The sequence below is a fragment of the Rhinichthys klamathensis genome, unplaced genomic scaffold (assembly GCF_029890125.1).
Source record: "Rhinichthys klamathensis goyatoka isolate OS25496 unplaced genomic scaffold, OSU_Roscu_1.1 h1tg000206l_1, whole genome shotgun sequence".
Lineage (NCBI taxonomy): Eukaryota > Metazoa > Chordata > Actinopteri > Cypriniformes > Leuciscidae > Rhinichthys > Rhinichthys klamathensis.
The window spans coordinates 3,377,183-3,479,914 of NW_026606731.1; the positions used below are offsets into that span (position 1 = coordinate 3,377,183).

The 102,732-nt window shown below is 38.4% G+C and overlaps 7 protein-coding genes across 9 annotated transcripts; 3 read left to right on the top strand and 4 right to left on the bottom strand.

The window, feature by feature from the left end:
- The first annotated feature begins 465 nt into the window (after positions 1–465).
- Positions 466–10,595, top strand: npat (nuclear protein, ataxia-telangiectasia locus). Its single transcript, XM_056263486.1, has 17 exons — positions 466–665; positions 963–1,081; positions 1,200–1,260; positions 1,348–1,426; positions 1,526–1,566; positions 2,224–2,436; positions 2,519–2,594; positions 2,715–2,838; positions 2,939–3,030; positions 3,118–3,199; positions 3,294–3,390; positions 3,480–3,590; positions 5,233–6,567; positions 6,718–6,827; positions 7,096–7,183; positions 7,524–8,809; positions 9,982–10,595. The coding sequence occupies exons 1-17, from the start codon at positions 629–631 to the stop codon at positions 10,060–10,062; spliced, it is 4,032 nt and encodes a 1,343-aa protein (XP_056119461.1). The 5' UTR covers positions 466–628; the 3' UTR covers positions 10,063–10,595.
- Positions 10,596–14,795: 4,200 nt separating this feature from the next.
- Positions 14,796–17,373, bottom strand: mmp20a (matrix metallopeptidase 20a (enamelysin)). Its single transcript, XM_056263504.1, is given in 6 exon segments — positions 14,796–15,097; positions 15,902–16,033; positions 16,120–16,198; positions 16,201–16,270; positions 16,508–16,713; positions 17,260–17,373. Coding segments are annotated over 6 exon segments (903 nt in total).
- Positions 17,374–17,867: 494 nt separating this feature from the next.
- Positions 17,868–22,131, bottom strand: mmp20b (matrix metallopeptidase 20b (enamelysin)). Its single transcript, XM_056263517.1, has 10 exons — positions 21,930–22,131; positions 20,844–21,082; positions 20,415–20,563; positions 20,202–20,327; positions 19,926–20,084; positions 19,628–19,799; positions 18,700–18,833; positions 18,464–18,620; positions 18,281–18,384; positions 17,868–18,194 (listed from the first exon to the last, which is right to left on the bottom strand). The coding sequence occupies exons 1-10, from the start codon at positions 22,047–22,049 to the stop codon at positions 18,094–18,096; spliced, it is 1,461 nt and encodes a 486-aa protein (XP_056119492.1). The 5' UTR covers positions 22,050–22,131; the 3' UTR covers positions 17,868–18,093.
- Positions 22,132–26,066: 3,935 nt separating this feature from the next.
- Positions 26,067–31,786, bottom strand: tp53i13 (tumor protein p53 inducible protein 13). 2 transcript variants are annotated; one of them, XM_056263487.1, is made up of 9 exons: positions 31,193–31,786; positions 30,950–31,021; positions 30,343–30,378; positions 30,089–30,147; positions 28,968–29,046; positions 28,732–28,860; positions 27,391–27,597; positions 26,607–27,270; positions 26,067–26,504 (listed from the first exon to the last, which is right to left on the bottom strand). In XM_056263487.1, the coding sequence occupies exons 1-9, from the start codon at positions 31,283–31,285 to the stop codon at positions 26,392–26,394; spliced, it is 1,452 nt and encodes a 483-aa protein (XP_056119462.1). In that variant the 5' UTR covers positions 31,286–31,786; the 3' UTR covers positions 26,067–26,391. The 2 variants fall into 2 exon arrangements, with proteins under 2 accessions (XP_056119462.1, XP_056119463.1); XM_056263488.1 differs by lacking the exon at positions 30,343–30,378.
- A 6,656-nt stretch (positions 31,787–38,442) lies between these two features.
- taok1a (TAO kinase 1a) lies at positions 38,443–55,388 on the bottom strand. The gene is made up of 20 exons (XM_056263489.1): positions 54,937–55,388; positions 47,264–47,502; positions 47,073–47,144; positions 46,112–46,213; positions 45,928–45,973; positions 45,665–45,761; positions 45,118–45,231; positions 44,742–44,833; positions 44,572–44,665; positions 44,401–44,482; positions 43,682–43,849; positions 43,293–43,508; positions 42,440–42,571; positions 42,061–42,297; positions 41,788–41,916; positions 41,499–41,702; positions 41,131–41,370; positions 40,186–40,398; positions 39,917–40,099; positions 38,443–39,366 (listed from the first exon to the last, which is right to left on the bottom strand). Exons 2-20 carry the CDS (start codon positions 47,393–47,395, stop codon positions 38,848–38,850), a joined length of 3,072 nt encoding a protein of 1,023 aa, XP_056119464.1. The 5' UTR covers positions 47,396–47,502; positions 54,937–55,388; the 3' UTR covers positions 38,443–38,847.
- Positions 55,389–57,900: 2,512 nt separating this feature from the next.
- Positions 57,901–68,282, top strand: tsr1 (TSR1 ribosome maturation factor). Its single transcript, XM_056263490.1, has 15 exons — positions 57,901–58,057; positions 58,623–58,726; positions 58,815–59,043; positions 60,238–60,372; positions 60,480–60,928; positions 61,788–61,926; positions 62,391–62,566; positions 64,077–64,303; positions 64,983–65,142; positions 65,271–65,381; positions 65,541–65,673; positions 66,549–66,665; positions 66,749–66,889; positions 67,025–67,099; positions 67,983–68,282. Exons 1-15 carry the CDS (start codon positions 57,940–57,942, stop codon positions 68,159–68,161), a joined length of 2,493 nt encoding a protein of 830 aa, XP_056119465.1. The 5' UTR covers positions 57,901–57,939; the 3' UTR covers positions 68,162–68,282.
- A 12,817-nt stretch (positions 68,283–81,099) lies between these two features.
- hic1 (hypermethylated in cancer 1) lies at positions 81,100–91,918 on the top strand. 2 transcript variants are annotated; one of them, XM_056263492.1, is made up of 2 exons: positions 81,100–81,312; positions 88,399–91,918. In XM_056263492.1, exon 2 carries the CDS (start codon positions 88,416–88,418, stop codon positions 90,606–90,608), a length of 2,193 nt encoding a protein of 730 aa, XP_056119467.1. In that variant the 5' UTR covers positions 81,100–81,312; positions 88,399–88,415; the 3' UTR covers positions 90,609–91,918. The 2 variants fall into 2 exon arrangements, with proteins under 2 accessions (XP_056119467.1, XP_056119466.1); XM_056263491.1 differs by lacking the exon at positions 81,100–81,312 and adding an exon at positions 82,972–83,406.
- Positions 91,919–102,732: the final 10,814 nt, after the last annotated feature.

Consider the following 102,732-nt stretch of genomic DNA (forward strand, 5'->3'; position numbering starts at 1 on the left):
AATTAAGCAGCACAACTGTTTCCAACATTGATAATAAATCAGCATAATTAGAATGATTTCTGAAGGATCATGTGACGAGACTGGAGTAATGATCCTGAAAATTCAGCTTTGCATCACAGAAATAAATTATATTAAAATAAAAAACCATTATATTATATATACACTATTATACATACACAGTATAAATATACAAATCATATATATATATATATATATATATATATATATATATATATATATATATATATATATATATATATATATATATATAATACTATACTCACACGCAGCAGTTACAGCAGCAGAATGCAGAAAATAGAAAAAGAATATTTTTTAATATATATTTACTTATATATACTTAAAATATTAGAGAGTTCTGCTAAATGTCAGCTCAATAAGTGAAAAAGCTGAAAAACTACTTTTCCCTTTATTTCCTTTCGAATTTTACACAAACAATATCCGGGTTACCGGAGGCGAATTTCCGCGCCTTTTCGCAGTGGAGATGGATGAGAGAGCAAAACAACCTCCAATATTTCAACTAGATTATCACATTATGGACTAATTTAATCTTTAATAATAATCATACTTCAAATGCAGACTGTTTGCTGACATAAGGTAACATCGAAGAATGTTGCTCCCGTCTGACGTCGCCAGACTTGTGCTGGGTAAGTTCACACTGTTTTGTTGTGTCCCTCTCAAGGAGAAGCTAGCGAGCTAATACCCTGTTTCTAATTATAGTGTATATAATTATGTGGTTTGTCTCCAATACTGCGGTGTTGTTGTAAATATTCAGACCATTATGAAATAGAGACACAACACTGTGCCGTTCTTTGTGATGTGTCAAATTGCTGAGATGACCGATAACTTAACCGTAATGGCTAATTCAGAGTCTACCATTCGCAAATGAAGATATTTATTTATCTGCGAAATGATGTAAGTTATCATTTCTCTTTCAACTTTAGGCTACCTGCAGCAAGAAGGGCTCACTGCCACAAGTCGAGCCTTCATCTACGAGAGTCCAAACCTGAAGGAATATGCCGAGCACAGCTCAGAGGATGGGATCATCCCTGCCTGTGTGTTTGTATGTGTCAAGTTCATGATTAATAACAGGGTCCTAAAATCACTGCATTAGAGTCTGTTAAGAAGACATGTTTATTAGATAACAATGAATTATATTTTTGTTTATTACTCTTTTTCAGTCTCTATTTGGAAAAAACCTGATCACGATTTTAAATGAATATGTTGCTGTCAAAGCAAAAGGTGAGTTCCCACAAAGAAAATGAAACGTTTTGGGATACACAGTGAATCTGTTTCCATTATAACATGCTTGTGTCATTTCTTCTGTAGAATCAATTCTAGAAAATCAAATCCCTGTACTGATGACATCATTATGGAAAAAGCTTGACTTCACACTCAACCAAATCAAGTGAATGAATATTTGTTTACGCTGTTACATTGGGTGTTTTCATTTAAGCACGGGTCAGAATAAAGCGTCTTTATTAAAATCTTTCTGTGTTGTCCACAGGTCTCTGCAAAATTCTCCTGCCGTGCAACTGAATCAGCGATGTGAGTTTTGCTCTTTGTTTAAGAGTAATTGTATTCGTGATGACTTGGAGTTATTGAAATTAGCCAAATACAATGCATATATAATACAAGTGTAATGCATAGATATGGCATGATATATCATGTCCAGTGAATTAACACAAAATATAAGAAGTTGTTTTAAAAAAGAATTATAAATATAAATGTTTAAAAAAAAAGTCTCATGTTCTCTAAGGCTGCATTTATTTGATCAAAGATAAAGTATGAACTTAAAATATACAGTTAAATGAAATATACAATTTAGTATAAAATTTTTCTATATGATTTGTTTAAAAAAATGTGATGGCAAAGCTGAATTGTTTTTGAATGATAATTTTTTTTAGTCTAAAGTTCAAAAGAATTTAAGCATTTATTTAAATAAATGTCATTACTGTCACTTGATCATTTTAATGTATCCTTGCTGAATAAAAGTATTAGTTTCTTTTACAAACCCCATTTATTTAAAGGTAGTGACATCAGTGTTGTTTTAGTATCATTGATAATATAGTATTATAGTTAAGGTTTTAGTAATTTTGTTATTTAGGTTAATGATTACTTGAAATATAAGAAACTTTTTTTTATATGGTTTTAGTTTGAGTTAACAATAATAACCCTTGTGTAATTTTTTTTTCTGTCATTAAGTGCGCACTCGGAATAGCATTCAAAACATGAGACGTCAACAGAGACCCGTGTTGGTATCACAGTCTCCCATCTCTGGGCACCCTCCAGTGACTCCAGTCGGCCAATATGTCCCCGGCTCTGTGTCCACCCCTCAAGGCTTGCTGGGACATTCTACCCCAATGTCTTACACTTCTCAGCATACCAGACCCTCTACTCTCTGCCTTAGTCAGCCAGGTGAGTCCTGAAAAACATGTTTAAATCACACTGAGATTTGTAAGTACCCTCTTTCCATTTTGCTATCTTACATGTTTTATAGGGGAGTCACCGTTGCAGATACTGGTCCCTGATAATAGACTGAATCCTGGACCTTTGTCTCCGGCCCGCAGAAAATGGTAAGGTTAAAATGATGACAACACCAGCAGCATGTTACAGTTTAGCTCTTTCTACCTTTTCCAGATCAGTCTGTAACAACAATAATTTACTTTAAAGTGTAATTCTGCTTTCTGCTGCAGTGACTCTCCGAGGCGGCGAGGAGGTGGTCAGTTGGGTGCCAGCGGGCCCAGCAGGGCCACAGTAGTGTCCAGCACTCTCATCATGGAAGCTCAGAGTGAAGAGACTGTGACGGAGAACTTATCTGTGAGTTAGGCCGATTCATTCCTCTGTTTGTTTTAAATGCTTTCAATAATTTTCTATACACTCCTGCATAACTGAAGATTACATTTTTTTTTTTTAACAGCAAATAGTTATAGAAAATGCCAGAGATAAAATTCTCAATGATAGATCCTTACAAGAAAAACTTGCTGAAAACATCAACAAGATCTTGGCAAGGTAAATTCTGAATAACTGGGCAAAAAACTAGTTAAAATAATAAAGAAAAACTTTGAGGTCTTACATGTTGTAATGTCACTTTTACAGTGATAATAGCCCTCAGACATCAAAAACTGCCTGCAGTGCTATGGAACAAGAGCAGTCGATCGATGAAATCCTGGGCCTCCAGGTGTGTGAATGCACATCTTTTACTCTTCCTTTGTTGTTTGTGAGAATGTAATATTGGCAGCCATATCAAGACTTAACCTGCAAAATTGTTTTAGGGGGAAATTCATATGACGGATGTTGCCATCCAAGACATACTGGCACAGACGGAGTCAGACCCGGCATTTCAGGCGCTCTTTGATCTCTTTGACTATGGTGAGCAATTGATCACGCAGAACAACTAATCGTTATACAAGCTGAACTGATTTTTTCTTTCTAATGATAACCTTTCATCTCTTTTATAGGGAAAAGTAATATGGCTGAAGGCAGTGAACAGGCTGATGGGAGTTTCAGTACCAGTACAAGTGCACCGGAGAGTGATGAGACTGGGCTTGTAGACAGCGCCTCTGAAACGGGTAAGATGGGTCAGCTTTACATCATAAAGCAGCATTGACCATTTAAAAAATACAGTAATATTGTGAAATATTATTACAATTTAAAATAACTGTTTTCTATTTTAAAGGTGCTATATGTAACTTTTCTTCCAAAATGAATCCTTTTTTTTATTGCCTGTGTGTGAAGGGGTTGTAATCACACATTACAATGATTCACTTGTCGGGTTTTGCTATTACCTCTGAAGGCCAGTATTCCTATTTCTATGTGAAGTCTCCGGGTCGGATTTTCTGCAAAATCCATCGGATGTGACATGCATGCGCGCTCCCGAGCCTCTCTCCTTTTTATATACAGTCTATGCGACGGCACTGCAGCTGACGACATGGAGTCTGATAACACCCAAAAACGACCTGCCTCCAGCACATCACACACTCCAACACAAACTCCACATAAATATAAAAAACAAAACAAAAATGTATCTGCTGAAGCTCGTCAGGCCAAACGTGAATCGGCTCGACTTAGGACGAAAACCCGGATCAACATCGGCAGAGCGTTTGAATTATGGAGAGACCTCCGCTATTAAGTTTTCAGATATGCTGAAATAAATAATGGTAAACTGTAATGAAATAGCCAGGTAAACTACAACATACATGAGATATGAAATTAATACAAAAGATTGTTCCAGGATAACAAAAAGTAGGTGCTTTAGGATGTAACTTTTATTTTATGTACTAGATCTACTGTCTAACGTCACTCATCCCACTACTATCATATTGTTTATAATACACATTTCCAGACACGTTCAGTAATGTTACTTCCTACGATCTTACTGTTACACTGAAATTGTTCAGTCTAGTCACTAACCGTTTTCGTTATCATATTATACATTCATCTATGTTGACATTGCTGCCTGATTGTGAAAGACACGAATAGTTAGGGAAATGCCTTATGCTAACACCACATGTCAGCTAAAGGCAGTCAATGTAACGTTATCATGGTACGAGCATGGAGCATTAGTTCAACGTCAAGCTGATAAAAGTAGCCTATTATTGTAACGTTGCAGTGGGAGTTTAGATGAGTTTCCAGCATGTGTGATGCTTTCTCCGGTGTGTTGAAAGTCTTAGTGTGGCCGTGTACCATGAGTGCTCGCTCTTGTGTTCGAGCACGCGCAAGAGCACGAGCGCTCTTGTAAAAGTTGGTTGCAATCTGAAACATCACCGATGGAGGCCGCTAAAAAATACATATAGCACCTTTAATATATTTTGAAATGCAATTTATTCCTGTGATGCAAAGCTGAATTTTCAGCATCAGTCCTCAGTCTCACATGATCCTTCAGAAATCATTCTGAATCATTGATATGCTAATTTGGTGCTCAAAAAATGTCTAAATATTATAAATGAGGAAAATTGTTGCGCTGCTTAATATTTTTGTGGAAACCATGATACATAATTGAAAAATTATTTGAATACTAGAAAGTTTAAAAGAACAGCATTTATTTGAAATAAATTTTGTAACATTACAAATGTCTTTACTGTCACTGTTGATCAATTTAATGTATACTTGCTGAATAAAAGTTAATATTTAAAAAATAAATAAATTACTGGCTCCAAGATTTTGAACGGTAGTGTAATAACTGTTAAATGTATTGTTATTTTTTAATACAAGGTACTGGACAGGAGGATTCCACAACAGGAGGAGAAAGTAGTGCACAAAACTTAAGCATCCAAAATATGTCTGAGTCAAAAAGCAAAAAGAAATCTTCCGGCCTTCGTAATGTGGCAAAGTCTTCTTCTACAGCTTCGCAGCCACGTATTATAACCAAACAAACAGCAGAAGGATCCACAAATTCTAAGACAGGGGTAGTCAGGGCTAGAGTTTTATCTGGCAATAAACAATCCAGAGGTGCGCCTTCAACTTCTCCAAAGTTGAACGATAAAGCGGATTCACGTCCACCTGACCAAATCGTATCAAGTTCCTCCTTCGCTGAAGAAGGAGTTGGCATGGAGATAGATGAACCAGAAAGTGAAACCTCTGAGAGAGTAAATGTTCAGAATCAACAGCTAGTTCATCTGGAGAGCTCTCACACAACTGAAACAATCAATGAAAATGCAAGCAGTCACGTTCTTGTGTCAAATAAGACGCCACAAACCACACTCGCTACTGAAATCTCAGATAATACATCTGTAAATGAGTCTGGGAGAGTAACAGGAATGACCATCGGACAGAATGTGGATATGGGAACCTCTTTATCCATTCAAAGTGAGGCTGTGACCTCACTTAATCCACCCCAAACTGACATGGACACATCCGCCAAAACAGCTTCTCTGTCCTCCTCAAATAAAACGCCTTTAACTCCTTCCTGCACACAAACTCAGCCCAGCACTATCAGGAACAATCTCCCTACAGCAGCTTCTTCATCTTCTGCCACTACGCCGATTACCTCCACGTGCGTTTCTGATGCCCAGGCCAAGGAGCCTGACCCCAGTAAGATCGTGTCTCTGAAAATCATCATCAGTGATGAGCAGGACGAGCTCACTACTGATGCAGCACTGAACCAGGCTGTTTCCAGCATCACCAGTGACCACATTCCCACCATCTTCCTGTCCTCCCCTGCCAAGACTTTGCCTGCAACCTCTACGGTCATAACACAAGATGAAACGGCTCAGGCTGTGAGCTGCTTACAGGGGGCGGAGGGTGTTGGATCATTTGGAACACCTACGAGGAGCATGCAGAATAATGGACAGGCTCCTCTGGCACGTCCCACAGGTCAGGAAACCGGTTTCATTCAGCTGTTACAAGCCAACACAGCCTTTGGGTCTTCAGGTAGCTATTTTGTCGTAACAGATCCGGCTGCTGCCGAGCAGCGGGCAAATGTCATGCTGCTTTCAAGTAATGTGCCTCAAGGGACTATGTCTTCATTGCAACATGTGGTAACTACGCCACCTCGCCAGAGGACTGTGGTGTCCATGGGACCAAATGTCTCTCAGACCTTTTCGCCTGGTGAGTGAAGAGTTAGTTTGATTATATAAGACACTTTATACCTTTATTTGGTTTGTATGTTTCGTGTTTACGTTGAAGCACTCATTTACAGACTTTTAGTCTTCCTCAGGATTAAGGCTGCATCTTTAAAATTCCAACTGTATTTTTTAGGCTCCACAATCATTATATCCTCACCAGTTCCGCCCATGTTACAAAATGTAATGCTTCCATTGTCTGTAATGGGGCAGAATACTGGAAAACTCACAGTTCTTCCCAATCAGGTTAGTAACTTTGACGCTTACAAGCATTGTCAGGCTACGTCCACATTAATCCGGATACATTTGAAAACGGTGTTTTCGTTTAAAAAGAGCGTATTCCAAAAGCTACGTTTTCATTGACTTAAAACGCCGTCTCAGTGTGGACGGAAGGCCAAACCAGAGAGAAAAATATACGTTTTCAAACGAAAACGTATTAGTGTGGACATGGCCTCAGTTTTCCAACACAATCATAGTTTTGTTCTATTAATAACCACTACCTTTTTATATACAGATGGCTTTGCCATGTTCACCCACTGTAAGGCAACCTGCAAAAATTATTTCTCAACCTAAATTGGCACCCAAGGAAAACACTGACATGGGTAGGACATCTTTCATTTACAAATGTATTTTATTTTTATTTAATTATATTAATAATATTTTTATTACATAAAATATGATGCAGCACAACTTTTTTTTTAGAAAGGTAATCCTGTAACATTCAATTAAGTATGTCAATGAATGTTTTTACTGAGATTTAGTAATTTCTTTTTATTAGATTCCTAGATTTTAGTAGAATTGTTATTTTATTTGAAATTAACATTAGCTTACATTCTTTAATAACTGTTTTGTTTTAATCTCAAGGTTACAGTTTCTGTAATGCATTTTTGTGCTTATGCATCACTGTAATTCAGTGACATGATTTGATTTACTGATTTTCAGGCAAAACTGTCACATCTGGGTCCGGCCAAGTTTCAAAAGTACTTCCCCAGACGTCTGAGCAACAAAAGTGTGTGAGTGGAACAAGTCCCAGCCATCGACGAATACTTTGCTTTGACGTTACACCTGAAAACTCTGCAGTCGGGCAAAATTCCTTACAGACAAACACACCCGCGTCCTCTGCTGTTACATCCTCCCCGACTCAGCAGATTCAGAAAGAAATCACACCCACTAAACCGAAACAGCCTTTAGTTTCTGACAATTGTAAAAGAAGAATAGAAACGATAAGATTGCCAGATGTACATCCCAATGCAGTTATAAAGAACTCTGAAAAAATCACCATATTTCATCAACAAAAAGAACTCCCAAAAAGTAAAGTAACAGAAAAGGGATTAAATCTAATCATTGTAAATACCAAGTCTTCCAACAAAGCTGCAACTGAGCCAGAGTCTCACATTAGATCAGAATCACCGAAAAAATCACAAGGATCACAGGAGGATGGCGGAGTGGTTTTACAGAGTTCAAAATCATCTGCTCCGGGGCCAAAGCAGAAACCAGTAGGCAACACAAAGGACAGCACACAAGAAGAATCTCGTGAAAGAACGCTTTTAAAACCAGCAGAGAGTTTCTCAGAGAAAGCTTCCTTACAGGACTCTCCAGGCATCACTGCAAATAAAGAAAATGAGCTCGAGAGCTGCCATCATCAGACATCTGCACGCCCCGCTGAGGATCTTATATCTTCTACAGCAAAATCGCCGGCACCCGTATCGAGCACTTCCAATAAAACTTTATGCAAGACGAGCCCCCTAACTAAACAAGCCGCTGAGATGCTGCAGGACATACAGGGCCAGGCTCCTGCGGACACTCCGCCGAAGAGGCCGGCAGCGAGAGGTCCAGATCTCCCTCTCCCAAGAACACCTGGACCAGGACGTGCACAGGAGGAGCAGATGGATGGTTTGAGAACCCCGTCACGGCAAAGACTTAGGAGGGAGGGTGAAAGCACGCCGAGGCATCTCCCCCCTCCCGCCACACCTGATATCCCCTCCTGCAGTCCTGCCAGCGAGGCGGGGAGTGAGAACAGCATCAATATGGCCGCCCACACTCTCATGATCCTGTCACGCGCCGCCAGGACAGGAGGTCCTCTGAAAGACAGCTTGCGTCAAGAGGAGGCCAGTGCTGGGAAATCCGCCATCCCTAAAGCAAAGAAACGAAAGCAACTTGAAACAAGCCCTCTGGCAAAGAAAGAGCTACAGCTTTCCAGCTCCTCAAGCAGTAAAAAGAAATCTAAGGTGAGTTGATATTGTATTGGCTGTTTGTGAAAAACCATCAAGATTGACCACGTCTCAACCTACCCAGCTGCCTAGATAGCTTTTTTAAAATATCATAGCCATGCAGCAATAGTGGCAAAATTATGCTTTTGAAATAGCTTATTTATGCCAAATCTGAAGCAACATCACATATCCTACATTTTAAGGCAATTTCAAAATATGATGTGAGAAACTTAGTGGATACGTCCGCTGCCTTGGATCAAAATGTGTTATTTGTTGTTATATAAATGTTTGTTAGATATTTTATTATAAGTACTTTTATTTTACAAAATATTGATAGGGAACATTTCTTATGTTATATTACAAATTAAATAAAATTTTACTAACTTAAATTTAGTTTTTTTAAACAATGGTGCATTATATATGTATGTATGTGTGTGTGTGTATATATATATATGAAATTTCAAAAAGCATCTCAGACCAGTTGTTTCATTTGTATACCTATACAGGGTATCCGCAGGGTCTTGAAAAGTATTAAAAGGTGATAAATCAATTTTGGGAAAATTAAGACCCTTAAAAAGTATTATTAAGTCTTATCACGGCTTTATAAAGTATTACATTTTGAAAGTATTTTTTCTGAATTAGCTGTCCAACAGTTTGAGTCCCCAAAACATCGTAAAAGTGTGTGAATTTAGTCATTTTTATTAAAAAAACGAAGAACTGAGGCACATGTCAGCATGATTGTTGTTGAGGGTGGAGCAAAGTTTTGTTTTGTTTTTTAATAAACTTTACTTTGATTTACTATCCCAGCCTATTTGATTTTTTTTTATCAGAGTGGTCTATAGTCTTTATCACAAACTAAAACTGTTAAGTTAAAAGTATCACTGATGTAAATGGTTACAGCTTGAAGTGGCGGTGAGGTATTAAAAAATATTGAGAAGGTCTTGAAAAAGTCTTGAAAAGGTATTAAAATTAACTTCAGGATTCCTGCATATACCCTGCTATAGCATTGAGTTAGTATGCATTCTGTGTAGACAATAATAGGCAGTAGTAGACAGTGTGTCAGGTCAGCTTACTGTAGCCCAGCCAATCAGAGAAGTCGGACTCATTTCTGTCTAATTCTGTACCTCAGCATGCATTGTCTGTTATGTTGAAATTGTCCGGCTGAATTCGAATTCCTTTTTCTTTTTCAGAAACAGAAGAAGCTGCTGGACTCCTTTCCCGATGACTTAGATGTGGACAAATTCCTGTCATCCCTGCATTATGATGAGTAACGACGCTGAGGACAAGCCATGCTGCTCGCCAGCATATCAGGGACATAACAAGCCATGTGTGCTACTGAGAGTGATCTATTCAGCAGAGTTACCGAATCTAAATAGCTGCTTTCTGTTTTACATCCAGAATGTGAGATATTGTACATATACACCATGATAGCCTAGTAATCATTTGCATACTTTAAAGATGTTTATATGCTGGCCCCGACTAATTCGGCACTCTTCAAAACAAAAAAGGAAATAATTTAAGACTAAACTGTAATTATTGACTATGTATGTGAAAGAGTGTCATTTCATTTGTTTCACTGCACCAGCTGTCATTTAGTTCATTGCCTTTTTTATGTTTTACTTAACTGGACCTTTTCCATCAGCTGCACAATGTGACTACATTTCTGTGAACATAATTTCCTCTGTACATCCTCTAGGTGGTATTCTTTCTTTACAGTACCGAGAGGGAAGTTAAATGTTATTGTTTTCTGTCCTTTAGATGGTTTATTATTTTATGTATTTTAATAAATCACTATTTTATTGAATATGTCATGTCTAATAATTGATTTCTACACTCACCGGCCACTTTATTAGGTACCCCATGCTAGTAACGGGTTGGACCCCCTTTTGCCTTCAGAACTGCCTCAATTCTTCGTGGCATAGATTCAACAAGGTGCTGGAAGCATTCCTCAGGGAGTTTGGTCCATATTGACATGATGGCATCACACAGTTGCCGCAGATTTGTCGGCTGCACATCCATAATGCGAATCTCCCGTTCCACCACATCCCAAAGATGCTCTATTGGGTTGAGATCTGGTGACTGTGGAGGCCATTTTAGTACAGTGAACTCATTGTCATGTTCAAGAAACCAATTTGAAATGATTAGAGCTTTGTGACATGGTGGAAGTAGCCATCAGAGGATGGGTACATGGTGGCCATAAAGGGATGGACATGGTCAGAAACAATGCTCAGGTAGGCCGTGGCATTTAAACGATGCCCAATTGGCACTAAGGGGCCTAAAGTGTGCCAGGAAAACATCCCCCACACCATTACACCACCACCACCAGCCTGCACAGTGGTAACAAGGCATGATGGTTCCATGTTCTCATTCTGTTTACGCCAAATTCTGACTCTAACATCTGAATGTCTCAACAGAAATCGAGACTCATCAGACCAGGCAACATTTTTCCAGTCTTCAACTGTTCAATTTTGGTGAGCTCTTGCAAATTGTAGCCTCTTTTTCCTATTTGTAGTGGAGATGAGTGGTACCCGGTGGAGTCTTCTGCTGTTGTAGCCCATCCGCCTCAAGGTTGTGCGTGTTGTGGCTTCACAAATGCTTTGCTGCATACCTCGGTTGTAACGAGTGGTTATTTCAGTCACTGTTGCCCTTCTATCAGCTCGAACCAGTCTGGCCATTCTCCTCTGACCTCTGGCATCAACAAGGCATTTCCGCCCACAGAACTGCTGCTCACTGGATGTTTTTTCTTTTTCGGACCATTCTCTGTAAACCCTAGAGATGGTTGTGCGTGAAAATCCCAGTAGATTAGCAGTTTCTGAAATACTCAGACCAGCCCTTCTGGCACCAACAATCATGCCACGTTCAAAGTCACTCAAATCACCTTTCTTCCCCATACTGATGCTCAGTTTGACCTGCAGGAGATTGTCTTGACCATGTCTACATGCCTAAATGCACGTAGTTGCTGCCATGTGATTGGCTGCTTAGAAATTAAGTGTTAACGAGCAGTTGGACAGGTGTACCTAATAAAGTGGCCGGTGAGTGTATGTGTTACTCTGTCCAACTATAGCATGTTTAGTTGGAGCAGTCCTCTTCTCGTTGTGCAGCATTTTTTGCCACACTTTTTCCTTCCCACAGACTTCCCACCGAGGTGCCTTGATACAGCACTCTGGGAACAGCCTATTTGTTCAGAAATTTCTTTCTGTGTCTTGCCCTCTTGCTTGAGGGTGTCAATGATGGCCTTCTGGACAGCAGTCAGGTCGGCAGTCTTACCCATGATGATTGCGGTTTTGAGTAATGGTAAATGGTTAATAGCTCGTTTAGAGGCCCTTTTCATGATATGCTAATTTTTTGAGATAGGAATTTGGGGTTTTCATGAGCTGTATGCCAAAATCATCAGTATTAAAACAATAAAAGACCTGAAATATTTCAGTTGGTGTGCAATGAATCTAAAATATATGAAAGTTTAATTTTTATCATTACATTATGGAAAATAATGAACTTTATCACAATATGCTAATTTTTTTACACACACACACACACACACACACACACACACACACACACACACCATTAATAATAAATAATAAATGTTAGCAAAAAGCAAATCAGCCTATTATAATTTCTGAAGGATCATGTGAAGGCTGAAGTAAAGATGCTGAATATTCAGCTTTACCATTACAGGAATTAATTACATTTTAAAATATATTCAAGTAGAAAATGGTTATTATAAATTGTAATATCTAACAGTATTGCTGTTTTTACTGTATTTTTGGTCATGAATACATCATTGGTGAGCATAAATGATCTAAAATGTTACACAACATGTTTTGGTGAGCCAACATAATGCATTTAAATGTGATATGTATTGTGGCTTGTATGTAAAATGTGGTCACTGAGAAAGTCAGGGCAAGCAAGGTCCTGTTAGAGCTACAGGCTACAATAAATCATTTCCCCAGCTCTTTAACATTCTCCATACTCGTATATGGTCTGAGCCCATGTTATTTTGATTACTAAGCCAAACTATTTAGGTCAACAAGCCATATCAGTTTAAATCAGAGACCCCATGTCTCTGTGCTTTTAGTTCAGTTACGTCAGTCTTTTTTGCCTATTTTCTCATGACTTCCAGGCCAGGACTGCATCATCTTGTTCTTTTTTAAGTGTCCAATGTAAAATTGAAATATAAACCAAAATCAAAATTGAAATAGCAACATAATACTATGGGCACACCCATGAACTAAAAGTCAAGTGAAAATGAATATGGTTTTGCTTATTTTCTCACATGATGTTGTTAACTAAACGAGTTTACCGCAATGATGATGCTTTATGTTCAAAGTTATTTAAAAAGCACTATGCATGTGTGCATTTAATTTTAAGTAATATAGTCAATCTGAGATATGCAGATATGTTTTCAAAGATATTGAATATATATAATTCTAGAAAATGTATTAATTCACTGATAATTCTGACCACATGGCATGAAATAACTCTTGATACTGTACAACTAAACTTATTTAACATTTGATATATGAGGCACAATAGTCAGTCAAACATTTCCTTCCTGTACTTGTGATCAGTTGTTTTCTTCTCATTTTTCAATTCTTAGCAGCCAAGCCAAGCATTAGTGTTGATAATGCGCAGCAAACGTCTTTTCTGATGGCTGAAGATAAATTGACAAATTGGCCTGTTGACAAAAACATGCATATAATTCCAAGGGAACATGTTTTACAGAGAAATGATACTATGTAAAACTGTCCATTACCACTGAGTTCAAAAGCTGCATCCACCTTCCCAAAAATGCTAGGCCAATCCGGATGAATTTTCCTTGGAAATCCAGGATCCATCACACTTCTTTTCTCATCATAATAGGGATTAGTTAAATTACACGCACACCCTGCATTATTTCCTAATAATTCAACAGACAGGAGTCAATTATTCCACAATTATACTACATTTACGTCGTAGCGGGTGTGCATTATTTCCTAACAATTCAATGGCCTTATTTATTATTTACATATAGGTGGGTTTTGTCTAAAATGAGAGATATCTCAGATATATATTGAATAAAATATGTTGAATTTAGCTGTTTTCTAAATGCTGAACAGCAGCGTCTATTTGTTTTACTGTTTCTGGAAATCCAAACTCGTAGATGGAGCCATAATAGCTCTTTGACTCCAGTTTGTGAACCACACAATATTTAGGACCTAATAAACAGAAGAATGAAGGAAAAACAGTTGGTAAGATTTTTTTTTAATGATTTTGAAAGAAGTCTCTTGCTCACTGCATTTGGATAAACAAAAATACAGTAAAAACAGCAATTTTGTGAAATATTATTACAATTTTAAATAAATGTTTTCTATTTTAACATATTTTAAAATGTAATTTATTCCTGTGATGACATAATGCTGCATAATCATCACGCAGTCTTCAGTGTCACATGATCCTTCAGAAATCATTAATATGCTGATTTGGTGCTCAATATTTCTTATTTTTATTATTAAAATAGTTGTGCAGCTTAATATTTTTGTTAAAAAAAGAGTTTAAAATAACTACTTAATATTCCTTAAAGAAATCTTACTGAGCCTAAACTTTTGAACGGTATAGTGTTAGTGTACATGGAAAAGAACAATGACTGAATCGATCAATTAACACAACTATATTATAATAACACAATGTTTAAATGAATCAAGTTTCAAATATTCAATACATCAGAATTATCAAATTCAGCAAAGTCTTCAATTTATGAAAATTCTTTGTTGATTTGGCAGAATGCTATTATTTATTTGCATTTATTTATTTTTACCTGTGAAGACCAGTCGTTTTGAAGGAATGTCATAGGCTGCATCTACAGGCGAGGTGATGCTCGGTAGAAAAACACTCTGAGGACCTTCTCTTAGTCTGTTCCATATGTCTTCCAGTTTGTTCTCATCCACATATAACTAGAGACATGTACAAGACTTTATACCTTGAACATTTATTTTTAATTTGTCAGTAGAGATGATTAAATGCTTCACCTGTTTTTAAAGAAAATAATTTCTTTTCCGAATATTGTCACTGCATCAACAGAAAAGTTGGGATCACACTTATAGGGGATCTCAGGTGTCTTCTGTTGTTTTGTTTTCTTTCCTTTCAAAAAAAGAGAAAAAGGGAAACAAATGACCATTTCGTTCAGTGTGCCGTCTCTTGGCAGTTTGTGTGTTGCAGCGTTGATGAACTTGTACTTGGGATACATAAGAGCAGTGGGGTCCCTCGAGTGAGACAGACCCAAAGAGTGACCGAGCTCGTGTGCTGCCACCGTGAACAGACTGTATCCTGGAGTGCCATCCACATCAACACAATTAATGATTATTAAATATTATTTACAGAAATGTATTACAAATACATTTATTTATATAAAAAATATATATTTAAAAAAATAGATTTTTTTTAGTTCAATACAATAATAAAAATATTATCATTGTTATTATTAGTTAAATAATAATCTGTTTTTATTTATTTATTTATTTATTTATAAAAATACATTAATAATAATACGTATTATTATTATTTAATTAAATAAACTCAGTCTATTTTTTATTTATCACAATAATAATAATTTATTATTATTGACATTATTATTATTAAATTAAATTAAAATCAGCCTGTATGTTTGAATTATTTATAACAACAACAACAATAATAATAATAATATAATTTTTTATGTTTTACTTAAATAAAAATCAGTCTGTATTTATTTATTTATTTATTTATAACAGTGCTTTAATAAGAATACTTATTATTATTATTTAATAAAAATCAGTCTGTATTTATTCATTTATTAATTTATAACAACACATTAATAATAACACTTTATTATTGTTATCATTATTATTATTTAAGTAATTAAAAATCAGTGTGTAGTTTTATTTATTTATATCAACAATAATACAAATTTACAACAACAACAACAATAATATTAATAATAATAATTATTATTATTTAAAAATCTGGACCATCATTCTTAAATCATGCTCACCCACCCATGGTTCTGCATTGCTATCGCAACTCTTTACAAATCCCCTTTAGCTAATTCAACAGTTGCATTATGTGAATGATTCAATGTTTACCGTGCTGTACCTGCTCTGCTGTGTCCCGCTGTCCATGTTTCATCCTCGTCAAAGTGAACATCTCCTCCAGTGCCCTCTCCAGGCTCAAAAGCGTGAGCTAGCACCCCTCCAGGCCCATCGAAAGGGAAAAAGTCTCCATGTGCTATAGGTGAACAAAATTTTAGGTTTTTACATGTGTTTCCAAAGTATAAAAGTGAAGAAAATACATTAGATTAGTTTAAAATGTACCTTTGGAGAGAAAAGAGAAGGTAATGTCTGCCTTGCCATGGTTTACTTGGACAAACTTCAGAGGAGCATGCAGCATCACTCCATATTTAGAGCCAAACGCAAGGAGTTCTCCACCTCTTCTCGACAGAGATCAGGGGTATATCTCGCAATCCTGCGGGATTCATATGAGCCACATTTTACAAAAGACATGCTTCAACCTGAGAGACTCCATGGGAGGAATAAAAACAAACAAAATCCTTAGGCTTTACTAGTCACTAGTTGACTATTCTCAGTCAATAACACTAGAACCTATTAAATACTAAGATACTCTTCAAGACACAATCTTTGAAGGAATACTCAATTTGGATGATAACACTCTTAAAGGAAGTAAGAGGTAACTATGCCGGACCTGTAAGTGATGGTGTTGCTCTTCCATTTGGACCGTCCATGATAAACGCTGAAGTTCTCCACATCAGGTACTCCACATCTGGCCTCTTTCATCACATGCACAGTTTTCTGATCCAGAAGAGCACTTTCCTCCAGGTCAAAGAAATGCTGCATTACTCTGAGTTCTGCATGCCTTTTACTGCGACTGCGCATCTTCAGGTGATGTTCCTGTGGGAATTATTACAGTCAGATATTCAGAAAATCAGCTTTAGCCTAGATTTTCAAAATTAGCATTTCAAACAAACACAGATAATTATTATTAACTTTTAATAAATATATTAAATTAGGCTTAAAAATAATTGTTTATTAATTATTTTATTTACTTTACTTTTACTGGCCAGTTGATAACATACTAATACTAATAATAAGTAGGCTATTACATGAATATGTTCAATTAATTAGAATAAAAACATGTTATAATTAGTATGTATTTTTAATTGATAAATAATTATAATCACTGATATTGTTATGAAGTATTCATGTACTTGTCTTTAAAGTACAACTTAAGAAACTTACTGAGATGATGTAAAGCACATTGGTCAACATGTGTTGTTTTAAAAGTGCTATACAAATAAAAGTGACATTGACATTGACTAAAGGAATTTTTTTACATGATGTTGCACCATCTACACCAAATGTATCTTTGAAACATTAGTTATATGACTCAAACACTAATGCAATCTGTCTAATGCCATGACATGATGCCAGACAAACCTCGGCATGTTGGATGTCCTGTGGGCTGGGGCTATGATGAGTCACACAAGAAGTCCTTACAATGTCTGTATTCACCATCCAACACAGCAAGATCCAAGGCCACAACCAGCTCATCTTGACCACGGCACACTCATGCTCTCGCTTTTATGTCTGTGTCATACAACTCAAGCATACCTTAAGGTAGTAAGCGATCACGTGGGACCCGGGCCCTCCTGCACGTGGGACCCGGGCCCTCAAACAAGAATTTACTGTCAGGCTTTTGTCATCCACAAAATAAGATCACGTCTAGCTTTTCATCAGAAGTCTTAGTGGGGTTTATGGAGGAGTGAAGAGGACTATGATTGTGTCATGATTTGTAGTAAATTATTTTATATACTGTTCATTTTGGATATTCTTAAATGTTAATTTAGCATGAAAAGCAAGTACAAGTACTTTTCTTTATTGCAATCATAAATACACGCCGATTAGTGCATATTCAGGCTAAATACTTTGGTTTACCTCAGGCATCCAAGTGCAGAACTGAATGCAAACAAGTGTTTTTCTTAAGAAGTAATGATACAGTCATACATATTTTAATTATCATTTTGTCAGATGAAAAATACATTTTAATTTATACCACATTCGGACTCTTTTGATACATTTGCATATTAAAAATAATCCAAAGACAAACAGTAGATGCATTTATCACATGAAATTCAATGCTATACAATTCAATACAACATTATTAATCTCGTCTTTACAGGTGAAGTGTGTCATTTCTAAACCACTTCAGCGGCACTAAACACAGAATCGCAAAAGTAGATTTAGGAACAATAGGTCTATAATAAATATCCATTAACATCCAAGCCAGGAAGTTGTTTTATCTGCTCCAATAATTTCCTTATGTTTGACGTCATATTTGTACACATCGGAGCCAACAAAGAAATGAAGAGAACCTGAAAAAAGTACAGTGATGGATAAAAGTTATGTGACAGAAAATACAGATAAATTATAGACCAAGTGTAATCAATCTAATACGCACCATCTTTATAAATGGCTGCACTTACGGGTCCATTTATTTCTGGGAAATCATGAGAAATGTTCCGCGGGCTTGAGTCATGCATTGTCTTGTTGTGTTCGTTATACCTGAGAAAAAACATTTATAATGTCATTCACGTTAAAGCTGATATTAGTGATACATTGCTGTGGTATCTCTATGGTTCACCTCCAGTACTGATGTTGGGTGAAGAATAGGGTGTGTACAGTTTTGTGAATGTGGACCGCAGCATCTATCTGCTCTACCCATGACGGGAACCCCAGACTACTGATGTTTTTCGCTCTGCCTTTTACTTGGGATCCTTTCACTGTCCAGAAAATCGTACCTGTGTTGAAGTAGCACTGAGAATTAATGTTGTTTTAAATCTTGAAGACAAGATGCACAACGTAAAACCATGTGTGTACCGTTGAACAGATATGCTGTTGACCGCTGTGGGACCCAATAAGCAGCGTCAATCTGACAATCAATTTTTGGCATGAAATTGCTGATGGGGCCTTCCTTTATATCATTTTGATTGTTGTGCTTGATCCACAAGTACCTAAAATGATACAAAGAGTTATATGTAATTTAATAACCCTATTAAATAAAAAATGTACACGTGATAGCCTATAAGCAAGTAAATATTCTAAAGAATTTATTCAAGAGCATGATAACCTTTATATATATATATTTAAATGTATTATGCCATCCAGGAGTCTTAAGAAGTTAGGTGGAGATATTTGACACACTGTAATATTATGGCACCATGGACGCTTGTTTCTATTAAAATTTTTGTTTAATTGTGAGCAGTTTAAAAGTTGTTTAAATAGTCATATAATTGTGAAATATAAAGTCACAATGGTAAATACTTGCAATTGACAGATATAAAGACAATAGTGAAATAAAGTCTCAGTTGTAAAAAACACTTGTAATTGTAAGAAAAAGTTGCAATAGGAAAGAGATGCAATTACAAGAAAAACGTACAACTGTGAGATATAAAGTTGTAATTATAAGAAATAAATTTGCAACTGTGAGAAATAGAGTCATAATTGTGAGATATAGTCCGAATTGTAAAGAAGACTTGATCTTCACAATCAGTCACAATTATGAGAAATATAGTAAAAATTATGAGATAAAGTTGCAATTGTGAAATATAAAGTCGCAATTATAAGAAACAAATAAACTAAAAATCTCTCTCTCTCTCTCTCTCTCTCTCTCTCTCTCTCTCTCTCTCTCTCTCTCTCTCTCTCTCTCTCTCTCTCTCTCTCTCTCTCTCTCTCTCTCTCTCTCTCTCTCTCTCTTTTTTTAACAAATGGATTTTAAGTGGCAGCCAACACTATGTGATCAACATACTTGTCCCTGAAGAAGAAAATAGCCTCTCCTACAGTAGTCACAGCATCAAAAGTCAGATCGGGATTACATGTGTCCTTGAATGACACAGGGAAATATGAACCGCTGAACCATGGGTTGCTGGGATAGCCCCAGCTAAATCTTGAAGATGGAATGGGCCTTTTGTCCCTTGGGCCTGTTGGAGAGAGAAAAAATCACAGACACGCGATCTCTCATATAAATGTGGAAACTAAACACTGCCTCTGTTCCCACAATATTACAATTTCACAGTCATAGACTTTGAAACATGATTTATTTTTACCATAGAGTGTGTTGATGTTTATGATATCTTCACTGGAGAGCAGATTGTGTGTTTTACTATGTTTATATGTCGGATACATCACCGATTCTGGGTTTTGCGAATGTTTCAAACCAAGTGCATGACCAAACTCGTGTGCAGCTACCACATACAGGTTAAATCCTGAACGAAAAAAAGAGAGAAAACAAGTTAACTGTTTTCTTTTTAATACCAAGCCCTATATTATTTAAATATGTCTATAAAAATAATAAAAATAAAAATAAGTAAAATGTACATTACTTTTGAACCCAGCTGTCCATGTTTCAGCTTCATCAAAATGAACGTCCCCACCGACGCCTTCCCCTGGGCCAAAAGCATGGGCCAGTGTGCCGTCTGGACCATCAAATGGGAAGGAGTCGCCATGTTCTAGATATTGATCGCAAAATAAATGACATGGCAGATGAAAAACGTTGTCTTCAAGAGTAGCCTAAATGTGCATATATGCTAACTTACCGTTTCCAACAAACTCCACCATGATGTCCGCCTGGTGAGAATATGACCGCAGGAAAGTGAGAGGGCTGGCCTTTGCCCATGCATCCAGAGCCGACGCGATCAGAGCGTCCACTGTATTCACTGGTAAGTCACTGGTGTACCTCCCAACACTGTAAGATTGTGCCGCTTACATCATCACCATACATGGTGGGTGATCAAAATGAAGAGCGTTTTATGTAACATATACAAGTTAAATATGGTATTTACCCATTTATTTTATTTATTTATTTATTTATTTACAGGGTCAATGCACATTAATAAACAAGTGTAAACGTGCCAGAATTAGCCCAAAAGGCTATTTTTCATCCGTAGACCCTTGACAGAATGTTAAATAGTCACCCTAAAAAACAGAGACAGAGCATCACACATACACATCAAAAAAAAAAATACCCATAAGTGATGAGGTTTTTCTTCCACCTGCTTCCACGTCTGTGACTGTAATCCTCCACATCTGAGACACCACATCGAGGAGTCCTCATGACAGCGAGGGTTTCTGGGTTCAGGATTCCTGTCCTATTCAGCTCAAAAAAGCTCTGCATATCCTTCAGTTTGGACGAGAAAGAGGGACGACTCCTCCTCCTGCGGCCGGCAGGATCCGCTTGGAAACTGTAGAAGTGCTGCAGGTATTTCTGCAAGAAAAGGTGCAAGAACCACCATAGGAAGGATCAACTATTGTCTTTTCCCCCTCCGTTACTGTGTTTAACCCACTTCATAAGCTTCGTTTTAACTTATATATGCTTTTAGGATTAGGGAAAAATCTGTTGCATTTCATTTGTATATTTTCATTGTTTTACACCAATGTGTTCTTTGACATGTTCAATTGCAAACATTCACATTAGACAAAAACAAATAAACATAAAAAATGATTTGTATTTTAGCTCATGTATGCATGAATAGAATGATTGAATAAAACACACCCGTTACTAATTAAATACTTGATAGTGAGAATGGAAGATGACACAAAATCTCTTATAGAATTGTGGATTGTTCCTCCTGAGTTAATTGAGAACAAACAAATAAACATATACATATATATATATATTAGGGCTGTCAAATGATTAATCGTGATTAATCACATCCAAAATAAAAGTGTTTTTTACATAATATGTGGGTGCACTGTGTATAATTATTTTATATATATAAATACACACACATGCTTGTATATATTTAAGAAATATTTTCATGTATATACTGTATATAGATTTATATATAATTTATATTATATATAAATATAAATATTCTATATATAAATAATATTTTTTCTTAAATATACCTGCATGTGTGTGTATATATATATATACAAAATAATTATACACAGTGCACCCACATATATTATGTAAAAAAAAACTTTTATTTTGGATGTGATTAATCGTGATTAATCATTTGACAGCCCTAATATATATATATATATATATATATGAGCTGGGTTACAGTACTAACCCAGTTGCATTAAAAAGGTACAAATGCAGGACTTACTGTTGCCAGGGACAGGCCATTCTGAGCAGGTACCGATCCATCATCTTCAAGTGGTAAAGGTGCTGGATGATACTGACCAAAAATGCCAAAGGCACAAACTAGACAGAGCAAAACATGCATCTCCCCTCTGCAGACCACAGAAGCTTCTGAAAATGGCCAGTCCAAGGAGACATTGGAAGTCTAAGCTGATGTGAACCATTTTTAACGTATTATTATGACTCAAACAGTGCCAAAACCAGGAAAACCTCAAGCTTAGGGAGTGGTTTGCTCTGGTCAAGAAAAAAGGGATCCTGTGTAAGATGTGTCAAATTATAGGCATCAAAGGAGGCATTTACCTAAAACAAAAAAACAATTCCTAGATTTCACATGGGATTGTCTGAGTGATATCCATAGTTCCTGCAGTATTTCATGGCCAATGAAATGTATCTCCACCATCTGCTGTTTGTTGGCGAGAATAGAATAAATAAATATAAAAACATCTGGAAAATGTTTTTTTCCTCCCCATAAATAACCCTAATATCAACAATGTTTTGTACAGTGGAGTGTTACTTGTAGTATATCTGGTGATCTGGACCATTTATACATGAAGGCAGTTATTTCCTTTCCTTGAGAATCTGGCAGAAGTCTAATTGTGTAAATATTTTTATTTAAACATTCATGTTTTCTTTTCTTTACTTAAAAAAAAAAAAAAAATCTGAAACAGCAGCTTACGCATAAATAGTCATAGTATTCAGTATTCAATTCATAGTAGTCCTGTCTTTGAAGGTTTATAAGTTATAGTTAAAAATCAATTTCCATATGGAGAAAATGAATGGAATCCTGACTATTGGACTCTATCAAACTGCTCATCCCTAAAACAGGTGACACTACTTTCATTGTATTTCACCATGAATTCACTCACTCATTTCATAAAAACACAACTGTCACAAATTTTTGGGTCTGTGTTATCAACTAGTGAAAATGACTGCATTGTTATGATGTTAATATTACTATTATTGTAATATAAATGTTCGTATATACCTTTTTTTGGCAAGTATGCATAACAAGCAGAATAATGTACAGCCAGATATTATGGCAAAATACATTTTTGCCATAAGAAAGAGCTTACCATACATTATTTCTTACAAGCAATTTATGCAAGTATTAGTAATGCTTCCATATGGCCTTTAGCTTTTCCATTTTCCGTTCAATCTCTATTTACTTTGTTTTAGGAGAATGAAGAGATGTGTCTCGAGACATTCTTCAGTGTTGGATTCCAGTAAAGCAGACATTGCATAAATCCCTTTATAAATCCTTTTGAGCTAAAATGGGTAACCTGAATGAGTAGGAGGACAGTATTTAAAGAAACGTGTAATTTTAAGTTACAATCCAAGAAATGTCAGCAAAAGAATGTTTCCAGCAGATTGTAATTGTGGGCTTACTGCCTTTCTGCCATAAAATGCTAAAGTGGCTAATTGTAAAATTGTGTGTGGTGAGAAGAATAAATAAAATAAAATTCCTTCCTTGAACAACTGGGCTCAATTTGTAGCATACAGAGTACAATGTAAGCGGACTCCAGACAACCCAGGGACTGTCTAAAAGGGTAGAAAACATTGTTCTTTCGCATGTTTATCAAACATACAGGCAAAAAAAGGGACAAAGAAAAATACATCCTGAAACATGCAACAGCATTTCCCTTCTTGGACACACTGAGCCTCACATGCCTGGCAAGAGCCCTGCCAGGGTGCCTTAAAGCAAGAAAGAAATAGCCAAACATACAGTATATATACCATCAACAGCTCGTCTTATGTGTCTCTGTGGCATCTTGTTTTCTGCAATGGTTTCACAATACATAGCCGTGAGCCAGTAATCCACAGATTGCGTTGCATTCCTTATTTTGCTTTCAAAGGACTTCCATTGCACAACTCACAACCACTCAAACTTGCAATAGATGATCCTGGTTATCATTGAGGCAATCATTCGGTTAATTCTTTTGAACAGTCAGAAATGACATTGTTTTAGGCCTCATAAGAACTGCTAGAAGATTATTACTAGGATTATTTTCAAATGAATGTGATGAATATCACTCAGGATATCTCTTTCACATAGGACCAATATTAGGCAACAACATTTGTCATCATAGGATAATGTATTGGCAATGTTATTTTGGAGCTTGTTTTGCTGTTTTTAATAGATCAGTCTCTTCCTCATAGTGACTGGATAAGCAAGGTTTTGCAAGACTATATCCACACGATGGCCTGGAGAATGCCTTTATCCTTCGGTGAGAAATCATTGGAAAATGGAATAATGTGATTCACTGTGATCTTTAAATGCACAAAAATGAATAGATACCTGCTGACCAATCATTGTGCTTCCTGCAGAACTTCAGTCTGTCCTTGATGCTTTTCTTGGATAGAAGTGACTTCATTGCTGACCTTCTTGACACCAGGCCATTGTCCAAAGGTCTTCACCTCTCTGTGCATGCAGATTCACTCACAGCCATCTGTAGCCAATATTAATTAGTCCTGCACTGGTGGTGACAACCTCTCTCCTTGAAGTTGATGATCTGGTAATGGTTCTTTCATGTGCAATATTCTTTTCAGCAATTTCCCTGCATGTGAGGCCATTATAATGCAAAGCGATGATGGTCAGCTGGTTCTTAGCAATTATCATGTTAGCTGGTCATTTTGTGCCAGGGCCAAAAAAACTGTGAAATTTGTTTTTGTTTTGGCCAGTGAGGCTTTTTTTTGTGCAATTATTTAAAATGCATCTGATTACTCTACACAATAATCTAGAAACAATGTTAATGAACACCACAACAAATGAAGCAGCAAACTCTGCAAAAACCCTAAATTAGGTCACTGCCAAAACTGCTATGATGTACTCCTTCACTAGTTTGCTTTCTGACCTATACAATTAGTATGCTAAAAACTCCTGAATGAAAAAGCATCTGCTCAACTTTAGTGCAGCGCAGTATTCACTGAGTGCCAGAGGAACCGGAGAGGTCTCTACTGCCACCTCCTTGTGTCAAGTCATATGACACAAAAACCACAGGCATTCTCACCGACAAACGGGGCTATAGAGTAAAAAACGCATCATGTTTTCATCCAAACTTATCACAAGAAGCTTTTAACCCAGTTAAAGGGATAGATCACCCAAAAAATGTCACTTTTTGTCATTGTTTATTCCCCCTCTTGTTGTAAAGCTGTATAAAAAAATTTATTCTGTGGAACATAAAAACTAGGTTATCAACGTTCTTTAAAATGTCTTTCTTTGTGTTCCACAGAAGAAAGAAAGTCTTACAGTTTTGGCACAACATGAGGGTGAGTAAATGATGACAGCATTTTACCTCCCATTAGGAAAAAGTGCAATATTCAAGCAGGAAAAAAATGCTTTAATGTAACAAAAACATTCCATATTATTTTAAAGTTGGCATGAAATGAAACATTTCTGGATGCATGTTAAAGATTGCATTGTGAACAGTTCATCCCTGCATGCGTTTCTTATTTTTTCTTTTTTAGACTTCATAATGTTTAATCAGAATGTCATAACTAGACCTTCGTGGCAAAACGTCATACTTCTCTCTGGAGACGTATGCAGGACTTCTCCGATCCTTTAGTCTGCTTGAACCAAGTCTTGCGTAGCCAGATCTTCAGACTGATGGCAGAAAGTCTGGACTTCATAGCAGCTTTCATTGGCTAAAGACCGCCCAGAGGCCGTCTGACTGACATGTAAAGCAACCAATCACAGTTTGTTTTATTCCGCGTCATGTTTAGGGGCGTGAAAATGTAACTTCAATGTCCCTACACTAACAGTCCATTGGATGCATTTTAAAGAGTTTATGCCACAAACTTTACATACTTAAAATGCTTTTGAAAATCCAGCATTTAGTTGATCCTGATAAGTGCTTATTGTGACAGTTGTTTTCACAAAAAAAGTATTTTCCTTGAGGAGGCTCAAGCGTCATGTCATCTTTTTTTCCAAGTGGACTGTTAAAGAACTCGACATGCATCTCCAGGACATCCTGTAGAATTCAACCAATCAGATGACGACTCTGAAAAATCCTGAAGTGTTTCCAGTTGTGGGCCAAATGCATCAGACGTTCAGCTTGCGTAAAAGGTATTTCTATATTGAATGGTAGTAAAATTACTGTAAACTTTTATCACTTAATTGTGTCACTATTTGAAATACCAGAGAGAAATTGTCTTGTGTAGTTTTGAATGTGTAAACGGACAAGTTCTCTTCAGCTTCAAAATTGAGTTATGAACAGAACAAAATGTATATTTACACTATGAGTGCCACATGATTGGGCAGATATTCCAGATATGACAAGTACAGGATCTGAGAGTGTGTCATAGCTTACTGGGTGGGAATACGGTCATTGTAAGTAATGGGTGTGTCCATACAGATGGAATCAGCAGCCTGCACGGGACAAAAGTCAAATAGCGTGTGTGAGATTACAAGTGTTCACCAATCCTCTCAGCTAGTCAGAGTTCTCCTCATTGCTGGAGTGCAACAGTGCACATTCCTGTCTCCTGCTCTGGCTGCTTCTCCTCTTCCTCCGGCCAACCATCCTAAGCCTTCGGCGGATGATGTCTGGAACACAAACAACACCTCTGTTGAGCCAACATCCATGGGAAAGTGACAGAATAAATGGTTTACGCAACATGAAGAACTCGAGAGAGAGTGTGTACTCACCACCCACGTTCTCATAGTCTTGCTGGTTGTCGTGCCAGTAGAGACTGGTGGAAGATTGGCAGTGGCGATAGAGACGTGTATGGAGCACAGACAGGGTGAGAAGCACTAAGAGGAAGCCCAGAGCGCCTGCTGCCCACACGGCCTCATCAGTTCGTGGGATGGGTATCTTCTCCCCCCTCAGCGGCCCTTCTATATGAGGAGACACTGAGTCTGGGACTCCACACTGTCCAAGCTCCCCGCACTCAGATCCAGATCTCTGCGCCTTTGTGTCAGTCTTGATGCGATGCCTCTTACCTTCCGCTATAGTTTTCTTGTGCGTTTTTCTGTCTATTTGATATTTGTGTCTTTCAGTCACTTTATTCAGTAAAATTTGCTTCTCTGCATCAATTGTCTTTGTCTTCTCAGAGTCCTTTGCTGAACTGAGAGATTGTGTAACAGTTAGCATTGAGAAGGAGGCCATTTCCTTTGTGTTGTTTTGTGGCAGTGTGTCTGTACGATTCAGTTTTGCACTCTCTGTGCTGTTAAGTTTGTCTGGTTTGACGTCATATTTCAGTTCCACATTCTCTGGTGATTGTTTGAGGACATTTCTGATTTTTCTGGTTTTCCTTCTAGTCCTCTGTACCTCAGTGAGACTGAGAGCCTCCATGCAGCAGTGTTTAAGAGACTATCAATTAAAGGAGAAGACGAGCATTGAAGGTTAACATTAGCATTTCTATTTACATAAAACGACTGCATCATACAAATCTTGACCGATATATTGGTCAATGTAAGGCAATTTCTTCACCTTTAATCTCTCCACTTTGGACATCTCTTGACTGGTGTTCACTGGTTTGTGCACAGGTGCTGGTTTAGTCAAATACAGATTGTACTTTGCTCTTTGGCTTGTACTAGCTTGACTAATATTGGAGGAAATGGAAAGCAGCCAATCACAAACCCCAATTGTGATGCGGGACATCTCTAGTGAGCGACCCCACGATACCATAGCTAAAGGCTTAGAGAAAGATAACAGACATGAGATATTTGTCAGAAATGGTGCTTTTTAAATGCATAACAATAATTGGTAACATTTTATAGTAAGGTTCAATTTGTTACCACCAGTTAATGCATTAGCTATTGTGAACTACTGTATCTTGACACACTACAATTCAAAAGTTTGGGGTCAGTAAGATTTTTTAAAAGAAATACATACTTTTGTTCAGCAAGGATTCATTAAATTGATCAAGTGACAGTTCTAGTAAAATTCTATTTAAAATAATCAGTTCTTTTGAACTTTCTATTCATCAAAGATGTTTCCACAAAAATATTAAGCAGCAAATATTAAGCAGAAGTTCTTATTAATAATAATAAAAATGTTTCTTGAGCAGCAAATCAGCATATTAAAATATCAAAATGATTTCTGAAGGATCATGTGACACTGAAGACTGGAGTAATGATGCTGAAAATTCAGCTTTACTTTCACAGGAATAAATTACATTTTAAAATATATTAAAATAGAAAATAGTTATTTTAAATTTGAATAATATTTCACAATGTTACTGTTTTTACTGTAGTTTCGATTAAATAAATGCAGCCTTGGTGAGCATAGGAGACTTCTTTCATAAAAATCTTACTGACCCCAAACTTTTGAACAGTAGTGAATAGTAATACATTTTAAAATGAACCTAAAATGCATAATTGAGCTGTTTTAACTTATTTCTTATTTTAAGATATGTCAGTGCCATTTTTTTGTCTCAAGATCCACACAAACAATGTTTTTTATATGGCACGTTTATAAAAGCTACTTAAATGTCATTACTTAAACTAAGGCTTAATCCTGGCTTAATCTAAGGCCTGTCTGTGAAACCAGCCATAAAGTTGTATAAATTAACATTATTCAATATATTATGAATTATAATGTATTAACAATGATACAATAATATATTTATAAATTAGCCTAGATTAATGAAAGCTCATTATTAGTAAATTACACATAATGCATTAACGTTGATTGAAATTGATTGTAAAAATGTTACCAAATAATTCTGATACTAAATGTAATCTACATTTGTTTGACGTCAGTCACAGACAACCATCCAGTGCTCACACCTGTGTCTACTGTGAGCTACTGTTGTGAATGTTGACTCACTCTGTGTTGGCTGAGCCACGGGTGAGGTGTGAGGATGTAATGAGGCAGACACGAATGAGCCAACAGCGCCAGACTCCTGTGAGCTTCCGCTGAGACACACGGGTGATACAGGAACACCAGCGCTCCATTCTGTCAGAAACAACACGTTCAGAGCTCATTTATAAAAATAGCTTTAGGTTTAGATTTACAGTATGAATACTGTGATTGTTTAGCAATAGTGTGAATACTGTGATTACTTTGAGGTTGTTTAGCCAGCGCTGAGGGGGGCAGTAGAGGTACTCTCCACTCCCGGCCTCAACAGGCCGGTAAGGGCCACTGAAAAAACAAAACAAAAACAAAACAACTTATTTAAAAAACACAACAGTAACACTTTATTTTACAGTGTCCTTGTTACATGTGTAGTTACTGTAGTAATAACTATAAATTATAATTAATAATTCATTACATTTATATAGCGCTTTTCTGGGCACTCAAAGCGCTTTCCATAGAAGGGGGAATCTCCTCAACCACCACTAATGTGCACTTTGTCCACCTGGATGATGCGACGGCAGCCATTTTGCGCCAGAACGCCCACCACACACCAGCTTATTGGTGGAGAGGAGACAAGAGTGATGAAGCCAATGAGTATACGGATGATTAGGAGGCCATGGTGATGGACCGAGGCCAGTGGGCAAATTTGGCCAGGATTCCAGGGTTACACCCTAACAATTTTCGAAGGACATCCTGGGATTTTTAATGACCACAGAGAGTAATTAAAATAATTGCATAATTACATGCAACCAATACTATAATTACACGGTTACACATTATTTTAAGGTGTCAGTATTACAAACACCACAATTTAAACTGATAACGCACAAATACACATTTGAATAAGGTTGGAAATTCTTTACACATCTGAATAGGTTTGGGAATTCTAATCAAATGACATTCGAATCTGTTAACGGCTTACCATAGTGAATAAGGGTAAGACAAAAACACGTTTTGAAAGAAGGGTTGATGATGTATTGACTCATTTAAATTTTGTTAATTTTGAGCAAAAAAAAGTTGATGGACCCCATTGACTTCCATAGTATGGGGAAAAATACTATAAAAGTCAATGGGGCCCAACAACTGTTTGGTCACCCATATTCTTCAAAATATCTTCTTTTGTGTTCAGCAGAAAAAAGAAATTCAAACAGGTTTAGAGCCACTTGAGGGTGAGTAAATGATGAAAGAATTAAAATGTTTGGGTGGACTACCCCTTTAAAAAGGAATCTGAACTAAAACCGGATTAAATTATTTACAACCCTTATATTAGAAGTAAAAACAGATAAGAAATGACAAGTACATGATCTGAGAGTGTGTCATAGCTTACTGGGTGGGAATACGGTCATTGTATGTAATGGGTGTGTCCATACAGATGGAATCAGCAGCCTGCAGGGGACAAAAGTCAAAGTTACAAGATAAGTACTTTTATTAAAAGGCCTACTTTATTAGATACGATACACAGATATAGCATCCTGCTATTTTAAATGTATAATACAGAGTTGAATTGGTCATAACATTGCACAATACCATGCTTCAGAGTGAACAATGTTGTCAACATGTCCCATTTGAGATATCATTTACCTTTATAATATGTTTTGTGTCAATATCAGGGATAATCTGAAATAACAAAAAGGAACATCCGTCAGTCATGTTTTTATTAGGGAAGCACGATATATAGGCCACCATATCGGTATCAGACGATAGGCCTATGTTTTAATGTTGTTGTTATTTGCTCGATAAGAAAACTTGGCCGATATATTAAAGCCGATTAAAAATGGGTTATTTCCTTCAGCTGAGACACTTCAGATGCACACTGTTCGCCATGATGGTTTTGAATGGCTTGAAATATGATTGAAATCACTTCAAAAAGAAAATATACAGTAAAGTGCAATATGCAGCACAAGTCTGTCATAATAGGCTACATAAAATTATAATGAGAACATTATAATTGTGTGCTTTTAATAGTGAGACTTTTGTTTTTGTAACTAATCAGGCCCTCAAAAAGTATATAAAAAATTTGGATTTAGATTTATCGGCCAATATATCGGTTACTGGTTTTCAAATATAAAGAATTATCGGTATCGGCCAAAATGTTCATATTGGTGCTTCCCTAGTTTTTATCAACAGTGTGCATTTGGTACCGTCTGAGTAGTTTAGTTTTGCACGGTATAATAAAAACATATTTTACCGTCTGTGGCTGTGGCCAGAGCTCTCGACACACAAGCTCTTCAGGTCCTGGGAGGTCTGTGACTAGATTTGTCTGAAATAATTGTAATAAGAAAATGAGATCTACCACAGATCGTGCCAAACATAGTTTTAGAAGTCATCTAGCAGGAATGCGGCTGTCACTGCAGGACATTGTAAATTGATTACTATGGTTGGTTAACATTTAATAATTTCTAACGTGGTGTAGAGTGAATTGAGCAAATACCTTGCCATTGTCGCAGTGTGTCAGTCTTGAGGGGCAACACTGTGTCACACAGAGACAAATGAATCCAGACAGGAGAATCACTCGACGGCTCATGACTTCATCTGAGTCCAGTTAAATACATTCAATACGGTAAGGTTTACGGTATCTCTGCCACATAACTACAACACACTGTAGGACTTTGTTAAATGAGATGACTGTGTTTAAAAGCGTCTGATGATCCATGCTGAGCTTGAGGATAAAACACAAGTTCTCTGTTGGAAAGTTATTACTTAAAGAAACACGAAACCAACAAGCTATGGATTCGTTCGACTACTGAGAAAGCCATCGCGATTCGTAATAAAGCAGACCAGAACAGTCAGAGATGTTTTGAAACCAAGTGTTCAGTCTTGGGTTTCCATAAACATCTGAAGTTTCTCTTTTGACAAGTTAAAAGTTGACAATACGGATCGGATTATCGCGAGCTGTAACATCTAACGTTACACCTTCCACGCACACATGTCTTCTGTTTATAATTGTTTCAGTACAGCCTAAGATCACGTAACATTCATACACATAACAACATGAGAAGTGATCATGAGTCTTCAGGGATACACACACATATTTTGTCTACGGTGGCTCACATGGTTAAAAATTCGTGTCCGTCCTTTCGAACTTCTGGGCGTCATACCAACTAGGAAGTCTTATCAGTAAATAATGTTGCAACTTGCAAGATATGTTGTTTATCAATAATAATTAAAAATCAAGAAGAGAAAAACGGAATGCTAAATTTCCCGCAAAGCGAGCACATGTAATTTAAGTGAAAGTATGTGAAACTAAAATTGCGTGGTAAAACCACTGATCTATAATGACTTTCTAATGTCATTATATATAGATCAGTGGGTAAAACCCAATGGAAAGTTGCAAACAGTAAAGTTACATTTTGATTTATTTATTCATTCATTTACCTATTGGTAGTTCCTTTGGAAAAGTGAATACAATTTTATTTATTTTTTTAAATAATGAATATAATATGACTAAATCAGCTTTAAATTCAAAATAGGCCTCTGCATTTCCCTCTGGACACAATCTGTCTCTGATATGTCTAATACATGAATAATTGAACCTTTAAACTGCATCTAAAATGGCATTAAACAGCCATATACACAACCATGTAAAATGTTCCCATGAATTTAAGTATTTTTATTTTAAAATGTTTCAAGTTTTTTTTAGACTTCAAACTCAATTAGTAAATTTTGTCTGTTTTACCGGTGGGATTAAACTGTCTTTAGCTGTGAAACAAAAGTGAAAAGCAAGGATACTATTTTTGAGAACAACATTATACCTAAATAAAGGAGACTGGGAAAATTATTACACTGAAAAAGATTATTTAGGTTCGGGGCTTTTTTTTTTTTTTTACCACATTAAATAAAATGTTCTGGTGGCCAAGAATAAACGATTGTTGCCATTTCATCTAACAAGAAGACAAAAGTGAACTGACATTAGAAATGTAGTGTGTGCAACTTAAGGAAAACATCAAGCTGTCAATATAATAATCAATATTGTAAAGAAAATCTCCATTTGAAATGAGATCTCTGCCCCAGCTGACACATACACTCACCGGCCACTTTATTAGGTACACCTGTCCAACTGCTCGTTAACACTTAATTTCTAAGCAGCCAATCACATGGCGGCAACTCAGTGCATTTAGGCATGTAGACATGGTCAAGACAATCTCCTGCAGTTCAAACCGAGCATCAGTATGGGGAAGAAAGTTGATTTGAGTGACTTTGAACGTGGCATGATTGTTGGTGCCAGAAGGGCTGGTCTGAGTATTTCAGAAACTGCTAATCTACTGGGATTTTCACGCACAACCATCTCTAGGGTTTACAGAGAATGGTCCGAAAAAGAAAAAACATCCAGTGAGCGGCAGTTCTGTGGGCGGAAATGCCTTGTTGATGCCAGAGGTCAGAGGAGAATGGCCAGACTGGTTCGAGCTGATAGAAGGGCAACAGTGACTGAAATAACCACTCGTTACAACCGAGGTATGCAGCAAAGCATTTGTGAAACCACAACACGCACAACCTTGAGGCGGATGGGCTACAACAGCAGAAGACTCCACCGGGTACCACTCATCTCCACTACAAATAGGAAAAAGAGGCTACAATTTGCAAGAGCTCACCAAAATTGAACAGTTGAAGACTGGAAAAATGTTGCCTGGTCTGATGAGTCTCGATTTCTGTTGAGACATTCAGATGTTAGAGTCAGAATTTGGCGTAAACAGAATGAGAACATGGAACCATCATGCCTTGTTACCACTGTGCAGGCTGGTGGTGGTGGTGTAATGGTGTGGGGGATGTTTTCCTGGCACACTTTAGGCCCCTTAGTGCCAATTGGGCATCGTTTAAATGCCACGGCCTACCTGAGCATTGTTTCTGACCATGTCCATCCCTTTATGGCCACCATGTACCCATCCTCTGATGGCTACTTCCACCATGTCACAAAGCTCTAATCATTTCAAATTGGTTTCTTGAACATGACAATGAGTTCACTGTACTAAAATGGCCTCCACAGTCACCAGATCTCAACCCAATAGAGCATCTTTGGGATGTGGTGGAACGGGAGATTCGCATCATGGATGTGCAGCCGACAAATCTGCGGCAACTGTGTGATGCCATCATGTCAATATGGACCAAACTCCCTGAGGAATGCTTCCAGCACCTTGTTGAATCTATGCCATGAAGAATTGAGGCAGTTCTGAAGGCAAAAGGGGGTCCAACCCGTTACTAGCATGGGGTACCTAATAAAGTGGCCGGTGAGTGTATAAAGCTTCAATGCAACCATCAAACTGCTAGTAATCATAATTCCATGAATAAAAAGTCAGACATAATGTACTAAATTTATATTTATTACACTGACCAGTGTTCCTCCATCAACACAACAGTAATTACAGAACAGAAAAAATAGTTCATTTATCCCTAGACTTTTGTCTCCTCTGATTCATGAATACTTTAATACAATTTCAAGCCATTTATTCTGTATTTTTAAACTTTTGTATACTCTTTTTAGACATTCAATAACATGATACACGATCTATACATTTTGATACAGGTTACATATGAGTTATAGTGGTGATGCTGAGCCAGAGGACAATGGGTGCGTGTGAAAACAGCATACTAACATACTACTTTTAAAAAGGATTTCAGTATGGAGTACATTAGTATGCCATTTCGACCACAGCAATCGAATACTGATGTTCTTTACAAGAAATGTAGCCCTTCCCCGTAGACCAGCCCCTCTCTATCGCTCCGTTTCATTTCTTTGTAGTGTTGGCGATAGGAGTGTTCAGGTCCATCAGAACTGAAATAACCATCACTCTTTCATAGCCTGTCAACAGGAGAATGCAGTAGTGACCGGGCTTGGCAGCTGTGGGATGGCACAGTGTTTGACCAGAGGTTTGAACCTCCATTATTTAGAAAATAAGTTTGCATTCCATTCTAGTATTTCTCATATATCAGTATTACTTACATATCCCCTAAATTCAGTCAGTAGGACAAGTTTAAAACTAGGATAGAATAAAAAATAAAATGTGTAATCTATATCGGTGGCAGGTATGATATTAACACCACAATTATAAGTAATGGCAACCAAATTCAAACAGCCCTCATCCAAAAGGTACTAAAAAACAAAACAAAACTGATCATTTGTTGGGAAGAATAAAACTAGAAACATTTGCCTGTATCCTTTTAGAACTCTTTTCTGTGCCTTTTATAGCTCTTATGCGGCACCTTCTGACATTCACATGAATGGAGGGTTCAGAATAAAGGTGGCGAGAATACAGAGGACCCGAAACGTTCCTGTGAATTTCAAATACTAATGGAAACACAAAGTGTGCAGAGGTGACATGTAAACACACACTACTCCCTGAAGTTCAACTCTGAGGCCCCGGAGCCCCGAGGCTCCTAGTACACGGGCCAATAACCCCTTTAAAAGCGCAAGGTACATAGTTTACAATTCTTAATATTTCTCTTTTAAAACCTTTTGTCTATACGCATAGAACCTTAATGGGGTGGGTGGGGATTAATAGAATTAATTTCTATTTTAAATCTTTATTTTAAATCAAATATACAATATGAACACTCTCCCCAGACAACGACTCTGGAGTTTGTTAGGTACACTTTATACTTGCTCTTTCACATTAGAGCCGGATCCATTTGGTAATAAGTGGATTTGGACAGTGGGATATTAAGGAAAGGACACGTCCTGCCGGGAGTTTTGTCTTCACCAATGATTGCACAATGGATTCAGAAGGGTGGGGAGGTAACAATGTACTCCATCAGAAGTGTTAAAACGTGAGTAAAAAATTCACAAGGATGAGTCAGTCAACGTGATTCCTGCAGTCAAAGTGATGTAACGCAAACCAACTAGACAAACTCGCTTGGGGGGGGGGGGGGGGGGGGGGGGGGGGGAGTTAGCTTGAAAAATTCCCCGAAAAAGTGCATTCAGGCATCCGTGCGTTCAAACGCTGGATCCAGGTGGAGCTTGGCGTGGGGTGATGGCATGTAAAGCAGAGGGGGAGAGCGAGGGCAGGCAGGGGCATCGGAAGCACAGCTCAAATCCTCACAATACTAGGCACTGACACCTGTGGTACGGGCGGCACAGAGGACAGAAAGAGAGCAGGGGGAAAGGGTTAAAAGATCCCTGCCTATATGGGATGAAATTCTACTCACCGACTTGGTCATCTCAGTCACTTATAACAGCCAACAAATGAGGGAGGAAATGAAAATATATATTTTTTGGGCTAGGAAATCTTTGGGGCAGCTATTGATTTAATAAAATACAAGTAATTACTGGTACCGACACTACCAGTCAAACGTTTGTTTGGACACATCTGACTGAATGCAAATGTTAACTTTTTTAATACTATTTAAAAAGAATCCCAGGATGCACCTCATGAAGTTGGCTGAGAAAATCTGGACATTAACTTTCCTAAAGACCATGTAAATCGAGAAGATATGATTTATTCTACCAAAAATGGAAGAGTATGTAAGTTTGATTCATTTCTGTGAATCATTTTCAGAGAACTGATTATAAACTCAAAATCGAGCGAGTCATCACAAAAGAATCTTCATGAAAGTCTCTGCATGGCATTTCTCCTATGCCTTTGTAAACATAAATGTAGGTAAAAGATAAAAGATAGGACAAAAAGATTTTGTGTGACTATTTTACTTTACAGCATAAAACATTCTGAATCTACTTGGCAACAGCTGTTTGGTTGAAAAAATGCTACTCTCCTCTGATATACACTACCATTCAATAGTTTGAGGTCAGTGAATTTTCCCCCCAAAGAAATAAAGAGCCAGAGGACACATTTAATTGATAAAAAGTGGCAGTAAATACATTTATAATGTTATATATATATATTTCAAATAAATGCCGTTACTTTTATCAAAGAATCCTGAAAAAAAATTTATCATGGTTTTCACAAAAAGCAGCACAACTGTGTTCAACATTGAAAGTAATAAATGTTTCTTGAGCACCAAATCAGCATATTAGAATGATTTCTGAAGGATCACGTGACACTGAGGATGATTCTGAAAATTCAGCTTTGCCATCACAGAAATAAATTACTTTTTAAAATACATAAAAATAGAAAGCAGTTCTTTTTAATTGAATAACATTTCACAATATTACTGCTTTCACTGTAAATGCAGCTTTGATGAGACTTCTTTTAAAAACATAAAAAAAATCTTTCTGACCCCAACTTTTGAACGGTAGTGTATACTCAATATACTAGTATTTAAAATATGGAAAATAGTAATAATAAATAAACAGTAGATGTATCCAAATGTATGACTGGTAGTGAATGAGTGTGAAACAGTGCTATTTAGTGTGGAGGTCATGAGACCATCAAGAGTGTTTGCCTGCTCCTATTAAGTGTCACAAAACTAAGCCTGCTGTCACGACCTTGCGAGGGAAAAAAAAAATCAAGTCATTCATACTCATTACATTCCTAGAGTGCCAAAAACACAACATAAACCTGTCGAAGGTCAGGATACATTCAAACAGGTTCTACATTGTTTTCCTTATGCATTGACAAATGCAGACAACACTAGTAAAAGCGCCAAATAATTAATATCTACCACTTTAAATTATCTAAACTAAAATTACCACATAGACCTTTTGAAAAGAGTAACAGTAAACATACTGGACATCCGCCATCACACACTACAGTTTACGCCTGCATTAATCATTGCCATAACTGAGAACGCTTGTAAAAATATTCCTCGAAACATGACACACTACATAAAGTGCTTCTGCTTGGCAGCTATTAAAAGGCACCTCAAAAGTTTAACACAAGTATTTAGCGTTACATTAAGCTCATTTTTATAAGTACAACCAAATATATTCATAACAAAACACACTCATGATCCAGACCTTAAATGGACCTTCATTACATTGGTGGAATATGTTTAGACTCTAAATTTGGGAGTGTTTTTTTCAGCTACATGAGAACATTCATCTTGGCATGTCTCTACTTAATATTTAAATTATTAACGCATTCAAGGCACTGAACATATATCTGATATCTTAAAGCTGGCATTGTACGCATAAAACAGCACAGATAATGAATAATCAAGAAAGCACCACATCTTAATGTGTCTGGACACCTGATCCAGATGAAAGCTGGCTGACCTAATAAAATGTAGGGTATATCGAAGGCTAAGAAGACTGAAGAAGCCATAACTAAGTTTCTTAATGCAAGTACAGCCAAACAAACAAACATGCTGGAGATATGAAAAGATTTGTGCTTGCTTGCACGATTTAAAATCCTAAACTCGGCAAAAACACACTGCTTGGGCAACACGGCCCCATTGACCTTTACCTGCCGACTAAACATGACAAAAAGGTCTGTAAGGGATTGTCAAAATAAAACTAACGAAAAAAAGTGTATTTTAATTCACATTATTCTCTGCAAAAATACAGTACTTGATGTAGGCAAACTCCTAAATCTTCTCTGCAAATGAATCGTCAAACTTAAAAAATCTAAGAACGAAAACGCTTTCCCTCAAATCAACAGATTGGCCAACTCTCTTCCTAACACAGGCATTACGTATACTGCGCAAACTCAATCCATCTTGATTTCATTCTTTTTTTAAAACCCAAATTGTTTTTCCTAAGAGCATGACAGCAGGCTGACAGCTTAGATTCTATTCTTACATAATCATTACATGCAAATGTTAAGAATTATGGCCAACATCTCCTTTCAACATCCTTTTGGTTTATGAATCCACACATGAAGTGGAGTAAAGCTAAACCAATAAAATATTTATTTTCGATTTTATATATTTATATTTCTTTATAATATAAGCATGAAATTAATCCCATCAAGTGAGCTTTAAATTAGACTAGTGTTTTTGACTCAAGCTCTGCATGGCTGTCAAACAAGCTTCATGCAAAGTTAGAATAGCTATTGACCTGAGTGATATTTACTATAGTTTACCTGCACATCTGCATGTGGGAAAGTGAAATGAGAGAGAAAGAGAAGGAGAAGAGAGGGAGGAGGGTAGATGAGTGCAGTTAGCTCTGCTCTCTGTGCCAGTCTTTAGTGTGGGCCAGTGCGTTCCCCTACCCTGTGTGTGTTTGTGTGTGCAGGGTTGGCACAAACGCACTGGTGTCTATGTAAAGGACAGGTGTGAACCGTTGGATATCTGAGATGTGATGCTGGTGCTCCTACTCATGCCCGGCTCAGTGCGCCCCGCTGAGGTGGTCCTCCTAAGCGCCTGGGGGCTGTTACGCATCCCCACACTGCTTTTTGGCATGGCCCCTGGAGGGCCCGAGGGAGAGTGGCCCCACGGAGGAAGCCCACCTCCTGGGATGGCTTGGCCCCAGCCCTGCTGGGCCTGTGGTCCTCCCTGACTGGAGTGGTAGTGGTGGCTGGGCCCTGAACCAGTGCTGCTGCCCCACTGTGTCCCCTGAGAGCCATCTGAGTGATGCTGATGGGGGATCCAACTGGCCGGGGCCCCAGGAAAGCTGTGGCTGAGGCCCTCAGGAGAGATGTTAGCCAACACCATGTTGCTAAAGCCTAAGCGCATGCTTTCTGAGTCGAAAGCCTCAATCTCTCGGGCCTGGCGCTCCAGCAGGCTACGGATACGCTCCGTGCGCTCGTTCTGCAAGGTAAACATCTCCTCTTCGATCTGCAGAGGACAGACAGTCAGGTTTAATTATTAATATGGTTTTATATAAAGTTTCATGTACGGTAGCCCAAACAATCTGGACACTTAAGGCTTGATTATATATAAATGTCAAATCATTAGTTTTAAATGATAAAATAATTTTTTCCCTGTTCAACATTAAATGAATTGTCCAAATACATTTTGGGACCACTGTAAAAAATAAATACAAGTTTAACTCTTTTTAACAATGTCTGTCTAAACAGATCATACAGCACTTGTGGAGTGGAAAATTGAAACACAATCAAAATTTGAAGCTGGATTTTTATTTTTTCATTTCTCCACTCCACAAGTACAGCTGGTTTTGTGTTTGTGTTGTATTTTTGTCTTTTCCACGCACCTTGTTGGTTTTGTGAAGTTGCACCAGAATAGCCCCATAAGACTTATTATAGAATATATCCTACTCAGCTGCATGACCCCAATATGACAATACTAAATTGGACATATTTTACAAGAACATATAGGAATTAATTCAAACAAAGCTTTTTGGTTGTCTGTTTAAGTGTCCAGAGACCTTAGTCTCCAGCAGGGCCCTCCGGAGAGACACTCTCTGCTCCAGCTCCTTCCTCTCTCGCTCCTGCTGGGCGTCCGTCTGCATCTTGATCTTACTCTGATACGCATTCAATAGCTCCAACTCTTGCTGCAGCTGCATCCTCAGCACCTGACACTCCGCCTCCTGCGCCTCGTCCAGGCGCAACTGAGAGAGAGCGAGAGCGTCGTGTCATTAGATCAGGCATTGATGGTCAAACAGTTTTAGCTTATTGTTTTCTGTCTTGTACTCACAGCCTGTGTGGAGAGCATGTTGTTGATGGTGTGGTCGTACTGCTCGGCGAGGATGGCTAGTTTCCTGGTTTGCTCCTCCTTCAGTCTCTTCAGCATGGTCTTGTGTTCGGGTTTTGGCGTGCTCTCCAGCAGGTGGTTTCGCAGGGCTTTGTACTGCCGGGTCTGGATCTTACATGTATCCTGAAACTGTTTCTTGATCTGGAGCTCTTTGGACTGTCAGAGAAACAACATGATGGCAAAAACATCAGTAAACAGAATTAGTTAAATAAATCAAGTAATTAGACATGTGCAAAGGGTTTCCTCAGGGGCATTCAAATAGGATGTGTTAACGTGTTCAAAAACAAATGGATTGAACACAAAAGAATGAAATCGAATGCAGCGGTCCTCACTAATTAACTAGTTGGTTGGTGGAAGGTTCGCTAATCAGGTAACACTTTATTTAAGGTGATGTAGTTACACGTTACTACATGCACTTTCTATAATAATAACAGTTAATTATGCATAATTACACGTTACTACATGCACTTTCTATAATAATAACAACAGTTAATTATGCATAATTACACGTTACTACATGCACTTTCTATAATAATAACAGTTAATTAATGCATAATCACAAGTTCCTAGCCCTAAACCAAAGTCTAACCCAAACCGTAACTCTATAGTAAGTACATGTAGTTCATTAATAGTACTCAGTACTTATTTAAGTAAGTACAATGTTACTATGTTACCATAAAATAAAGTGTTATTTAAAAAACATTGTGACCCGTTCATCTAGAAGCAATCGGCTGGATCAAATTTTTCATGACCAAACTAATCTTATTTTTATTTATTTAATCAGTTCGGTTGCCATCCCAGTTCAACCACTATGCTATACACCCACCAGACTTCTTTTCAAGGACTTGCAACTTACAACCTTGACTAAGAAAGCTAGAGTGATTTTACCTTGAGGCTCTTAGGCTGCTGTCGGACCTCCATGACGTGTTTGCGTCTGAGCTCCCTCTCCCTGCGCTTGTTGTACTCCAGCTGGTTGGTGAGCTCGGTTTGGTGCTGCAGGCGGATCTGCTCCGCACGCATCTTCTGGATAGTGCTCAGGTGCCTGAACTCCAGCTCCTGCATGGACTCATGGTGTCGGAGCAGCATGGCGTGCTCCAGATCCTTCTGCGTCTGACGCTTGTTCAACTCCTGAGAACAGACACATGTCAGACTGATTAATGTCACTAATTTCTGGCTCGGTTTAAAGCCCAAAACTGGAGACATAAGGAGTCCTAATTTAGATTTGTGAGTTTATGTAAAGCTCTCTGCCTGCTGACCTCTCTCATGAGATCTTGCTCCACGTTGTGACGTGCAATGAGAATGCGCCGTTTGAACCTGCGGCACTCGAGCTCTAGATATTGCCGCTGTCGGCGGAGTAGGTTGGCCTCCTCCTCTGCCTGGAAGTGCTGGAAGTTCTCCTTCTTCTTGGACAGCCACTCCTGCTTCTCCTTCTTTGGTGTGGACTGGTTCTCATTCAGCTCCTGCAATGAAAAAATGCAATAAATGGGAATGTGTAACGGAATATAACGAGGATGAGAGTGAGGCTGTCCAGAGTGGCTTCCTGACCTCTTTGAGCTGTTCCTTGCGCAGTTTGTACTCGCGTTTCTGAGACTCCAGGAAGCTGTTGAGCTCCTTCTTCTGCTGGCTCTGAATATGCTGCATAAATTTCTTTTCATCGTTGGTAAAAGTCTTGGCCTGATAGGCAGAATAATGCATTATAAACAGATCATTAATTCTGTCAGTTCAATGTTTTTAAACTATAAACATCAATAATTGATGACGTTTCAATACATCTTCAGCTCTTTTATGGTTTGGTTTTGTATGATAATGTTTCATTACATCTTTCTCCATGGTGCCTTGGTGCTTCTTGATGAGTTTGTCCATCTCGGCAGCAAAGCTGTTCCTCTGATTCTCCAGTTCTTTGTCTAACTTGAGTCTGTGCTCGTCCATCTCACCCTTCAGCTTGTTCTCGAGGGCCAGGAGGTGTTTCTGGTGCTGCCTGCGCATACGTTTGTAGCCAGACATCTGCTCGCGCACCTCGGAGTCCTGCTCGTGTTCTTGAATCTGACGCGTCACCTAGGACACACAATGACAAGCGCTTGACCAGCAGAACAGAAAGTAGCTTTGTGTAGTAGAAACAGTGAACTGTTCAACTTGAAGTGATCAGAGAGCAAACAGACTCCCTGAATCTGTTCTTGGGTGGTAATCTGGCTCTCACCAGGGAGGCTGTGCGGATGGTGGCAAAGTGCTCTCGATTCCGGTACTGACGTCGTGGTGTCTGTGCTGGGGGAGACTGGGGCTCCGTGGGCTGTTTCTGAGCCTCGGTTTCTTCCTGGTAGCTTTCTTCCTCCTTCAGACACATTAAGCGTATTATTACCAAATAGGCCATGCATATGTTCAATGTACTTTAGAATTCAAAGACAGTCAAAGAGCGGTTACAAAGGTCTCACTTCTTAAACTTAAAGTTTTGTGTCCTGCATTAATACTTCAAGCATTTTAGTACTCAACATTAACTACTAAAACTTTCATTTAACTTTTAGCGGTTTTGACTTAACTAATAATTTAGTTAAGCCATTGACCAAACTGCAAAATCCGGCCCACAATGCAGTTTATTCTGTCAAAAAAAAATGACTGATTGAAAAATGTAATTGTTTTTTTGTAATGTTTAGCGGTCTGTAACTACAATACGGTGCTAAAAAGAAATGGGGAACATTTTATTTAAATAATGATGTAAAAGGTTGTACAGAAAACACTGAAAAATGCATGTAGGTGATCAGAATTTTTTTCATCCAAAAGTAACAAGTACTGTTTTTTTTTATTTTCACATATGTGAAAAAGGCAGTACCTTGTAAACAACTTTTTTTTACTATAAAAACATGAATGGTGTCAGCCAATCAGATTAGAGCTGGCCAGATCGAGAAAGTGGTAAACAGTCTGTAGGAGTATCCTTTGTGACTGATCAACCTATGTCTTACGTGCTGAAGTAATGGTGACTGAGTGATGCATGCACTTTGCATATAATACAAGCAAGAGAATAAATGTGAATGTAAATACAGTGGACGTGCACGAACCGGTTTGACGTGGATCATGGAGCTGTTGGGTATGATGGTTTGGTCTTTTTCCATCAGGTCCACCTCGCTCTTGTTGTCATCGGTGGCGTCTGTGGCGTCAGGCAGGCTGTTAACCGAGCTGCTCTGTGAACTCGCACTGATGGACATGCTAGGGATGGACTGGTTACTGCCCACACTGTTCACTGTGCCCGTGCGGCCAGCACTGTGCTCCACTTCCTACAACACAATAAATAAATAGAAACATCTCTTCAGTAAAAAAGTGTTGAGGCAATGCATGTCTATAGACCAGGACAAAAAAAACGTCTCCCCTCTGCAGGAAGACTGTAAAACACATTTGACAGAGCACCAATGGTTGAAGGAAGACGAGATATGCTATTACAACAACTGACCTCCTCGTCGTCTGGGACCTCTGCCGCAGGGCCATTGTGGGCCTCCTGGAAGAGGATCTTTTTCATCTTGCGGTACTGCAGGTTGTCCAGCTCTCTCACAGCATCTTTGGTGCGCTGGATCAGGTCCATAAGCACCGACTCTGGCCGCTCGCGCTGGACAAATGCATGCTGCACACAACAAGACAAGGTTATGATGATCAAGATAAGGAGGATCAGATGCTTTAAAAGAAACTGAGTGAGAATTTTTACTTTAATGTGTTAATCTACCTGTTCAATTCAAGCTGATCATATTTCAAACACAATCATTTCTCACGCTGTAAATTCTCCTAATTTTGTTAATTATGTACTCTACCGTTCAAAAGTTTATGGTCAGTAAGATCTTTTTTTTTAAAGAAATGAATAATCTTACAAACAACTTTTTTCAATATTTATAATAATAAGAAATGTTTCCTGAGCAGCAAATCAGCATATTAGAATGATTTCTGAAGTATCATGTGACACTGAAGACTGAAAATTTTATTAAAATAAAAAATAATAGTACTTTACATTGTAATAATATTTCACATTATTGCTAGTTTTTTTTATTGTATTTTTGATCAAATAAATACACCCGTGGTGAGCATTAGAGACTGGATAAAAATATTTTATTCATAAAATATTCAGGAAGAACTCACTGAACTCCATACTTCAGTTTGAACAGAGTACTTTCTTTAACTTACTTTCAGCAGTTCTTCAGAGTTGGGTCTGTCCTGGGGCAACTTCTGTAAGCAGGAGTCCACAAAGTTTCTGAAGTAATCCGTCCTGGGAAAAGAAAGAGCAGGATATTTTTAAATAACACGGGATTTCTCTAGTGTTCATTAACCTTCCTCAACTCGAAGCTATCAACTCACCATTCACTGGACTGTAGGGATGGACTCTCATTCTGCGCGATATGGTATAAGGCACTCATTGCATTCATGTTGAAGAGCGGAGGTTTCCTTTCAGCTAGAGGAGAAAAAGACTATTAGAAACTATTAGAAAAAAAAATTAAGTCTATATGAATCATATTATTTCATCTCACCTAATTCAATACAGGTTATTCCTAGAGACCAGATGTCAACCTTTCCATCATACTGACCCTCATCCATGGCCAGAATCACCTCTGGGGCCATCCTAAAATAGAAGAAAAAGCAGATATTGGAGAAAAACAGAAGATTTCAGTGTAATGTAATGCAACCATAAACTATTAATAATACATTTTAGTAGTTGGCAGGCCTAGGCAGAATCTAACGATACAACTTTTAATGCTTAAAATCTGATTAACCAACATTTAGGCTCATTTAGGCACGACAAGCAGACTTGCCTATGATTGATTCATTTATATAGTTTGATGAGGTCTATGAAATTTATAACTGTTGAAATTCTCAGAGATAAATAGGAAAAAATGTGCGACTCACCAATAAGGAGTCCCTACAAATGAATTAGCAGGAGAAGCGATAGAAGCAGAACCGAAATCTGCCAGCTTCACCTGTCCAGGCTCTGTGAGCAGGATGTTCCCAGCCTTGATATCCCTGTCAAACAGCGGAGTAAAAGGGTGAACTTACAAAACTGAACTGAACCCCTGCGATGGCATCATTACTCCAGTCTTCAGTGTCATGTGATCCTTCAGAAATCATTATAATATGTTGATTTGGTGCTCAAGAAAAATTTCTTATTATTATCAGTGTTGAAAATGTTTTTCCTGATTAATCTTTGTGGAAACCATGATACATCTCCATTCAGAAGTTTGGGGTAAGAAAGATAAAAAAAAATAATATATTTTTTAAAAAGAGCACCGACAATAATTGATAGAAAAATATCTATATGTTATTATTATTCAGGTTTGATACTAAGAAACTAAATATTATATGTATATATATATCTAAAAACCATAACCATATATATATATATATATATATAGCCAGATTTGGTACTAATAAACTCTTCACTAACATGAGAACTCACCTGTGAATCATGTTGTGAGAGTGGAGGTACGCCAACCCCTGCAAAGCACCATGAGTAATCGCTGCTATCTCCATCTCTTGTAAAGGTTTTTTGTGTACTGCGAGTAAAAAAAAAAAAAAGTTTATAGAGTTCTCTCTGGAGATAAACAAATACTTCCATAAATAAATGCTTATTTTTGCTCATAACAGGAGGATGTATATAGAGAGCACATATCTTTGCAGCTAATCATCACATTAAGCAAGCATCAAAACATCCAAGCATACCCTCGAGAAGATCTGAGGCGGACCCCAGACAGTACTCCATAGCCAGCTAGAGAGACAGAGACACATTTCAGCATGTAATCCAACAAATATAATTACATCATATGCAGAACTGCCACCGATATAGATACATATGTTCACATAAGGCTACGTGAGCCAGGTCAGGTCACAGGGTCAGGTTTCTTACCCATGCTGTGTGCTCTCGCAGGTAGCATCCTTTATATTCTATGCTGTTTGGATGCTTTATCCTCTGAAGGAATTTCACCTCCTTTATTATATCTTGCCATTTCTAGAAAAAAAGATGAGACTAGATTAGAAAGTAATCAGTTTTGCCAATTAATCAATTCATATGAAACTACACATAATGTAATTAGACCTGCATATACAGTAGTTATGCAAGGAAAATGCCTCTCTGGTCGGCAGGAGCAATATATATATTTTTTACCCTGATTAGAAGTGCAGGTTAAAAAGACATGACATGATTTGTCATCAAATAAAAAAAGAGTTTATTCCTGTCTTTTTATGAAAAGATAGGATTCAGATAAACAGTGATTGGATCCTTATCTTTTTGTTTTCTGTCTACAAGAACTGTCCTCTTTGAGCCATAAGTTACAGTCCTCCAGTGTTATTTTAGTATTATTTATATATTATAATAGTATTTATTCATGTTTTGAATTAGATTTAATTTGAGTATAAATAGAGTATACATTTTAGTCATTTTGTTATGTTCTTTTGTCATTTTATTAATTCTATTAATCATTATTTTTTTATGTATGTCAGTTTTAGTAATTTTAGTTCTTCAACTTGAACTTTTTTTTATTTTAGTTAATTGCCAAGACAACACTTCTAAGTTTTTTTAAAAAAAAGTTTTTCCATTTATAATTAAAAAACACACTTTTTAGTTAATAACAAAATTGTTATATTTTAGTTAACAATAACAACATTGCTGCACATTCACCTCATTAAACCTTTAACACGTCTACTCGTGAATAGAAAAATACAGTGTGCATCAGAGCTCTGGTTAAATAATGAATCATGGGATATACAGTATGCATAGGCTACAGTCTGGAGGGAGACACAATCATGTGTAATCTCTCTTAACTCAGCATAGCACTTATAATAGTATTATAAATAGTATTTATTTTCACCTCATTAGACTGTTTTCCACTATATGACATTTTCTTGATGGCCACCACCTCTGAGGTCCGCACATCCCGTGCCTGTAAAAATAAATAAACACAAAATTCAGTAGAAGAATGATTGACTGTGTTTCCTCACAACCTAAAATAAGCAAACAGAGTTTAAAAGCCATTTTCTAGGGAGATGCAAAAGTACTCACAAAGTATACAGCACCGAAGCTGCCATGACCGATCTCCCTCAGGTCTGAGAATAGTTTTTCGGGGTCTTCTTTAAAAAAGAGATCTGAGATCTCGGGGTCTTTCAGACTCCCCGCGCGAACAGCGTTGGGCATGCTGGGAGGGGGCGGGGCCGCAGCCGCCAGTCACTATCTGGGTCTGCGACACGACAGCCCCCACTGATGGCTCATCTGCAAGACAGTGGCCTCATATGGACCAAAACCTGACAGAAAGAGAGAGAGACAGACAATCATTAGCATTTCATTGATAAAAATAGGGATTCAAAATATGCAGAGGGATTTATATGAGAATATTTGTGAAAAATCAGTTTGTTAAAATTCTGAATCCCAAATTTTCAATGGGGACTCAGACGTTTGGACTTCACTGTATATGTCAACACTCCTGTGCTAAGAATTATGAATGAACAGAAAGGGGGGATCATAAAAGTTCTGTGCACTAGAAAACTCTAAGAGAAACTATGTGCTTAAACTGCTGTTTAACTGCTCCGGGTTTGCGCATTACAGCAGATGTGGTCACTGAGCTTGACAGTGAGTTCCTCTTGTGAGCCTAAGAGAGAGGGAGAGAGGAAGTGTGCGGGAGACAACCAAGAGCTGCAGTCATAACACCGGTGGCCCTCCCATTCTTACAAACACACCGCTCCCACGACACAGTTTTCAACTAAAAACAGAAAACTTTTTATGCATTTTGGCTGTTCATTTACACGACAACAGCGTTTTGGGGGCCTGAAAACGCAAACTTTTGAAAACATTACCGTTGACGTTTTGTAAAAACGGAGATGCTATGAGCGTTACATGTTCAGTCTACACGCGCGTAGTTTCTTTACAAAGTGACATCGCCAACTACTGGCCTGGCATGCATAATACAGCGTTTATAGTCGTTTGGCGGATCGGTGTGAACGGGTATCGTTTTGACAGCGCTGTTGTCTCTACGTGGAAAAACCCAAAGGAAAAACGTTTCCGTTTTAAGTACATTGTTGTTGGGCAAACATACCCAGAACATCAAACTCCTGAATGACACCACAGCCCTCAGCTTCCTCATCCAGCCTTCTGCTCCATTTTAAACCATTCTGACCACAGAATATGTCAAGCCATCCCTTACACAGCTGACCAAGTCAATCATTTTCATTTTCAGTTCAAAATGTGTTTTAACTATTCAAATCTGATTTAACAGTTTTTTTATGTCATCACTCAAATCCCCACTTCACAAGTCTCCACAAGGCACTTTTTATACATCATAATATAATATGAACATGCTATAACGCAACTGTTATCAACAATAAGAAATGTTTCTTAGGTACCAAATCGGCATTCGGCATTGATTTCTGAGGGATCATGTAACACTGAACACTGGAGTAATGATGCTGAAAATTTAGCTTTGCTATCAAATTAATAAATTAAAATATAGATTAAATTAGAAAACAGTTATTTTAAATTGTAATTATATTTCAAAACATTAGTGTTTTTACTGTATTTGTGACTAAATAAATGCAGCCTTGGTAAACATAAGAGACTTCTTTAAAAAAATAAAATAAAATAAATCGCCATCCATTTAAAAATCTTACTGACCCCAAACATTGAAGGTTTTGGGATTCACACGGAAACAAACTTGATTACTATATTTATAGAGTACTAAAGTTGAAATAAAATTGTCTGATAGAGATGATCATGATGTATATAAAAGAGACAGAGACGGAAATATCCATCTTCCTCTGATGCAGGTGGAGTGGTTTATTGGCGAGAGGCTGATGTTAATAAGCGGAGTGTCAGAGCAGTCAAGCACACTCCGGCCAAAACTCAGGAGAGGGATCGCTTCCAGCACCGGCTCCCATCTGAAGCCCAGCAACAACTAGCACATCAGTTTCCATGGCAACATCATCTCTTAGCCAATGGCCAAGAAGCTGCAAACTACCCTCTCGAACGATGTTTATCTGCTTACGTGCATGACTGACTAACTGACAGAGCGATATAATAAGAGACATCATGACACCTGGTTCACAGCTGTACGCGTCTGAACTGAATCATTCCAGATAGACGCACCTTATAATCTTTCTGTTGAGAATTTCTTCAGCTCCGCTGCGTCACGGTTCCTAACATCCGTCACTATTCAAAATGCGAACCCTGGGAGTTTGCATAACTATTTCACCACCTTGTCCATGAGTGAACAGCTAAAATCTACACATAAAAGGAAATATGCCATCATCATAAAACACAATTATTATTATTACATCAGTTGGTTTTGGACTAGAAGTTGCTGGCTCATACATAAGACTGAGTTGTGATGAATGAAATTGACTTCATACCCTGAGGCTACGGTTCACACTGTCATTCCAAATCCGATTATTTGTATCCGATTGGAATCTGCACTACATTTTGACAGTCCACAGTGTGAATCGCAACTGTTGAGATCCGATTTGAGTGCCCCATGCCGCTCTTTCATTTTCTGGAATATCTGCATTGGTTTATGGCAATGAGCGTTGGTGTTAGGTATACACCAAAAACAACAACAACAACCACAACATGGAGGGGTTTGCAATACAGATGTTGTCTTAGTTTACAACATGTCAATGTGTAGCCGCCGCACTGGACTACTGTGTCTTATCAGGCAAAAGCAGAAACGTAGAAGGCTGGTATGTGTGGCTTTAATTTGTGCTGTCGTTTCTGCCGGTTTCAAAACATATCTCCTTTATACTGTAATTTTCTGCTCATCCAGCACTTTGCAACAAAACAACCTTGCTTCTGCAAAGACTTTCAACATGTTTCCTATAACAACATCTGATGTTTATGTATTACGTGGCATGAGAAAGACACATAAACCATGTGAAATTCGTTCAGAGCGGTCAGACTAGAAACGGATTTCCAGAAATGCGATTTGACTAGGATTTCGAAACATATGTATGTAGCTCGAAACGAATTTGTAAAAATTTTATGTGATTTTTGGCCATTCACAGACTTGCTAAATCTGATCGGATTTCATTCGTATATGCACAAAAAAACTCATTTGGATAGACGGTCTGAACGTAGCCTAATCTGCCAATATTTTAAGGAACAGTTCACCCAAAAATGAAAACTGAATTCTGTCATCATTTTCTCCCCTAATCATGTTGTTCCAAACCTGAATGACTTTACTTCTTCTTTGAAACATAAAAAATATTTTGAAGAATATTAAACTGTTTTTGCCCATAAAATGAACGTCAGCGGGGTCAAATCAAACTTTAGCTGTAACTATTTTAGGATATTGCATAAAAAAAAAACACTGAATAGAAACACCAAGATGGGCATAAATTCTAAAAATTACACATACAAAACTTATGTGCTCAATCAAGGTGGATACTTTTTTTCCGATAAGAAGACATGAGCATAAACTAAGATGGAAACACACACTATTACTGAAAAAAAGGCACATCCTTGGGATTCATAATTCATCTAAACTTTAACACTGACCATGTGGTCATAGTTATGCAAACAGCCTGCATTCCCACTGTGTGCTTTATTAGTAAACACCATCAAACTATAGCCACATAGGAATGACCTCATTCTAAAATAGCGCTTTGTTTGTTGCTGGAGCTCGTTGGGTTCTGGACGCCTCTCCCCCCTCAGAGAGACGCTCAGATGATCGGCTGCACAGACACAATGCTGAGAGCTCAGGGCTGATGTCTCAGTCACAAGACCGGCCCGAGTGCCGTCCTCCCACCGCACCAGCTGCCTCACACTCTCTCTGCCCACACACACACACACACACACACATCAACCCACTCAAATCACACCGTCCCGTTCACCTTTACACAAGCGTGAGCACTATATGCAGAGCTGACAGATACACTAACTATATCTGAAAATGCTCACTGTCACTGGGCCACACATCATGCACTATTTAGGGTGTCAGGCATTTTGACAGGCTGTTTGAGCTTGAATTTATATTTGTTTATATATTATGACACCAAATAACCATACGACACTGATGAATGAGTTAAGTGTAATGATAAGGTCCACATAGCATGAAGGTAAATGTGATCAAGGTCACCTTAAGGAAGTAAATATCTACCGTTTATGATTTCATGATCCTGGGTGGCAGTGGCACATCCTCGGGATTCATTTAAAAAAAATGACATCCTTAATTTGAGATGTTACCTTCTTGAAATAAAGCCATTTAAGCCCAATATTTTTTATATTTAAATATTCTTAAATACATTTTTTATAGTTTAAAATAAGTGTTTTCTATTTTTTTATTTTTTTTTATTAAAGAATTGTTTTTATAGTTTTACAATATCAAAACCGTGGTACAGGTGTCTTATGGAGGCAATCATCCATCAACTGGTAGTTCAAGGATCGGGTGAAAAACCCCCAAAACAAAACAAAAAACAAAACAATAAAGACATTCAACATACATTCTCAAGAAAAATCCGAAGAGGGGACCAAATACGCCAGAAATATTTAGACCTCCGGCGTAAGTCACAAGTTAGTTTTTCTAAAGGAAGGAAAATGGCAATTTGATTCATCCACATTAACAGAAGGGACATGAGGAGTGGACCACAACAGAAGCATACATTTTCTTGCTAAGTAGGTATACAGATGTAAAACACATTCTAGATCATGGTTCAGGGTGTAATTCAGCTTTACAATTCAAGAGATAGCAAAAGGCTCTAGGATGTTCTGTGATGCATCCAATTTGATACCTCAATTCATATTCATTGACATGGAATTTAAGAAATTAAATCAGTGATGCAAAGCAATCATGCTAGCTGCCAGATGCTTAGCATGTGACACAGGCTGTAAGGGCAGGACTTCGAAAGACAGAAAGAGATGACACCCCATCATCAACAGACACACACAGAAGGAATGTGGCAGGACAGGACGACACAACAGGAGGGCAGGAACAGCCTACATGATGTCGTTTTCTTTCACTCACGGTTTCTCTACTTCCTGTTCACTCAGCTCATGTGCTACTGGCACTTCAAATCTCCCATCAACCGTTTCAGTGCTAATCAGCTCTTTAAGTCAACATCAACATTCTTCACTCCTTCACTCATTTCCTTCGGACTTTATCTCATTTTACAATGGACTGACAAGTTTAAACAAAACTCAAAGTCAACGCAAAGCCGAGCCACGCAAATGGAGAAATGCTGAGTTGCTATTCAGGAATGTGTGAAAAGCTAAAAAACAGAACTGCAACTTGGGTCTGCTACCGCAGAGATGTGAAATACAAGAACATATCTATATCGGTCCAAAAACCCAGCTTGTTCATGCATAATATTATCAAAAATGTCATTTCTAACTTACACTTTAGATATTACTATTACTGTCCTACACATCTATATATCCCCGTTCATAGACACCGTCCGGTTAGGACTATAGCTTAAAAGAATCGTCAGGATATCAAACCCTCTCCTTAATCAAGTATCACAACATCCTTTAAATTCAGATGAGGAGGAATGTCTAGGAAACTCCTCTGTCCAAGCAGGGAGTTCCCCTCATTTGCCAGACAAACAGCAGCACAACTCTGAGTCTGACCCAGTCCTTCTCCACAGGGAGAGCTTTAGAGATGCTGTCCCGTGCCGGCGGTGCACCGCTGAGTATTTATAAACACTGAGTATGACCTTGCGAGTGATTAGGCCCTGCATCCTAGCTGCACCTGTGGAGATCATTTCATCTGGAAATAGTACCATGGCCATTATTTTGTAGACCATTCTAGCTGCTAAGTATTTATATTATTGTTCTTTCCAAGCAAAACATCTAAATTAACGTATAATTAGTCTCTTGCACAAAATCAATTTTACTTTTCAATACATTTTTGAAAAAGCCCTTGATGCTTCTTTAGGATACATTTGGCCTGGTTTTTTTTAAAACAATAAACAAAACAAAAATGTCTTTATAATATACTTCCAGAAAACAGGCCAAATAATAGCAAAGCTGTACACATGACGATAGTACAAAGTGTTCACTGCTGTAAATATTAATAATTTAATTGATATAGTATTTCATTATTATAATAAAAACAAACAAATATGATCCTTTGTGACAAATATAAAAATATAAGTTTATAATTTTGTGATGGTCCCAGTGAAAATATTGGGCCAGCAATAATAATATATTTTTTAATAATAATAATAATAAAAATAACAAACAAACATAAATATAATAATAATATGTAAATATTACGACTAACAATTTAATAAGTTATAATAAATAATATAATAAATGTAAAATGTATACATTTATTATACTATAATATGTACAATTCTGAACTACTGTGCCAGCAATAATAACAATAATAATAGTAGTAATAACAATAATACACATACATAAAAAGTATTCTATGCAAATATTAAGACTAACAATTTATTTATATATTTTTACATTCGTAATAATAATAAATAATATAATAAATGTATAATTAATACATGTATTATACTATCTACGCAAGTAAAATTCTGAACTAATGGGCCAGCAATAATTCTACTACTACTAGTAATAAATAAACTGTTGTTGAGCACTTAAATATAATAACCATAATTAATTGCAATACTCAGGAGGACAAAACTCAAATCTGGTCAGTGCAACACCAAAGCTCTCACACTGCGAGAACAGCTATACATTTAGGATATTTCAGACAATTACAATCCTGCATGGAAAGAATCAAAACTGATAGCCCAAACTTGTGCTAGTCACTTGATGACATCAATGATAATCAGAGGTCTGATATCAGATGGATGTGGGAGTGGAGACCCCGAGGGCTCAGTGTAACGGATGCTGTGCGGAGAGAGGACAGAGGCAGCAATGAGGTCAGAGAAAGACAATCACGGTGGAGAAAGCAGCCAGTGTCTCTCAACAACAGAGGCACTATTCAGACTCTCAATCACATACCACCAGTTTGCATGTTTATGAGCAATGCAAAGCCATAAACAAATGCAGCAGAGTTTCACTGCATTACAATCAGAGCTGCCATTTCCACTGTGGCAGGGCAAACTCAGCATACGGGCACCAATATACAAGTAGCAGAAGCAATGATAATGTCTAAGAGCCATTTATGAATCATCAGATCTATAACAATAAAGGCAGCATCCCGCTGACAGACAGTCATTATGGAAACTTCAAAATGTAAACAGTAGGTCCATCCATCATTATCATTCAGTCTCAACTGTACAAATACATCTAATTAAACGGCTGTTTACACACGGATACATCAGCCTGGAGATGATAAACTGCACGTTCACTTAACATGAACAGCATGTTTGTATTTCAGATCACAATAAATATACACATCTTAATAGATATGACACATATGATCATAATGGACAGAAATAACTTAGACAAGCTCTCCTGGTGACATCCCTATTACTCACAGATTACACACCCCAGAGCTACAATCCTAACATACACATGCATTTCTACATGGCTGAATATGAAGATGATTTGTTAACTGCTTCATCACCTGCAGCCAAACTTCTACAGTCAAACCCATGACTTGGGTGGAAACTAATAAACTTAGATCAAAACAGTTGCGTTATAATGTTAATTTACTGGAATCGGTTACAGTAAACCGACAAAGGTTTAACTAACCCCTTCTGTTGTGTTGAAAAACAGGAAGTGTTTATTTTGACATGAACTTAAGTTAGCAGAAGAGCTAACAGCTCACTTACCCTCCCAACAGGCCAGGATGAGCAGCCAGCCCGAGAAAACTCCTCCGACCGCAACAACAACAAACCCAAGAGACAGAAACACGCCTACCGACCCCAAATCAGTCCCCCAAAACGTATCGATCGCTGTCAAGCATGAGAGTTCGCTGAAGAAACTCCTCCAGCCCGGGTGCTGGTTAACGGTGGCCCAGCAGCTCTTCACTCTCCCGGGCTACTGCTGCTAAAGATGGCGTCCGAGACAGATCCACTCCCTGACGGCTTAAAAACAGAGATAAACACGGTCCCTTTTCAGACCGACGGCGGGACCACTTCACAGATTCGGTCCGAAATTCTCGAGACTGTTGTTTTTTGAACCAGTGTGTTTGGGCTGTGGGGTGATGATCATGTTGTGATGGTGGCTGTGATTTTTCTCTCTCTGCCCTCCTCTAGTGATGTCCGATTCGCCAACGATTCATTCTTTTTGAACTGAATCATTATTTGACTCGCTCGAGCCGATTCGCAATGCGCTTGAGCATCTTATCATGGTGCGAATTATTGTTCTCTAAAGTTTCTTTTTTCATCCCCTAAAAACATATTTAAAATAGGTTACATATTATCTATATACAGTAGTACGCGTTTATAGCGTTTTCAAGCAACGTTGTGGTATCCATTCCACACACTTTTCTGTACATAAGTCGTTTGTGGAGGTAATCAATGGTAGGCCTACTACGTAGCTCTATATTTTGGCTAATTAAACAAAAGTTAATACAAAACAAAACAAAACACAGGGATAAACAGGTACACAGTGGTATACTTTTAGAATCGTTTTTAGAGCGCGTTGGAGTGGCGACTTAAACGATTCTATGATTCGTTTTTTTTTAACCTGTTCAAGAAGAGAGTTGATTCACTTTCGCCTTGGTTCCTGGAACTCCAGTTCCGCCCTCCCAATGTGGAAAACTCCCACCGGCCCCAAGAGACAGAGCATTAAAACCTCAATAGTAAACAACTAGCCTATAGCCTACACATAAATATGTTCTTTATCAATATTTAAGACATTGTTTGCTGGGGCTGCCAAAATCTTTGAGGAATAAGTTCTGTCATGGTCTTACATTCTTATTTTCCAATAGAGGAGCATTAAGATATCCCACCCTGATCCATTATGATGTTAATTGCAGCATGGCAGTTCTGGAGAGGTAAACACAGATGAAATCAGAGGAAAATGTAATGAAACGTGATTCCTGTAAAATAAGCAGCATTATGATTATATTTGTTGGAACTTTTTGAGTAACACATTTTTAAACGTGTATCGCATAAAGTTATCAGTTTAACATATGGGAGTATCATGGAAACATTTTGGAAATTTAGAGATTATAATTATGATATAGCCTAGGCCTACTATATGCTAGTGCGTATGATGATGATGACTATGATGCCTTCTCAAAGAAATGTAAATGATTATAATGATTTTTTCTTGTGTGTCTGAAGTTTGAAACCCCACCACCACTCACACAAATGGATTTGAAGATAACTAGGACAAGCAGAGAACAACTCATAAAAATCAAATGTAAAGGATTACAGCTTGCCTCTGTTGTAATCCCAACTACACTCTATGATGACAATAAATGTTACCACAGTTTAAGCCTAAAATGCACAGAGCTGTAGGTTTTCTTGGTATTCTTCAATATTGGCAATCATTGCTTTTATGGATCAGTAAGAGGTTAAAGTTGATCCCTGGGCAAAATTATTACAGTGATGTCAACAAGCCTGCAAGCAACCAATTGGTAAACAGAGCAGAGAACTAGCGCTCTGGGTTGGTTCTGAAGCAGCCGTCTCTCTCAGCCAATGAGAGCGCAGGATGCTGTCACTGTATCCAGGCGAACAGAGGGGTTTGAGATGTATGGAGCCTGTTTTATGAATGGGATTTAAAGAGCCATGCTTCATCATGTTGATGAGTTAGAGAGACACTGGTGTGTTATAATAATTTAACACAAAATAACAAAGAAATTCTCTAGGGACTAAATGACCCAGTTGACATCCCACTTAATATGGCTAAATGAACTCTGGTGTTTATCAAATGTTTGGGGAAGATCTAAAATAGCTTTTTTTTTTGTGTGCTGGGAATGATTTATTATTTCCTCTTTATAATCTATTTTTAAAATGGACTATGACTATGAATGGAGGAGACATTTGTTTGTTTTCTTATTTTATGGCATTTTTATGACAATATAACATAAAAAATGACATGTATCAGAAAGCTTGTTGAAATTAAATGGCTCAAGAAAATATAAGCTCTGTCCAGCATAGATGGTAATGAGAAATGTATATGTGCTTGGTCTCTCCAGGATTTCCTGAGAAAAACAGAGAATGAACCCACCTAAACCCAGCTCACAGTCTTAAAAAAAAAAATATATATATATATATATATATATATTTTTTTTTATATATATATGGGATCAAGATATGATGCTGGATTAGAACCAGCATGTGAAAGCTCAGTCAGCTTGCAGATATATTTAATGGTGTAAATAACTGTGTGCATTTATGTTTGTTTATTAAGAAACAAAAAAGCTTGAGATATCCTGTTGAAAAGTATTTAAAAAAAATTAATATCAACAACAATAATTCAAATTAAAGCATAAATTAAATTCAGTATGACAAATACTACCATGATGCATACTAACAATTGTGTTTCACAAATGTACTTAATTTGTAAAGTATAGCCTACATTAACAGACAAAACAATTGTGATTTAAAAAAATATATATATTATCACATTGTCTATAACAGTTAAAAAAAATGCTAAAAATCCTTTAAGATACATTTTTGGGAGTAAAAATGTCCATTGACATGTCACCATAGTGAATCTCATGAAATGGGTCCTTGTCTCCATGGCATAATAGTTCCGCTGAACAACAGTAGGTGGCACTCGGGCACTTTATTACTCAGTGGCGAATGCGATTCTGCAGAAGGAAAGCCAGGCGCGTGGATATGACGTCAATAAAGTTTACATGTGCTGCATGACAGAAAATGGCTGCAGCAGATGAACAGCAGCCAGTTCACAGACCTGGAGCTTATAAACAGAAAAACAAACAGCACAAGCATGGAAAACACCGAACTAAAGGCGAGATCGGGCGGGAGAATAAGGGTATGTCTGATGGGTTTATTCACAAATATATATGCGCGAACCGTCACGTGGACAATGCCTGTCTGACTGAACACGTGTTTAAAGGTCCGAGCAGTAATCAGTGAGACTAATGAAAAAATGTATGTCTGTGTGTGAACTGTGAATACAGCTAGCAGACATATATATATATATATATATATATATATATATATATATATATATATATATATATATATATATATATATATATATATTGAGAGAGAGAGAGAGAGAGAGAGAGAGAAAGAAAGAAAGAGAAAGAAAGAAAGTATACGTATAACTTTTACGTTTATAATAACTTAAGCCAGCCTAAGATGTCTGTTAGTTTTAGCTGGTTTAAGCTGGTCTCAGCCTGAACGCATCAAAAGCACCAAAGCCCTCTAAAACCAGTCTGAGAGACCAGCAAACCATAGTCTGGTTCTCATTGATACTATTCTTACTTATAATGTGTGGATCTGTTCTTTTTTTATAATCATTATGCAGTGTATTTGTACATTTATGCTTAGTGTAAGACAGTAAACTTGACCCCGTACATCAATCAAATTAGGTAGAGTTGCTGTCATGGCTCTCACCAAGAAACAGAGAAGAGTGATAAGGAAAATGGACCGCAGAAACAAAGCCAACCAGCTGCGTCGCAACAAAAAAGACTCGGTAAAGTGACATTATTAGACTTCTACTTGGTTTACAGATTGGCCATTAGTTGAAGGACTAAACTCCTTTGGGTTGTTGATGATGACAGGTGCTGACAGAGAAAAGGAAGCTGGGCAGCAGGGATGGACCCCCTCATCTGGTGGCAGTCATAGCCCTTCACGCACGAGTGGATCCTGGAGCTGTCACCAAAATATTGAGAGGTGAAGGACTTGATGGCGTGGTGCACGAGGATCAAGGAGTCACTGGGGCTAAGAACAGTTTTGGTCTCGTTCTACCCCGCTTTAAACAGAGATTCACTTTCTACACACCAGACACAGGTAACACTTTTAGCAAAGGAATAAATGATTAAGCACAATTGAATTTAATTTCTAACTTCTGACAGTATACAGTGGTCACAAAAAATATTTACACTACCTTTCAAATGTTTGGGGTTGGTAAGATAAAAAAAATGTTTTTGCACATTTAATTGATAAAACATACAGTAAGAACACTAATATTTAATATTTAAAATATCAGTTTTCTATTTGAATGTATTTTAAAATATAATTTTATTCCTGTTATGGTAAAGCTGAATTTTCAGCATCATTACTCAGTCACATGATCTGTCAGAAATCATTCTAATATGCTGATTTGCTGCTCAGGAAAGATTTTTTTACATGATTAATGTTGAAAACAGTTGTACTGCTTGATATTTTTGATACATTTTTTTTTTTTGTGATTTCTTTCACGACTATAAAAGAACAGTATTAATTTGAAATAGAAATATATTGTAACATTGATCAAATGTTATAGTAAAAACATTTATAATGTAATGCATCCCAGTTGAATAAAATCTTACTGACCCCAAACTTTTGAACATTAGTGTCGATTTAAGCCATGCTCTCAACTGTTTGACTTTAATTGCATCCGATAACAAGACATTTGAACCAAATACAAAAATTATGCTAATTAAAATTTCATTTTCATTTTTCAGTTGCTTTTAATCCGCTCGTTGAATTTTTAGTGTATGTATGAAGTCACTAACCTGTTTTTGTAAAATGTTTGACCTGAAAAGTATGTTTGTGTTTATGGGATGCACAATATAAAGATTATACTATATTTTGGCTCTAAATCAGTTATAAGCTGATATTGGAGTTTTTTTTAACTTATTTTTTAATTTACATTTAACACTTAACAGTATCAGTCGATATTGGATACCTAATTGAGCATGCTAATATTTTTAGATTAACGTTGTTGTCATCTAATGGTAATTTAATAACAAAAAATTTAATAACATTGTTAAATGTGATCTTTTAGCAAATTTCAAAATAAATACCTATATTTGTTGACCAGTCATACTGAACAAAGACTTTTCTTCTTATTATTAAATATCTTTTGGAAAAGCCCTCATTTGGTTTGATGATATTTTGTTATCAAAGGCAATTTGAACTCTTTCAAGTGTGGTTTAAGCCCTTTTTTGTCTTAAAGGGCTGTACAAGGGGCTAAAAAAATCTTCTTTTGTCTCACTTCAGCTGATATGCATTCACTCCTGGATGTAGCGAAGATTGCAGACAGTTTAGTGTTTGTGTTAGAGTCGACTGAAGGTTGGGACAGCTATGGCGACTACTGCCTGTCCAGCCTCTTTGCCCAGGGGTTACCAAGTCATGGTGAGAACAATCAATTTTACAGTTTACCAGTCATACTGAACAAATATTTGATACGAGTGTCACGATTGACAAATCATGATCAATTCTTCTTCCTCTTTGCCCTGCAGCACTGGTGTGTCAGGGAGTGGCTGATCTAGCGGTGAAGAAACGCACTGAGTCTCGAAGGGCGCTCTCTCGTTTGGTAGAGTCTCGTTTCCCAGAATCGCGTCTCTTCCCTGCGGACAGCGAGCAGGATGCCACACTATTGCTGAGGCACCTGTCGGCACAGAAACAGAGACGGCTGGGTTTCCGCTCACGCCGCTCATACCTGCTGGCTCAGAGAGCCACATATATACCAAACTCCAGCCAGAATGGGACAGGGGGCCCAGCCACAGGGTTAGGAACCCTCTGTGTGTCAGGATATATTCGAGGCTGTCCTCTACAAGTCAACAGGCTGGTGCATATCACAGGTCATGGAGACTTCCAGCTCAGCCAGATCGATGCTCCTGTAGACCCCCTACCCATAGTGACAGCAGCCCCTCGCCCAGCGAAGCCAGGACGAGACGTAGAGATGACGGTTAGGAGGCTACGTTACTGTTCACTTTTGAAGACTGCATTTTTTTGTTGTAATGGTGAATTTATAGTGCAATTTGTAATTAATTAATTCCAAGTTCAACACCGAATCCTAACTAGGAGCAACAAGCATTAAAAGCAGTTGTTCTCAACTTTTTTGACTCCAAGGCCCCCTATTGTCCACAACAATATTAGAAGCCCCCTCCTCACATAATTTGAAGACGTAATGATGCCCATAATATTAATGGTCCTCTTAATTCATGAAATAATAATGTTCCCCTGAAGGAATTATGGTTACACTTTACAATAAGGTCCCATTTGGAATGCATTGACTATCAGTAACACTGAGCAATACATTTGTTACAGTATTTTGTTAGTCTTTGTAGTTAATAAAAATACACATTTTCATTGTTAGTTCATTAGCTGAAGTACATTAAATATTAAAAATACAACTTTTCAATTTAATCGTGTAGTAATTTTAAATAAAAAAATTATAATTCATTATAAAAATGCCTATGGTATTTTAAGATTATATCAATTTACATTACTTGCCCAAGTCTAGAAATCACACTTTTGAAAGGAATTCAAATTTAAAGTTTAAGTCTATGGCCCCATGGTTGAGAACCACTGAATAAAATCCCACAGTGGACCACTTGTTGGTCTAAAATCAAATCCTGTTCCTTACAACTGTTTTAAAACCCAATTGTGTTCTTATTGGCTATTATGTGGCATCATCTTTTCACTTTCATTTTGGATGGACTAATTAATTGATGCTGTAGTGTTGTCACACCTGATTTATGTATTATTTGTGATGTTTATTAAGATACAAGATTGTTATATCTTTGTCTCTGTATGTCCTGTAGGATGGTGGGGATGGAGATATTCGGGTGTTGATGAAAGCAGACCCTGAGAAGAGAGAGAGCCTGCAGGCGGAGGCAGAGGTGGATCCCATGGATGGGGAGCAGACGTGGCCCACAGAAGCAGAGCTGGAGGAGGCAGAAGGTACTGTTATACCATGAGCTCTTGAGCCATGTTCACACCAGTGTGTCCACTGACTATGCAAATGAGCAACAATGTAATGTGGCGGCTGTCAAGTGTTGGCAAGACAGAGAAGTTCATATTAGTGAGCAGTTTCATTGTTCTATATGATTTTCTAGATTGATTCATGGCTTGCATTTATAACTTTTCATCTTGTTAATGATACGAGGCATTATGCACTGCTGCAACTCCCATACAAACTCTTTAGCTCAAGAAATTTAATTTGAGCTAAAAGTATTTAGCTCAAGAAAATTAATTGATTGTCAAAACAGAATGAGATATTTTGTTTGTGGCGATACATTTCATTAATGATCAGAGTTTTAAAAGTTATAGTTAAAGTGTGTGTGTGTGTATATATATATATATATATATATATATAAAATATATAAATAAGTTATAGTGATTGATATGCATTTATCTTTGTTCAGATGGCATAAAGAACAGGAGAGTGATGAAGGTACCAAAGGGGACGTCTGACTATCAGGCCATATGGATCAAAGATGATGCCGAGGAGGAAGAGGATGATGATGATGATGTTGACAGCTGTGATGATGATGAAGATGGGATGATGGATGATGAAATGGATGGTGATAATGAATCTCAGGTGAGTTTTTATTATTTTGACACAAGCTGTCACAAGTTTTTGATGAAGCATTTCCTTTAGAGGAAAATCAAACTACAGCCTCCTCTGCCATAACCAAATACCTACAAATAGGAAGCTATTAAAGATAGTCCACCAAAATAAATCACATGGGTACTGTGAACAAGCATGAATATAGATGAGGGATTTTACAGATTTCCTATTTTTTTCCCTGCCCTGAGATGTATGACACCGGTGAATTGCATAAATCACACGGAGAACCTAATGTACATGTCAAATATACTTTTTTTCATACATGTTTTCAGTGTCTTGTATTGGCTCTGTTCACAGTCAATGTAGCTCCATCTCTGCAAGCATTGTGAGTTTGGGTAGAGTACATTTGAAAACGCAACGTCCGCCTCCCGTAATGAGAATATAAATAAATCTGCGAAATTTATGCAAAAGAGAAGTTGAATGTTAAAATTGTATCGTTGTTTGGTAAAAATAAAAGTATTGTTATTATTATAAATAAATACTTTTTATTTTACAGTAGTATTATTGTAATAGTAATATAATAATAATAAAATACAATTTAATTAATAAAATAATTTTAATTATTATTAATAAAATAATTTAATTGTTATTTTATAGTTATAATGGGGGTGATGGAGTAAGCATATTTTCCTTTTTTTTTATGTTCTTAGATTATCACATTCCTGATTCTAGGTTTGTTTTTTTATAAATATATATACAATTGCACCTCAAACCCTTGAAAGCAAACACGGTTTGTTTTTGTATATCTGTTGTTATGGCAACCTGCGAGGTGGCAGCAGACCTTGGCAAAAGCGCGTTAAACCCAAATACATCTGACTGCCCGATAATGATTGAAGGTCTAAATAAAGTCAGAAGGATGAGATGGAGGGTGGGCACGGCGCGGGCGGAACACTGCATACGTGACTATGCGCTGTGTGGCGGAGAGGCACTGTTTGTTTTCTCAACGTCTGCTGCTTGGCCTTAGTGCCAGGCATCTCGACGCAACAATAGTGTTTGGAGAGGGTGTCCCGAGAGAAGCCTTCTGTCTTCCTGCTCTTTAGACAGAACTTCCTGTCGAGACTTGTGGGGGGGGCGGCCATTTATTTATACCAGCTGGGCTTGAAAGAACAAGGGGAAGCTTGACACGTATGGAAGCTCTGGTCCATTTATTTTCTTTAATCATAATTAGCATGTGTTTGATGTCTTGGGGCGCACCAAAGGAGACTTTTCAATGCGAGATGTTAACAATAGGGAAGTGGTACTACAGATGATTACGGAGATTATTTTTATTACTGCACCTGCGATTGTTCTACAGGTTGACCCCACAGGGGGGTGAATGCACCCCAGCGGTATGTCTTGTCTTTTCCCCTATCTCAGCAACTATGCTGTCTGTTTAGTGGACTTCAAAGAAATGGCCTGTTTTGTTTGGGTTTGCTAGACTCTGTGGATGTATGTCTGGAGAAATGTTTTTACATTTTACATGCTTCTCTTCCTCTCCAAGGACGCTGGATCTGAATGCGTATCTGAAGGAGATGACGATTTGGAAGAAGAAGAAGAAGAAGAAGAGGAGATCAGTTCCTCCGGACACACCGGAGGCGATCAGAAGTATGACAAAGAAATTGACGAGGCTGAGGAGGGAGAGGGGCTGAGGAGGTACAGAGAAGCGCGTGCCAATGAGATGTTCCCAGATGAAGTTGACACTCCCCTAGACGTCCCAGCCAAGACACGGTAAGAACCACAACAGTTCCAACAATGTATCTGCCAATGTTAGATTTTAAAGGCATAGTTCATCTAAAATTTGTAATTTTTATCTAATTTTACTTGCCATCATGTTGTTCCAACCTCTGTGGGGTTTTTTTCGCCCCATGAAACAAAAATGACTAAAAAAAACTCTTTTCCATGCAATGACTGTTCATAATTGGCATTAGGGATAAGCATATATTAAAATTGGCTGTTACCGATAAAGCGATTAATTATTTTTATGTAATGGCCATTATTAAAATTCAGTAAATGTAAAAATAAAACACTAAATACTTAAATCCATCCTTTTGAATGCTACAATTGAATTTAGGCATCACAGCATTATAATATATAGTATAGAAATATTGGTATTCAATGGGATGACATTTAACAGTGTTAAGTGTTATAGTAAGTGTTAAGGTAATATAAATTTTGCAAACAGTTAAAATAAACATATATGGTACCGATATATTGAATTGTGTATATATATATATGTGTGTGTGATTTATATATGATGTATATGAATTGGCTGGTTTGAATTGTCTTTTAGATATAGCTTTACATTGCTATTTAAAAGAAAAAGACAAAATCTTACTGACGCCAGACTTTTGAACAGTAATGTACACAAGGTTTCTACTCAGCTTACTGGTCTGTTCTGCATATTCAGGTTCCAGAGGTACAGAGGTCTGAAGAGTTTCCGTTCCTCCCCATGGGACCCCCTGGAGAACTTGCCCCCCAACTACTCGCGCATCTACCAATTCCAGAATTTTGAGCGCATGCGTCGCCGAATATTAGCAGATGCTGCTAGCGAGGAGGAAGGAGCGATGGTTTGTATGGGAGAGGGGGTGTGGGCTAGAGTTCTCACAAATATCTGTTTTTTTTTTCTTCCAAAAACGTTGGTGTTTCACTGTTTACCCAAGGAATTTGTTAGGAAATGTCCGTCTTATTCCTGCAGGTAGGCTGGTATGTGACTCTTCATATTGTGGACGTTCCTCCCTCAGTAATGGAGAGCTTTCTGACCGGAAAGCCATTAGTGATGGTGTCGCTGCTACCACATGAACAGAAGGTACTTGCAGCTTCTCAAACATTTTAAGTGATGAACATAAAATTCCCAAAGGGTAAAATTTAGTTGATGTTTCAGTTTTGAAATACAGTGCTACTGCTCAGTTTAAATGCGCTTTCACAAATAATTATAGTCAGTATTGAAATGGCCATCTCTTTGCAGATGTCAGTGATGCAAATGTTGGTGCGGCAGCACCCGAGCAACACAGAACCCATCAAGTCTAAAGAAGAGCTGGTGTTTCAGTGCGGTTTCAGGCGCTTCAGAGCTTCAGCCATCTTTTCACAGCACACTTCTGGTAATAACAGCCTATAGAGAGCATCATGTTTTTCAGAGGACTTCTTTTATAGCAGGGGCTTTCAAACATTTTGATGCCACGGACCCCTAAATAGGATGTTTAGGGATCCGTGGCACCCCTTTCCTAACTAACAAAATAAAAATACAGAAATGTTGAAAATGTGTACAATATATTATCTGGAAAATATTTACATAGCTGTATCCTTTTTTCTACCCACCATTAGTGTACTGTTTAGTGTTTATTAGTGTTATGAAGATAAAATATAAAAGAGTGGTAACACTTTAGTTTAGGGGCCAATTCTCATTAACTAATTGCTTATTAGCATGCATATTGCTATGATATTGGCTGTTTATTAGTACTTATAAAGCACATATTAATGCCTTATTCTGCTTGACCATATTCTATAACCCTTAATCCTACCCAATACCTAAACGTAACAACTACCTTACTAATTAGGAGTTTGAGGCAGAAGGAATAGTTGATAGTTATTTAATAGTAATAATTGGAGCCTAATCTAAAGTGTGACCAAAACAGTTACTGTCATTAATCTCATGAACACAGACTAATCTTTGAAAAACAGTAATGTAATTTATTTATTTAATGATATCTTTTTATTTTTTGTTTATAAATAAATATTTGGTTTTATTAATTGATTTGCATTTTTTTACTTTTCTCTGAACTTTATCAGTCTCTGGGTCTCCGGTTCCCAGTTTGAAAACTCCTGCTTTACAGGACTGCCAAGTCTAGCACTATGGTTGATTTGTATCTGAAAAAAATGACGGGTCATTTGGGTCAACGATCCCTTCAAACGAAGCCTTTTTGTCTGTCCACATGATGAATCTGACAGGGTTAAATTCATTTTTCTTTGTCCTCAGCTGATAAACACAAGTTGGAGCGGTTCCTGCGTCCTGATGCTCCTACAGTGATGTCTGTCTATGCCCCCATTACCTTCCCCACAGCTGGTGTCCTGGTCTTCAAACAGAGAGACAATGGTGGGGAGAATCAGACACAACATTTGATTCAAAAAGAGAACTGCCTTCACCAGTACAGCTTTTTTGTTTTGCTTTTACCACAGGTATGCAGGACCTGGTGGCCACAGGTACTCTTTTGAGCTGCGATCCTCGGCGTGTGGTTTTGAAGAGAATCGTGCTGAGTGGACACCCTTTCAAAATCAACCGGCGCTCTGCTGTGGTCCGTTATATGTTCTTCAACAGAGGTGAGAACGGAGGCGTTAGTCATTTCCTCTGTTTACCTTCAGATGTGTGTGTGGTGTTAAATGAATCATTCTGTTGAGATCTTACAGAATTGCCATCAAATAAGTCCAACATTAAAGCATTTCTTTTTTTTGCAGATGATATTCTGTGGTTTAAGCCTGTAGAACTACGTACAAAATGGGGACGAAGAGGACACATCAAGGAAGCTTTAGGTATGAAAAAAACAACAAAAAAACTCAGCTGTGGAGAGAAACTTTTAGAACTGGTTTCACAGACAGGGCTTAGATCAAGCCAGGATTAGGCCTTAGTTCAATTAGACATTTAAGTAGGTTTTTTTAAAACGTGCCTCAGGAAAAAAACATTACTGGTGTGCAGACAAAAACAATGACACTGACATATTTTAAGATATGCCACTGAAGTTGCTTTCAGTTAAAACAGCACAAAGATGCATTTTAGTCTGGGATTATCTCAAGCCTTGTCTGTGAAACCAAGGGATAATGAACTTAATATTTACTAAAGAATTTACTAGCATTTTAAACTTGACAATACAAACATGGCTCAAAATAAATTGGAACAATTAGATCACAAAATATTTTTTTCATGATGATAATTTTATTATTATTATTAATAAAAAATAAGCTTACAATAATAAACAATATTATCATCATTAGTAATAGTATTTTAAAATATTTAAAATATTAAGCATTTAATTAAACTTAATAATTTTAATAATGATAATAGAAACAACACTAATAATCATAACTATAATAAAATATTTTTTGTGTATTTAAGATTAATAATAAATATTCATAATGCGTATTTTATTGTTGAAGTCTAATGATTCTTTAGTTATATTCATCAAAACCCTGATTTAAAGTCTCAGTTCTGAATATTTACACAAAGTAATGAGTTTTGTTCGTAAATAATATTGGTAGAAATAATACTTTACTTGGCTGAAAATATACATAGGAATGATTGTAACAAAATGGCTAACAAAATTTTAATTGTGGAGACAGAGGGAAAAATACATTCTTAAAAAATGGGTGTTGGGGATGTTTTGAGTATTTTATGACACTTCTGTTTGTGCTTTTGCAGGTACTCACGGCCACATGAAGTGTGTATTTGACAGTCAGATGCGCTCGCAGGACACAGTGCTGATGAATCTGTATAAGAGAGTGTATCCTCGCTGGACTTACGACCCATATGTCCCCGCCCCTCTGCCCTGGGTCAAAAGAGAGGAGCCACCGGCGTTCTGTGACATTGACATGGACTAGAGGCAGGAAGTTATGAACTGAAAGCAATGGAAGCATAACATGACACTGACTGCTTGTGTCACAGCTACTCAGATATTGATTCTCTGTACTTTAATTGACAATTAAATGTCTATATATAATATCTATGCTTGTTTGAGTGTTCTTCAAGCATTTCCCATAGTTTCATTTGATCAAGTCCCTCAGTGACCACTAGATGGCAAACATGTATTAAAGTGAAAATGGTTTCTTTCCACAGAGTAAGAGTTTGACATTCCTTTTTGAGTCTGGGATGTTTTTAACCAATGTCAGTACAGACATAATGGTGTTGGTTATTTACAGCCTCAGGTTGACAAATTAACCCATGAAATAATTTCTCAAACACATTTTTTTTGTTAACCAGTAAAACGCATCCTTAGCAGTGTTGTGGAGGAGCATAGAAAAAAAGTGTAAACTGAACTAAATTCCTGTCAAAACCCAAAGGGAGAGTGTCTTGTGTTTTTATGAGGGAGGCAGTGGCGCAAACCCGCATCTAAACTCTCTGTAAATACTGTCATTGCAATCTTTTATTTCTCATCATTTAGCTCAAACCAAACCTCACGCTGGAATATTTATCTCCCTCAAGTATGTCCTCAACAACAACTGCAGCCCTTACTGTCCTCTGGCTGCCATCGTTCAGAATCGCTGGCAACGGTGAGGGATGATTATCGCTGGTGAACGAATGCATAGCGACTATAATTTATGCTGCCATATGCAGATGACAGTGAGGTTCTATGGGCCTTTCTGGCACAAATGGAGTGTGTATGTGTGCCGTCTGCACTGTTATTCTCCTTCATTCCTACAGACTCTTCCACCACTCCCTCTCCCTGGTGGTTCCCTGACCTGAAGCCCCCTTTTCACCACCATCTACACTCTCTCACACAGGGAGCGTGACCCTCCGTTGTTTTCTCACCGGATCCCCAAATGTTTTACAGTTCTCTTTCTTTCTCTCTATCCCTCTCTACCCCCTCCCCTCGCTCTTTTGCTCTTCGGAGAAACAATGATTTATGAATTGTAATATTTATCATAAAACAGTGCTCTTGCATGCTTGCAGCTACATGATTCATCCCCAGGTTCTGTTGGGACCACACCACAGACGCATGCCAATATGTCTGGGAAAAGAGAAGGTGAAGCTTTGGGCTCAAAAAACACAATGTGATCCAAGAAACGGGGTATCAAAAGTTCAATATGTACATTTTTATCCTGCGCTGTGAATTTGATTATGGTGGAAAAAGTCAAATAATGATAAAACAATCGCACTAGGGTAATACTTCTTCATTGCCTAGGGGTGCACTCGAAGCTCTGGACGGTTTAAGTTGAGGCACTCCATTTATTTTCTCGTTCATTTTTTAAGCCATAGTGCACCGGGGGCATTGAGCGGGGATGTGTTAAACACATCTTGTTTAAAGCTGAATGGGGTGTGGTATGCCTGGCCAAATGTTCATGATCTAGAGAGGAAATCTAATCCTCCCACACTGGAGATTGTCCTTAAAGAAATATTCTGGGTTCAACACAAGTTAAGCTCAATCGACAGCATTTGTGGCGTAATGTTGATTAGCAGTAAAAATTAACTTTGATTCACCCCTTGTTTTCTTGTAAAAAAACAAACAAAAATCTGTTACAGTGAGGCACTTTCATTGGAAGTCAATGGGGCCAATATGTAAACATTAATATACTCAGTGTTTCAATAGTATAGCCACAAAACATAAGATGATTTTGTGTGTGAAAATTCAGTTACTAACTTTTTCTGTGTGAAGGTATATCTTTGTTTTACACCTACACAAGGAAAACTCTAAAACGACCATAAAAATCAGTTTCTGCATTTAAATCCGCCAAAAATTGCCTCAATGTAACCTTGAACGCAGAAATGTGGTGCTTGTAATTTCATAAAAGCACTTATATTAATAATTCTTCTGTTAAAACTGTAAAATTGTTCTCGTTATTTTTAAGTTCGTTTTAGGGTTTTTGTTGTTTTGCCAACAAAGTTGTAAAATTGAAGTTAAGTTTATGCAGAAATGTTTTTTGTTTTTTTTACACTAAAATCATATTGTTTATATTTTGTGGCTTTACTTTTGAAACTGAGTATTTGAATCTTTATGAATTGGCCCCATTCACTTCCATTGTAAGGGCCTTATTGTAACCTTGATTTGTTTGTCTTATTTTTTTTTAAGAAAACAAGGGACATGTCAAAATAATTATTTGTGGTAATCATCTTTATGCCACAAAAACTGTGAACTGAGCTTCACTTGTATTGACCCCTAATTATTCCTCTAAAAACATGCGTGGAATGTGATTGTCGAGTTTTTCCTCCACTTGAGCCCCACCGCGTACCAGAAACATCCGCTTGAGATTAACGTGGAAATGTTGAATTGTGTTTTGGCTGATCGAAAGCAAAATGTTTGTGACAGTGAGGGACAAACTACATGGAGGTATATTGGACAGCGCTCATATGAGCATGTGATTGGTTTCGACCACAGTCAGAAGGAGTTAATGCTGGTGGCTTGGGGCCTCTTGGACCAGGAATGTCCTGTGGTTCCCAGTTCACTGCCACCACACACAGCTGGATCCCACTGAAGACATAATGGGTGAAAGATTTTTTCCAGTGGAAGAGGAGAGAGAGAGTAAAAAAGGAAAGAGAGAGATGGATTGCAGGGGAGGAAGAGATAAGAGGAGAACCACTGAGTGTTTAAATTGAATGTAAAACAGAGATTGTGCAGGAGTATAATTTAAGTGCCGCTCAGTTGGGAAAACAAGAATAAGCAAATATGTTTGAGAGGAGGGGGAAGGGGATGGAGGGGTGTGAGAAGGAGATGGAGAGCAAGAGTGGCTGGCGTTTATGGATAGCAGATGTGGCGCTGTGGGATTTTGGCAGGGGCCAATGGTGCCTGAGTCCTGCACTGGCTGGGTGGCACCAGGGTGAGAGCGAGGTCAGAGCACCGCAGCACACAGCCCATAAAACACCGCAAGAGAGACGCACACACAGAGGGCCGCAAGCTTGGGACGGCAATACGCCACAGAACATGCAGAACTCTTCAATACTGGAGCAACAGCTTAAGATGCAACTCTTCTGCTAGCTAGCAGGGGGAAAAAACAAGAAAACTATGAAATCATGATCTATCCACTCACATCAATAAATGTCATTTCTGTGTCACTAACCCAACAATATTGGGAAAAAATAACAGTTGCATCCTAATGCTGCATTTAAATAACTTTGTTCTTGAGCACTAAATTATAGTACTTTCTATAAATTACTAGCATCAGATCTAGCATTAATTCAATCTGGTGTTATGAACACATTCCCTTTGCTGAAACATCAATTTATTGGCCTAGATAGGGTACTAAGCTTAGTGTGTGATTAGAGGTGTTATAAAATAGCTTATGGTCTGTTTATTCTCAATCATGAAAACTATATTACTTAATGTCTTTTAAATATCACATTAAGTTACCAAAGCTAAAAAGTTCAATTTAAACATTTCGCTTTCTGTTTTTAGTTAGCCTTGGTTAGCATGCTAACAATTTAGCTTAGTCTAGCCTTTTAAAATTACATAGCACATACAGTATGTCAAACATACCACTAAGCTTAGCTCTTTTAATTAGCTAGAACAAGATTTCATGATAACACGCCATGTTTCTAATCGTTGAGGAAGAATATTCCAACATTTTCGAATATAAGGACTTTTTCCTGTGATGGCAAAGCTGAATTTTTAACAGCCATTACTCCAGACTTAAGTGTCACATGATCCTTCAGAAATCATTCTAATATGCTGATTTGCTGAAACATTTGAAGAAACATTTCTTATTATTATCAATGTTAAAAACAGTGCTGCTTTATATTTTTGCGGGAACCCTTTTACATTGTTTCAGGATTCTTTGCTGAATAGAACGTTCAAAAGAACAGCACTTTATTTGAAATAGAAAACTTTTGTAGCATTACAAATGTCTTTACTGTCGCGGGAGGAGGAAAAGCGCTACTATTACACTTCTCTTCTGTTATTTCTGAGGCACCCTTTTCTTGCCACATCTAGTTGTCTCAACCATAACCTCTCAAAATTCCTCAGTAAAATCAAACATCCTGTCATTTTCTGTACACTCGCTCTCCCTTTATCTCTTTCTGTCTCTCTCGCTGTCTTGTTCCCCCTTCCTCTCCCCTTACCCTGGCCCTGACTCCCTGGTTCCTGGGGCCTGGCCAAGGCGTGTGTCCCCGAAGGAGCCAGTGAGGAGATGGAGAGAGGGGGCAGAGCAGGGGCTGAGAGACAGGCTCCAAAACCACAGCTGCGGCAGCCCTGCCTCGCCTTCCTCTCTCCTGTCCTCTCTCTCTCTCTCTCTCTCTCTCTCTCTCTCTCTCTCTCTCTCTCTCTCTCTCTCACTTCACTTGAGTTTGCGAGGAGCTGGCCTGGCACACGCCCCAGCTCTGCCATTAATCAGAGGAGAGGGGTAGTGTGTGTGTTTGTGCTGATAGAGAACTGGCTGGAACGGGGGTGGTATGGAGACCAGGACCTCCCAACAAAGCAGTGGAGTTCACCCAGCGAGCGAACAGGGGAGGGAGTCTGACAGACAAAAAGCCTGGTGCGCAGATCGTGACTCTTCGGCGAGAGAGAAGGAGATGAGATAGACGAGGAGAAGTTGGATGCGTTTAGGTGAGGCGTGAGGGAGTGCGAGGCAATAGGCTAGCGGAAATGGACCTGGGGTCCGTTGAGGAGGAAGAGAGGAGATCCAAGATTCTGTCTATCATTGCATATAAACATGGAAAATCTCATGGTTCAATGCAAACAGCTGTAGAATGTGCACTTTTGTCTCATTAAGGCAACTCAGTGAAAAGAGTTGGCCACAGTGCATTACGCTCATGGTTAATGCATATCCCAGATACCAGGCCTGAACCGCTGCCCAAGGTCTCGGTGCATTACTGTACCACACAAATCAAAGCTGCTATACAGAATGAAATTAAATACAGATCTAGTCAAACGTTTGGACGCACCTGACTAGATTTATGTTCCTCATGAAACCTTTCCTCTAAAGGCGTATGCTTATATTTTTGTAAGAAAATGATAATTATGCTTCTGCACAAATTTCTTTGCTTAACTAACTGTAATATATATATTTTTTAATACATGAAGTGTGGGAAAAAAATCTGCCAACCAGTGCTCAGCATATACGGAAACTACTGTTTAAAACGCGATGCACCTCATCAAGTAAGTGAAGAGAATGAATGGAATGTGCAGAGTATGGGGACCACAAAAACATTATAGAAAAATTGTGTAAAAATGTAATATTATAATTATTATTAAGACTGACTGCACATTCCATTCATTCTCTTAACTTAATTTCATGAGGTGCATCGCGTTTAAAACAATAGTTTCCATGCATGCTGAGCTCTTGTTGGCTGCTTTTTCTACTCTAACTCATATATTAAAAACAAAAAAGTAATTACAATTTCAGTTTAGCAAAGAAATTCATGCATAAGATAAATAGTGTTCACATTAGATAAAAGTGTCAAAATAATAATAATAATAATAATAATAAAGATGATTGAATTAAGATAAATAGTGTAAGTGTTGGATAAAAGTGTTAAATAATATGAATATTATTTATTTATATATTTTTTATTTTTCATTGTGTAAATGGATCTGTAAACACAAAAAAGTATATCTGCCATTATATTTCAGGAAGAGTAGCTACTTTGAAGAAGCTAAAATATAAGAGAGTTTTGATTGGTTTATTATCATTATTCGTTTTGAGGACTTTACTATTATTCTAAGATGTGGAATAGCAGCTATAGTCATAATAAATAATCTGCCAGTGTGTCCAAACTTTTGATTAGTAGTTTACTTGTTGAAACTACCTTGTACCCTATGGGTCTATGATCTATCCAGCAGGAAAAATGCTGGAGGCAGATTCACCCCAACTAAGAGTGCAGCATTAGGAACGGATTTCCTTCATAATGCCTTTTTGATTGGACATGATAGGTGCCCTAGTTGTTATAGGTGTCCTGGACTGATTGTACCTCAGAGTGCATTTTGCGCATATTAGATTGGACAATGTTAAAATGTGACTGGTAAATGAGGGCAGACATTCTCTATTACAACACGGGGACAGGTCCCTAAAGGAAAACGGTTCACACAAAGTCCACAAGATCCTCCCCCCCACCCGCCTCCATTTTCCCCCTGATTACCCAGGTGGGAGTGAAATATAAAAAAAAACCCAAAGCACTTCCAACCTGCTCCCCCCACCCCCACTGGGCCTCCCTGCATGCCTGTCTGCTGACATCACCAGTCCGATCTCTCTCCTCTGCTCTATCCTTCCCTTTAGCTCGGCTTCCTGCCCCCATGATGTCACATGCCATATGGTTTTCAGCGAGAATCAAGCCGGAAAAGAGATTTAGTTGGAAGAGAGGAGAGAAAAGGAGGAGGTTCGGCGTAGAGTGTGCGTAGGCCACAGAAAACAAAAGGCCGCTCTTCCCCTGTGTGTGTATGTGTCTGGAGTGGCTCTGAGGGGCTAATGAGGAGAGTTTAGAGAGCAGAGACCACTGAGCGGACAGCCATGTGCTCCACAGATCATCAGAATCATTTGCTCAAACACCAAGACGACCAGTGACCGCTGGTGCCAACATGTTGCTTGCAGCCCTCGGGCCAGGGTGGCACAGTGACCCTGGTCTCACTGACTCACTGAGTCGGGTTCCACTGTGTCTACAACAGATGGGAGCGATGTGATGCGACGAGACAAAAGCCAATAGAACCTTTTATAACAGGTGATGATGCTGTCTACACTAGATGCGACAAGTCCCCGACAGGAAAATGTTCTGTTTCTGACGTACTCCGTGCACTTGAACTATTTCTGACACGAAAGACAAATGGATATACAATGGTTGCTTTAATGCATCCAGTTAGACATCCTTAAGGCCCATTCACACCAATAACGATCACTATAAAGATAAAGATAACTATAGCGATATCTATATTAGCGTCCACATCAACGCACGATAACATTCTTCGGTAACACTTTAGAATACGGTTCCTTCGTTAATGAATAACTACACAGGAACAAATAAGTAACACAATATTAACAATCTAGTAACTACTATTAACTAACAAGAAATTCTGATTAACAAATTAGTAAGTAACAGCGCACAGATGAAAGTGGTAGTTCACTATTAAATAATCAATAACTACTTTTTTTAATGCTTCCCAGAGAACTACTGTAAGAATCATGGTAACTAACTAGTAATGACTCAAGTGTTACTACATACTTCTAAAGGAATTACTAATTCTTTTAAGCTTTTGAGGTTTTTGGTGAAGTTTTAGATAGTAATTCCCATAGAAGTATGTAGTAACACTTGAGTAGTTACTAGTTAGTTACCATGATCTTCACTTTAGAATACGGATCCAAATAATTAGTCATTCCTTTAGAAGTATGTAGTAACACTTGAGTCATTACTAGTTAGTTATCATGATTATTACATGAAAAGCCAATCCTAAAGTGTAGAATCTTCTAATCCCTCACAAGATATTTGCACGCAGGTATGAGGTAGGAGACATTAATAAAATCTTTTTTTTTTTTTTTGCGAGGTATAGGTTAAATAATAAAATCACTGTATATGGTATTTGGATGGCCGATAACTCAATATGTTCCAGCCGTCACCGTGACTCTGGCCAATTTTCTGGCATTCCTCTGGACTGGCATTGAATCACTACAGGACAAGTAAGGTCCCGACAACTGCATTTAAAAAGCCATTTCTTTAAAATTATTCAGTTGATAAATAGTTCTCTAGGAGAGAGCATAGGCTAATTATTTCCCAAATCATAAGTCTGCTATGCTATTACATATTGATAAACCGTGTGTATTTGTTTACAGCAGTTATTAATGTTAATGTAGTGCTAGTCATTTGTCCTGCATTAGTTATTGATTAGTTTAGCATGAACTATTAATATTCTTCAGTAGTTCTCTGGGAAGCATAAAAAAAATAGTAGTTATCAATTAGTTAATTGTGAACTACCACTTTCATCTGTGCGCTGTTACTTACTCATTCGTTAATCAGAATTTCTTGTTAGTTAATAGTAGTTACTAGATTGTTAATATTGTGTTACTCATTTGTTCCTGTGTAGTTATTCATTAACGAAGGAACCGTATTCTAAAGTGTTACCCATTCTTCTTATAAGCATGCACTGCAATTTTGTCTTCTGCCGCTTTTAAAGTTTGTCACGCAAACTATTATATAACTACTACAATGGTTCTAAATTTAAAACAATAGCAGAGTCCACACCACAACTATAACGATAACATCACAGTGGAATGACATCGTTGGAATCACTTTCAGAGCAGGGATTGAATAACTTTTTCCAGCTGATGAATGATGAAAACATTGACAGCCAATCAGAATCCATCTCGCTTTAACGAGATCAAGCATTTAAGTAAGAGTAAACAGAACGTTATTTTGTGTTGGTGTGGACGCTATATTTATCCTTGGTCGCCATGATTTTTCCAAGTAAGACATGTTCCTGGATCAACATCTTTTGTTGATCCTGGAACAACATTTCTGTCTAAAAACATAGTCCTAACCCTATCCCTATCCTTAAACCTAACCCTACCCATAACTTCTCCCTAAAATAAGAGGGAAATGATAGATGAATAACACTTATGTGTAAGAACCTAACCCTGGTTGTAAGCCTAAACTTGACATAAACTCTAAACGTGTCCCTCAAATCTGATTGGTTGATTGGAATGTTGTTCCAGGAACATGTTGCACTTGGTGAAATCACGTTCACCATTTATCCTTATAGTTTTCGTTTTATAGTTATGGTTCTTGGTGTGAACGGGCCTTTACTCTCAAACGCTGTACATTAGTGTGTGCTGGAAAGTTAGAATGACATCTGGTAACAATAGACACGCTCTGCGAAGGTATTTTGAGGAAGTCGCACCATCACAGGCTCTAAAAAGAGTGGTTGGTTTTCCTCAAGTGGTGCACATGCCTTTCCCTCCAACGCAAGTGTTTGAATCACAACATGCCCAGTTCAAACCCACACTTACATTCTCCCAATCAATCACGACAGCTTCTCATTTAGCTTTCATCTCCAGAAAACGGCAACACTGCCAGCGGAGGACGCTTCCGCGTGTCGGCCAGGACGCGCACAAAAGGCAGAGGATGCAAATGACCTGTCTTTGCGTGCCTATCTACTAAAGCTGTCTCGCAGCATCTCATTAGAGTGAATTAGGAGAGGGTGTGCGTAAATGTTGGGTCTACCGCTCAATTTCTGGTGAGATGTTGGTTCTCAGGGGTGTGTCTGGCATAAGGGCCCGGTGATCTTGCATGTGGTAAATTGAGCGGTTGTACCCACAAAGATAGAAACAGTGCTCATCACGCTGCCATAGAGAGAACACTCTGGTTGGGTGTCTGGCCAAGGGTGCAAGGCAACAAACAGCTCAACCGCGAAATAGCTGTTCCCATGGTGCATTATTCTGACACAAGGACGCATTATGGAGCGGGGATAAAGGCCAGTGCCACGGGGCATCTGACGATCAGGGGTCTCAAACTGAGAGAAACTTATAGAAAATGCCACAACAAATGTAAAATTGAACACATTATTGCAGCTTTGATATCGTATATTATAACATGTTGTCCGTTTTGCAATGTGTTATACAAATAAAGTATTTGCTACTTTTCATTTTACCATTATGAGAAAAATTACTCAATTACAAAATGATTTATTTATTTATTTGTTTATTTATTTATCGATTTAATTGTGTTTTATTATTTATTAATTGATTTATATTGATATGTTTATATTTTTTGTCTTTTTTGTTAACTATTCTGTAGGCTATTGTTTATTTATGCTTTATTATTACTGGTATTTATGTATTTTTCAATTGTTATAATTTTTTATGATAAATTATTATTTACTTTTATTTATTAATTCCTTAGTTTATATTTATATATTTATAATTTATAATAATATTTTTTTTCTGTTTATTAATAAATTGTTATAAATCTCTATAATGGTTATTTTTTTTATAATTAGGCTGTTCATTTATTGATTCATTTATATTTATATTATTGTTATTCTTATCTATGTTATTATTATTTACTTTTTTAAATTAATATAATTCTATATTATGGTTTATCATTTTCTATGGTTTTATTTAAATTTTATAGTATTATTTATTTATTTATAAGGATTTTTCCTCATAATTGCAACAACAGGGGGCCTCCAGCGACGCCGGTGCACCTGAGATTTGCAGGACCGTAATTCGCCCTTGCTTTAACTGTAGGCCTTATGCTCGGAAACAACAATGTTATAGTAAATTGAGTGGAATGCTATTAGTCATTCCCTATGCATACTTAAACTTGATGCGTTGGTCCCAAGTCAGACATTTCTCAGATTATTCTCAACTTTGACAGAAAAGTGCAGTCTCACAGACCCACTCACAGACCAATATCACTCATGCACACGGCCAATAAAGTTTAACATGCAGCACATAAACATCCCACTTGTTAAAACAAAATTTGTTCAGCTCTCTTGCACTCTCTCCATCTCTTACACACACACACAATCCTGTCACACTTTTTCACACATACAAATGTTTCTGACACACACGTGTGCACATTCAAATAAACAATAGGTGTGTTGTTTAGTAGGTGACAGCTGATTGTTATGTGTCAGTGGTTGTGCAAGTGTGCTCTGTGATCCAGTGGTAGGCCTGGTTAACGTTTTCACAGCTTTCATTCACTTAATCACTGTTAACACCAGTGAGTAGGAGGCATTCACCTGTTGTTGACTCATTAGGAATTCAGATCAGTTTCTAATATGTTAAAGTGCGTATTCATAGCTAGCTGCATGGCTGCCGGGAGGTAACTGTGATTGCTGAGATAAAGTCTTGCAGTTTCCTCTGTCGTTCAGAGAGATTGGCTATGTGATGTCTGAAGTGTTTCCAAATCCCTGACTTGAACATGTATCCAAATCAACAAAATTAAAATTTTGCTTGTGCGCATACTGGGCATCATTCATGAAACACAAGCAGAACAAATTTGTGTGTACATTTTTTATGTTAATTGAATGTGACTTTATGTAAGAATGGTTAGAAATTCGTTCTGCTCATGTTCCACGAATGAGGCCCAGTGTGTCCTCAAGAAAGCGAAAGAGCTGACTTTGACTAATATAACGAGCCAGTAAACAAACAACAAACATAACAGAGCCAAATGACTTCGGTGTCACATGAGTCAAGGTCAGTGAGTCACAGGGGTCAAATTCGGCAATTATATTCAACAACTTAGCTATTTCGAGCAACTGATTCCCATTGTTTCTCTCCGACATATGGGCAGTGAATTTTATACCACATCGTAACATTAAAAGTGACCTGAAAAACATCCAGGTGCTGTTTGGACCCTGATCTGTCCTTTGTCTAGCTCTGCCTATCTCTGATTTTTGAGGTTATCATAAGTTCATCAAGAGAAACTGGAAGTGAAAGACAATACATTCACCTCAGTAAAGCCAGACTGCTATGAGTTTGACAATTCTAATTAAAAAGCAGCATCTTGAACTGCAGTAATTTCAGGAGAGAGACCAGGAAACAGATGTCAGTCAGCTGTTAGAGTAATTCAAGGTCCTGGGGGGCAGGTTGCGACATGAAAAGGCTTCTGCCAGCTGAGTGCCCGACGAAAAAACACTTTCATCTCAGCGATCAACAACAAACGAGAGACGCCACAAAGTGATAGCAAAAATAATGACAGAACATGACACCATGGGAATCTCTGTCTTAAATTCACTAGGCAGTCAGACTGAAGGTGTATTATAGTTGTCATGTTTCTTACAAGAAAATATTAATAACTATTAAAACTGTGTGCAGCAAGATTATGCATGAATGAAGGCCTTATAAAACATGAAATACTCAGTCTCAAAAAAAAAAGTCCTTAAAGACACTTGGTATGTCTTTTCTGCCAGTATTTAATAAAAATAAAACTGTACTTAATAAAAATTAATAATATGTGATAAATAAAGGGGAATAGGATAAATAAAAAACCTGAAAGAAAGAAAGTTATTTAAGAACTTGTTAAAGAATTTAACACCACAAAATCCTCACTTTAAAAAACAAGAACAGGTGAACTTTTTCATGTGGTTACAATAATCTGTAACAAAAACATAAATTCTGCTGCATTGCAAAATTAAACATTTATAAAACTAATCAGAAAATTAAAAGGTAATTAATCCTAATATTACAATATCAATATGGTGAACATGATTTCACCAAGGACAAGAAGTTGCTGGGTCAACATTTTTGTTGGTCCTGGAACAACATTCCAATCAACCAATCAGATTTTAGTGACAATATTACAGTTTATGTCAAGTTTAGGCTTACAACCAGGGTTATGTGCTTCTACATCAGTGTTATTTAGCTACCATTTCCCTCTGATTTTAGGGATAATTTATGCGTAGGATTAGGGATAGGGATAGGATTAAGAGGACAACATTTTTGGACAGGAATGTTGTGCAGGATCGACAAAATATGTTGATCCAGGAACATTGGCATATGCAATTTTACTTGCCATGCAATTTTAATACAACTTGGTATGGGCTAATGACACTATTTTCTTTTTTTTATACGCTTTACAGCAGAATTGAATTCTGTTTGTATTATTGATCATTATTTCCATGTATCACTGTAAAGCTGCAACAGCGCTATAAAGGTGACTTGACACGAGAATTTCACAATAGTTCTGCCTCGTTACAGATACCGTACCAGATATTTTATTTTGAATTCTACCACTATTAATTACATCCATCTAACAAAGAATGTGCTTATGTTAGTTTAGAAATGCATGGCACATTTTATGACGAATGTATGTATTCTGTAGCCTATAATATAAGCCATTAGGTGTCGCTGCGCGCGCAGCCTGCAGTGATTCTGAGGACGAACGCCAATCAGAGTCCATCCAGATTCTCAAGTGTCCGATCCATTCTAACACGAGGAGAGGAGAGGGAGAGAGAAGGGGAGAAGGGTAAAGGACAAGGGACAACACGGAAGAAGCTGGTAACACCGGGAAAGGTTTACGTTTTAAAGAGGAATTTGGACGATTGGGGATCTTTGGACAGGGGAAATCCCGTAAAGGGAAAGTAAAGATCGGCAAGAGCATCAGACATGAATCCGAGGTGAGTTTATGTTAATGAATGTATCGTGTGAGTTACCTGCGGCGCGTTCAGGTGTGCTAAGTGAGCGCGTGCCAACATACTAGGCTACCTGATAGATTACGATAACTGGCGCTCGTGCATGCAGGCGTGTCTGGACAGCAGGGAAACGTATTGTAGTTTTTAATCGGATTTTCTTTTTTAAATACTATTTAGTATGCATCTTAAAATACATACAAAATATCTTAAAATGTTTTCATCCCAAAATTTGACATATAAAACAAAACAAAATACAACTTACCACCAACCAGAGTAACTATCACATAGCCTACTATCAATATTAGTCTATATACTACAACATATTTCATTCCGTCTGTATAGCTGTTAGAACAAAACTGATCAATATATATGCTTAAAAATGAAGGTTCTCCAAGAGTTCTAAAGTTCAGCAAAGCGTTTTAGTAACCGTATCCTGATGAAGAGCCGTTTTTTTAACTGTGTGTGGTTTTGTATGAGTTAGGCTATATTGTTTTTTTGGAGATAAAAAAAAAAATTGTTTTTGATGTCACATTATGGGTTCTTAAGACCAGTGGGTTCTGGGTTCTTTAAAGCACCAGTACTGAATTCAAAACCTTTTTTGTTAAGAGTTAGCAATAAACTGCGATCTGTCAATAGGCCATGACATCTATTACACTGACATTAGACCTGCTAATAAAAAGAATAATCTTACTTGAGCCTTAATTTTCAGAATAAACAATTAGCTAAATAAATGAAGATGACACACATCTATTATTGAAGCTCACAAAATTTCCAGTGGTGTAGTTACATCATTGGACTACATTTTTTTTTGTCAGTGTGTTGGGTGATGCAGTCTGCATAATTCCTGCAGCTTTTCTGTCTAAATATCGGGATCAAATAAATGCCTGTGTAAAAGTGTGTGAGTTATGAATTGTGTCACTAAAGATAGATAGTACTGATGCTACAGATACACCAATAAATTAGCTTACAAATCTTAAATCAGATAATTATAGATTGAATTTTTCAACTTCAGTGTCAAGGGCATCTAATTGTTTGAGATCAAAACATTGCCTACCATAAGTTCCCGTACAAAAAACTACTGTAACACTTTATTTTAAGATGACGTATTTACACGTTACTGCATTGTACTTACTAGAAATAACAGTAAATTATGCATCATTACAAGTAACTAACCCTAAACCAAACCTTAACCGTCACTGTTTAGTAAGTACATGTTAAATTAATATTACTCAGCCTACTTATTTGAGTAAGTACAATGTAACTACGTCACCTTAAAACCACGATGGTACTTTTTTTTGCAACTCTTGTGCATCTGTATTAAATTAATAAAATTTAAATAAGACATAGGCCTACATTTTAATACAAAAGTTAATTAGTGTATTTGTGAGTAAACATAGGCTACAGACAGGGGGTGTGCCGTTTCAGTATTTATTTCCCTGAATAACATTATCAGGATTTCAATAGGCTACAGACGTTATGGCCACCATTAGGCTATCCGTAAGTTCACAGTCATAACAACGGCTACTCTATAACGTAAAAATATGTTGTGATACGATAAAACGCCTGTCTCTTTAAGACGAAGCCTCGATGTGTTGAGAAGTTCAAGTTGGGGTCACTCTAAGTTCCTGCCCTCGATTTTACCTTTTAGTTTTATTGTAGACTGACATCACACGAGGCGCTAAAAACACTCACAGCCCAGAAGCCCATTATCATCTGCAGTCGCGTTATTACATCCATGCAAAAATAGACAAGGAAATTACAAAACATACAAAAAAAAAAACGAGGAAAACTGATGGAGGAGTACGCACGTATTTTTATAGGAGGAGTGAGTGAGAGAGAGAGAGAGAGAGGGAGAGAGAGATAGGAGGAGGAGGGACAGAGAGCAAGAGGGAGGGTGAGCAACACGAAATTCATTGCAATTAATAATAAAAAAGAGTTGGCAGTCGTGCTCGGAAAACTGGCATGGTTTTTGGGAGGCTGGCAGTTCAAAGTTGAAACGTCAGAAATGACTCCAAAAGACTGTTGAGATGATCATTAAGGGAGACTTAGATCGGATGGCAGAAGAGATCGGGCATCCAGGTAACGTTCAATGCTCTTAACATTTTAACTATAGCCTCTTCATCAACACTTTATTCATAGATATAGCCTACACAATATTATTCCGAGCAACTGATTAAACTGTTTAAATTGTCATCACTTTTGGAGTTAGATGTTTTAAAAAATTAAGACCCGATTGTTTGCCTTTCGGTATTTTGTAGGCTATTGCACATTTTAGGCTATTAACCCCACGATTATTTTCAACATGCTAATAGCCTACTTACTTTTTTGGAGATATTAAAAGTTTTAAAATATTTAAAACGTTAAAGTTTTCATGTATTGCATTGAGAAAGCGAACAAGGGACTTAATTACAAAGTACAAGTTTAATCGCATTATGAATCCAGAAGTGTTGTGATCGGTGATTGGCGGTGTGATCATCACAGTGACGGGGCTCTCAGCTCATCCTTAATTGAGAATTCATGGTGTTTCACATGCGAGTGATTTGACTTTAAAGAGCTACACGATGTCTTGCTTAAAGTTCAGTCTGAACGTAAATGAACAATTTAAATTCTGCATGTTTTGAGAGTCTTAGATTGTTGATGTCACTTATGCTATTTTTGATTAGATTCTCTGTTTAGACTGAACAACATTTCCACACGTTTATAGACTAGCTCTCGATAATGTAAATTGTTCACTGAAAACTAAAGGATTTAATGGAGTGATATAATTTAGTTTTATACGGAGTCAAACAAATATTTTTTTAAAAGACCAGATGCAAAACTAAGAAATAATTGTATGGCATAAAATATTGTTTATAATATTTTTTTCACTTTAGTTAACATTTCAAAGTGTAACATGCTCATGAGAGAGAATGAGCATATTCACATGCTTGCCTAGAATTTTTTATTTTCAACTTCTCTAATACACTCCATCCAAGAGATTCTTATGCTATAAGGTAGCCTACACTACCGAACATAAAACCGATATAGGCCTAGATTATGTGATATGTGGTTAGAATAGCCTATTTCCATCTCATCCCTGACCATAGAGGCCACATATAGGGGATGGTGAGCAAATCCTCCCAGTAGGTTATTTATGAATGAATATCGAGAGCTGCGTGTGCTGATGGAGCGCGCGAGAGAATATGATCGCAATAAGACAAGCTGTGGAAGAGGAGTCTGTAACGCATGATATGCTCTTTTTCCAAGCTCCTACCTTCAAAATATATGCAAAATGGTCGATAAATCTCAGTTGTTTTGCTGTTTGACTTTAAACCACTTTAAACAGGCACGATCCAAGACAAACGCTCGCTTCTTGGTGGCAAGAGGTTTTGCGCAGGTTTTACCTTCCATTCACAAAACATGTCTTGGGAAACAGTGAAACTTGAAAAATAAGTTATTGCAAACTCTTTTAAAACACTTAAAACTGACATAAATGAAAAACTAATTTAAACCATTTTTATTCTCTTTTTATGTATTGAACACGTGTAGGCTATCTGAAATTTATTTAGGCTATTTCAAATTATAGGGCCAACATTCTTTAAATTACGCTTGTATTTTGTCCATTCCTTTTCCTAAAAAAAAAAAGAGAAAAAAATACAGGCCTAAATATTTCTTGTGTTTCTAGTGTTTACAACGTCTAAAAGTCTATACGCCACTTAAGCAATTTTGAAAGATATGCTTTATGACTGATTCCTTAAAGGCACATTAGACTCATTCTACGGGATAAATCTCTAAGGGAGGACGCTTTTGCGGTAAAAAAAAAAAAAGAAAAAAAAGAAAGATGACAGACCGAGGGCGGAGAGAGAGAGGAAGTCTTAAGAACACGAGCAGACCCCTGCCTCGCCCCTAAACCAGCAAAATGACAACAGAGACAAAACACAGGGCTAATGAATACCAAAGCACCTAAAATATGACCCATGCACTGTCTTTAATCCAGTCCATACCATACCAAATATAGCAAGACCAAGCTGTCGCATGATGCACTGCACACCCAAACAAGTGACATTTTATTGAGCATCGATAGCGTTTGTATTTATATTCAAATTAGTTATTCAAATTAACTTTATTTATTCAGTAAAATGTTTTTGAGATTGACGACCCATTATTTAGGCTAATGTTTTCTAAAGTTTAGATCAAAACCACTTTTGTCGAGACGTTTTAAAAAAAGGCTTAATTTAAATGAGTCGATTCTCAAATGGAATCATATTCACTCAAATTCTCTGATGCATAAAAGTGTGTTTTAAAGACGCGTAATGTAAATCCGAAAGGTGATAGGCTATATGATTGAGAGGAAGTCTAAGTGTTTACGCGTGAAGTTTAAACAGTCGTTTTAAAACACGTCTTTCATCACTTCCCTTTTAATCTTAAAACGTTGAAGGTCTGAAAGGATTTTTATATGTTTGTTGACAACGTCAGTTGCTGTCTGACTAATTTTCGTTCTTTGTATTTCTTATAAAAACGTTCAGGTGAAGGCTTAACACAGCCCACTTTCCATTTTGCCCCGTTTCTTTCTTTATTGTTTACATTTTTCCTTCTATTTTGTCATCTTCTTGTGCTTAATAGAAGTTGTTAAAAGCAGCACGTTCGGGACAGTAGCCTACGACATTCACCTTAAAATACACCTGTCAGTGATGAGACGTGTCCGTGGGCAGCAGGGGAGGAGATGAGTTACACAACGTTAGTGCTTTTATTAAGACAGGCGCTGAAGACAGATGCGGGCTGAGAGGAAATGTTGCGGGTAATGTTTGTTTGGTTGAGGCGCTTCATTGTTTGCCTGCAACAGGCAATTGATATAATTTCGTCTCTTTGTTTCTGTGCGGTCGTGAAAGTGTATCCTCTTTTATATAGGCCTAATTACAAATTATGCTATTATATAGCTAATCGTTTAAAACAACTATAAATGACCCGCAGTTAGAAATTAAACGGAATACATGATTTATGAATTAGGAAAATTGTATTGAATAACCTGTAACTCGAGTGGTCAGGCTGACATAAAGGAGGAAGGTAGGCTATAGCCTACAGGTGCACTGCAGACCGAAAATAACCAGCTCCGGCATTATTTCCACAAGACGGAAATGTTCAGAAATCATTTAAAACCATGTCTTCTGATTTTTAAGCGTTGTTGTTTTTTCCCTGATGTGGAAATGTTTTTTTGGCACCGGGCTAAATGAATAGTTTTGTCACAAAAATGTACACGGGTAGGCTAATTGTTTTATAAATATATGTATTCAGTATTTTTTTAAATTAATATCTTAATATTTTTTTTAATATATATTTTTTAATAGACGAACTTTAATTCTGTCCATGTATGGTTTCTCTCTCTCACTGTGTCTAGTTCTATAGTGGAGATACCAGAATGACAAGCGCGTCTCTACAGTGCGAGAGAGACAGAGATGTAGCTTTTTATGTGCATCACATTTTACTGTTTAAATTTTTATAAATATGAATAGTGGAAACCAGAAACTCATGTTACCAGGGGTTACATTATGGGGGGTTTGAGGGGGTTTGAGGGGATCTGACCCCCCCCCCCCCTCCCCCCCCCCCCCCCCCCCCCCCCCCCCACACACACACAGCAAAAAACAGTAGTCTACTAATTTCTTAAAACTTTGTTGTAGTTTTACACACATGCACACACAGGAAGTGTCCTCATAAACCATATTTACGTTATAATACCCATGTTATTATACAAATGTGTGTCCTCATAAACCACAAGAATACACACAAATATATATATATATAAGTAATTTCCTGAATGTTGTTTTAATGGGTTATAGAAGATGAATAACCAGAAAATTACTGACAGGAATTTCTTAAAAAAGTCGAACCACTAAAAGTCATTGAATAATTCACACATTGTGTATAACTGGTTTTCTGGCAACTGTTTGGTTAAGTATTATTCATGCTTGGAGCTGTGGTTGAATTTATAGGGTAGATTGCATTGCTGGATTTAAGGGCTAATTAAATGGAAGCTTATTACTACAAACTACAGTATTCATCTTAGAGGATTATTTTATACAATGAAATAAACAATGAGAGGAGGAACTGATGTTGTGATGACTGTATTTATTTAGCTTCTTGTTTCCCATCAGTGAAACCAGCCCCCGAGGGACCCTAAATATCCGTTTTATCTACAGACTATCCTTACGTAGCAGGGTTTGAACAATAAACATTACAAATTTACCAGAAAATATTAGGTTTGCGAATTGTTGCATTCAGCTTAGAATTTTAACTTGCCATTGTTGGTTGAATGTTTATGCAGTAACTTGTAAGAACCCTCTGACAAGTGATCTTTTGAAAATGGGTTGATTTGTAAGTCACACTTCTATACAGTATACTACAGCAGAGTGTCCTGTCATGAATTTGCTGCATTTTTTTGTCCCTGCTGGTTTATGCCTGCTGTTCATCACACTTGCAAAACCTTCAGTCTGACTTTGTTTAAAACTCCACACACCACCTCTGGAATTCTTTATCAGGAAGACAGCAATATGAAAACATGTTTATACTGGCATTTGTCCTCTGTCTTTTTTCTTTCTTTTTTTGTTAACTACTTCACTGTAAGTTTTAAACATGTGGGTTTGTATCTTGATAATGACAAAACCATTGCAGTCTCACTCGGTCAGCTATAGCTCACTTTTATGGAGTTCTTCTGATGCTTGTTGTATTAAAGGAAAAGCTGAATTGTTTGCCCTCAATTCCCTACCTGAAAGTCTACAAATATATCAAAGAGTAAATGAAGAACCATATTCAGGCTCAAGAAAATGCACACAAGCTTAAGTGTTCTTTTTCATATCTTTAAGGGCTGCCAGTCAAGTTTTACAAGGTAGTCTAACACGAACAGATGTGTCAGTTATGTGTGTTATATGTCAAAAGACAGCTATTTAAAAAAAGGGAATAGGCATGGCCTCTTATACCACAGTACTCAAATAAGTTAGCAACATTCAGCTGCATTTGATAAGCATCTAAATCTGGTAGTTTATATTTGTCTGCAACAAATTTCTGGCTTCTAATTGTTGCATTTCTCTTCTGTTTCAGGTATTGGTCTGAAGTCGATGCTGGATGCCATGGAAGTCCCAAGTCATGCTAGGCACCTCCTCTTGCAATTGAACACACAACGAACCAAAGGCTTCTTATGTGATGTTATCATTGTGGTGCAGAATGCACTGTTCCGTGCTCACAAGAACATCCTGGCAGCCAGCAGCCTCTACCTTAAGTCTCTTGTTGTTCATGACAATCTCATCAATCTGGACCATGAAATGGTCAGTCCAGGTGTGTTTCGAGTCATTCTTGACTATATTTACACAGGACGCTTAAGTGAAGGTGACCCCACCTCACCAACTGAGCCAAATATAGGTGCAGTGCTGGCGGCTGCAAGTTACCTGCAACTGTTGGATCTGGTGACTCTATGCAAGAAGAAGCTGAAGAGGAATGGGAAGTACCATTTACGTCCTAACCCTGGGTTTTTACCATACAAGATAGACCCCAGTGGCATGGGGGGAAGGCGGTTTCGAATATCTCCCCCTGTCATCCACTCAGTAGTGAGCACCCCGCGACCTACACCATTAGAGGACCTGCCCCCCCTCCCACTGCCCCCCCATGGCGGAGAGATTTATGCACCAGCTCACACCCAGGGTCCACCACCATACCCCCCAGCAAAGGCATCCCTGTCGCCACAGTCAGGCCTGCGCTTGGCCCCTACTGACAGGAACTGCTCATCTGTCTATGGCCTTGACTTGTCCAAGAAAAGCCCCCAATCCCAGCATCCTTCTGGTCATCCCCACTTGATCTCCTCACTTCACCCAGAGGAGGGGCCTGAGGGGGAGCTAGACCAAAGCACCAGCCCCCTGCTCAGTCCTAACGATGGCTCCAGAAAAATGGAGGCAGCCCATCATGCGGGGTCTCTCACCCCACATCCTTTCCCCCTACCCAATCATCCACTTGCACCCCATCTTCCCCACCTGCACCGTCCTCAGGGCCAAGAACCTTACCCCTGCCCTCCCAGCCCAGAACCCATGGAGGACTCCAGAGAACAAGGTCGAGATGGGTCCAGCATCTATCGGTGGGTGAAGAATGAGCCTTCCAACCCAGAGGATGAAGATGAGGAGGACGAAGACGATGACAGTGGAGGAATGGGTGAGCAGGATAAAGAGAGACACCACCAGCACGTGAACCACCATAAGAATAGCGAGGAAAAGCTGAATATGAGCGAGCTGGGCTATGACAGGGGGACTTGCGATGATGCAGAGGATGAGAATGGGACCGGCAGCGAGGAGACGGGGAGCAGTGGGGGTCGTCCATCTCCACCTGTTCCAGGTGGAAGATATCACATGCCGTACGAGCCAGAGAGTTTCGGGGATAACTTGTACGTGTGCATCCCTTGCGACAAAGGCTTCCCCAGCTCAGAGCAGCTTAATGCTCATGTGGAAACGCATAATGAGGAAGAGCTAAACAATGGGAGTGAGCTGGACAACAACAGCAGCAAACCCACCAATGCCCATGGACCTACAAGCTTGAACAGCACTAGTGGCCTCCACAGCCCTTTCCTAGACAACAAGTCGGCACAAAACCTCCATTCCATTGGACTTGGGGAGATCATACGACCATATCGCTGTTCTTCCTGTGACAAGTCTTATAAAGATCCCGCCACCCTGAGGCAGCATGAAAAAACCCACTGGCTTACACGCCCATACCCCTGTAGCATCTGTGGCAAGAAGTTCACCCAACGTGGTACCATGACACGCCACATGCGCAGCCATTTGGGCCTAAAACCCTTCGCCTGTGACGCCTGCGGCATGCGCTTTACTCGGCAGTACCGTCTGACGGAGCATATGCGCATTCACTCCGGAGAGAAGCCCTACGAGTGCCAGGTGTGCGGTGGCAAGTTTGCACAGCAGCGCAACCTCATCAGTCACATGAAGATGCACAGCAGTGTAGCAGCTGGTGGAGGACTGACTCCTGACGGCAAGCTGAAGATGGACTTCTCCGAGGGTATTTATCCCCTGAGCAAGTACGCAGCTGAGCATTTGGGTCTGAAGCAGGAGAAAACCTCAGACCTTTTTGCAGCTTCTCAGCACCTGCTGGCTGACACCAAGGTTATGGAGAGCCTCTACCCGCTGTCAAAGCTGGCCGTGGAACACCTCGGCCTCACCCACAACAAGATGGACATCCTGAACCCGTCTTTGCCGCCCACTTCCCAGCAGCTCTCGGCAGAGTCCCGCACCATTGACCGCTACTCTCCCAGCTAGAGGGGGGAACCACTAACTATACTTTCTAAAGAGACATCACTGTATACCATTCACAGTATTCAACTCTCACCTCATCTTCATTTGAACCTGCACCTCAAAGAGTGGAGGCCGGAATGTGTTGGCCATAAAAATGCACAAAACTGTTTAGTTCTGAACGTGCCTTTCTTTGCAGATTTTGCAGTACGTGCATTTCTTAAAAATTACTTTTCTAAAAGGAGGAAACTGCTTTATTTATAATCTGTTTTGACCGTTGGACACTCAGACAATGCAGTATTTATAAAACAAAACAAAAAAAAACTTCTTTTTTGTTCAATCACCGAGCCAAACAACCAATTGAAAACCAAAAAGAGATTGTTTTTATTTATTTTTATTTTCCTTTTTTTTTTGTATGATGAAAAGCCAAAGAGAAAATGTCAAATGTTACAAAAGAGAGTTGCAATCGTACCCTAAACCTGTGTACTAAGTATTATTGGTGTATATAGAATGAAAAAGCACATATGAACAATATTCAGGGCTTCTGTCCAGAATGGAGAGAGCAATCTGGACGAAAGAAAAAGCCAAATCTTTGGGATTTTATAGTAATTGGAGGACTTTTTATAGACTATTTTTCGGAGTACTGGATCACCTGTATCTGATTTTCCAGCTTTGTGAATGGCCCAGTTTTTTCCATACTAAAGGGAGCAACTAACTGAAGAGTGTTTGTTCCAGGACTTAGGTAAAGTGATCTAAGCTTTTCTCTGCATTGATACAGTTATCCCCTTCAGCGTGGAATGATAGTTCACAGAGAGTGCCATTTAATTTTTTTTTACCTTCAGGTGTATGGTCCCGAGCTATTTAGTGTCTTTGTTCAATTTCCTTTCGTCAAACGCCAAGTGCCTTAAGCTTATTGAAAAAGTAGCAAGTACTGCCCTGTGATCTCACAACTGGAATATCTTTGTGCATATTCCGATCATGATATAACAATCTGTGTCCACGTGTTTCGGTCCATCTGGTGCGACAGACTAAGCATGGGTGGTGCCTTTGAAAAGTCCATATGCTTCAGTTGTATTGCAGTCGACCCCTTTGAAAGATTCTCTGCATGACTAGATGTTTAACGGTCACAGCGAAGGCACTTTTGTGTATATAAACAGTGACATTTTGTAAGTGATTGATTCAGCAACACCTTTAAGACCTTTCCTTATGTGAAATGTTTGAGAGGGCCTCCTCACCCCTATTACAGTGCAGTTAATTTCAGGCTAATGTGACGGCTTTAACCCTGTGGTGCCTCACACACACACACACACACACACACACACACACATACCTACTTAACCACAATGTGAGGACGTATGACTGGGAACCCTACCTTTAGGGACACCCCTTTCTGAAGGGTCTAGAGACAAAAGAAAGACATGACTGCACTTCTGGAGAAGCTGTCATCACACTTATCACTTGATTTTATTAATAAAAGTCTTCCTTAAAGACCTGACATTTTGCCTTCACTTTAGGGACAGTATTTTTTATGTCCATTTTGGGGACATTAAACACAAACTCTGATCAAGTCATACTTTGAGGACCATGGTGATACACAGACTCTGGTTAAGTCATACTTTGAGGACCATGGTGATACACAGATTCTGGTAAAGGTATAATATCAGGACTTTGTTGAGATGGTATATATTTAGTGAGTAAACAGTTTTTTATTTTTATTTTTATTTCGTCAAGATCACAGAAAATGGGTAGCCAACATTTTTGTCTGATTTGTAGCTTGAGATGAAGTGTCCTTCACTGCTCAGTTGGGGAATGACAATTAACATTCAGAAATATTATTCATTTGACTGTATTTGATTGATTGACTATCAGAGAGAACCAAAGATGGAACTGAAGACAATAGTGTCATTATTCAGCTCAATTCTATTTCAACTGTAAAACAGCTCTACAGAAGTCATTTAATAATTGCTGAAATTTTACAAGTTATGTGCCTGAAGTAGAGGTCAGCACAGGCTTTAAACTTAAGCCCAAACCCGGCCCGTACCCGAAATCATTTAACCTGACCCGAACATTACGGTTATATTTTAAGCCTGAGCCCGACCCAAACCCGAGGTCCGTTTCTCAGTAAATTGCTTTTTTTTTGTGCAATATGCTGTATTTTATGATTGCTTGCCACGATAATTAAAAAAATAAGCTACATGTACAAACACCGTTTCACCAAGGCACATCGGCCCCTCATCAGTCAGCACACAAGAAAAAAAAGAGAAAAAGCACAGAACTTACTAATTACGAAACTTTGATGAGGTTGAAAAGGTGAAACAGTCATAAATTCCCCTGGAACCCAAACATTAAACTTCATAAAGTTTGCGCAGTTGCACAACTATTTACACAAATATAGCCTATCCTTCTCAGTCCGAGTTATGAATGAAGGGAACAGCATCGCGAGCTGATGTTTCAGCGCATCCTCTGACTGCGTGTTGTGACTGAAATTGTGTGTGCGGGAGCACATGCACAAAAAAGTTTTGTAAAATGATATATGATAAAATAAAAATGATTCATATATCATTTTACAAAATTGTTTTGTTTGTTATTTCGATCACATCACAATCAGAGGAGGACGGCTGAAACTGCACACATCTACTTTCTCTCTCGCGTGATCGTATAATTACGATCACAACACAGCAAGCAGCCGAGCACACGGCACGCAAACTAATATATATATATATAGCCTAAATAGTTTTTCTAAGACCACGGCCTGCATCCCTCTAGTTAATTTAGCATCGACTGCAAAATAATCATTATCACAAAAACATCTTGAGTCTTTGGCTACTCACTGGTAGCCTGGTTCTACCAGACTCTCGTACATTTCATTTGTACAGAGAGTCTGGCCTCGCTCCATTGAGAAACGTTTACTTCCTTGTAGGCGGGTTCTCTGTTAAAGTTCAAAACTATTGGATCTGCCCAGCGTCACTCAGGATCTGCCATAGCCAATCGCTAACGTGTGGTCGTGACGTATGTCATGCGCCGTAACCGGCTGGAAACAACAAGTCCGAATTCCATATTCATAAATCTAAATATCTAAATGCTAAACCTCTCTTTCTTATATTTGTGAAAGAATTTTAAAAATACCTCTTTTCAATTAAGTTGTCTGAGAACAAAAAAAGCCTTAAAAACATTAACTGTTTGTAATTATTTTCCTTTTTCAGTGTCATGTAATTCTCTTAACTTGTTCATGTTTATTTTATATTATCCTCCTACTGTTTTATTTTTGTTTTGTTTTTATTATTATTTTTTGTTTGTTTTTGTATTATGTTTTCTGTTATTACTTGTGTATTGTTTTAAGCAATAAAAAAACAAGTCCGAATGATCAGAGGATTATGTTTAGAATAAGATGTCTGTCAACGAGAGCTGCATGTTTTGTTCATCGAATTTAAGAGTTCAAGGAACAATTCTAAATTCTAAATGTTTATTTGACACTAAGGACAGTGATGTATTCAGTCAACTGTCGAAGCTGGGTGTAATCATTAACAATACGCCGCTGCGGTCGTTTCGGATCTGCCGCAAATGCTGTACAGTGATCATCGTGCACGCCGAGCTGCCCAGCACCAACTCCTAACCTTTCTGCCTCCCTCACTTGGTCCTCCATTAGTGCAACAAGAGGAGACGACAACAACTATCGGCTTTGCATCCTATCGTTCGCCTTAGCTAACTCATTCACCACTAGCGGAGTGAGCTGGAAAATTAAACTTTTCCCGAACCCCTTGGGGAGGAGGGCCACAACATCATGGCCACCAACAACACTTAGCAAACATTGATCTTGCTCCGGCTTTAACTTCTGGATATTCGGCAGTTTTGCAACAACGGACCGAATAGATTTTCTCACGTCTTTCTCCGCTGCCATTACTGAACTCCAACTCAAACTGACGCGCTACATCAACGTCATCGTTCTCAGCCACTCCCTCTGTTCGCTGATTGGACCGGTAAAAAAATTATTTCTGGAAACCAAAGTCTACAGCACAATCCCAGACGTAGTACTGAAGGAAAATAAAATTGAGCGGAAGTGCGTAGGAGGGCGGAGCCAGGCTAACTCACTGGGGCTTTAACACATTAGTCATGTTCTTCTGTAAAGTGTAGTAATTGTCCAAAAAACAAACAAAAAAAACACACACTTCAATTAAATGACTCTTTGGGGACTTGATAGACACACACACACTCCGATTAAATGACTCTTTGGGGACTTGAGAGACACACACACTCCGATTAAATGACTCTTTGGGGACTTGAGAGACACACACACTCCGATTAAATGACTCTTTGGGGACTTGAGAGACACACACACTCCGATTAAATGATTCTTTGGGGACTTGAGAGACACACACACACTCCGATTAAATGACTCTTTGGGGACTTGAGAGACACACACACTCCGATTAAATGACTCTTTGGGGACTTGAGAGACACACACACACTCCGATTAAATGACTCTTTGGGGACTTGAGAGACACACACACTCCGATTAAATGACTCTTTGGGGACTTGAGAGACACACACACACACTCCGATTAAATGACTCTTTGGGGACTTGAGAGACACACACACACACTCTGATTAAATGATTCTTTGGGGACTTGAGAGACACACACACTCCGATTAAATGACTCTTTGGGGACTTGAGAGACACACACACACACACACACACTCCGATTAAATGACTCTTTGGGGACTTGAGAGACACACACACTCCGATTAAATGACTCTTTGGGGACTTGAGAGACACACACACTCCGATTAAATGACTCTTTCGGGACTTGAGAGACACACACTCCAAGTAAATGACTCTTTGGGGACTTGAGAGACACACACACTCCGATTAAATGACTCTTTGGGGACTCGAGTGACACACACTCCAATTAAATGACTCTTTAATATTAACAGTCTTGAACACATTGTGTTGAAAGTACACATTGCAGTTAATGACAGAAATTCAAAAACATAAAAAAAAAAAAAAAGAACAATGAAAAATCAATTAACTTGGAGGTGGGAATGATTCTCAGTGCACAACCATCCTCGATATTTCCTCCATCCACCCATCAAAATCTCTACCTCCTCCTTTACCTTCACTCCTCCCTCTTTACCTTCACTCCTCCCTCTTTTCAACCTCTTTACCTTCACTCCTCCCTCTTTTCCATCCTCTTTACCTTCACTCCTCCCCATTTTCTCCCTCTTTACCTTCACTCCTCCCTCTTTTCCATCCTCTTTACCTTCACTCCTCCCCCATTTTCTCCCTCTTTACCTTCACTCCTCCCTCTTTTCCATCCTCTTTACCTTCACTCCTCCCTCTTTTCTCCCTCTTTACCTTCACTCCTCCCTCTTTTCCATCCTCTTTACCTTCACTCCTCCCCCATTTTCTCCCTCTTTACCTTCACTCCTCCCTCTTTTCCATCCTCTTTACCTTCACTCCTCCCTCTTTTCTCCCTCTTTACCTTCACTCCTCCCTCTTTTCCATCCTCTTTACCTTCACTCCTCCCCCATTTTCTCCCTCTTTACCTTCAATCCTCCCTCTTTTCCATCCTCTTTACCTTTACTCCTCCCTCTTTTCAACCTGTTTACCTTCACTCCTCCCTCTTTTCAACCTGTTTACCTTCACTCCTCCCTCTTTTCCATCCTCTTTACCTTCACTCCTCCCCATTTTCTCCCTCTTTACCTTCACTCCTCCCTCTTTCATCCTTTACATTAGCTGTGTTGGACATGGGCTGTGGCTGGATGTAACCGATCGGTGAGAGTTGCCGTGTGGAGGCGGGAGGAGCTGAAAACTGAGACGTGAGTTTGACTCTTTCTGCTTCCCGTAGTGACGCTTGCGCTGTGTTTGCATACTTTACCACAGCTGAAGTGGAATAAATGCATTATTTGCCAAATACACCGATATTTCAGAGACATTTTGATTCAATACATGTACTGCTTAATACAGCGTCTGTTTGTACAAGAATATAGTTCAACATAAGCCTAAATCCCAATGAAGTGGGGTCTACATTGTATCAGTTTTATTTTGATAACCATGACAATATAACATCGCGACTACATGAAAAGAGCTTTCACTGTTATAAAAAACAGATTTGTGCGGTGGATTCGGCAAATCGTGGATCAGTTGTGTCGTCATCAGAGCTCGTGAGTCGCTCTGGAGAAACTGCTCTGGCTGAGTCCTGCTCTCGAATCGCTCTCGCCGTACTCTGAGACCATACGTCACAGTCACGGGGCGTCGCTGTCTGAAGCCGTACACAAGCTCTAACCGTCATGCACTGCTCAAGTCAGCCGTCTGTGCAGCGCTGTCCAACAAGTTCAACAAGCATAAAGCTCTCCTCCCTCTTTACATCATCTTTATATTCTCCTCCCTCTTTACATCCCCTTTACATTCTCCTCCCTCTTTACATCTTTTACATTCTCTCCTCCCTCTTTACATCCCCTTTACATTCTCTCCTCCCTCTTCACATCCCCTTTACATTCTCTCCTCCCTCTTTACATCCCCTTTACATTCTCTCCTCCCTCTTCACATCCCCTTTACATTCTCTCCTCCCTCTTTACATTCTTTCCCCCCTCTTTACATTCTCTCCTCCCTCTTTACATCCTCTTTACATTCTTCCCTCTTTAAATTCTCTCCTCCCTCTTTACATCCTCTTAATATCTCCCCCTCTTCTCTCCCCCTCTTTACATTCTCTCTCCCTCCTCTTACATCTCTCCCCCTCTTACATCTCTTCCCTCTTTACATTCTACATCCTCCTCCCTCTTTACATTCTCTCTCCTCTCTCTCCTCCTCTTATTCTCTCCTCCCTCTTACAATCTCTCTCCTCCCTACAATCTCTTTACATTCTCTCCTCCCTCTTTACATTCTCTCCTCCCTCTTTACATCATCTCCCACTTTACATCTCTCCTCCCTCTTAACATACCTCCTCTCCTCTTTACATCTCTCCTCCCTCTTTACATTCTCTCCTCCCTCTTACATCTCATCCCTCTTACATCCCTCTTACATTCTCATCCCTCTTTACATCCTCTCTTCCACCTCTTTACATCCTCTCCTCCCTCTTACATCTCTTACATTCTCTCCTCCCTCTTTACATTCCTCTCCTCCCTCTTTACATTCTCTTCCTCATTCTCTCCTCCCTCTTTACATCTCTTACATCTTCTCCTCCCTCTTTACATTCTCTCCTCCCTCTTTACATTCTCTCCTCCCTCTTTACATTCTCTCCTCCCTCTTACATTCTCCTCCCTCTTTACATTCCTCTCCTCCCTCTTTACATTCTCATCCCCTTTACATTCTCTCCTCCCTCTTTACATTCTCCTCCTCTTTACATTCTCTCCTCCCTCTTTACATTCTCTCCTCCCTCTTTACATTCTCCTCCCTTACATTCTCTCCTCCCTCTTTACATTCTCTCCTCCCTCTTTACATTCTCTCCCCCCTCTTTACATTCTCTCCTCCCTCTTTACATTCTCTCCTCCCTCTTTACATCTCTCCTCCCTCTTTACATCTCTCCTCCCTCTTTACATCTCTCTCCTCCCTCTTTACATTCTCTCCTCCCTCTTTACATTCTCTCCTCCCTCTTTACATCCTCTTTACATCCTCTCATCTCTCCTCTTTACATCCTCTTTACATTCTCTCCTCCTCTTTACGTCCTCCTCCCTCTTTACATTCTCTCCTCCCTCTTTACATCCTCTTATATTATCTCCTCCCTCTTTACATTCTCTCCTCCCTCTTTACATTCTCTCTCCCTCTTTACATTCTCTCCTCCTCTTTACATTCTCTCCTCCTCTTACATTCTCTTACATTCTCTCCTCCCTCTTTACATCCCCTTTACATTCTCATCCCTCTTTACATCCTCTTCTCCCTCTTTACATTCTCTCCTCCCTCTTTACATCCCCTTTACATTCTCTCCTCCCTCTTTACATTCTCTTCTCCCTCTTTACATTCTCTCCTCCCTCTTCACATCCTCTCCTCCCTCTTTACATCCTCTTTACATTCTCTCCTCCCTCTTTACATCCTCTTTACATTCTCTCCTCCCTCTTTACATTCTCTCCTCCCTCTTTACATCCTTTACATTCTCTCCTCCCTCTTTACAATCTCTCCTCCCTCTTTACATTCTCTCCTCCCTCTTTACATCCCCTTTACATTCTCTCCTCCCTCTTTACATCCCCTTTACATTATCTCCTCCCTCTTTACATTCTCTCCTCCCTCTTTACATTCTCTTCTCCCTCTTTACATTCTCTCCTCCCTCTTTACATCCCCTTTACATTCTCTCCTCCCTCTTTACATCCTTTACATTCTCTCCTCCCTCTTTACATCCTTTACATTCTCTCCTCCCTCTTTACATCCTTTACATTCTCTCCTCCCTCTTTACATTCTCTCCTCCCTCTTTACATCCCCTTTACATTCTCTCCTCCCTCTTTACATTCTCTCCTCCCTCTTTACATCCCCTTTACATTCTCTCCTCCCTCTTTACATTCTCTTCTCTCCTCCCTCTTTACATTCTCTCCTCCCTCTTTACATCCCCTTTACATTCTCTCCTCCCTCTTTACATGCTCTTTACATTCTCTCCTCCCTCTTTACAGTCTCTCCTCCCTCTTTACATCCTTTACATTATCTCCTCCCTCTTTACATTCTCTCCTCCCTCTTTACATTCTCTCCTCCCTCTTTACATCCTTTACATTATCTCCTCCCTCTTTACATTCTCTCCTTCCTCTTTACATTCTCTCCTCCCTCTTTACATCCATTACATTCTCTCCTCCCTCTTTACATTCCCTTTACATTCTCTCCTCCCTCTTTACATCCTTTACATTATCTCCTCCCTCTTTACATTCCCTTTACATTCTCTCCTCCCTCTTTACATCCTTTACATTATCTCCTCCCTCTTTACATTCCCTTTACATTCTCTCCTCCCTCTTTACATCCTTTACATTATCTCCTCCCTCTTTACATTCCCTTTACATTCTCTCCTCCCTCTTTACATTCTCTCCTCCCTCTTTACACCCCCTTTACATTCTCTCCTCCCTCTTTACATCCCCTTTACATTCTCTCCTCCCTCTTTACATCCTCTTTACATTCTCTCCTCCCTCTTTACATCCTCTTTACATTCTCTCCTCCCTCTTTACATCCTCTTTACATTCTCTCCTCTTTACATTCACTCCTCCTCTTTACACCCCCTTTACATTCTCTCCTCCCTCTTTACATCCTCTTTACATTCTCTCCTCCCTCTTTACATCCTCTTTACATTCTCTCCTCCCTCTTTACATCCTCTTTACATTCTCTCTTTACATTCACTCCTCCTCTTTACATCCCCTTTACATTCTCTCCTCCCTCTTTACATTCTCTCCTCCCTCTTTACATCCTCTTTACATTCTCTCCTCTTTACATTCTCTCCTCCCTCTTTACACCCCCTTTACATTCTCTCCTCCCTCTTTACATCCCCTTTACATTCTCTCCTCCCTCTTTACATCCTCTTTACATTCTCTCCTCCCTCTTTACATCCTCTTTACATTCTCTCCTCCCTCTTTACATCCTCTTTACATTCTCTCCTCTTTACATTCACTCCTTCTCTTTACATCCCCTTTACTTTACAGATGTAAAGAGGGAGGAGAATGTAAAGGGGATGTAAAGAGGGAGGAGAATATAAAGATGATGTAAAGAGGGAGGAGAGCTTTATGCTTGTTGAACTTGTTGGACAGCGCTGCACAGACGGCTGACTTGAGCAGTGCATGACGGTTAGAGCTTGTGTACGGCTTCAGACAGCGACGCCCGGCCGTGACGTGTGTGACGTATGGTCTCAGAGTACGGCGAGAGCGATTCGAGAGCAGGACTCAGCCAGAGCACTTTCTCCAGAGCGACTCACGAGCTCTGATGACGACACAACTGATCCACGATTTGCCGAATCCACCGCACAAATCTGTTTTTTATAACAGTGAAAGCTCTTTTCATGTAGTCGCGATGTTATATTGTCATGGTTATCAAAATAAAACTGATACAATGTAGACCCCACTTCATTGGGATTTAGGCTTATGTTGAACTATATTCTTGTACAAACAGACGCTGTATTAAGCAGTACATGTATTGAATCAAAATGTCTCTGAAATATCGGTGTATTTGGCAAATAATGCATTTATTCCACTTCAGCTGTGGTAAAGTATGCAAACACAGCGCAAGCGTCACTACGGGAAGCAGAAAGTGTCAAACTCACGTCTCAGTTTTCAGCTCCTCCCGCCTCCACACGGCAACTCTCACCGATCGGTTACATCCAGCCACAGCCCATGTCCAACACAGCTAATCACTCTTCACTTTATCATCTTTACATTCTCTCCTCCCTCTATAACAGAAATATCAAAAAGTTTAACATGACATTCCATCCAACTTCATTGCAACTGAACAAAGAAAACTGAATAAATGAAATTAGACTATATTACTATCCTCTACTTCTTCATTAGCTTTCTTATACTCTAACTTTTCACTTTATATTCTGTTTCATTCCATCCTCAGAATATTTCTACACCTTTATCCTCATTTCTTTTAATTAAGCTCAATTTCTTACAAAAAGAGCATAATATGCAAAGTGTTGAAGTGTTGATGGCTCCCTACAAACCACCCTTTCTTTTAAGAGTCGTGATCCTGTTCCGCACATAATTTTTCACACCAGTCCATGTTCGCTGCTTCAAAGCTTCTGGCTCTGCGTGAATGCATCTTTCACAGTCTTGCTTACCAGGAACTTTGCATGTCTTGATGAACTTCATCATGTGTCTCTCTACTGCTTTTACCTCACTGTCCTCCCATTTCTTTTTTGGAGCGTGTGAAGAACCTATGAAATAGTTAAAAAGTAAATTCTCATTACAACTAAATCGGTGAGTAAAGACCAAATCAAGATTGTGTCCTCATGTGTTGATTATTTGAATTTGGCTGGATATTGCTGCTTGGAGCTAATTCATGTTTATTTGATTATTGTTGTTTGTGCAGTTTAGAGATTTTTCTTACATTGATCCACCTGTGAAACAGATTGATCAGATTGAACAGGTTGAACAGGTTGATCAGATTGAACAGGTTGAACAGGTCGATCAGTCTCTGCTGGTGCTGTTGTCTGAGATAGGTCACTGTAGTCCTCCTCATCACTTGACATGGAATCACCTTGGGCCTCAAGTTGCTCTAAATAATTAAATGACAATAAAATTAACACTATATTGCTTATACTTAGTATCTGTGACATGATGTGTTTTGCAAATAAGTACAGCACAGATACACACAGACTAAATATACTCATACCATTTGGGTCAATTTCAATGTCATCAAGTTTCTTTCCTTTGTAGTCAGACAGTGTTCCTTTCTCCATGGCCATTAGGACTTTACTCATTTTTGCCAGCTGCAGTGTTCCCTCTGGTAACCGGTAATACTGTCTGTGGATTCTGATATCGTGACCAAGGAAATCAGCCAGTTGGTCTGCTTCATTCTCATCAAGGTTAAGAATTTTAGACATGGTTGCTATGTGTTTCCTGAGCCTAGTTGATGACAGTGCTTCAGGGTTCTTTATGCCACATTCGCAAGCAGCTTTGTTGATGCACTCTCCACCTCTGTAGGCTGACATTGCTCCACATCTGGCAAACATAAAGGGATTCTCTGCTGGAACACCACAAAGCTCCCGCGTTTCAACGAGCAGCTCCATGGCAGAAACCATGGAAGGCTTGAGGAGCACAGGAACCTTTCTGCCTCGTTTACCCCGGATCTCAACTCTTGTGAAGTGCAGACACAGCTTCCTCTCAAACTCAGACAGACAGATGGCAATGTCTTTGTGTAGCTCAGAAGAATCCCTACTTTTAAAAGCTGACAAAAGCATCCGGGATACCTCACCTTCTCTCCTTCGGTTGAACAGGATGACCTGGGACAGTGTGACCTTGGCTAGAGCAGAGTAGCTGTCAGCAGAAGGGCAAGTTCTGAGCTTACTTAGGAGCCCATCGTGTTTCTTTTCAAGATGTGTGTGCAGGACTTTGACATCCTGAGTGAAAGGAATGATCTGTGGTGTGTTCCACTTGGCTTCTTTCAATGTAGTTATAGCACCAGCAGAAATGTACTCATTCCACCTTGCCTGGTGTATTTTCCTGAAGTCTCGGGCGCATTCAGCACGATCATGAT

Coding starts and splice junctions, on each gene's coding strand:
- taok1a (XM_056263489.1), bottom strand. CDS start 47,395: ATGCCCAACGCTGTTCGCGCGGGGAGTCTGAAAGACCCCGAGATCTCA. Junction 47,145..47,263: donor GCTTCGGTGCTGTATACTTT/GTGAGTACTTTT, acceptor TTATTTTTACAG/GCACGGGATGTGCGGACCTC. Junction 43,509..43,681: donor AGGTCCCAGACGACGAGGAG/GTCAGTTGTTGT, acceptor ATTGTGTTGTAG/GAAGTGGAGCACAGTGCTGG.
- npat (XM_056263486.1), top strand. CDS start 629: ATGTTGCTCCCGTCTGACGTCGCCAGACTTGTGCTGG. Junction 1,567..2,223: donor CGTGCAACTGAATCAGCGAT/GTGAGTTTTGCT, acceptor TCTGTCATTAAG/TGCGCACTCGGAATAGCATT. Junction 8,810..9,981: donor GCAGTAAAAAGAAATCTAAG/GTGAGTTGATAT, acceptor TTTCTTTTTCAG/AAACAGAAGAAGCTGCTGGA.
- tsr1 (XM_056263490.1), top strand. CDS start 57,940: ATGGCTGCAGCAGATGAACAGCAGCCAGTTCACAGACCTGGAGCTTAT. Junction 64,304..64,982: donor GACGTCCCAGCCAAGACACG/GTAAGAACCACA, acceptor CTGCATATTCAG/GTTCCAGAGGTACAGAGGTC. Junction 65,382..65,540: donor TGCTACCACATGAACAGAAG/GTACTTGCAGCT, acceptor ATCTCTTTGCAG/ATGTCAGTGATGCAAATGTT.
- tp53i13 (XM_056263487.1), bottom strand. CDS start 31,285: ATGAGCCGTCGAGTGATTCTCCTGTCTGGATTCATTTGTCTCTGTGTG. Junction 29,047..30,088: donor AATGACCGTATTCCCACCCA/GTAAGCTATGAC, acceptor TTGTTTTTTCAG/TGGCCCTTACCGGCCTGTTG. Junction 28,861..28,967: donor GCTGGCTAAACAACCTCAAA/GTAATCACAGTA, acceptor TGTTTCTGACAG/AATGGAGCGCTGGTGTTCCT.
- hic1 (XM_056263491.1), top strand. CDS start 83,355: ATGATCATTAAGGGAGACTTAGATCGGATGGCAGAAGAGATCGGGCAT. Junction 83,407..88,398: donor AGAAGAGATCGGGCATCCAG/GTAACGTTCAAT, acceptor CTTCTGTTTCAG/GTATTGGTCTGAAGTCGATG.
- mmp20b (XM_056263517.1), bottom strand. CDS start 22,049: ATGCATGTTTTGCTCTGTCTAGTTTGTGCCTTTGGCATTTTTGGTCAG. Junction 20,564..20,843: donor AAAAACCTCATCACTTATGG/GTATTTTTTTTT, acceptor ACAATCTTACAG/TGTTGGGAGGTACACCAGTG. Junction 18,834..19,627: donor ATTTTCTTCTTCAGGGACAA/GTATGTTGATCA, acceptor GTATCATTTTAG/GTACTTGTGGATCAAGCACA.